Source organism: Vigna angularis, chromosome 1 (genome assembly GCF_016808095.1).
Source record: "Vigna angularis cultivar LongXiaoDou No.4 chromosome 1, ASM1680809v1, whole genome shotgun sequence".
NCBI lineage: Eukaryota > Viridiplantae > Streptophyta > Magnoliopsida > Fabales > Fabaceae > Vigna > Vigna angularis.
In genome coordinates, this window is record NC_068970.1 from 64,161,453 (window position 1) to 64,293,599 (window position 132,147).

At 32.9% G+C, this 132,147-nt stretch overlaps 17 protein-coding genes across 19 annotated transcripts; 7 read left to right on the forward strand and 10 right to left on the reverse strand.

Annotated features, from left to right (window-relative positions):
• Nucleotides 1–8,101: 8,101 nt before the first annotated feature.
• On the forward strand, nucleotides 8,102–12,434 carry LOC108323143 (endoglucanase 8). Its single transcript, XM_017555508.2, has 7 exons — nucleotides 8,102–8,372; nucleotides 8,486–8,899; nucleotides 9,255–9,347; nucleotides 9,459–9,620; nucleotides 11,050–11,161; nucleotides 11,479–11,642; nucleotides 11,855–12,434. Exons 1-7 carry the CDS (start codon nucleotides 8,172–8,174, stop codon nucleotides 12,179–12,181), a joined length of 1,473 nt encoding a protein of 490 aa, XP_017410997.1. The 5' UTR covers nucleotides 8,102–8,171; the 3' UTR covers nucleotides 12,182–12,434.
• An 8,815-nt stretch (nucleotides 12,435–21,249) lies between these two features.
• On the forward strand, nucleotides 21,250–24,198 carry LOC108320107 (two-component response regulator ARR14). Its single transcript, XM_017551444.2, has 4 exons — nucleotides 21,250–21,410; nucleotides 23,256–23,401; nucleotides 23,487–23,642; nucleotides 23,732–24,198. The coding sequence occupies exons 2-4, from the start codon at nucleotides 23,272–23,274 to the stop codon at nucleotides 24,001–24,003; spliced, it is 558 nt and encodes a 185-aa protein (XP_017406933.1). The 5' UTR covers nucleotides 21,250–21,410; nucleotides 23,256–23,271; the 3' UTR covers nucleotides 24,004–24,198.
• A 7,992-nt stretch (nucleotides 24,199–32,190) lies between these two features.
• On the forward strand, nucleotides 32,191–33,528 carry LOC108320094 (endoglucanase 8-like). Its single transcript, XM_052873946.1, has 3 exons — nucleotides 32,191–32,253; nucleotides 32,568–32,731; nucleotides 32,944–33,528. Exons 2-3 carry the CDS (start codon nucleotides 32,600–32,602, stop codon nucleotides 33,265–33,267), a joined length of 456 nt encoding a protein of 151 aa, XP_052729906.1. The 5' UTR covers nucleotides 32,191–32,253; nucleotides 32,568–32,599; the 3' UTR covers nucleotides 33,268–33,528.
• Nucleotides 33,529–34,673: 1,145 nt separating this feature from the next.
• On the reverse strand, nucleotides 34,674–35,574 carry LOC108320115 (protein PLANT CADMIUM RESISTANCE 2). The gene is made up of 4 exons (XM_017551458.2): nucleotides 35,453–35,574; nucleotides 35,290–35,361; nucleotides 35,004–35,219; nucleotides 34,674–34,925 (listed from the first exon to the last, which is right to left on the reverse strand). Exons 1-4 carry the CDS (start codon nucleotides 35,520–35,522, stop codon nucleotides 34,849–34,851), a joined length of 435 nt encoding a protein of 144 aa, XP_017406947.1. The 5' UTR covers nucleotides 35,523–35,574; the 3' UTR covers nucleotides 34,674–34,848.
• Nucleotides 35,575–37,213: 1,639 nt separating this feature from the next.
• LOC108320122 (protein PLANT CADMIUM RESISTANCE 2) lies at nucleotides 37,214–38,218 on the reverse strand. Its single transcript, XM_017551467.2, has 4 exons — nucleotides 38,080–38,218; nucleotides 37,900–37,971; nucleotides 37,597–37,812; nucleotides 37,214–37,517 (listed from the first exon to the last, which is right to left on the reverse strand). Exons 1-4 carry the CDS (start codon nucleotides 38,147–38,149, stop codon nucleotides 37,441–37,443), a joined length of 435 nt encoding a protein of 144 aa, XP_017406956.1. The 5' UTR covers nucleotides 38,150–38,218; the 3' UTR covers nucleotides 37,214–37,440.
• A 3,026-nt stretch (nucleotides 38,219–41,244) lies between these two features.
• On the forward strand, nucleotides 41,245–42,480 carry LOC108320110 (protein PLANT CADMIUM RESISTANCE 2). Its single transcript, XM_017551448.2, has 4 exons — nucleotides 41,245–41,584; nucleotides 41,693–41,764; nucleotides 41,858–42,070; nucleotides 42,172–42,480. Exons 1-4 carry the CDS (start codon nucleotides 41,398–41,400, stop codon nucleotides 42,258–42,260), a joined length of 561 nt encoding a protein of 186 aa, XP_017406937.1. The 5' UTR covers nucleotides 41,245–41,397; the 3' UTR covers nucleotides 42,261–42,480.
• A 2,649-nt stretch (nucleotides 42,481–45,129) lies between these two features.
• LOC108320121 (uncharacterized) lies at nucleotides 45,130–48,262 on the reverse strand. The gene is made up of 11 exons (XM_017551466.2): nucleotides 48,149–48,262; nucleotides 47,927–47,985; nucleotides 47,758–47,813; nucleotides 47,612–47,675; nucleotides 47,490–47,529; nucleotides 46,779–46,892; nucleotides 46,636–46,667; nucleotides 46,444–46,504; nucleotides 46,089–46,180; nucleotides 45,765–46,001; nucleotides 45,130–45,466 (listed from the first exon to the last, which is right to left on the reverse strand). The coding sequence occupies exons 2-11, from the start codon at nucleotides 47,960–47,962 to the stop codon at nucleotides 45,317–45,319; spliced, it is 882 nt and encodes a 293-aa protein (XP_017406955.2). The 5' UTR covers nucleotides 47,963–47,985; nucleotides 48,149–48,262; the 3' UTR covers nucleotides 45,130–45,316.
• A 2,915-nt stretch (nucleotides 48,263–51,177) lies between these two features.
• Nucleotides 51,178–52,283, forward strand: LOC108320095 (protein PLANT CADMIUM RESISTANCE 2). Its single transcript, XM_017551433.2, has 4 exons — nucleotides 51,178–51,375; nucleotides 51,460–51,531; nucleotides 51,662–51,874; nucleotides 52,013–52,283. The coding sequence occupies exons 1-4, from the start codon at nucleotides 51,231–51,233 to the stop codon at nucleotides 52,099–52,101; spliced, it is 519 nt and encodes a 172-aa protein (XP_017406922.1). The 5' UTR covers nucleotides 51,178–51,230; the 3' UTR covers nucleotides 52,102–52,283.
• A 2,703-nt stretch (nucleotides 52,284–54,986) lies between these two features.
• LOC108320117 (uncharacterized) lies at nucleotides 54,987–56,647 on the forward strand. The gene is made up of 2 exons (XM_017551461.2): nucleotides 54,987–55,498; nucleotides 56,364–56,647. The coding sequence occupies exons 1-2, from the start codon at nucleotides 55,253–55,255 to the stop codon at nucleotides 56,520–56,522; spliced, it is 405 nt and encodes a 134-aa protein (XP_017406950.1). The 5' UTR covers nucleotides 54,987–55,252; the 3' UTR covers nucleotides 56,523–56,647.
• Nucleotides 56,648–57,726: 1,079 nt separating this feature from the next.
• On the forward strand, nucleotides 57,727–59,425 carry LOC108320133 (F-box protein SKIP28). 2 transcript variants are annotated; one of them, XM_017551479.2, is made up of 3 exons: nucleotides 57,730–58,205; nucleotides 58,790–58,994; nucleotides 59,059–59,425. In XM_017551479.2, the coding sequence occupies exons 1-3, from the start codon at nucleotides 57,858–57,860 to the stop codon at nucleotides 59,070–59,072; spliced, it is 567 nt and encodes a 188-aa protein (XP_017406968.1). In that variant the 5' UTR covers nucleotides 57,730–57,857; the 3' UTR covers nucleotides 59,073–59,425. The 2 variants fall into 2 exon arrangements, with proteins under 2 accessions (XP_017406967.1, XP_017406968.1); XM_017551478.2 differs by having other exon boundaries at nucleotides 57,727–58,205; nucleotides 58,790–59,425.
• Nucleotides 59,426–59,585: 160 nt separating this feature from the next.
• Nucleotides 59,586–64,230, reverse strand: LOC108320132 (glucan endo-1,3-beta-glucosidase 3). The gene is made up of 4 exons (XM_017551477.2): nucleotides 63,942–64,230; nucleotides 60,434–61,687; nucleotides 60,141–60,168; nucleotides 59,586–59,979 (listed from the first exon to the last, which is right to left on the reverse strand). Exons 1-4 carry the CDS (start codon nucleotides 64,000–64,002, stop codon nucleotides 59,829–59,831), a joined length of 1,494 nt encoding a protein of 497 aa, XP_017406966.1. The 5' UTR covers nucleotides 64,003–64,230; the 3' UTR covers nucleotides 59,586–59,828.
• A 4,134-nt stretch (nucleotides 64,231–68,364) lies between these two features.
• LOC108320087 (protein TIFY 6B-like) lies at nucleotides 68,365–71,956 on the reverse strand. Of its 2 annotated transcripts, none has more exons than XM_052873977.1 (7): nucleotides 71,626–71,956; nucleotides 70,832–71,028; nucleotides 70,229–70,521; nucleotides 70,055–70,145; nucleotides 69,666–69,978; nucleotides 69,437–69,494; nucleotides 68,365–68,789 (listed from the first exon to the last, which is right to left on the reverse strand). In XM_052873977.1, the coding sequence occupies exons 1-7, from the start codon at nucleotides 71,711–71,713 to the stop codon at nucleotides 68,666–68,668; spliced, it is 1,164 nt and encodes a 387-aa protein (XP_052729937.1). In that variant the 5' UTR covers nucleotides 71,714–71,956; the 3' UTR covers nucleotides 68,365–68,665. The 2 variants fall into 2 exon arrangements, with proteins under 2 accessions (XP_052729937.1, XP_052729941.1); XM_052873981.1 differs by having other exon boundaries at nucleotides 70,055–70,139; nucleotides 71,626–71,955.
• Nucleotides 71,957–78,330: 6,374 nt separating this feature from the next.
• LOC108320135 (plant UBX domain-containing protein 2) lies at nucleotides 78,331–82,264 on the reverse strand. Its single transcript, XM_017551482.2, has 3 exons — nucleotides 81,068–82,264; nucleotides 79,599–79,877; nucleotides 78,331–78,681 (listed from the first exon to the last, which is right to left on the reverse strand). The coding sequence occupies exons 1-3, from the start codon at nucleotides 81,962–81,964 to the stop codon at nucleotides 78,442–78,444; spliced, it is 1,416 nt and encodes a 471-aa protein (XP_017406971.1). The 5' UTR covers nucleotides 81,965–82,264; the 3' UTR covers nucleotides 78,331–78,441.
• Nucleotides 82,265–84,811: 2,547 nt separating this feature from the next.
• On the reverse strand, nucleotides 84,812–85,475 carry LOC108320105 (uncharacterized). Its single transcript, XM_017551442.2, has one exon. The coding sequence runs from the start codon at nucleotides 85,375–85,377 to the stop codon at nucleotides 84,985–84,987; it is 393 nt and encodes a 130-aa protein (XP_017406931.1). The 5' UTR covers nucleotides 85,378–85,475; the 3' UTR covers nucleotides 84,812–84,984.
• A 7,871-nt stretch (nucleotides 85,476–93,346) lies between these two features.
• LOC108320091 (plasmodesmata-located protein 6) lies at nucleotides 93,347–95,943 on the reverse strand. Its single transcript, XM_017551428.2, has 3 exons — nucleotides 95,033–95,943; nucleotides 93,849–93,974; nucleotides 93,347–93,754 (listed from the first exon to the last, which is right to left on the reverse strand). The coding sequence occupies exons 1-3, from the start codon at nucleotides 95,739–95,741 to the stop codon at nucleotides 93,744–93,746; spliced, it is 846 nt and encodes a 281-aa protein (XP_017406917.1). The 5' UTR covers nucleotides 95,742–95,943; the 3' UTR covers nucleotides 93,347–93,743.
• A 9,137-nt stretch (nucleotides 95,944–105,080) lies between these two features.
• On the reverse strand, nucleotides 105,081–108,616 carry LOC108320108 (ubiquitin-conjugating enzyme E2 variant 1A). The gene is made up of 5 exons (XM_017551445.2): nucleotides 108,447–108,616; nucleotides 106,932–107,071; nucleotides 106,276–106,401; nucleotides 106,078–106,204; nucleotides 105,081–105,311 (listed from the first exon to the last, which is right to left on the reverse strand). The coding sequence occupies exons 1-5, from the start codon at nucleotides 108,472–108,474 to the stop codon at nucleotides 105,253–105,255; spliced, it is 480 nt and encodes a 159-aa protein (XP_017406934.1). The 5' UTR covers nucleotides 108,475–108,616; the 3' UTR covers nucleotides 105,081–105,252.
• A 789-nt stretch (nucleotides 108,617–109,405) lies between these two features.
• LOC108320129 (histidine--tRNA ligase, cytoplasmic) lies at nucleotides 109,406–115,847 on the reverse strand. The gene is made up of 7 exons (XM_017551473.2): nucleotides 114,458–115,847; nucleotides 113,542–113,721; nucleotides 113,010–113,270; nucleotides 112,650–112,784; nucleotides 112,063–112,344; nucleotides 110,331–110,471; nucleotides 109,406–109,862 (listed from the first exon to the last, which is right to left on the reverse strand). The coding sequence occupies exons 1-7, from the start codon at nucleotides 115,772–115,774 to the stop codon at nucleotides 109,560–109,562; spliced, it is 2,619 nt and encodes an 872-aa protein (XP_017406962.1). The 5' UTR covers nucleotides 115,775–115,847; the 3' UTR covers nucleotides 109,406–109,559.
• Between the last annotated feature and the right edge of the window lie 16,300 nt (nucleotides 115,848–132,147).

Sequence of the window (132,147 nt, forward strand, 5' to 3'; positions counted from 1 at the left end):
GAAATTACTTCCAGCTTCCTCCTTTCAACTCAAATAACAATATTGCCATCCACTCTATTTCTGTCTCCAAATGCAAGATTAAAATGTGTCCAAAGTTTGGATTTTTATTTTATTTTTATTAAGAAATTGCTTTATTGTTTACGTTACCTTATTTTTTCCGTTTAATTTGGATGCATCGAAATGTTAATTGAATGAAAAAGAAAAGTAGCATTTGAGCTAGGAATGACTTACAGCACGTTTGCTTTTACGTTATTCACGAAGAACCTATAATACATAGCTTCTATCTCTTTGATAAAACTGATGTAATTTTCCAGGATGTGGATGGCAATCAGAATGGGACGTCACAGGAATTTTTACCACTTTTGTAGTCACTGTAAGTTGCGATGCTTGGGAAAGTATGAGGAAAAAACAAGTTACTCAAATGAATTCTTTTGGGTACGAATTACTGAAAAATCATTGATTAAGAAACAAAGTTGAAATCATTTGACTTATAATTATTGTTTTCTGCTTGTTTCTTGTGAAAAGAGATTTCGTCGAAAAGTAGTTCTGTTAGGGAGTTTTTTCCGGCTTTCAAGGATATCTAAATTTACGCGACAAGGGCCGAATATTTCTATAACATTAATTATTTCGAAAGGGTTCGGATTATTAGAAAAAGAGAAATAGATAAGATAAAAGGTGGAACTAAAATTTTGTTGATAAATTTGATGATCGAGTGAGAAGAGGGAAGAGGCAAAATAATGGAAGGCATGTGTGAGTAATAATAATAGGAGAGGAAGATGGGCATTGGTTGGCGTGGGGACACTTCTTACATGATCTAATTAAATAATGTTTTAGGTGATACTCAGTGGAAGGAAGCCACGAAAACCATTCATCATTTAATAAAATCAAATAAATAAGTATATTAAATGACCATACTTCTTAACTTGGATTATAAATTACTTTAGCTAATAAAAGTATGCACTAAATGGAAAACTTTGAGTTGAGAAGAGCAAAGAAGATGACGCCAAATTTGGTTTCTCAACCCTGGCACTACCATATCATGCGCACTGGCCACTCAAGTTTTGCGGCTAGTGCAGCAGAATCTTACAAATCAACCGTCATTTTCAGTCCGTGACCAAATCAACAGCTTTTATCATTTTATATTACTACACATGCATTCTTCTTATCAATTTCTCAAAACATCAATTTCAATTTTTAAGATAAAAATTAATTCTTAATCAAGTATATTTCATTTAATGATGTTATTATCTATTACATTTTTTTGGATTACGAGACTCAGAGTTATTTCTTCATATTTTGGTATCTTATTCCTTTTTTTTATCATTGTTCTTCTTATTATATTATTTTGCATCTTAGTTCTTCTAAAGTTCAGGTTTAACAAAGATATTTATCGATGATACCTAAGTATCGCAATTATTATATTTAAGTCTTAAATGTCTAATAAATATAATCGTTTATTATTGTATTTATAGATTTCAAAAATTTAGATTAATTCAATTACGATGTTTCATAAGTATGTTTTCGCTTGTTAATTATATTGAATCTATGTTAATATCCTTAATATGTAAGAGATTGAACAGTTGCCAATAGAAACAACAATTGATCAGTGCATATTATTCTGAAGGTTTCTAAAGAGTAATGTAATTATAATTGACCGACCGATTAGTTTAAAAATGTGTTTGACCGATCATCTATACGGTATAGACACGATAAACATTAATACTTAATAAAACTAAATTTTCTTCCATTTTTACGCTTGGAAACTAATTAAATTGATTAAAGAAAAAGAATTATACAGGCGTGGATTATTGTGCGATGGCATCCACTAGAATAGTGTTAATTGGCTACAACCTAATAAAGCAGCGAAGACTTGGGCTTGCACTTTTTGTTTAGGTCGGTTGAAAGTTTGGGTTGTTAGTTAGGAAATTGGGGGTGCTATTGGTATGAATGTCCCTCACATTGTGGCCACTATGTCTCATGCGTGCAACTTTTGTTCATACCCTTCGCTTCCACACACACCATTCAAGGACAGAGACAATCACTGTCTTGTGGGATTTAACCTTCCCCACAATCCAAGGGACTGCACTAAACCTAAACCAATTGTATTTTTAACCATTCTCATCTTTTTAAAAAAAGCCTGTCTGGGGAGAGTAGAAAAGGAACATAAAAAAGAAAAAGTGAGAAATTATAAACTATATGTAATTATTATACCCACCACCATTCAAGCAACTATTTGCTCCAAACTTAAGTACAGTTGAAGGACAGATTAATTCAACATGATAACGTTTTAAAAAAGCTACAAGAAACAACATTGTGGAGTTCCTTAGCTCTCATAACGTTTTTAGCTTTATTTTCAACTCTGACTTTCTAAGGGTCAAATAATAAACAGTGAGGACCAGGAAAAAACAACCTCATATTTTGATTTGAAACTGTTGTCTCTAGAAGAATCCATTTGACAAAGAACTTACCAAATAACGGGCTCAACGGCATAACTGACTCTTCTTTTCATCCACAAAGTAAAAGTAAAGTAAAGATACTAGTAGTACGCGGGAAAACTTTTACCACTAGATACTAGGTTGTACATTTATTGGAACATGTTATTTAAGATTTATATAATTGATAACTTATTTATTCATGAGAATGAGAGAATTTTCAACCATACTATTCATTGTAAAGACCTACGATTAGATAAAAGTAAATGCCAACAACTTGAATAAAGGAGTTGTTCTTCAATTGATGTACTTGTTGGAAGAATTAGTTTCACAGTTTTCGATGATTGAAAATATTTCTTCATCCAATCATAAATTCAACCAAAAAAGAAAGTTGCACAAGTAATATTTTTAATTTTATATTATTTTATTCTAATTATACTGTATGATACTGAACTAATTTTTTCATCTCTGTTGTTAAATAAATTGTTAATTTGATATAATGGTCTAATATGTTATTGATCTTGAGTATAATATAATCACTTAAGACATTTGGTGTAGGAACTATACTTCCTACAGTTTTCTGTTTAAAATCTGTCTTATTTAAAAGAGAATCATTAAGGTTTTATTCACTTGAATGCATTTGAAAGAGAATAATTGAGAGGATTTGAAGATAATTTTTTTTTGTTATTCAGTAAATTTGGAGGTAAGTGAGAATGAATTTGGAAGTAAACATATTAAAAAAATTTACTTCCAAATCTACTCTCATTTATTTCCAAATTCACTCAAATAAACAACAACAAAATTTATCTTCAAATCCTCTCAAATCTCTTCAATTACTTTTCCTCAAATCCATTCAAGTGAATAAGATCTAAAACAAATTGACGTGGTATGACAATAGCCAATAAAGAAAACAAATTATAAAATATCTTAAATAATTATGGGATAATGAAAGATATATATTTTGTAACAAACAAACTTTTCAGACTTACGAGGATAATTCTTGTTGTCATTGTCGACAAATACTACGTAACGAAGAAAAATAGATATACATAACATAACACAAACGTTGTAGGTGGATAGAAAGGAATCGAGTAATAGGTGATTGAGATAAGATGGTAACTGAATACCTTTGGTCGGGAACTGTAAAGGGGGAGACAAGGTGAGAAACCTTTTTGTGTGGATATCTAAAGCTTTCGGATGATTTATCCACATCTGCACACCAACATAACATCCTTGTCATACCCACAACCATGCCCAATAATAAGACTCCGTGAATCAAGGATAACTACAAAGTTTCACTCTTTATTATCTTTGGCTCTGTTCTGTGACTGTGAATTCTTGTGGGGTCTAGCTTCAACTCCGTTATTTATTTTCATTGGACCAACACAAAAACGAGAAACATGGAAGACAAAGTTACTTCTGTTGAGACAAACAACTACCATAAACATCTGGTATGGGAACCTGTCATGGAGCTATAACGGCCATACATCCATATATACATTATTATACTTAGTAGCATCATCCATTTTCTTAAACCAAGTGGAACATATATAATTAAATTTATCTGATGTAAATTCGAACTATATATATGTGTGCTCTTATATGTGTTCAGCAATCAAACCAGATTTGAGGTAGCAAAAATATGCAGCAGATAAGCGCAGCCTTATGTGTACAAGATGTGATATCTACAAAAATCACATCACAAACGAGACAAATAGTGTTGTTTTTTTCTTTGCTTTCCGTTAGAAAATAAGATATATATCGTGAAAAGACATCAAATACCAGCATCAAAACTTTCCTATTACAAAAAATATCTTAGAACGAGACACTGCTATGATAACCAACAGAGAATTGAATTAATGATGCATTTGAGGAAAATGAGGAAATCCCACCAACGGTACCATATATGCTAAATAGACATCATCATTAATTTAGAACAATTCATGCTATCATGTAACATGTTTTGTTATAGTCTCTCGAGACCTAATAAGGAATGTATGTTTAACCTTTTTCTTTGTAAAATTAGGATTTCAATCATATAATTTAGACACTTTCACACATCTCATGCAGAAGTTACGTTGGGCTTAAACCACTTCTAAATGATAAAAGTTAAACATGGTATCCTTAATAGCAAACAAGATCAGGCTTTGCGTTGATTAATTGGTTAATATATTTCTTTCTTTAATTATCTTGCGATTGTCAGTGTCATGTACACCACCATTAACTTTCATTCTGAGTTCTAGTTTGAACAATTACGGCATGTTGTGTGCTGCAGAGTTTAACTTAAACATAGTACTTTTTTCTCATGTTCATAGCTTTTCTATTTAATTTTCTCATTGTGTCTTATTGGGAATCTAATGAGAGGTTGGAATAGTCTAAACCTTCTAATCCTATCGTTAAATTCGTTATTTTTAATTTTTAAAATAATAAAAAATTAATACTATCAGTGATTAAAAATGATATAATCAGTTTACATCTTTATGTTATATTAAATTTAATAAAAAAATGAATTTTAATAACTTATATAAAAATTAAATATTAATTCTTTCAAATACATATCCGCAAATATGCACATATGAATTGTGAAGAGGAATGATTATATATATAAACTTTTTATGTCATGGTTCCTGTTATAGCGTATTTCAAAGTTGCATTAAATACTATGGAACTATTATGAAATAGACAAGATAATGCGGAAAAATACTGTGTAACTGAAAAAGCTAGATTATGATTTTGTAGCAGAGATTTGTACTTTCCAGACTTGGTATGATTTCACATGAGCTTCCATCATTAGCTCAGGAAAGTTATTACTAAATCTTGAAATTGGTCATGTTTCACCACAGCTTTTTTCCCCAATGAGCTTTGATACATCACCACAATCTTATCTTGAACTCTGCTTAAGATGTATTCTAAATAAGCCTTTTGACATATTTTTCTCATAACATTCTATATTGCTCATTATCTATAATTAATTCCTGTAATTGTCGAATTATGAGATGAATAGAACTTATAATGTCAACACCCTCTGCTGATATACACATTGTCTGGAATGGCTTTCACCCATTTTTTCTCTTAAGAAAGTGTTTATAAAACTGATTTTTCTTAATTCTAATACTCAAGTTTGGTGTGTGAACTATGATCACCATATAAGAGTTCCAACGCTTTTAGTATATACCAACTTTTCGATTTTTTTTTCTTTTAACTTTTGTATTTTATTTTAGAATCTAGTTATGTGAAATCTTAACCAATAAAACTAATAAAGTAATAACTCATTAATTAAGTTTGGTGGCGATGTTTGTTTGGTTAGCTCATACGGGATTTCAACACATTAGTTATTAAAATTTAACTTTTGTCTTATACCTTTATAAATACATAGACTAGTCTATATTAAATCTACCTAATTTAACTTTATCCCTCCACTCAAATATTATAAAAAAGCTAATCCAAAATTTGTTCGTATCTATAAATAATGAATAGGAAAGACATGCAAAAAAGTATGGAAAGCACACTACATATTTTAATTGGTTAATCCATTTAGGTTTATTTCACATAATTTATAACTCGTGTATTAATGATAGATTAGTTCATATTTGATCTATATAGTCCATATTACTTAAGGAATTACAAAGTTGTAGGGAAGATATGGAAAAAAGTATAGAGAGCAAGCTGAATATTTTAATTGGTTGGTCCTTTTAGGTTCATTTCGCATAACTTGTAACTCGCTCATTAATAATAGACTAGTTTATATTTGGTCTATGTAGTCAGTGTTATTTAAATTTCTAAAATCTAGTAACACTAGCATAATATGTCATATATGTTTTTTCTAAGCAACTTATTCATTTACGTTTGTTATCAAATCAATCCAAAAATAGTTCATTCATTCGTGTTGAGTAAATTTAAAAGTAATTTCTTCATTTTTTTTTCTTTATTTAAGTCTACTTCAAAGTCATTTATATTTTTAATAGACTTTCTACTTATAAATTATAAAATTACAAATATTATTAATTTTAAGAAATAGACTTATAAAAATTATTATTTATACTAATTTAATTAAATATTAATAATTATTAAAAATTTATACAGGACATGGACCGGTCCATAAACTCACCAAGAAAATGTTATGCGAGCAGACCCAAACAACTCAAGTCGTATTAAAGTGAAATAATTTTGGAATTTTCAGAAATAAAGAATAAAAAAAATTGAGGGACTCCATTAGAAAAATAGAGAAATCATATTTTCGAAGCTCAATTGAAGGCGGAAAGTATTTCTTTGTCAAAAGATTTTTGGGTCTGAATGTTAAAAAACATTGAGTAATCCTTAGGTTTAAAAACAATTACAAGATATTTTTTTTTAAATTACGTCTCAATATTGAGACGAACACATCTACACTCTATACTCTATGCTTCAAGTGCTAGAGCTATTTTCTTTACTTATTCAAAGGTTTTCGCCCTGTAAATTATCTTAATCAATTTCAGGCAAAAAAATAAAAATAAATAGAGAAAAGTTGGCTGACTATGTGCTGTGTTTTATTTTATGCTCTTGCTCTTCCTTCGTTTATTTATTGAACTAATTTTATATACTTCGTGCACACCCTACATTTTACTTTCTGCAGAATAAACTTTATTCCTACAAATAAATGATAAATAAAAAAAGTAATAAAACAAAAATAATTACATTTTTAAATAATAAATTGTTACTATTTGTTGAAAATTACACATCAATCAAATCGACAAAAAATAAGACTAATTCATAATTTATAATAAATGATACTACAAACCGATTTTATAAAGTTAAATTAAAGTTATAATTAACTTCTAACTCTATTTCTACTTCAATCTAAAATCCCAATTCATGTGTGACCTCCAAGTCAAAACCCAAAAACAGAGGCACAAATTCCTCCACCTCATCCGCATCACGATATCACATTTCATTCTTTCTCCATTATCTCTGTCATTCACGCACGACAGAATATACGAGAGTGTGACACCAAATGTTTCCGAAACTTTTGCCTATGTTGATTGTTCCTTAACAAGAACACATACAAAACTGTGTAATTTAATTAGATAACATAATTCTTAGACGGCAATTTCTACAGTTAATAATTTATTTACACTAAAACCTAAACTCGCGAGAGGAACAACTATCAAAACTCCAACCTGACAGATAATATCGAGCTATGAAAACTGTTTTCGTATGAATATATTAAAGGTTAACCCAACCAGACGACATAAATTCACTAATTCACATGTCCTCCCAGTCTTCTCTCTTCCCCAGACACACACACACACAGTCAAACCATCTGACGCTTCACAATCATTCTCCCACTCCCATCATAAGCTGCGCCTACATCATACACAGATGGAGTACTCTCTTACAATGCACCCACACTTTCCGGTGGGTCCCACACTCTCCTTTCCCCAACCCCTACCCCCCCTACTCCACGTGTTCCCCACCAATTCGCGGTGCTCATCACATGTCCGCATTATTCCCCGTTCCAAACTCTCACCCGACCCGACCTGCTCCAGTCAAGGCCCGTTTTCGTTCAGTCAAGACCCGTTTGCATCGGGCTCCGAAAACAAACCACTCTCCTATCTCCACGTGGCGAAGGCGCACTGGACAAGGCACTGGAATCCAAGGATGCTTTCTCGTTTATATAACAACCTCGACCGTTTCCTCTTCTCTACGCACACAAACACGAACACCACCTCGCACTGCCAGAGAGGGAAACAAAGCAACAAAATGGCGTCAAACACTCTCTTCTCTGTCCTCTCCATGCTCCTCCTCCTCTTCTTCCGCCCTTCCTCCGCCTCCCACGACTACCGCGACGCCCTCCGCAAAAGCATCCTCTTCTTCGAAGGCCAGCGCTCGGGGAGACTCCCCGGCGATCAGCGCCTGCGCTGGCGCCGCGACTCAGCATTGCACGACGGTGCAACCGCCGGAGTAAGACATTCTTTCTGTTTCCTTTGTTCTACAAGTAGCAGATAGTTGTTGGAGTTTAGTTAAGGAGGTCATGATGATGATTATTAATGAGGTGCATTGTGCTGTTTACCCAGGTGGACTTGAGCGGAGGGTACTACGACGCCGGGGACAACATAAAGTTCGGTTTTCCAATGGCGTTCACGACTACGATGCTGTCGTGGAGCGTGATCGACTTCGAGAAGAGCATGGGTGCGGAGCTTGGGAATGCATTGAAGGCAGTGAGGTGGGGGACCGATTATTTGCTGAAGGCGACGGCGAAGATTGGTTCCGGCGTGGTGTTCGTGCAGGTTGGTGACCCTTTCTCCGACCATAACTGTTGGGAGAGACCGGAAGACATGGACACGCTACGCACCGTTTTCAAGATCGACGGGTCCCACCCAGGATCTGACGTGGCAGGAGAAACTGCCGCTGCACTCGCTGCTGCTTCCATCGTCTTCAGATCACGTGACCCCTCCTACTCTACCAAGCTCCTCAATCGAGCCGTTGCGGTGCGTCACACTCTTGCACCCTCCCACACACGAAACTCTCTCTCTCTCTTTCTCTCTTTTTGTTTTAAGAATAAACAAATAAGAAATTGTGAAAACTTTTTTTCATTTGGCTTTAGTTGAAAAGTTAAAACGCGACTGTGGTAAGTTTGAAAAGCAGTTTGTGGAAAGCGAGACTGTTCTCGTCTCTCACGAGAGACATGGAATAATATCTCGGTGTCACCCATTCCACCCAACACTTTATTTATTTTTTGGCGTGTTTTTCTCTGTATCTTGTAATGGTTAAAGAGGTGCATTTAACATATTTTCCGTTAAAATATCGCGAGAAAATGACCGTTGGTTTGGGGTGAGGGTGCAGGTGTTCCAGTTTGCGGACTCGCATCGTGGCGCGTACAGTAACAGCCTGAGCCGTGCAGTCTGCCCGTTTTACTGCGACGTGAATGGTTACCAGGTACGTGGAGCAATAATAGACATGAGGGGATGGAATATTGGGCGTTGGATTGGATGACTTTTAATTATAATGAGTAGTGATAAAGGTACTTTGTGTGATGGTGATTTTTAGGACGAGTTGCTGTGGGCAGCGGCGTGGTTGCACAAGGCATCACGTAGGCGTCAGTACAGAGAATACATTGTTCGGAACGAAGTGGTATTGAGAGCAGGGGACACCATAAATGAGTTTGGTTGGGATAACAAGCATGCTGGGATTAATGTCCTCATTTCGAAGGTAACATTAACACCACTGTCCTGCCACACCCATTTTTATGAACCATACTTTTCGTATTCATACCCGTTTTGGTTAGAATTAATTAACTGGGTTGGTTTTTATTGAATTTTATATGATATGATTGTTGAAGTGGAGTTTTCCATTTTATTTTATAATCATTACTCCTATGTTTGTGTCATGGAGTGTGCGAGCGCACATATCAAAATTCTTTTGTCTTTTATGCGGTGTTTTTGTTCCTCTTGTCTTGCGCCCCCCGATTAGCATGTGGAGGCGCAGTGTCATACTGTTCATTCATTCAATCTAGATGCGGAATTTGGATATAAAGTTTCTGCATCACGTGGTCTGTGGAATGTGACTTACTTTGTCTTCTTCGCACCCCTTCCCATTCTCCACGCATCATATTATTAATCATCCATCATCATCACACCCACACCATTATTTTCCACCATATGTACATCAAAAAAATCACTTTTTAGTAATTCTTCTCCTATTTTATTTATTTTATTATTCCATTACATATGCCTTAATGAATCTAACGGGTGTTTCCTTAATTTTCCACCCGAGTGAGGAAGTACAAAGCGGATCCTGTACTGTATTACAGGGACTTGATTTGGTGTTTTCTTCATTAAATGTTATAATTGTTGTTTAATGAAGTGTAAAAGTATGGAATAAATGAAATTAATATGAACAGTGACAAATGTGGGTGCTTTGACATGAAGGATGTATTAATAATCTGAAATGGTGTGAATAGAAAATGTGAAAGAGAGTAGTATTTTAAATTTGACTTGCTATTAATGGTGGGCCATGGAAGGAATCTAAGGCATGTTGAATAATGTTGTGTGCATATGTACGGTACAGCTAGATTGGGAATGTGAGTACAGATTTGAATTTTTTAGAAAAAAAAGGTTTATCCATTTGTTGATGAATATTAAAAGAAAAAGTCAAGATAGGAATGAGAAAGGGGTTGTTGAAATGGTGATGATTGCACATGATGTGAATTTCATTTTTTTTTTAAGTTTTTGTTATTTATGCAAGGAGGACATTCCCTAATAATTGGAGCTTAGATCTAAATCATGGGAGAGTGTTTTGGATGACATTGATATGGGAAGGGGCAAAATTGTCATTAGAGAAAGGGAGTGTATTGTCTCTGGAATGAGAACCAAAGTGGATGGCCAAACTGGTTGCCTTCCATATGGTGAACATTTGGAACCAAAAGTCTTCTCCTTTAATTATTTTCATCCTTTTAGTTAGATCTGGCAGATGGGTGGGTCCCACCACTGCTCCATGCATGTGCACCATACCATTCTTTTCTGCAAACTTGCTTTACTCTCCTGCATCCATTGAGTCTGTGACTTCTTCTTTCAGCTCTCATCGCTATCACATATTTCTCGCATTCTTTTTTATCAACCTATCCCATTCATTGTCACAGGAGGTGTTAATGGGAAGAGCAAACTATTTTGCGTCCTTCAAACAGAACGCAGATCAATTTATCTGTTCTACATTGCCTGGAATTTCTCATCCTCAAGTTCAATATTCCCCGGGTAAAAATACTCACTTTTTTACCTTTTTATAATGATTTTGATGAGAGATAAAAAAAAAAAAGGTGATTCTGGCGTGATTATGGAATTCTAACATGATGATGATCGTGAATTTTGAGACACAAACAAAGCCATTAATCATGGTTGGCTTGCTTCCTTAAAGGAAAAGGCTTTCTTTTGGTGTGTTTTTGCGTGCAGGGTGAATCCATGCATTGGTATTTCTGCACAATTATTGCAGCAAAGCAACGTTAGTTACTCCCATGGTTGTGTTTTTTTCCCTTTGTAACTAAAGCTTCTGTTTTGTTGGTTTATAAATAAAGGTGGGCTTATCTTCAAGGCGGGTGGAAGTAACATGCAGCACGTAACGTCCCTGTCTTTCCTACTCCTGGCTTATTCTAACTACCTAAGCCACGCCAATAAGGTCGTGCCATGTGGCGAAACCACTGCCACCCCGGCTTTACTCAAACACCTTGCCAAACGCCAGGTAAGAATGAAATTTTTCCACATTGACATCACCGTCGATTAACGGCCTAGTTTGTTTATAGTTTTCCACATCTGACAAAACTAACGGCTAGATTTTCTCCTTTCTAGTTTTTTACTATATTGACGCCAACACGTGATCTTTGCAGTTGTTTATTATTTAGGAACACGGGTAATGTTGTGATAATGTGAGTGCACATGGTTTTGATTTACTAGGTGGATTACATTCTCGGAGACAACCCCTTGGGAATGTCGTACATGGTTGGATATGGCCCACGCTACCCACGGAGGATACACCACCGGGCCAGCTCGCTTCCCTCCTTGGCCGTTCACCCAGCCCGCATTGGCTGTAAAGCTGGATCTCGGTATTTCTTTAGCCCAAATCCCAACCCCAATGTATTGGTTGGGGCCGTGGTGGGTGGGCCCACCAATAACACAGATTCCTTCCCGGATTCCAGGCCTTTCTTTCAGCAATCGGAGCCCACAACATACATCAACGCCCCGCTGGTGGGCCTTCTGGCTTTCTTTTCAGGCCACTATTGACTTTGCAAGTGTATCTATCTATCTATATGTATGCATTCCATGTGGTCACCCTAAGGGAAAAGAAAAGAATGGAGAAGAAGAGTGTTGTCAGTAATAGTATAGTATTTTGGTTTGCAGTGTTTTTTTTAGTAATTGTATACTATAGGATTCTATGTAACGGGGTTTATGGTCCGCAGAGGTTCAATGCTTTCAATTTATATACTTCTGTAATTATGAATTAAATCCTTCAAAACGGACTCCGTTCGCAGACCATCACACGCTGTTCATGGCAAATTTACTAGATTACTCTATTTTACGCTTCTCATCGATTCCAACAACGAAATTAAAAAGTATTAAATTACATCAGTTTTAAACTAAACTTTATTTTTTTTAATATACCAATTTTGTTCATAACTAATTTTCCCATAAAACTTTGTTGAGTCAATTTTAGAAAGGTGTAGTAGATAACAGATTACTTGGAAAATTAGAAAATAAACTATACAAGCCACAAGTGGCATTTATTATGTGATAAATTTTAGTATTTTAAAAATTTAAAGTTGGAAATATTTGTTTCACATCTTTAATATTTTTTAAAACTTAACTTTTAGAAAACAGAATTTTCTGGAAAAATATTTTGCTATAGTTTTATTTAGATAATTCAATACAATAATTAATTAAATTGTATTGTGTAGTAAGTAGACACATATTCATATATTTCAAACGGACCAATTACAAACTGTGACATCCCAAAAATACAGTCATAACTATAAATTTAGAAAAATCACATTTAATAATAATCTCAAACAGTTTTACACTAAAAGTAAAAGAAATGTGAAACCAACGAACGCTCAAGGACGAAAGTCCTTGAGTACAAATCCAACATAACGGACGAATGTGCAAAAGTCGCACGTCACACATAAGAGTTTACAAATTTAGATCCGAACGTACAAGAAACCTAACCGAACGGTTTACACAGAACAATTACCGAACGGTCGAATTAACTTAAAAGAAAACAAGAGATGGTCGAACGACCACTCAGTTCAACAAAATACAATACTGGCCGAGCGGTCTCACTGCTCGATCTTCACTTCGACATCAACCAGGTTCTCTTCATTCAACGCTTCTTCCAAATGCTCGTCTCCATCTGCTCACATCCACACGGATGATCATTGCAATGACAAGACGAACGTACAAGGACAATGGACAACACAAGGAAAACGAAAGGGTAAGCTTACGTAATTTAACTCATGCATCAACATGCAATTTCAGGTATACAATTCAACATACATGCATATCTCAACATACACATTCATTAAATAACAACCCATTTTAACGTATTCACAAATTAAAACTCAACACGACTGACTGTCCGGACTACAAGGATTCTGTGTAGCTTCGGTGTTCGTGCACCCGGGTGATGTAGTAACTGGAACTCTCATCAGCTGCCACCCGAGGTTAATCCTATCTGTCCAAATAATTACCAGGACTAGGACCTCCTGCCATTCCCACACATGACATACCCTCTCTACGTGAGAACGAGTACTCACGGAACATCAGGATGAACAACCAGCTAAGCTTACCACATTCATACTTTACAGATCTCAATAATCAATTCCTGAGTCGTTCCTCCTTGGAACGCTCTTTCAAAAATCATAACTTCCCATTCATCTCAAATACTCTTCATCATTTGCTATTCATCATTTATCATTCATCATTTACTGTTCATCAATATCATGAAGTACCGAACGTTCCCTCCCAAGGAGACCGAGGACGAACGCTATCCGCGAGACCAAAAGACGCTCGTCGGATCAAAGAACAAACGCTAAAAAGCGAGACCGAAAGACGTTCGTTGTACAAAAGAACGAACGACAGAGTTACAGTTAACTACGGAAAAGGCCAAGTATGGTACTGTTTATTGGACGCACGCTATTTTGCGGAAAAAGAGTACGAATGCTCAAAGTAATACTGAGCGTCATTCGGAACGAACGCTCAGCATAAGGCCGAGCCTCACTTTGAGCGAGCGCTCGGTTTAAGACCGAGCCTCATTTATAGCGAATCGTAAGGTATGAGACCAAACGTCACTCTGAGCGTACATTCGATGTAAGACCGAACGCTTTCCAGTACGATCGTACGGTGTGAGACCGAACGTTCAATAACTTAAATTAACAGATGTTGATAAATAAACTAAAGGATATTTGAAGAAGTAATACGAACGGGAAAATGCACTGTTACATATATATATATATATATATATATATATATATATATATATATATATATATATATATATATACACGTATAAAAGAGAGGAGTTTATCAAAAGTATAAGATTCAACAGTGCTAGACCGAACGCTCAGACAGAGCAATTCTAGGATGAGGACGTTCGTCCTCAACCAGGGATTTTATCATGTTGGCCAAGAAAACCGAACGGTCAGAGACCGTCTCAGTAACGAACGTAAAATATCATGGAAATTAAAAAGGGAAGATCAAAACAGTGCTTGGTCGAACGCTCAAGCATGGCAATTTAGGACGAGGACGCTCGTCCTCAACCCGAGGTTCAATCAGATGAAAGAATCAACATTTCAACCATATTACTAAGAAAAACCGAACGGTCAATGACCGTCCAGAACGAACGTACAACTTTTCATGGAAGGTTCATTTCTCATCAAAATCATATCATCTCATTCGTTCATATCAACCCAAAATCTCAGATTTCATACATTCCATTCCACCAAACATCTCATGCATCATATGTAACATAGTCATATATCATTTTCATTCCATAAAAACGAACGTTCACATAACTCAATCATAACAACTTCATATAGTCAAAATAACGAACGTTCATGCAAATCACCTAGCACATCATACAGTGAAATAACGGACGTTCATACTATCATTTATATCATTCATCATGCATTACTTTTATACAGTAAAATAACGAACGTTCACACATAACATACATCAAAAGCAGTTAAATTAAGTAAGCTTCCCTTACCCGGAAATGAACGAACGTTCACAGACGCACACAGACGCTTCTCCACTCAAATCCTACTTGTCAACGCTCGTTAATCCACTGTACGAGCGAACGACCCCAACACCAAAAGTCAGAACCACTCTACTCTAAGAGAATAACGAACGTACAATTCAAACATAGTTTTCATGCACGAAGGACGAACGTCAGAGAGGAAGGAAAGGACTTACCAGCTTCACCAGCCGAACGTTCTCTCTGGAATTCCTACGCCGAGCGTCTTTCAACCTTGCCGGAGTGTAGAACGGAGGAGGTGCAGTGGTGGTTCCTTAGAGAGAGAAGGGTGCAGAGAGTGTAGAGAGAAGGAGGAGAGAATTGAGTCTGATAAACTGAAGGAAAGAGGGTGAAGAGGGAGATCTATCAGAATTAAAATTAAGAGGTGCGTGCTCCACTCAGCCGGACGCACGTCTCCACTCAACCAGTGCGCGCTCCACTTCAGCCCAATACCGGACGGTCGCTTATCCTGAGCCGGACGCGTGTATTCCATTTCAGAAATCTGACTCGTGCTGAACGGACGTCCATTCGCAGGCGGACACGTGTATTTCACTAACACCTTCCACTACCGGTTCTGACTCAGCTCCACGTTTGACAGTCGGCGTCCGTTAGTGGAGGTCGGGCGCCGCTGTCGTCCATGTGCGCTCTGAGGTGTCGCGCTCGTCGCTTGCCACGTGGACTCCACCGACGTTCGTCCAAATATATATATATATATATTTTATTTTTTTTTATTTTTTTTTTTGAAACCTTACACAAACTATCAAGATTGTAAAAAAATTATCAAAAAGACACATTTTCTTTTTAAAACGAAGTTTCTAACGGTGAGTAACAATGGTTTCAAGAGGAGGTTAAACGTGAATCTTAGCTTGTACAAGCTATTCCGAGGTAAGGTATATACTGGTCGAATCATAATAAGTGTCTATTTATTTTAAATTAACAAGCTTACTTTGACAATATGGGTATTAGAATTATGATAATTGTTTTGTTGTTAATTGATATCAATATTATACACGGTGATAGAAACTGTTTAAAGATATGATACGAAAGTTAAATAATTTAGAAATTAAGGAAAATTTATTAATTTTTATAAGTTCCAATTTTTGATTGGTTGCATCATCAGTGATTTGGCTAAACTGAATTATTTATTAATTGTTTTATGAATTGTATGTGTATTTATTTGTGTGGTTTTTCTGACTAAAATATTATACATGATGTGGTGTGTAAGACCCAGAAAATTAACTATGCAAATTATCTGTCACATCACTATTCATACGCACGCCATGTCACCTTCAGAGTAATTAAAGCGCACTTTGTACCGCATGCACGCACGCCACCTGTCGCGAGAGAAGCTTCCAATTCAGAAGTGGGTGTGCAGGTGTCGGCTTGGGAGACGTTCGTTCGAACGAACGTGGGTTTCACAAAACTGGACTTTTGAAAATTTCTCTCTCACCTGCACACACTCTTCGTCTTCCTCTGAGCCCAAACCTCCATTTTTCTCCATCTTCTCTCTAGAACTCCCAACTTCTCTCTACTGTAACTCACCAAGCTTTTCTCCGAATTCCATTTCAGCACCGTAAGAGCGTTCGTTGAACTGAGAGCCACACATTGGACCGAACAATTTCAAGAACTGAAACTGGTAAGTTCTCCTTCAGTAGCTCGTCCTTAGGTTCCCTGGAAACTAGGTTTGTGGCTGCATGCAAATGTGTAGTCTAAAGGATTTCATTTTCTGTGGTTAGATTTGTTCTAAGAAGAGTCAAAGAGGCTTTAAGGGTAGGATAACGTTAGCTGGACGAAACCAAAATCTGGTGTTAGGACGTTCCCTTCATTGATCCGGGTAAGGGAAGCTTATATGTTCAATTTATACTTGAATGTGGTATGATCTGATTTGGATGTATGAAAACGTATGCATGTTGATGACTGAAATGCATGTATGCAGTATGAATGCGAATGTATGAGGTATGATGATTGAGATGTGTGATTATGAACATGGATGTTTATGTTGTATGAAGTAAATCTGTATGATGATGTTGAATATGAAGTAATTGGAATGAATGTTATAAAGTTTATAAATTGAAAATCATATGAATTATAAAGTATAAGTTTAAATGTTGAAATCTGAAATCTATTATGGTTGAAAAACCTGAAACGTAAATCACTCCCTATGATAAATTACGCTCGTCACCGTACGGTCTTATACCGTTCGGTTTCCCTGAAAATAACTTAGAATGGAATTCTTTCATTTGGGAAGAACTCCGCTTGAGAGCGAGCGTCCCCATTTAAATGTCTGAGCGTTCGGTTCAGCTCAGCTGTATATAAATACTTTACACTTTAAAATATGTAATGTTCGGTCTTATACCGAACGTTCGTTCTAAACAACGCTCGGTCTTAAACCAAGCGTTCGTCCTAAATAGCGCTCGGTGTTAAACCAAGCGTTCGTCCTAAAGAGCGCTCGGTCTTATACCAAGCGTTCGTCATGGTTGATTCTCGGTCATCTACCTAGCGTTCGCGTTGATGTAGTGTTCGGTCTTAAACCGCACGCTCGTCCTTATCTTTGATTCCTTAACGAACGTAAATAGCGTTCGTTCAAATATTACAATATTCATCCTCTTACGTTCGCTCAAATACTAGCATCGGTTCTTTATATACAAAATTTTACAAAAGAAAATTCTAAGTATTATTGACTATCCTTGGTACATTGAATCTGGTCCAAGATCTTCTTCACGAAAAGTTTCTAAGTATCATTATACCTTCAATAGAGTCAGTTCATTTAACTGACCAAACAGAGAGTCACGTTCGTCCATCCAGTACTTTATTTGGACGTTCGTCCTAATTCTTCAAAGGACTGAACGTTCGTCCTTTTATGCTCTTAAAGTTAAAGATGAGAATGATGATAAATTATAAGATATTACCATGTGAACACTATATTGAGTGATTCTATGAGTATGGATTTTGGACGAGCGTTCCAAGGAGGAACGTCTCAGATATGTTAAATATTAAATTTGGTAAAGTATGACTGTGGATAAGTTAAGACTCGCTGTCCATCCTGATGTTCCGTGATACTCTTCTTCACGTAGAAGAGGGTAGTTCATGTGTGGGAACGACAGGAGGTCCTTAGTCCATAAGTTAACATGGGCGACGTAAGAACGGACTAACCTCGAGTGGCAGCTGTTGAGTGTATCAGTTACCACACCACTTGGGTGCAAGGACGCTTGTAACTACACAGATCATACAGTTCGGACGGTCGTCTTACTTATATATATATATATGTATATGTGTAGATGTTACATGATGTTATATGACGAACTATGTGATTGTGTGGAATGATATGTTTATTGTATGTGTTGATGTATAACTTAAACTATATAAGCTTACCCTTGCGTTTTCCATTGTGTTGTCTGTATCTATACGTTCGTCCTGTCATTGCAATGATCATCTGTGTGGATGTGAGCAGATGGTGGTGCGTCTCTTGAAGAAATGCTGGAAGAAGAAAATTTGGAAGATGCTAATCTGGTTGAAGTGGAAGTTAAAGCCGAGCCTTAGAGCGCTCGTTAGATTAGGGATGTAAATGTTAGCTTAGTTTGGACGTTCGGTTAAATATTTTGTAAAACCGTTCGTCCTAATTATCCCTGATTCTGTTTTGGCGTACGTTATTTTTGTATCTAAGCCGTTCGGCTTTTGAACCTTGATCTATTAATGTAAAGACTGCATTGGTTTTACTGTTAATTGTAATTAATTCTGATTTATGGTAATTACTGTATTTTGGGATGTTACATGGTGATTGGTTTGAGTTATGATAAGAAATTTCTATTTTATAAATGTTTTCATGGTTTAATGAAATGAGAATATAATAGAGAATATTTATTATGGTTGTGAATAATATTAATATGGTGATTTATATAAATAAATGTTATATTAAATAGAACAAACTACATTGGATAAGAGTTTGGAAAATGTAAACTTTCATACTTTCTTACTCCTACATAGAAGAAAATGAAGTTTGAACGATAAATATGACATTTTTCATGATGGTTTGAGATAAGGTTAATGATTTTGAGATCAGTAGAATGTTATTCTTAATGATTGAAGTTTCTGTAAATAAAATTTATGACGTGTATTTCGATAATGGAGTGTTAAATTATATTAATAATTTACATTGGTTCATGTAATTTAAAGTATAACTTTAATGTAAGGATTCTAATGTGATGATTATTAGAATATTAAAGTATTAAAGTTATTGGGATTATTTTAGAGTTATTAAAATTAATCCCTCTCTTCTCACTCCAAAAGGGCATTTTGGTATTTTATTAAAGTTAATTAAAATATCATAAAAGAGGAAAAAAAAATTTCTTCTGTGGACACATTAAGTTTCTGAAGAGATATAGAGAACGTAGCGTTCTCAGGAAAGAAGAGAAACTGACAGAGAAAACCATCCTACAACTTCTATATCATCCAGAAGGCATTAAAGAGGAGTAAGAGGAGAGAGAACATTTGACAGGAAGAGACAGGAAGAAGTGCACAATGGATCCAGGTTAGTTCTCTTTTACTGTGTATTATGGGAATTGTGAGTATCATGAAAATTCAAGATCCTGTGTGTTGTTTTCATTTAATTGAAAATTAAAGATTTGCTTACATAAAGTATATGTGATATTAAAGTCTTAATAAATTATTTGATTAATATGGACTGGTGTTTTTAAAATTTTAACGATAATGTTGGATGTACTTAGTTGTTAGATTTTCACTAACTGTTATATGAAACTTCTAATTGATGGAAATTTAAGAAAAAAAATTTGAAAATATTATTAAACCGATTTCGAAATCTTTTCATTGAAATATGTTTATCAAATTATTTTAAATTTTGTTTTTAAATTTAAAATTTAAAATTTAATAATAATCTAGTTTAATTTAAAATTTTGATATCATTTAATACATGTTCATAATTTAATAATTGTTAAAATATTTTTTTTATTATAATAGTTATATTAAAAAAATAAAAGTAAAAATAATTAAAATAATAGTAGTAATAATAAAATTTAGAAAAACAGAAAAAATAAAAATACAAAGAATAATAACAATATAAAATCTAATTTAATACATTTAAATATCTTAAATTATAATATAAAATTAAATTAAATTAAATATTTATTAAATTTTAATTAAAAAACAAAACTTGAAAAAAAAAAATTGTTAAAAAAATCTCGAAATTCAATAATATGTCAAGGGATTTCGAAATTTGTTTTAGATTTTTTTTAAACTTTATTTTAAATTTAAAATAAAATTTTGATATTATTTAATATATTCATTCTTTAATAATTATCAAAATATTATTTTTGCAATTATAATAGTTATATTGAAAGAATAAAAATAAAAGTAAAATTAATTAAAATAAAAGTAATATGTGAAATTATATTAAAATTTTAAATTAAAGTAAATTTTTATTAAATTTTAAATTAAAAATAAAGTTTTAAAAAATTTGTTAATCGAGTTTCTGTCTATATTAACAAATTTCAAAATTCGATAAGATATGTTAATAGATTTGAAAATTTGTATAATAAATTTTTTAAAATTTTATTTTTATTTAAAATTTAACATACATTATTAATTTTATTTAATATCTTAAAATTATTTAATATATATTAATATTTTAAAACTATTTAATATATATTAATATTTTAATAATTATTAAAATATTATTTCCACTATTATAATAATTATAAAAAAATAAAAATAGTAATAATTAATATAAAAATGATAAAGATTATAAAAAGAAAATAATAATAATAATAATATATAATATTGTTTAATATATTAAATTAAATAATTTTAAATTTTAAATAAACAAATTTTAAAAATTTATTAAACGGTCGTTAATATTAAAATCCGTTAAAAATGTTAAGAAATTTTGATAAGCAGAATTTTATTAAGAAAGAGAAAAAATAAAAAAAAAATTGTTAACATTAGTCATGGAATTGTTTGAAAAATTGAAGTTGCATTATGAAATCTTGGAAATGCATATGGAAACACTCCCGTAATGTTAACTTGCAATTCATGGGCCACTTCTTGACCCCTTTGAAGATAGGCCTAGCCCACAAAACCTCCATGAAGTAGGTTAAACTTCTATTGTCTCTGCAAGCATCTCCTTCTCACGTAACCCTCACATTTCTGAACCTTGCCACCGTCTTCGGCGGATCGAGTGTAGAAGAAGAGAATCGAGGTACCTCCGACGAGGTTAGTGTTCATTTCAACTACTTGAGAATTAGATGGATCTATTATGCCATATATGCCTTCTATCTATAACTGAGTTTACCAACAAATACAATCATAGCGGAATGATTTCATGGCATCTTTCACCAAATTTAAAATTAATGTTTGCTGTTTTTTTTTAAAGTTATGGTGAGATGGAATTAATGGAAATCGAAATAAGACCAACATGATTAATAACCTCTGATTGAGACGCTCACAGAATAATTGAGACAAATTCTTGATGCCTTTCTTATTCTTTGTATACCAGCGGCTACATTAGGGTTTGCTAGGGCTAGAAACCCTCTTCATATGGCTCTGATGATTGATTTATCTTGTCCTTCTTGCACAACGAATATCACAAATTACACGTAACACTCCAATCACTTAAGAACAACAACAAAAAAAATTAACAGAGAGATAGTCGAAACTACTTGGCTTTTGAATCTTCTTTTGGTCTTTTGATTGATTTACGTGGGGAAAGAAAGTTTGGTATGTGGGATAAAGATGTGGAGTATATATAAATGATGATGGAGTGGGTGTGTTAGAGTAATAGAGTGAGTAGTTGGTTAAACTTTGCAAAATTGAAAATACTTTTAAGTTTGCCAATAGATTAGTAGTGAGTTCTAAAACTTTTTCATTTTAAATTTAACGGGCTTAATGAGAAATTAAGGGAAAGTGTTCCGACCATGGACAAACCTTTGGTGGATCTTTCTAAGTTTCATTTGTCATCTATCTTTATAGACCCCACTTTTTAAGCGTACTCAAAGTTTCCTTTGCTAAGCACGCAGCTGCTTCTTGGGATCCTCAGTGTCTTATGAGATTCACAGCCTCTTTTTCGCCACCTCTAAAACATATATTGAAATTCATGATCCACTGTTTTCTAATGACCAAGTAAAGTATTAGAAGTTACTTAATATTCTTGGACTTACCTCCCATGGCTTGCTAGGATGAAAAATTCAGTATCACAAGCTTTTCTCCATTTATCACAAATCAGTTCTGCAAAAACAATTTTGCACATTATGCTGTATATCATCATAACAGCATACATAATAAATGATACAAAATCCATTGATATACACACAAACATTTAGAATGCTCACTGCTAGAGAACAATAATCAGCCAACACAAAAGAAAGAAAGAAAAGATTGTAGGGACATTGTCAGGATCAAAATTTAAATGCATGCATACATATAATACTTATGTGATTGGCTCGTTTTTAATATGATTTCTAAAATTCGTAAACTAACTAAAAATTGAGAGGTCTCCTTATTTTATCCAAATTTTAATATTTTCTCTCTGTTTTTTTTTTATGAAGACAGTGGTTCGTTTCTTTAATTTATACAATGAAGAGTTAAAAGATTCTTCTACTTAGTATATTTTTTATGGAGATTTTAGTAATTGTTTCTGATATTTTTTTAAGTTAATGTTAAGTTAGAGGTGGATATTGGATGTAGACTAGTTAAACTATACCTTTAAAATTTTGGACCTTTTATTGAATTTTTCAGAGATTACAATTTAATATAAAATGTATAAGTTTTAAATAAATATTTTATTACTAATTTTTAATATTTAATTTTGTAAATTTTATTATTTTAATTTTAAAACTATTCATATTTTATATTTTTATCCAATTAGTTGAGAATTTGTTAACGTGTGATGTGATCTCTGAGATGCTTTTATTGTGTAAATGGAATATGCATTTTAACATGAATCCGACAAAGCTTGTATTGTTAATTAAAATATTATTATATATATTGTTGTTTGGATTTTGTTATACCATGCCATATGTATTTATTTCTTTCCCCTGCTTTCTCCATTCCTGATACAAGGTGATAGTGGAGAGTGATGGCCGGAAGTTCTTCTTCTTCAATTGAGATGCCTAAATTTCCATCAAATCTTAATGTCCTTGCCATTGATACTGATCTCAAAGTTCTTAAATTCATCGAGAAATCATGCAACGAGAATTCTCATCAAGGTTAGATATATACAATATTTTATTCGTTATCATTCTTTAAGAGAAATATTTGTGTTTTTTTCTTATGCTTTTGAGTTGTGTGCAGTTAAGATATGCTCTGAATCTTCAAGTGCGGTCGATCTTTTGCTGAAAAAAGAAATAGACTTTCATTTGATTATCATGGAACTCCATATGCCAATAATGGATGGCTTTGGATTTCTGCGTTTTCTCAAAAAAGAAGTAATTGATGTTCCTTTCATCAGTAAGTAACTAATCTTTTACCTTTTTACTTAAGTTTTCAACTACCTTTTTACTTAAGTTTTCAACTTTTGACTGTTTAACCATCTACAGTGATGTCTGAGGATGATACTGACCTATCCCATAAGAAGGCTTTTAAACTTGGAGCTTGCGATTATTGGGTTAAACCCTTCTTAGAGTATGCGTTTTTGTTTGAGAGGAAGCATTTGTGTTCACCTATGATGCGACATCATTTCCACTTCAGGCGCATAAGGAAAATTGATAGCTTGGAAGATGATGAAATAAGTGACACAAGTTATAATTCTGAATTCTCTTCTGAGGGAGAAGCCGAAGCTGATGATGATACTCCCCATGAGAAAGAATAGTCTAGTATGATTAACTGACTACTGCAAAATACATACTTAAGAAGTCAAAATGCCGCAGCTGAATAAAGAGATTGTGAAGAATATAAAATTACTATTACTATTAAAATACTTCATTTTCTTCCTTAATACATTGGTATTCTTAGTGTGAATAGTTTCTTTAATTTATAGAATGATGAGTTAAAATATTTTTTTATCGTACATGTTTCAATGGAAATTTAAATTAATAATTCAAATTACTATATTGAAAAAAAAGAATCTATATATACACAGAGAGAGAGGGGTAGAGGTGATGGTGAGAGGCGGGGTGAGATAGTAGGAAGAATGTTTAATATTCTGTTAATTACTCTCTAATTGTTTTCATTTTACCCATAGATATAACCTGTGTTTTTAAAATGAATATTTCGATGAAAAATTGTGCTTCTATCCAAACTCAGAATAAAATAGTGTAATTAAAATAGAAAAAAAAATAAAAAAATAAAAGTTAAGAGAAAAACAAAGTATTACCTACATTTGTTTAAGGCTGGGGATAATTAATGCAATTGTTATTATATTTTTTTATACTATAAAAACTAAGCTAGTTTACTAAAAACTAAATTATACATTTTTTAGTTCAGATCAGAGAAACTGAACTTTTGCATCGTGAACACTCATTATTAAAGACTATGTTAGCACATGTATTTTTTTGGTTGTAATTGATCTACAAGCGGGTTGACATTTTCTTTTGGTGATTTAATAACTACCTTCAATTATTATTTAGACATTATCTATAAATTAAAAATTGTATTATGAATAGTCGAACGCTATATTTTACTAATCACATAAAATACCGAACGCTCAAGATTCACACTTAACACTATCAAGTTAAGAACGAACGCTTATACTTTCTACCAAGACCGAACGCTCAGGATAGCATACCGAATCAGGGACGAACGCTCACAATCTCTAATCTACTAAGACCGAACGCTACAAATTTCATCTAATTAAGGACGAACGCCTAACATTACTAATTCACTGGGTATTGTTTGGACAAACGTCTAGTGTATTACTAACTTTACTTAAGGACGAACGCGAACGCTCAGAACACAAAACCGAACGCTCATGCTATTCCGGCCGACCACTATTTGGTCGAGCACTGTGTGGACGAACGTCCCAATTTTTCAATTAGGACGAACGTTCAGAACAACAACCGAACGTTCAGAATTTTGGCTACTTTGGGCGAACGTTCAGAAAATAACCGCACGTTCATAAATTGGTCGAGCAATTTGGACGAACGTCCAATTTGGCATCAAATTGGACGAACGCGCGATCTGCAGAATTCTGCAGAATCGCACCAGATTTCCAGAAACCCAGAAAACCCAGAAATCCCAATTTTTCATCCCTTCCTTCCCATATTTGCATCAAACACAACATATATCATCAATCAAACAAAAGATCTAGCTCCCCTTATATCAGGCCTCAAAAAAAAAAAAAAAGTGGCAATCGGAGTGTGCGCCACCTCAGCGACGCACATGGGCGACAGCAGCGCCCGACATCCACTAACGGACGCCAGGTGTCGCACATGGAGGTGAGTCAGAAACGCAGTGGAAAGCTGACTGCCAGGGTGTGAACATGTGTCCGGTGGTAGTGGAAAACACGTGGCGACCTCAGAGTGGACGATCGTCCGGCTTGGGCTGACAAGAGCGTAGTGCGCTGGTAGCATGGGAACGTGTCTACCAGAGTGGGGGACGTGCGCTGACAGGATTAGAAAGCAAAACTCAGAATCTGAAATATTCCCCTCCCTCTGCACGTCCCTCTTTGCTTCATTTCTGAGAATTCCTTCTCTCCTCTTACTCTCTGCATTCTCTAAGCCTTCTCTCAAAGCTCTCTGCACCTTCTCTCCAAAGAAACACCCAATTTATCTCCTCGAACCAGTACTCCAGCACCATTGAAGGACGCTCGGCGTCAACACTTTTCAGAGGAACCGTTCGGTTCCTGAAACAGGACTGGTAAGTGTCTTATCCCGCTTCCTGACGTTCGTTCTCACGTACGCAAACTCAGTTCTGAGTTCGTACGTTCGTCATCTTTCTTAAAATTGAAGAAAATCTGATTTTGGTGTCGGGGTTCGTTCGTATAGTGGAATTAACGAGCGTTGACGTTAGGAGATTCTGTAGAGGAGAAGTGTCTTTGTGCATCTGTGGACGTTCGGTCATTTCCAGGTAAGGGAAGCTTATTTGATTTAATTCATGTTGTGTGCTTCGTTTGAACGTTCGTTAATTACTGTATGAATATAATGCATGATGTGCTGTGATTTAAGTTGCATGAACGTTCGTTGTTTACTGAGTGAAAATGAATATGACTAAGTTTACGTATGTTGTATGAAATACATGAGATTTGGATGATATGAACTATATGAAGATTGTAAATTGTACCATGACATGAACGAATGGAATTTATGAAACTGTATGATGAGAAATGAACTGGAATGTAAATGAATTGAAAAAGAGTTTCCCTTCATATTGAACGTTCGTGCTGAACGGTCTTTGACCGTTCGGTCTCCCTTTTTAATAGTCAAGAATGGGATTCGTTCATTTGGAATGATCCCTGGTCGAGGACGAGCGTCCTCATGTTCCACTGCATTGTTGAGCGTTCGGCCAAGCTTTGTTGTATCTGGTATGTTTGAAATAGTCTATTTCCGTTCGTAAAATATATTATTTTAAGGTTATTAACGTTCGGTCTCACACCTGACGTTCGTACTTAGGAGTGTTCGGTCTTATACCGAACGTTCGTTCTAATTGGTGCTCGGTCTCACACTAAGCGTTCGTCCAACGCTCGGTTTTGAATTGAGCGTTCGTCCAAATGGTGCTCCGAATTGAGCGTTCGTCCAAAATGGTGCTCGGCCTCACACTGAGCGTTCGTCCAAAATGGCGCTCGGTTTTGAATTGAGCGTTCGTTCAAATAGTGCTCCGAATTGAGCGTTCGTCCAAATTGGTGCTCGGTCTCACACTGAGCGTTCGTCCTAATGATGCTCGGTTTTGAATTGAGCGTTCGTCCTAATGGTGCTCGGTTTCGAATTGAGCGTTCGTCCTAAAATGGGGCTCGGTCTTATACTGAGCGCTCGCTCTAAATGGTGTTCGGTTTTATTGAAATAACGTACGTCCAACTTCAGATTTGCCACGTTCGGTCATTTGTTTAAAATTCACGAGCGTCAGTTCATTCAACTGATTCTCAAGGTAAATAACGTTCCTCCAATGAACAGTATATTATGCAGCTATTCCCGTACGTCACTGAAATTCTGTCGTTCGTACTGTGATTCGAACGAGCGTCTTTTGGTCTCGCTCACAGCGTTCGTCCTCGGCCTTATTGGGGACAGAACGTTCGGTTTTTTGATGATTTCCCTATTAATGATGAAAATGGTTATGAAATGATGAAAAATAAATGATGACTGTTATTTGAGAATGAAATGAAATTTTGAATGTTGAACGAGCGTCCCGGGGAGGAACGACTCATGGATGATTATGAGAATTTGTAAAGTGTGACTGTGGATAGTTAATGCTGGCTGTTCGATCCTGATATTCCGTGACTACTCGTCCTCACATAGAGGGGGTATGTCATGCGTGGGAATGGCAGGAGGTCCCCGTCACATAACAGTAATTTGGACGGAACCGTCACATAACAGTAATTTGGACGGAACGGACTAACCTCAGGTGGCAGCTGATGAGAATGCCAGTTACCACACCACCCGGGTGCGTGAATGCCTGTAACTACGCAGAATTCATACAGTCCGGACAGTCAGTTGTGTGTTAAGTTTTCTGTTATGCGTGCGTTGAAATGTACATGTATGATGAACTGTTTATGTGAATTTGTATGTTGATGCATGAATTAAATTACTTAAGCTTACCCTGCGTTTTTCCTTGTGTTGTCTCGTTCTGTATGTCCGTCCTGTCATTGCAATGATCATCCGTGTGGATGTGAGCAGAGTGAGACGAGCCTTTGGAAGCTATGCTGAATGAAGAGAATCTGGTTGAAGTTGAAGTGAAGACCGAGCAGTGAGATGCTCGGCTAGTAGTGTAGGTTTGTGGCATAGTGGTCGTTCGACCAACCTATGTTTTTATTTTGGGCTATGTCCGACCGTTCGGTATTTTCATGTGTAAACCGTTCGGTCAATTTCCATTTATGTTCGACTTTAATTTGTAACTCTTATGTGAGGACATGCGGCTTTATGCGTTCGTTCGTTATGTTGTAAGACTATACTCAAGGACGTTCGTCCTTGAGCGTTCGTTTTTTTTATAAGACTGTGCTGAATTATTATTTTATGTGATTATTCTAATTATATAGTTTCCAGCTGTATTTTTGGGATGTCACACCTTACCTCTTGAAGACTTCCTTGAATTACTTCCAGAGAGTTTGATTTCCTTCCAACTCCAAAAGTTCTCCTCTTCTTCTCTCTCCCAACTTGCAGAACCAAAGCTTCCTTGTAGCTTCAACTTCACCTCTCTCACTCACAAATTTGGCAGCAATGATTTCCCACCCCAAGTGCAGAACCCCAAAGCTTCCTTTTATCTCCTACACCTTCCTTCCTTTTTTATTTTTTTTTGAATGGGGAAGCAACGTTGGCTGTCTCCTTGTGCCCAACGTTCCTTCCTTCCCCCGTTTGTTTTGTCTTGTTTTTTTTTTTTTAATAATAAAATAATTATTATTAATTTTAGTTTATGTATTATTATTTAAATAATGATTAAATTTTTTTCATAAATATATGAAAACGGATGTCGCCACATCCGTTAACGGATGTGGCACATCCGTTTTAATATATTTATAATAAATTTTTTAATTTATTATTTAAATAATAATACATAACTTAAAATTAATAATTATTATTTTATTAAATAAAATAAACTTAATTTATAAATAATTAAGTAATAATTTTAAAATAATTAAATAATATTTATATTAATTTAAAACAAAAAAAATAAAAAAACTAAAAGCTAAAAAATAAAAAAAGGCAACGGATGTTGCCACATCCGTTAACTGATGTGGCAAGTCCGTGGAAGAATTTTTTCTTCAACGGATGTTGACATCTGTTGAAGAAAAGAGGTGGAGTGTAGGATATTTTAAAATATAAAGGATAGTTTTGAAATTTTAAAAAAATGTGGTGATGAAGGGAGCAAAGTGGGGTGGTGTAGGGAGTAACCCTCAACTTATAATTATAATTTTGAATTATTACTTCCCTGATAATCTAATTTTCATCTAGACTTCTATTTAGGTTTTTAACATGACAACATAAATTGTTTAATATTAATTATTTAATCATTATTCATTATTTATTATTTAATCTCATAATTATTATTTTTATTTTATTAAAAAATAAAAATTGACATGAAATTATTCTTGATCATAAATATTTTGAATATCTTATATTATATGGTATCATAGTTAAAAATAAAAGTGTTATATATATATATATATATATATATATATTCAAATTATTAAAAAATTAGTTTTATGGTTAAACTAAATTATATATCTAATTTGTCTTTATAATTTATGATAAAAAGAAAATGAAAAATTGTGAGACAAATATAATTTAAAAGATTAAATATATTTTATATTTTGCAAGAATAATTTATCATTAAACTAAACATATTTTTTCTGTGGGAGTTAGGCGTAAGTTTTGAAGAAAGAAAATTAGGGAAAAGAATAAAAGCATAAAGGAAAAACAAAAAAAAATATAATTTATTAGAATTATATATGTTAATTTTAATTATTTGTTTATAGAAAATATTATAAAGTTATTTAATTTTATTAATATAATAAGGTTTAAAATAAATCTAAAGTATTTTTTGGAGAGTCAACTTTTTAAATAAAACAAACTTCAAATAATCTATTCTTGAAATTACATTCATTTCTGATAAATGATTTCTGATAAATATGAATTTTTTGATAAATAACATGTAAAAATTATATTATGCATATATAACATATGATAGAAATAATATTTTATATAATTAGTATAATGACTAAAAAATATATAATTTATCTTAAAGAGAAAAACAAAAGAACAATATTTAAAATCCAAAATAAAATATTTTCCGCAAAAATTGTGTGAAAAATTTAAACGAAAAAGTAAGGAATTTTATAAAACTGACTTACAGTGATAATCTTGAAAGGATTTGGTTATTAGTTAATTGGTGTAAGTTTAGTTTTTATAATTGAACTGTTAATTTAGTCCTTTTTTTAGACGGCGTGTAAATCGTTAACGGTTAGATGTCTAGACTCTTGACACATCATCATTATCTCCTACCTCCAAAAACCCTAATTTCTCCTACACAGAAATCCTAGCCACCACCTAACTCTAACCGCCGCCGCCACGGTCACGGCCAACCACCATCTTCACACCTTCATCATCTTCTCCACCATCTAAGTCCTAATTGTTGAACCACCATCTTCGCAGCTTGCCAGACCACCATCTTCGCGCATCATCTTCCTTGCGCTTCCAAAACATTAGGCCGCCACCACTGTTGTGCAGCAAAGCCCATTTTAGGTCGTTCCTGCCGTAAAAATCACGTCACTCAACGCGAGAACTTGCAACTACCACATCTTCATCCACGACGTCATTAAAGCAAATAACGAGTCTCCCTCCTTTAGCACCAACCTAAATCGTGAGTTTCGTATAATATTCATAGCCAACAACGAAATCTCCATGGCCGCCGCTACTACTACCACTCTTCTTTCTTCAATGCGCGGTCGCGACACACACCTCCATCATCTTCGCCAACCCCAAACCTGAAACCACAAGAACCAGAAATCCGCCGCGACACACACCTCCATCAACTCTACTGTTCAGTAGCCTCACCCCTTTAGCCGTTCGGTTTCCTTCTTCTTCTCTCTCACTACTTAGCCTCTTCTTGCCTTCCAACTCACAACGCCACAAAGGACTCCACGTAAGTCAATACATGACATTTCACTATGTAATTGCACATCTGGATATCTGGTGATTAACGATTTAAACAACATTTATAAAATGGACCAAATTGAACACAAATTACATTATTTAAAACTACATTAAAAAATAACAAAAAATTGGGAACATTTGGAATATTGCCAACCAAAACTTGGAGCAAGTATTATACCTTTTGTTTCAGTGTATATTTTCCTGTGCGTTTTTGTTGCTCCTGGCTGTCTGGGACGCTTGCTCTTCTCCAATTGTTGTTGTTCATACTTGTCAAAGGAGGGGGAGGTACCTGCAAAGATACTCTGACGCTCAAGTCAGATATGAGTTATGGAAGTTATGGAGCCTCAGCTCTCAAGAGAGTGATTATGATACTGCTCTGAAATATTATCTAGGGTCTCCAGATTATAAAGAGAACGTACCTGAACTCTGGTCCTGTTACTGTATTTATAAGCCAAATAAAAATAACCACCTTACCTAAAAACGTGGTTAGTTACTTAACCGTCTAAGATATTTTATGTAAATATCTTACTACATAACATGCCCCCCAAGTCCGAGTTAACCGTTCTGTTTTATGAACGCGGTAACTATAGGACTTATGTGTTTGAGGGAGGCTGTGTTGGGGAGCGAGTTTCTGGTTGTAGCTTATGTGTGAATCGAACGTTTTAAACCAAGGATGGCCGAGCAGTTGAGTTTGATGGATCAACGAGAGGCGGAGACGAACGGCAAAGGGGAGTCGAATGGCCGACTGTCTTGAACGCTCGTACACGTAGGTTGTCGAGCGCTTAAAACCAAAAAGGTCGAACAAATTTGAGGCCGAGCAGCCAACTGCTCGACCGTTCGTAAATATGGATTGTCGAACGGTGTCTTGAACGCTCGTAAACATGGATTGACGAGCGGTTTCTGAACGCTCGTTGATGTGGATTGACGAGCGCTCGTTGACATGGATGGACGAGCGGTTCTTGAACGCTCGTTGTAATGGAATGTAAAGCGGTGTTCGAACGCTCGTACACATGAACTGACGAGCGGTTTGTGAACGCTCGTTGATGTGGATTGACGAGCGGTTCTTGAACACTCGTTGAAATGGATTGACGAGCGCTCGTTGACATGGATGGACGAGCGGCTCTTGAACGCTCGTTGTAATGGAATGTAAAGCGGTGTTCGAACGCTCGTACACATGAACTGACGAGCGGTTTGTGAACGCTCGTTGATGTGGATTGACGAGCGGTTCTTGAATGCTCGTTGAATTGGATTGACGAACGCAGATCAATTTATCTGTTCTACATTGCCTGGAATTTCTCACCCTCAAGTTCAATATTCCCCGGGTAAAAATACTCACTTTTTTACCTTTTTATGATGATTTTGATGAGAGATAAAAAAAAAGGTGATTCTGGCGTGATTATGGAATTCTAACATGATGATGATCGTGAATTTTGAGACACAATCAAAGCCATTAATCATGGTTGGCTTGCTTCCTTAAAGGAAAAGGCTTTCTTTTGGTGTGTTTTTGCGTGCAGGGTGAATCCATGCATTGGTATTTCTGCACAATTATTGCAGCAAAGCAACGTTAGTTACTCCCATGGTTGTGTTTTTTTCCCTTTGTAACTAAAGCTTCTGTTTTGTTGGTTTATAAATAAAGGTGGGCTTATCTTCAAGGCGGGTGGAAGTAACATGCAGCACGTAACGTCCCTGTCTTTCCTACTCCTGGCTTATTCTAACTACCTAAGCCACGCCAATAAGGTCGTGCCATGTGGCGAAACCACTGCCACCCCAGCTTTACTCAAACACCTTGCCAAACGCCAGGTAAGAATGAAATTTTTCCACATTGACATCACCGTCGATTAACGGCCTAGTTTGTTTCTAGTTTTCCACATCTGACAAAACTAACGGCTAGATTTTCTCCTTTCTAGTTTTTTACTATATTGACGCCAACACGTGATCTTTGCAGTTGTTTATTATTTAGGAACACGGGTAATGTTGTGATAATGTGAGTGCACATGGTTTTGATTTACTAGGTGGATTACATTCTCGGAGACAACCCCTTGGGAATGTCGTACATGGTTGGATATGGCCCACGCTACCCGCGGAGGATACACCACCGGGCCAGCTCGCTTCCCTCCGTGGCCGTTCACCCAGCCCGCATTGGCTGTAAAGCTGGATCTCGGTATTTCTTTAGCCCAAATCCCAACCCCAATGTATTGGTTGGGGCCGTGGTGGGTGGGCCCACCAATAACACAGATTCCTTCCCGGATTCCAGGCCTTTCTTTCAGCAATCGGAGCCCACAACATACATCAATGCCCCGCTGGTGGGCCTTCTGGCTTTCTTTTCAGGCCACTAATGACTTTGCAAGTGTATCTATCTATCTATATATATGTATGCATTCCATGTGGTCACCCAAAGGGAAAAGAAAAGAATGGAGAAGAAGAGTGTTGTCAGTAATAGTATAGTATTTTGGTTTGCAGTGTTTTTCTTTTTAGTAAGTGAAGTCACGGTGGTGCAATTTGTATACTATAGGATTCTATGTAACGGGGGTTTATGGTCCGCAGAGGTTCAATGCTTTCAATTTATACTTCTGTAATTAACAATTAAATCCTTCAAAACGGACTCCGTTCGCAAACCATCAAACACTGTTCATGGGAAATTTACTAGATTACTCTATTTTACGCTTCTCATCGATTCCAACAACGAAATTGAAAATACCAATTTTGTTCATAACTAATTTTCCCATAAAACTTTATTGAGTCAATTTTAGAACGGTGTAGATAACAGATTACTTGGAAAAATAGAAAATAAACTATACAAGCCACAAGTGGCATTTATTATATGACAAATTTTAGATTTTTAAAAATTTATTTGAAATATTTGTTTTACATCTTTGATTTTTTTTTTTTATTAAACTTACTTTCAGAAAATAGAATTTTCTGGAAACATATTTTGCTATAGTTTTATTTAGATAATTTAATACACTAATTAATTAAATTGTATTGTGTAGTAAGTAGACACAAAATTTATCTATATTCACCATGTTGGAAAACATCACGAGTGACTTCAAATCTCAAATCTAAAACTGAAATGAATATAAACAAAAATGTTGTTAAATGGTTACATCAAAATATGGACTTGTGATGAAGCTATACAGCGAGAAGCATAACGGTAATTCCCATATGTATCAAACAATTTCTACCTGCACCCCCATCATTTTTTGTTTTTTAAATTTCACTTTCATCTCAAATCAATTTCGTTTTAAATTCCATTTTTAAATTTCTATAATAATTTAAAATAATATAAATATTGTTTACTTCAATAATATTGTAAAGAAATCAAGTATAATATTATTAAAGATTTTTTTTCTTTTTACAATTATTATAATAATATCAGCTACATTTATTATTATAAATAATACTAAAATATTATGAATAAAAGTATTTTTATTATTACTCAAATAATAATAATATTATCATTAATTTTATTGTTGTAACTACTATATAATTTATTTTGAAATTTTTAATATTTTAATTTGCAAAGAATTATAAGAGAGAAATAAATAAAGTGTAAAAAAAAAGAGATGAGAAACTTTTCTTTTATAATAAATATCATCCTAACGTATATTGTTAATCATAATATCAATGGAAACGTCAGAACATATCCTATCATTAAAATTGTTCATTATTTCAGAATATAATGAGTAGACGATTTCACGTTCATAAGATTAGACAAGGTGATAAATTATTGAACATGATCGACTGTTGAAAAACACAAACACCGCTTGGATAAACATCAGACACAGCAACAACACAACATTGCTCTATATAATCTAATGCTACCAACAACAAACACAAACAAACAACGTCACAAACTACAAACACTGTTTATTTCATTTTCACTTTCAGACGAAACCCCAGAGATTTTAACGCCATGCTCAACGGATCATGCCACCTTCCACTTCCGGTGCTGAAGTAACGCCACGTGTATACATTTGCACATTCCCTTCCCAGCCTATGCATGCAACCACAAACAGCTCATGAAGGAAAATTATCAGAAACTTAAACAATTTTTTAGCAGTTAATTAATTACCAGCAGAGATGTCAAATCCACGAACTTTGAGCTCCCGATACTCCTGGCAAATGGATAAATGGAGGCAAAGAAAACTGACCAAACAATCACTACAATGGTGTCCCTCGATCCCGTACACCTCTCTCAGTTTTGCACGATACATCCACGCGTAGATACACCCTCCCAGTTGAGTAAAACCAGCGAGTAGATAGAACAGTGATCCATGAAGACAACAAGCTGCACTAACAATAATCATTGCACAGAAACAGAAATTAAGAATATATAAAGGAACTTAAGAAACACTTACAAGTTTTTCCTTTGTCCAGGATCTCAGCTACCCTCCCAAAGCTAACACAGGGGCACCAAAGAGTGAGACAACCTGCGGATAAAAGACTGAAGATCATAAAATGGAGGTAGCTTAATCTGTTTGATATATTAAAGATAATGGAAGAGGGAAAATGAGTTGATACAAGAACCGCAGTCTGAGAAGCAGTCGCATAAACCAGTGGACCATGATCCATCAGCAACCTTCTCAGACATTTTTTAAGGGAATCTGTGATACTGTGGTGAAGCATGGCCTCAATGATTGCTGTTAAATACAGGGAAGCCAAGGAAAAATACAAATCTCCTTTTTTAATACCCTATATTAATTATGACGTGTATGATAAAAATATTTTTTGTTTTAAATCTGTATTGTTTGAATTTGAGTTATACCAATACTAGTATAATACAGGACCACAACTGATGCGAATAGTTCAACCTTGTGATTCTTCTTGAACATTGTACTTACGCAGGTTTGGAGCTTTGTGTGGAGGGAAATGTTGATAGCTGGAACTGTTGTATAACAATAAATATTTTTTATCATGTATTTGCCAAATGCTGAATGAATCTGATTCCCAACAGTTTTTGTTTCTTCACTGTGCTAGCACCACTAAACCAATATCACATGACTTTGTTTACAATAATTTCTTTCATAAAATTCACCTTATTAAATTCATCGTTCACTTCTTTTATAGTTTAGAACACATATCCAACCACCTAATTCAAGACATGAAACTAGTTTCATTTATTCACTTGTATAAAAATTATAGGCATCAATCAGTATTTTAAAAGAAAAAAAAAAGTCCTAACCAGGATGATAACCTGAGAAATTAGTGTTGGACAATGCAAGAAAACTTAGAAGTTTGTTATTGGTTAAAATCATTAACCTAAAATTTAATATAGTAAGTTTGTGAGATTTTTTTATATATTTTTTTAACATAAAATTAATTATTAATATGTTATAGAATACACTTAGAGGGAATATTTAAAGATATTGATTAACATATAGGAAAATGTATTTTTAACAATTTTTTTGACAATTTTTTACAATCGCTTATGTGCTAGTTCAGTTCATTTTAAATATATGGATCAATAAAATAATAACATATAATCTATTGTTAAAAGGTTGTTAAAAAAAATCGTTAAAATATTATGTCCTACCATATAAGATACACTTAATAATAATAATATAATGTGTTAAGAAATAGAAATATTGAAAGAAAGAAAAAATGTATATATAATGAGGGTGTGGATATGTATCATTGTCTCTGTATATAATGCAACCATCTTAAGTTTAAGTGTGATTTCTTTCTATATTGAAATAGATTTTTTTTAAGTGTCTACATATGTTTAACTAAAACTCATTGAGAAAACTTTCATACAAGTAATCTACAAACCTAAGATGTATCAACCATATCATTCTATTGTTTAAATACATTACTTAGTGATAAACTTTCAACTTTTGAATATCATTCATTGAATAATATTTAAAAGAAACATGAAAAAATATACATCAATAGATTACAAACAAATCACATAGCCGTTGTATTCAGATGATATTTTCATTTAGAATTTAATTAATTTATCAGTAGGTGTTATAACTGAATTTGAGTTTTGATATGGAATTGAGCTTATTAAGAATTGTTACATTGATATTGAATCTGGAATTACAACTTAAGTTAGACTTGAAATTGAATTTGGACTTTCAATTAAATTTGGCTTTCCATTTTAGTTTTATTTGAATTTCGATAGCAGGTCACGCGCTGGATTTGCAGTAATATAGTTCTTAGTTTTTTTGGTTTTTCCTTTCATTCATGATTTAATTGTTGAAATTTCTTGTCCCCGTGCATTGAATCTATCCTTTATAAATTCCATTAACAAAACAAAAAGGTATCCAACATATCTCAATCTTTTGAGTATTTTTTCTGAAATGTATTATACAGATCATACCAAATAAACATATTCCAAGACTGGCATGGGTGCATATAATAAAAAGTACTACTGGTGAACATACTAAAAAGTAATCTAATTGTTACAAACAATGTTTAAGGTTCTACATTGTTTCTGCATTTTGCTTCCAGGCTGAAAATGATGCAATAGTACAAGAACTTGAATAGAGTTGAATGCGACGCTTAACTCAAGGGCTCATGCCACCTTCCACCGCCGGTGCTGAAGTCACGCCACGCGTTTGCATTTGCACATTTCCATCCCAACCTATACATGCAAACACAATCACTTACAAACAACTCGTTAATAAAACTAATTAATAAGTGTTTAAGACTTAATTAATTACCAGAAGACATGTGAAATCCACGGGCTTTGAGCTCACGATACTCCTGGCAGATGGATAAATGGGGACAAAAACAACTGACTAAACAATCAGTACAATGGTGTCCCTCAATCCCATACGCCTCCCTCAATTTTGCACGATACACCCACGAATAGATACAGCCTCCCACATGAGTAAAAATAGCAAGAATATAGAACAGTGATCCATGAAGACAACAAGCTGCATTAACGAAAATCAATTTACTGAAAAAATTAAGAAAAAAGTATGGTTGGTGGAAGTTAATTATGAGGTGAATCACACACTTACAAGTTGACCCTTTGTCCAGGATCTCCGCCACCCTTCCAAAGCTAACGCAGGGGCACCAAAAAGTGAGACAACCTGCGGATAAGAAAGAGTAAAGATCATGAAATTAAGGTAGTTTAATCTTTTGTATGCTATATATATTATATGGTGAAAGATAACGGAAGAGGGAAAACGAGTTGATACAAGAGCTGCAGTCTGAGAAGCAGTCACATAAACCAGTGGACCATGAGCCATAAGCAACCTTCTCGGTCATTTTTCTGTGAGTGTGGCTATGGTGTGTGAAGGATATTATATACAGTGAAGAAGGGAAGGTCACGACAAAGAATTATTAGTACTGCGACTAAATGGCGTCAATGCATTGATGTCACTCGTAAATATCTCTTCACTTCATTTGTTTCCAGAAAATAATTGCTTGTGGTGTTTTCAGGAATTTCTCGATAAATTAAAACTTATTTAAAAAATATGTTTTGATAACTTATACGAAATGATTCTTCAAATCTACTTATATATTAAGTTATGCAAAAACTTATTTTATTATTTTAGAATTATTTATAAAAGGGTTTCTCCTAAGAGCCTAGATAAAATAATAGCCAATAATTAAGATCTTTTAAATCAATTCATATACAAAATGTATATTGTTTTCAATTTAAACTATTAAATATTAACTTTATGACTTTTTTCTTATATAAAGTTAATTCTCCTTGTTTTTAATTAATGTATAATTTCCAACTCTTTGTATTAATTCCTCACAGTATGTAAGATAAAGTTATGAATATCATTTTTAAGTTATTTTTAACATGATTATATAGAGATAGAGAAAAAGTCTTATCAAATATTTCAAATTCAATTAATGCTTTTTTATTTATTTAAAGAAAGTCATACTCAGGATGAATTATATATACGTACAAAATAATTCCGAGGAACCGTTAAATGAGAATATAATATTATTTTTTTATTGTTCGCTGAGCTTCTTTTTCGTAGTATTTTCGTTATGTTTATGTTACTTTTAGTTTAAACATAAGTTGGGTTTTATAATTCTATTAGGTGATAATGATATATAAGTTTAAAAAATAAAAATTATATCGTAAAATCTAAAACGATCATTGTTTGAAAAGGATCAAAATTAATTTAAATTTAAAAACACACGAAAGTAAATAATTAAACTTTTGTTGTAGATATTTTGAAAAAAAATGAATAATCAAGGTATAATTTAATGATTACATTAATAAAAAAAAAACTATATTTGATATAATGTGTTGAGTGATGTAAACTTATCTTCTTTGGAAGAACTAGTATTTATTTAAGAAAATGTAGATGGGAATCAAAACGGTAAGAATTTCTGTGAATAAGAACATCTATAAATGATGATGCCATAGAGAGCTACAAAGAAGAGCAGCTTAACACGTATTACCTATTTTATGTGAACACAACAGCTATTATAATCATATGGCAATGGGAATAATTGTAGTTTACAAAGTGCTTCGTACAAAATCACGTTTGCGTTGTATTATTGCACTTTCAATAATTCATTATCCACTTATAATAAAGTTGAATTGTGACCATTACAAGCACTGTGAAAAGCACTTCCACTCATTCCAAAAATTGAAGTTATTACTTAAATTAATTTCATGCAGTTTGGACAGTAGCCATGTGCTCATGTTTTTAGCTGAATTCGACATATTGGCTACATTCGGTTAATTTTGGACATGGTAGAGGTACAATTGCCATGGTACTTCGGGGAATCAATTTATTTTATATTATAAAGAACTTATATAATAAGAAAGTATTTTTTAATTTTTATTTAGTTTAAAATTTGTCTTTTAAACATAGAAAATGTGTTCTTGTTTAATTGAAATATATGAGAGCATGAGCTATTGCAAATAAATTTTTTAAGTAATTAATAAAAGTCAGAATTTTTTATTTTGTAGAAATTGATAAGAGTTTCTTAAAACTTTATAAATGTTCAGATTAAAAAAATTAACTATAATGTAAGAATGGAAGATTCGATAGAACATAGACACTATCAATCATGGACTCAAACTTAATTTAGATTATTTTCAGAAACAATGAAGAGTCTGAGGTAATTAATTGAAGTAGTTTTCATCAGCATATCTTTAGGCATAATAAGGAGAATAAAATTAATATCATTTTGAATCTTTCAATAATTGAAAACTTACTGACATCAACTAAATTAAAATGAGTGGATGCGTTTACAAAGACTCTTTTAGTTTAAATAGTATATTAAAAGTTCAGAAAAAAAACAACTTATAATTCAGAATAATGAAAGTAGTTTGACACTGACCCACAAATTTACACTCACCTAAAAATTTAATAATATATATTAATATTTTACATTAAAAAATAAAAAAGTTCAATTAAAATATAAATATTTAGAGTTATGATGTGGTTGTTTTTTTAATTAAAAGGTGTGAAGATAAGATACTTTGGATTAAGGTGAAAATTTTAGAGGAACGATTGGATGAATTTTTAAAGAGACGAAGAATAGATTTTGGGATTATTTAGATCAAGAGATTTGAAGAATGGACGAAAGAATTTGAAAAGAAAAATTCATTAGAGTTTGTGAATAACATGATAGATGTAATAGATTAAAGAATATTTTAATTGCTAAAAATAGAAATTTGATATAAATCTAAATTTAATTAATAGGAATTATATTAAAATAAAATTGAATTGTTATTTATAAAAAAATTAAAATTTATATAAAGAAAATTTGTAAGAATAAATTATAAATAATATTTCTTTAACATATTTAAAAATTTTGACATGCTAATTATAAAAATAATATTTTGGCCTGCAAATTTTCTTACCCAAACCCTACTCTAAAACCAATGTCTGGCCCTCAAGTTGACACTGACCTTGACAAAATAAATTATCACAAATGCAAAACTCTTGTTTTGATTTTTCAATGACGTTTCAGTGTATATAACTATCAATTTTTCACACAAAAGTATAGCTAAAACTTCTAAACATATAGACAAGATTGAAAATTCAAATAGCTTATTAATTTTTTTATGGAGATAGATTCATGTTACTTGATTATATAAATTCACTATCAGATTTTAAAACACTCTCGAAATAAAATTTTAATTTTTAGTTCAGTTTAAAAACTGAGAGGAGTGCACTGCAAAGTAAAATTCGTGGAAAATACCTGCGTCTGCATAAAACTTTTGAAGATGGAATTGGTCAAAGATAACACCAAACCAAACGAAGAACAACCTTTGCCTAAGAATGCTTCATATTTTCTTAAGTCAGTCCCACGTGGTAAAATGTAGCCATCATGTTTGTCGTTATTATATAATGATGAAAGTGAAAAAGTGATTGCACGCGCTTATCCAAAGCCAGAGACCTTGACCCGTATTATGAACGAACCACACCCAAACTTTACACTATAATCAAACGAATCGACCCAACTCTATAAATCCGCTCCTTCATCCGAAACCCAGAACCACAACACCAGTGTTAATTTCCTGCTACGGCATTATGTATGGAGCAGGTTCAGATCCGACGAAGCCAACGGCAACGGGTTTCCCCGTTAGTTACAGCACTTCAACGACATACACCACCACCAACGACACTTCTTCCTACGCGCCGCCGGCACCTCCTCAGCCCAAACCTATCGTTGAATGGTCCACCGGCCTCTGTGATTGCTTTTCCGATTGTGGAAACTGTAACTTCCACAACCTTCACTCACTTCTGCTATTCACCACCTATATCACTGATTTGCTGCAATTCGATTGGTTGCTTTGTGAAATTTACGGTAAATTATTTGTTTCAGGTTGCTTAACGTGGTGGTGTCCGTGTATTACCTTTGGACGGATTGCGGAAATCGTTGACAGGGGATCCTCATGTAAGAAACTGTTTATGTTTACATCTCACACCAACTGAGTTCAATACAATCTATGTCCCGGTGCGTGATTGTGTGATCTGTGATTTGTTGCAGCGTGTGGTTCGAGTGGGGCTCTGTATACGCTTGTTTGTTGTGTGACATGTTGTGCTTGCATATACTCGTGCTTCTACCGATCCAAGATGAGAAGACAGCATGGTTTAAAGGGAAATGGATGTACTGATTGCTTGATTCATTGCTGCTGCGAGCCCTGCGCTCTCTGTCAAGAGTATCGTGAGCTTGAAAGCCGTGGCTTTGACATGATTATTGGTATCTACCGATCAACTTTCTTTTCAATTATTGGCTTCTTCTTCACAAGAGGAATTTTCCTTTTTGTTTAATTTGTTTCGGTTTAAACTTTGTATGGTTAGGTTGGCATGGAAATGTAGAGCAACGAAGTCGGGGAGTGGCCATGACTGCCTTAACAGCTCCATCAGTGGAACAGAGCATGAACCGTTGAAGTGATCCTAGTATGTTAAACCTCAAGAATAATGTTTCTAGTTGTAACTAATGTCATAGTATCTTATATGTTTTTTCCCCTCTTTCTATCTGAACATGCTCCCATAATCTAAGACTCACTCTCTCTATTCAATTACTAAACCAAATACAAGGTATTAAATAATTATCCTGTACTTGGACTCAAATTATTTTTATGATTTTGGCAAGTCAACGATATTTACTACTTTGATACATTAAATCTTCGCAATAAACTCGTTTTCAAGGTAAATGCAGAAGGTTTCTGTTGTCTTTAGTAATAAAATAAACTATTTATGCGTTGATTAGCTGGTTTAGACTATTTTAATTTAAATATAGGTACAGTAAAAGCACTGAATTGCAGTCCATACTGCACAAAAATGTTATGAAGTGGAGCCTATTGTGTTGAAACTTGCCAAACTTGACTAACTTTTCATTGTTCCTTCTTCCTTAACGAGTTTGTTGTCAATTCTTTAACAAGCTTTTCTCAATTTAGTTCCCCAAACGTAACCTTTTTCTCAAGCAAGTAAAACAAGACCTTTAAAACTTAAATTTCGTTCATTCTTTCTTGGAAAGTGGTGTGATGTTATGTAGCCATCATTTTCTCTGCTATTAACGTTGTTATTAATGATGTTGGAAATAAAAAACAAGTTGCAATGCCATAGCTGGCACTTATTCAGAATAGTTGGCCTGCATTTAATGATATATAGTTGACGCAAAAAGGCTCCTTCTCATTACGCGTTTATATCAATCATTCATTCATGTTCACACTCACTCACATTCTTTATCCAAAAACAATTGCTTCAATTCCAACAATTTTCGCAACTTCAGAAAAAAGGAAGAAAGCAATGAATCTAAATTAGCCAAAGAAAAAGAAAAGGACACAAGCATGAATTTTTCTATTCCATCCTCCCATCTCTGCCCATTAAGATTATGATTCTCAAAATGTAATTTAGAAGTCCATGTATTTAAGAAATTCTGTAAGTGCACCCAACACTAAGTAATTAAAGAAACCACCCTGGGTCTAGTTTACTTGAGTTAGACCTAAACGACAATCTTGTTTTCTTTTAATAGAAAAAATATCATAACGTAATTTTATATTCATTTAATATAGAATATAAGAGTAAAATAGTCATAAAAATATAAATTTTTATATTTTTTTTAAAAAAATAAAAATAAAAATAATATTAAATAAATGTAAAAATCTTAGTTACGTCAAATAATATTTTTCTTTTAACATATATAAATGGTTCCTCACTGTAGAAGAGAAGTGTCATAATTCCACAATAAGTGTTATGTTTTCATGCAGGACAAATTACACAACATACTCACAATATTTTTTATTTTAAAATAGATACTAATTTCCTTAATTTTTTTATAAATTAATAATCTATTTTCATCATTTTCTAAAAAAATGTCTGTTTTATATTTTAAGTGAAATAATACTCTCTTTTTTTTTAAATAAAGTGATACATATTTCTCTTATTTTACTTAAAATGAAATATTAATTAAAACTTAAATAAAATTATGAAATAAAAATAAGAGTTTTAAATCTATATAATAGCTTAGGTTCTCTGTTATTTAATATCGGTTAATTTTAAAGTCGATATTAAATGTAGAATTAATGTTTGGTGAGAGGTATACTAATGTTTATTGAACTTTTAAAATTTCAAAAAATAACGACAATCTTTATCTTTTCTTTTTCTCTATTATGTGAAATCTCTCAGGGAGATATGTCAAATTTATTGGAGCAAGTTCTTCCATCTATTTTATTCTATTCTATTTTTATATTATGGTGTTTGTTTGAGCTCAAGCTTTTATTCTTTTCAATTGTATTCCACCTTATAAGATTGAAATTTTCATTTTAGATTGAAGTTTTCATCTACTGAAGGTTTTGGAGTGTGTCTCATGCCATTGTTTTGTGTCTAAATGTTGTGTTTTATGTCATTGTATATAAAGGAGCGTTGGATTAAAAAAGAAATTAAAAAAAGAAACAGATTATATTTTTACTTTTGATTAAAAGGTAATCGTATTTTATTTTACTTTTATTTTTAAAAAGTATAAAATCAGTAAAAAGAATCATTAATCCCTGATTCTCTTTTTTTCAATCTACTGTTTCTATAGAAATTGAAAAGTAGATATGGAGTAGAATATGATTTTATAGTAAAAATTAAAAAAAATAAAAATCTGCTTTTCAAAACATGAATACTTATTTTGAAATGTTGTTACAATTCATTTTGATCTAAATAAAAATATACGAGGAAGCCATTTTATTAGAAATATAAAATAGGAAACAAAAGCATATATATCTAGCAATTATAATTTACATTTTATCATACACTAAATTAAAGTCAAGTTTTAAATGTAAGAATTTTTTAATTAAAAAATGAAAATAAATGTATGAATAAAACAATATGAAACGATGGATATAACGAGAATTGATATACAAATATAAAAAAGTAACATTCAAAACATTTCAGGTTTTCGAATCTGATATCTGATTCTTCTTTATTTCCTTGAAGCTCATGTTTTTTTCATTCTCAACCAAAAAAGTTTAGAATCACCCACTAGCCTTTCAAACAAAACAAAAATGGATGCTTTATTAATTAAGAAGAAACGAGACTAATGTTTATGTTTTCATTGTTCTAGAAATACGAAACCATTAACAATAAATTAACTAAAAATTATTCAATGAAATAACTTTTAATTCAATAACTGTGCTACCAACTGAACCTGAGAGTTTCTGACATTATGAAGAAACAGAAAGCATTAAGCATAAGAAATAAAAAAACATAGATAGAACTATTTCTACCTTCCTTTCCTGCATCGAGTTATGTGAATCATATATGATCCCGTTTCAAGACAGAAAGAAAATCTCATGCTCATTTTTCTTATTTCTCAGTTCACTGTTTATAACATCATTTCAACAAATTCATAACTATATGTAAAAATGTAAACTATCCTCTTTTTTTTGTAAATGTAAAAACTATCCTTTTTTGGTAAAATGTAAACTATCTGAAAAGAAAAAATGATTTGAATTTGTCAAAAATCAGACAAATTGTCAACTATGTCATCTATGTCCGGGGTTACTGTAGCATGTTTGCTTATCTCCCCAATGGTGCACACATTTTTTTCAGCCGTATTGATAGCAACCACATCTTGGGAAAAGCCACAATTCATACCTGAAGAAACCTGCAACAGTTTTTAGATCAGAAAGGTAGACAAATTTAGCTCATAGAGAAGAAACCTCCAACATTTTTAGATCATTTAACATACAGAAGGGTGAGTTGGATAAATATCCAAAAATCAATACAGTAAAGTTGATTTTGTACGACACAGAAGATAAGAATACCATTCTGCAATATGACTTTTTGAAGATGTAAATTTGATTTTGTTGATAATACATTGGTATATTGAGTATCTAAAAAAAAGGATAAAATAACATAGGATCTGTACCCTGTAATTTATGTAGTGAATGCAACATACTTACATCATAAAGGGTATTGCCAAGCTTGAGCTTGATTTTACCACTTTTGTATACCAGCATTTTACCCATGAAGCCAGATGGTAAGTCTTTCAACTCACAAAGCTTCTCCACTTTTTTTGAACCCCCAGGAGGTTTAGCTTTCGCATTAACATCTTTTCCTCCATCAGTACTTGATTGTATAACCATAGGCAATTTTGAAGGCAATTTAATCAAGAACATATTTGCCTCTAGGTTTTCCTCCTACCAACAATTTGTTCAAAACATTATTATAACGATTAAAAGAAATTTAATTCATCAATTTAATATCTCAAACTTCGGTTCACCAACCAAAAGGCCTAACTCCATTGATGAATTTGATGCATCTTCATCGTATGTTCTAGACTCTGCAGCCTCCCCAAATTCATCCTCATCAAGAAGCTCTATCAGAAAAATAAAATGTTATGTTAAAGCCAGTAACCAATTAGATGTTTGGAGAATATCTAGTGTGTACCACTTTCAAAGTACCAATGAAATAATTTCTTAACTCCAGTCAGGAGAAAATGGTGAACAGCTTAGTAACTAAAATTGTTAATTCTGGAAACGACCAGAACAGGTTTTGTTACTAAATAAACTAGCTGAAGTAAGTCAGTTTTCCATCAATTTTACTTCCTTTCTTTTTTGTAAGATAGTTCTTGAATTATACCTGGATTTCCAGAATATGGCCTCCTCACAGGAAGAGTTACTGGATAATTACTGTAATAGTCCTATAGCATAATCCAACAACCAATACTTCAGAACAAAGAATAAGCATGAACAATTACATCGAATAATGATAAAAAGAAGATAAAACAGTACATGAATTAGAGAACATATTCGTTTCATTCAGAATACTTACCCATGGTTCTGTGTATTCTTTCTCTGCCACCGCTGCAATTAAAGCATCACGAGAATACTGTTAATAGGAGGAAGGATCGTGCAGCAAAGAGCACAACACTGTGTAGAAATATATTAAACGAAAATGTATTAATGGTGGCATACCACTAGATGCCGAATTCTGATTGATGTTGACACTTCTCCCATCCCTGGCAATACCATATGATTTCAAAGAAGTTGATTCTCCACCATAACCAAAAGCAATTTGTGAAGCTGACACTGCACACCATAAATATGAACAATGCCAGTTTAGAAAACAGAAAACATGGTGAAAAGATAGTCATGTCAAGCTTCATTATAAGATCTCTACACAGACAGACAAGATACTAAGTATCCAAATTACGCTACTTCAACAACAATTAAATCAATGAAGTCCGAGGAATGAAAGAATTGAGGCTACACACTTGTTACCATCATGATACATAAACTAAAGATGCTAACAAATCTCCTAAAATATCAGAATAAACTAGCCGAGTAACAGACTTAGGCATATACATTACTGCTTTTCAAATCTAGAAAAACAAACTTCAAAAAAGTAATGACAACCAGTTGATATTGAATATCTCCCAGTATCCCTAGGTTTGGCAATCTCAATATTCCACGTCACAGTTACCCACCCTAATATTCTTATAACAATTTCTTCATCATGCTTCTCTATTTAACAGTCATGTAAACTCCAAACATTTGTGTGCATATTATGAGAGGTAATATCTAATTTCATGATTTATTTCCAATAACGAATAGAACAGAAAACCAATGCTGAAGATATAAAAGACAAAGATAATCATATCAGAGAACTTCAGTAACATAGCGAACCTTTTTTCTCAACCTTGTTCCTTGCCCTCATAGCACTCTCCTACACAACATACAAGGGATATATAAAATCACAGAAAAACAAAATAATTAAGAGATACCAATGAAATTGAAGTCAGATATACATTGAAACGCCGCAGTAGATCCTTAGCCTGGTTAGCATCAGCCTCGGCATTCTCAATCACTTCGCTACAAAAACAGAACAAATAAGAGTAGCATTAAATCGAGCTGCACTACACCACAAACTATCACCAAACAAAACAATCCATACCTTTTAACTTCTTTCTTTGGAACAAGACGGGGTGGTGCTCTTGGAGCAAATTTATGCTGCAATGCCAATAACAACAGCAGATTAAATAACTTTACTTTGTGATGTAAAAAAATTGATGCATTGCAAATATTAATAAAAATGATAAGTACTGAACAAATTAAAAGCAAACCTTCCGTCTGACTTGTGGAGAAGGCTCTGAATCCATTAGAGTGTAATGCTGATCGGAAACTGAGAAAGAAAAGAAAAAGTGAATGAGTTATTCATAAAGCATGAAAACAGAGAGAAGGAAAGGAGTTTTTTTGTGCGTCATGGAATTCGATTATCGAACGAAAAAACATTGTAAGGAGAACATATTAAGAGAACGTGTGAAAGTGGGAACAGAGACACATACGTATGTGGTTTGTTTGACGAAGAGAGAGAACAATGTCTTTGACAGCAATAGGAAGTAGTGAGCGGCAGATCCGCCACTACTTGAAAAACCTACCAAAGTTAGGTTCATATGAATCTAAAGCCCAGAAACAGAGATTTTTTTTTTTTTTAATTTGTTATTATAGAATTTATTTGTTTTTGGGTTAATGGGAATATTTAATTCTGGTTTATAATTAAATTTATTTGCTATCTTCATGAGATTACCAAACCAATAAAATTGTAGAATAAAGATGTGTATATCAGCAAAATAATTATAAGAATTAGTATATTTTTCAAATATTGTTAACGTATGTGAGTTATATTTTTTATTATCATCTCTTATAAGTTGTACAAATATATATTCACTATTTTTATTTTTTTAATTTTATTTATTATATAAAAAATAAAGTTTAATGAGTAATTATAAATTATTTTGGTTTCTCGAAGAGGATTGGAGATATGAAATTCTAAAAATTCGATCACTTAAAAGATTTTGAAAATTTTTGTCTATTTATTTCTGTATTATATATTAATTAATTTCTAATGTTTTTAAAGATAATAAATTTTGATTTAATATATCAAAAAATTACAAACTTACATATGTTCTTTTCTCTAATATACAAAAATTTAAATATATTATAAATAATTTAATATATTATAAATATAATAAACATAAATTTACGTATATTATAAATATAACAAACATAAATTTACCTATAAATATAATATAACAAACATACGTATATAACAAATATAACAAACATAAATCTACCGTATATTACGAATACAATAAATATAAATTTATATCGGATATTAAAAGCCATAAATTCATATCTTTTAACTTAATACAAATATAAAAAACCTAAAATAGCATGCCTAAGCCTTCTTAAAGTTTTCAATATTCATTATTTCATTCGAAGTATAAATCATTTTACTCACATGCTGTAAGAATTGTTAGTTCAAAAACCCGTTTTCATCCACCGAAAGAAAATATATGAGCTAGCTAAAAAATAGTTCTTATAGAAAATTGCTTAGATGGTAAATATAAAAATTTAGAAATTATAACTAAACGTTAACTTGGGTAAGTTTGAATAAATGTTTCAAATTATTCTAAATATTTTATTTACCAAATATTGCTATTAAAATCAAACAAATATTATAAATAGAAACAACTAAAATTCAGTCAAATAACATGTCACATATGAATTGTTCGTTTAAGTTTCTGGCTCTTGATTCAAATATAATTTTGATAAAACGATATTAATCCAAAGTACTATCAACTTTATCTTGATTTTTCTTTAATGTTTGAATGAATTTCATTATATGCTGCTTTTATTTTTAACTTGCATATAAATTAGTCTTAATTTCTTATTTATTTTTAATTTTTGAAATGGTGAGATAAATTTGCAGTGATTTCTTTTATAGGATAACGATACATGTACACTCCATTTTTTATTCTAACCTATTCAGCACCAATAAAACTTTATTTTTTATTTTAAAATATAAAATAATTTAAAAAAATCAAATAAAAAAATAAAAATATAAGTTTTTTATTAAGTATTGAATGAATATATAAAAGTTGAAAGACGTAAGTTTAATTCTTATTTTCGTCCTTATCTTTTCATTTCAATCACTTTTTCCAAACTACGCCGAAATCGTTAATTTCTAGATGTCTCTCACCACTTCCAAACTTTGAACCATTAATATCAATCAACAAAACACAAATTGCAATCACTTGTCTTTTATATTTTTTTGTTCACAGCTTTTTATCACAGTGGTTTGCATGTGAATATCTATACGTCAATCAATTCAATTCATTCCAAGTGTTTAAGATTTAACATTTTAAATGTTTTGGAATAACAGTAGAATTTGGCTCTAAATTACTCGACTTTTTATAAAAAAAATATTTTTGAATTTTAAATATGTAAGTAGATTATTAGGATTTTTTTTTCAAACTATACTTTTTATTGTTCAAATACAATCTATTTTCATAAAAAAAACTAAATTCTCATATATTTTAATAAAAATAATATTGACTAAAATTAACATACTAAACATTATGTTTTTTTCTTTTTTTTCTTTATTCTAATTGTATTATCTGAACATCAATTTCTTTATTATGTTATTTTTTTATCCGCCCACATTAGTTTTATGAGTTTTTGTTTAATATGTTTGAATATATTATTTAATAATATATATATATATATGTATGTATGTATATATCTATATAATTTTATTTTCATGACTTTGTTTATTATGTCTATAACAATATATAATCTATATATAAGATGCCTCATTTTGTATAAATAAAAAAATATTATTAAAAATAAAACAGAAAAAACAATTTATTTATAGAAAACGCTGAAAATTTCATTTATACATGCTTATAAATAAAGTTGAATATTTGTTGAATGAGTCTCAATCCAATCCCACTTAGGGAGGACTCTTATGTTCTTTCGGTACATAATTAGTTGTATGGTCAATTTTATTTTATTGCCGTAAAATTTTGTTCTTAAAAAAAATAACAACATAAGTATATGGGTATAATTTTAACACACGAATTTATTCGAAAATTGGATGGTATTTGAAATATTAATTCCATTCTATATTTTTCCTTAAACTAAAAACATTCGTCGAGCCCAAATTTGTTAAATGACTTTACATTTTATTATTTTGTATGTGTTTAATACTTAAGGTTTAGATACAGAACATGAGTTTAATAATTAAGCAACATTATTTATTTTATTAATATAAAAAAAAAAACGATGCAGTCGTTTTGTTTTTCGTTGCCTCGTCGGGTTTTATTTTTTCTTTTTTGTATTTTAAGTGTATAATATTTTATTCAGAATTTGCGTAGAAGCGCAATTTCGCATGCAGGAATATTTAGTTTAAAAAGACAAAACCTCGTTTAGGTTATATCTATGGGTGAAATGAAAATGATTGGTGGACAAAAAAATATTCAACATTGTTCCTCCATTCTACTATAAATTGTTGGGGGTGGCGCTGCCTCTCACCATTATCATATTCCGACCCCTTCTAAACTTTGTCCTTTTTTTGTAACAGTTATGTCTCTACCAACCTCACAAGGTGCACAACCACCCTACAATCAGGCCGCTGCCACTGGTTTTCCGGCGGTTTACAACCCGAAACCCCTGGCCGAGGGGGAATGGTCCACGGGCCTCTTTGATTGCTTCTCCAACTTCAAAAACTGTAAGCTTCTTTTTGATACATTTTTACTGATTTATTTGATGTTGACCCTTTCTTACATATTGCCTCGTTTCTGTTTTGTTTAAGGTTGCATAACGTTCTGGTGCCCATGCATCACGTTTGGTCAAATTGCAGAGATTGTTGACAAGGGATCAACGTGTAAGAAACTATTTATTTCTGAGAAAAAAAAAACTATATATGTGATGGTGATATGAAAGGGAAAGCTTGGTTTGGTTGCGTTGAAAGAGATACTAAGTAATGAATGGTTTGATTTTGTATATATATGCAGCATGTGGTGCCAGTGGAGCATTGTATACGCTGGTTTCTTGTTTGCTTGGTTGTGCCTGCATATACTCATGCTTCTACCGCAGCAAGATGAGGAAACAATACATGTTGAAGGAGAGTCCATGCTGGGATTGCTTGGTTCATTGCTGCTGTGAAACCTGTGCCTTGTGCCAAGAATACCGTGAACTTGAAAACCGTGGATTTGACATGACCATTGGTACCGACCAAATTCATCACTTTATACTATTTGCTATTATCCTATAGTGCCTGTGATAATTTAATATGCATAGATTTTATTTCAAAATATATGAAGATGATGAACTGATTTATTATTTCGTTTGAAAATGACGATCAGGGTGGGAGGGAAATCTTGAACGAGGGAACCTTGGTGTAGTCAAGGTTCCAACTGCTCCAGCAGTTGAACCTATGACTCGTGAGAAATAACCATAAGCACTATGCATGGATATGAGTTCCACATGCCTGGCCACGATACCTGCGTCAGATCTTATCAAGATCACTTATGATTAAGAATATTATCAGTTGTTATATTTCTGTTGTTGTTGCTGCTGTATGTTACATGTCTTTCATGGATATGGTATTACAATTTCTGAAGACTTTCCCAGTTATGTGAAGCCTTTATCTTCATTTATATATAAGAAAGTGTGATTTTTAATGTCGAAAAATTATAGGTAAGATTTTTCAAAGTTAAACAATGATCATCCAGCAATATATATATATATATATATATATATATATATATATATATATATATATATATATATATATATATATATATATATATATATATATATATATATTACACAATTTAATTGTCCGCGCCAATACAGTGTTTTTATGTTCCAGTGAAAATTAATATTTTTTTAATTGAAGTTATTCACAAAAATAAGAAGCTTGATAAATATAAACTCCATCTTCGGCGATATAGTAATAGAGAAAGAAATAATAAAAGAAGAGAAAGATTAGAAGAAAGTTACTACTAGATATACGTAACATGTGATAAAATGTTAGTAACATTTGATTTTAGTGTTACTAGACATTATATATCTAGCAGTGAGTAGAATGAAAATATAAAGAGAAAATGAGTATGTAAATATAATTATTGTAAAATAAAAACAAAAAATCAGAATACAGTGGATGTGGGTATGGGGCAATTTGACCCACAGGATATTTTTTCTGCTTAAACGTATTTAATAAAAATATACAAGTCCCCCGTAAAAAATGGGTTTTGTCTCCATGAAATAGGATCTTAAATGTAAAAATTTATAAGTGATAAAGGAAAAAATAAATTAGTAGTAGTTTTATTACTTTATTTAGTAAATTTTATCGTTTTTGTTTCGATGATACTAAACACATACAATGATGCAATGAACAAACACTTAAGTTTTATTTGTCTTCTTGTATTATAGATTTGACATTTTACTTGAAACTTTTACATATAAGTTGAGGATCATGAACAGTCTTGACTACCGCAACATTTAAGGGTTTTTTCACAAAGGAACATACAATGAAATGAATACTTTATGATGGTTTGTTCACAAAGAGATGTTTATAAAATGCAAAAAGTGCATACAGGATATTGTACTTTGTAAAAAGTTATATGTTATTTAAATTATTCTTATATATTATTAATGTTATAAAGAACTTGTCATACTTTTCTTCTTTAGATAGGTTTAGAAATTTTTTTAATAATTGTTTACTTGATGCAATAGTGTGAGTTTGTCAAGGCAATTCCAATGTTAATGGTTTGAAAGAGATAGATTATGATAATGTAATGTCTGTCTTTTGGCTCATTGCGAAATGTTAGAAAGAAAACACAACTATGCCTGTCTTTTCGTTCTTTCCAATGTTAATTTTTCCTTTTATTTTCTCTTTCCTGGTCCGTCCACAAGAGATGACCAAAACATAACATTGACATTCTCTGGGTTTTTTATTCACCAAAACATCGTTCATCAACGAATGCAGTTCTGCCTTTTAACTGTGTAGTAGGTTCTGGTTACCAAGAAGACGACAACACATGTTGAAGCAGTCCACGTTGGGATTGGTTGGTTCATTGCTAAAACCGTTGGTTTGACATGGCCATATTTCAAATCATAGAAGATAAATATTATATATATATATATATATATATATATATATATATATATATATATATATATATATATATATATATATATATATATATGTGTGTGTGTGTGTGTGTGTGTTGGTTTTTCTTATATATTTTGTAACAACATTAGACTAGCCCAAAAAGGTTGAAAAGATCAACCCAATGCATTACACTCAAAATAATTAATTTTCTAACATGTTTCCTTATTTTCTCTACATTGATTATGTTTCGTAATTAATTTTATTGACTAAATCACGTTTTGACCTTTATATGTAATTTATCAACTTCTTGTAACATTATTTTGATTCCATATATGGTCTATTATTAATACATTTAAGCGTACAAGATTAGTTTTGGAAAATTAAAGAAAAAATAAATGGAAATTATGAGTGATAAAATACTTCTAATAAGTAAACACGTGTTAAGAAAGATCTAACATAAATTAATACTTCTACTGTGTAATTTATTAACACACTCTTAACTAAGTTAAAGTTTCACATAATTTCCTATAGATTTAGCCTACCCATTTCATAATTAACTTCCTCGAGCCTGAGGAATCACACACCAGTTGCGAGAAACGGAGTCATCTATTGATTTTTTTAGTAGAAAAAAAAAATAAAGTAGATACTGTTCATAGCCACTTGGAAACTTCTACTTTGACCGAAAATCCACTACAGACAAGAGTGGTGGACATGTTCCCTTTTAGCAGGTTTTGTCAATGCTAAGCAAAGGAAAAGTGAAAATATTTATTGTTAGTAAAGGGGAAAAAGTGAAAGAAAAAAGCAAAAGTAAAAATGATTGATTTTGCATGACTGTATAAAGCAGAGGCAACCAGTATCATTCCTGATTCCATTATGTCTTTTACTTCAAAAATTTCTGATAAAAAAAAGTAAAGCAAATGTATATACTATAAGTAGGACAAATTAAGATAACAACTTCCAATAAAGTATAAAAGGAAAACCACACCTCATAGCTGTCTGGGCAACATAAGTGTAAACTATTCATCCCAATATAATATAACAAGAAAAGAACTTTAAACATTGATACTTGATACTTTCAACATTATGTGATGTGATTTAAGGTTTAATGTTTTGACGTGGTTTAAGATTTAATGTTTTGAGCGTATCAAAGTATTGGTAAACTTAAAATTTGCGAAGTATCTCTACCCTGAAGGAACGACCTGGAGTAGACGCATACAACAACAAATGCATGCATTAAAAGAACCACCGCAACTCAAAAACCAATACCAAACCCCACAAAGAGAGTCGCACTACACAATACAAAATTTTTGTTTGTGTCTTAATCTCGCCATACTTATTCCCTCTTACTTTCTCTTTGTTCCTTTACTCTCTTAGGGGCCCCTCCAGGGGACAATAGAGTGCAAAGGGTATTTGATCCTGCTTTATCTGAGAAAGCAAGAGTGCAAGGGAAGAAAAGGGTTTGATGTGTGTGTGAGTTGGGAAGAAAATGGCGGGGGGTGCAGAGGAGGAGCTAGAAAGAAGAAGCAGGTTCCTTAAAGGCTTGATACAGAAGAAGAAAGCCATTGAGCAACAAGAGCAGCATGATCACCTACAGCACAATAACGTTCGTGTCAGAGCTTGTGACATGCCTCTCCCTCTTCAGAATTCTGCCTTTCGTTGTGCACGTGATCTTCTCGATACTATGCCACCAAAGAAGCTTGATAGCAAACGCCTTGCCCTCGCACTTAAGAAGGTTGCCTTTCTTTTAGTTACTGTTTCTGTTTATTTCTATTTTTGTTTTCTTTACAAGATCTGTTTCTGGATTCTGATCTTTTTCCACATACCTGGTGTGAAATCTCAATGGCTAATTTGGAAGCTTTTGAAATGGGAAAAGTGCTCTGATGTGACAAACCGTTATCTCAGCTCTCCTATGTTTATTCTTATTCCTCAATTTAGTAGTACTTTATGTTGGTTGTTTGATCTTCTTGATCAAAGTCCTTTTTGTTAATTTGTTTTAAAATCTCGAGTTATATCAGTTGGTTTTGATTTGGGGTATTGGTATTTTTGTCGATTGAATGAACATCCTCTATAGAATGGCAAGTTGTTTGCTAGTTTCAAAATGGAACTAAGCTTGTTTGAAATTGATCTGCTATTTTATCTTTCTTGCGGGGTTGTGGCGATTTGTTTGGTGAAGGAAGGTTTGATTTTGCGTGGTACTCAGGCTCTGTAGCTATCCTGCAGTATACAAACATAGCTTGTATCAGAAAAGATTGAAAATGACACGTTAAGCTGGTTTTACTTTGAGTATACAGATGAAGAAAGGATATTGAACACCCTCGGGAGTTGCCTTATGAGGCTCACCATGGTAACTCTGTGGTCCAATTAAGATTAAATTATCTTGTTGTAGTGAAATGTGAAGAACAATACGGTAGTAGATGTATGGTTAACAAGACTCATACTGATAATAAGAAAATGCATAAGTGGAAGATTAGAAGAATGAATAGGACAGCAAGCATAGTGTATTGAATTTAAATCTCACTGCTCATTTCATTCCCTGTTTGTGAACTTTGTTTGTTCCTTGCTTGAATGGGTCAGACAAAAACTTTATTGTTTTGCAGGAATTTGATTCTTCGTATGGTCCAGCATGGCACTGCATAGTGGGGACTAGTTTTGGCTCCTATGTTACTCACTCTGTTGGTGGTTTCTTGTATTTTTCCATTGACAAAGTTTATATCCTTCTCTTCAAGACAGCAGTTGAACCATTAGACCATTCATAACTTCGATTTGCAAAACTCCTTGGAAACATCAAATAATTTAGTACTTTAAACCAGCTGAGTGAAACTGCAAATTGTAAAATTTAAACACATTTGTATTCTGTGAAGTATTTGATGCACTTCAGTTTGCATTCGAGTGTGGAATTTGTTCTGACAAGTGAAAGGATACTCTTTCTTCAGCTCAGAAATAGACAACTTTACACAATTTCACTCTCGATTTCGCACTTAACAATTAACATTTGTTCATTATATACAAATCTATTATCTATCTGAGACTTTTCAATAACACAGCAGATCTTTGTTAATACATCATTTTTCTGACATTATCTTCAGCCAAGATCATTACATAGATGTTTAGATGTTTACTGTAACAAGGACTTAGGATACTCTTTCATCGTTATCTTTATTTTTATATTTAACATAGGTATAAAATTTGTCTCGTTCTTATAGGATAAATGTACCCATATTTTTTTTTACTATTTTAAATATTAATTAAATACTTTTTCTATAAAAATAAAAATAATGATATTATCAGATAGTTAATATCGAATAGTACACATTTATTTTATTTCAATGTCAAATATGAAAAATATAATTATATAAATATTAAATAACAAATAAATAAAGGCTATCAAATGTGTCCTGTCAATTTATATTAAATACTAAAGAAAAGTTAATTTTAAATTTTAAATTATAAACTAAATATATTTAATAATTTAAAATGGAGACGGAAATAAAGATGAAATAGGTGTTAATATTAAGATAAGTATGAAAAGAGTATGAAATATATATATATATATATATATATATATATATATATATATATATATATATATATATATATATATATATATTTCAATCTTACATTTAATTTAAAAATTAAATATTATCTGTATCTAATTAAGGTGAAATTTTTTTTGTCAAAATCGAGTCTGGGTAGTGTTAAAAAGGAAGATTTTGAAATTTTCTTTTCTTTCCCTCATGAAACTTCCTTGTATATTATCCATGATTTTATGCTATTTTAAGCATAAATATTGATAATTTTTAATGATACCATAATTTCATATTTATAATTACAAATATTAATAAATCATGATAATGAAGATATTTAAAGAATCTTATTAAGTTGCAATTTTTTTAATATACTTATTTGGTCCGGTGGGAACAGTAGGATAAAGGGGTACTGAACATTTGTGATTTGTGGCTGGGATACCTCTAACCACATCTAGCTAACGTGTCATGTTGATATCTCATCTTGTTTTCTTGCCAATTCCATCACTGATATTAAAATCCCTTAAATACACGCAAGTTTAATTTCCTTCGGTGAGTGAACCAAACATGGCAGAATCCTCCAAGGCGGTCAGTTTAACTGTTGAACAGGAACAACCTGAAGCAAAGCCTCCTCACGAGGGTTTGTTTCTGGTCTTGACATATCTTCCTGTGTACGAGGTTGTGCTCATGTCTCAGGTTTGCACATCACTGAGAGATGCAGTCAACAATGACATATTACCATGGTTGAATGTTACTGTTGAATGGCCTCTTAATTGGCGACTCAACGATGAGATTCTATTTAAAGTCGCCTCTAAGGCCAATGGTAGCCTCAAAACTCTAACTCTCATCAGCTGCACGCGTGTTACCGATGACGGGCTCCAGAGGGTCGTGGAACAAAACCCTCTCATAAACAAGGTACCAATAACTAAACCCACACATTTTTCACTCACCATCTTTTCCTAGTTCATTGTTGTGCTTTAACTATGCAAAATCTTGGTTTCTGTATTATCTGAATGAATCTTTGAGGTCAGATTTTCCTGTTTATCAAGTAGGACAATGTTCATAAATGTATGGAATTCTGTGTAAAACTGGTTGTAAGGGTTTTCTATAAAATTGATTGAAAAATGAAAAGTTACTTGACAAAAGGGCGGCTTGTACATCTTGAAAACCATGTCTGGATCTTCAGATAAGCTAGAAACTGAATGCATATAGGAGAAAAAATCAGGCTTTGATAAATTAGAAGGTTTACTTATCTGAATGAATCTGTGAGGTCAGGTTTACTTGTGTATCAAGTAGGACAATGCTAAGAAATGATGGAATTATGTGTTAAACTGGTTGTTGTGGGGATTTTCTACAAAATTATTGGAGAAATGAAAAGTTATTTGACAAAATGGTGGCGTGTACATCTTGAAAACCATATCTAGATCTTCAAATGAGCTAGAAACTGAATGCATATAAGATTTAAGTGTTGTCTCATTTATGGTTTCATTTTGGTGCAGCTGCGTATACCAGGGTGCACAGGTATAACCCCTGAAGGAGTTCTCAGAGCCGTGAAAACACTATGCCAAAAAAGCAATTGCTTGAAGACCTTAAGTATAAATGGCATTTACAACGTACAGAAGGATCATCTTGACATGCTTATCATGAACCTGAGAAAGAATCAACCAACAGAGGAGCAGCAGCCTGTCTACTATCATGAACGAGGTACCCTTTCGGTATTTAAGCATGAAGAGAGCCAACGGCTCATTGATTTGGATATATGCCCCAGGTGCTCTGAGGTGAGGATGGTTTATGATTGCCCCAGAGAGCCTTGCACGAGGAAGGAATGGCCACTATCCCCGTGTAGGGGTTGCAAATTTTGCATTCCAAGGTGTGAAAACTGCGGTGGATGCATCGAATCCGGAGAAGTGGAAGAGGGAGCTTGTGAAGACATATTCTGCCTTGAATGTTGGTTACAGCTTCCAAAATGCAGTTTCTGTAACAAACCATACTGTAAGCAACACTCAAATTGGTGGTGCACTTCTTCAGACTCTTCATTGATCTGTAAAGTTTGTGATGAAAACTCTCACGGATATACCTATACTGATGTTCTATAATGAAGTACAACTTGGGATAAGTTCCCGTAACTTCTGCTACGCTTATGGCTGATGACTGATATTATTTTCGATGTTGTCTGTTGTGGTAGCCTTTCCCTAAATTCATTCAAGTCGTCACAAAAGAGTCCGATTCATCAGCTCTGTACAGTGTCAAGATCATCATGCCAAAGTATTCCAAATGATTCCATAGACAAAATAATTCAAATTCAAAGAATAAAATTGTTATTCAAAAAGAAACAATGCGTACAGCAACGATATCAAATAATTACTGTCTGTTTGTACAAAATTCAATGGACAACTCATTACAATTGCTGATATACATGTTGATCAACTGGACAACTCAAATAATTTTTAGAAGGAACTCTAAATAAGGTATGTTGCGATGCAATCTTGCATAAAAAAGTTGAAGAGAATGCCTCCATTAATTTATATATTCAGTTCTCTACATAAATGCACATAAAAGTAGAACAACCAGACCCAACGAGCTTGTGAAAAATCCACCGTTGGAGTAATATTGTAGCAAGTATCCCGAACTTGTGGAATTAGATGGGGCCAGTGATGTTCCATTTATCCGGGTTCCCTTTCTCCCATGACTTTATTTCACCATAAATATGCAACCAAAGAAAAAGAAGTTATTTAACAGCTCTTTGAGAGTTGAAAGAGAAGGGATTGGGAATATACATTAATAAGACAGCGCATATATTCAGGAAAGGAATGGCAACGAAACACAGTAACAGAAGCTCTAGAATCATACCTTCCAGGAAATATACAAGAACCGTGACCTGTAAAAATTGTAATGCAAATATCAGTTGAATTATAATGCTGAGCAACTTTAAACAGAAAATTGATTATGCACACCTTCTTTGATGTATAACAATTCCTAATTCATCTAATATGTAATTCTATCAAACCTGGTTATTGTGTTGAGGTGCAAGCCTGGATACAAACATGCATGTTTAATTATTGCCTATAGATATGGTGTTCTAGTGAATGCACACACATTTGTATCCAACTCATATATTTACGTAGGAGTATGTATTTCCATACTTGGGTCTGTGGTAGTGATAGATGCAACGCCTTTGAAATCACAACTACCCGGCGATTTATCCATCTTCTGATAGTATGCATTGAAAGCATACGTAGAATGTGAAACTACATTATCCGGTTGATAACATGTTTGACCCTGCAGCAAAGGGGAACAATCCACCTTTCCCGGTCCACAAGCCCAATCCAGTGCTGCCTGTAACATCTTAGAGTCAGCATTACTCTTTGCGACACAAAAGGTTTGGTTTGTTGTATCATTTGCAAAAATAGTACCGGCACCAGTCAAGTGTAAGGTATACACCGGTTCTCCATTGGCATAAAATAGCCCCCAGTTCTTTTCTGAGAATGGACCGGATCTTAAGTCTTCATTATAAAGCTCATAAATATAGGTGCTAACTGCAATTCCAGGATGTTTAGGAGTCCCCGTATTGTTAAGGACGTGTCTGATCAAGTTACTGTTGTAAGTGTTGGCATTATCAACAGTTGCATCAGGTTCAGATGAATCACCTTTGGAGGGCCATCCTGACTCAGTCACCACAATAGGGATATCGGTGAAGTTCAAATCGGACATTGCAAAATAAGCAGCATCAACAACTGCATCAAAAACATTAGTATAATGCAGCAGAGTGTTGGAATCAACAGCTTCCTTATTTGGAGGTAGGGGGCGGAATAAAGCATAATCTAGTGGGATTGCATCATTGGCCTGCTGGTAATCATAATATGGATACACGTTGAGCATAAGATATGAACCTGTTGATTGCAAAAATTTAAGCATGGGAACCATGACTGAATTCCATGTACGGTTGAAAAATGCCTGGGAAGGAGGGAAAGAATCAAGGATGATAGAAGAAGAGTGCGGACTAGAGACTTTAATTTGCTGATCTAGATTAGCCGCAACAAGAGCAGAATGAATGAAATTTATGGCAGAGACTAGAATAGGGGCTGCATTTGGGAGAGTAGTGAGAACCTCAGATCCAACACATATGGCAGTGATGTTAGTAGCAGGGATATGAGCTATGACATTTCGATTAACCCAGTTTGCTGCAGTCGCGTTGGACTGACCAATGCCAAGTAACTGGTCATTGGGAACAGAAACAGTTACACGGATTCCTGTCTTGGCAAGTGCACGAAGTAAGTCTCGGTCAGCATCATAGAGTCTCACATGTTGGATACCTTGAGCCTTCAGAAGAGCAACAATCTCTGTTGGACCTGGCACGTCAGTTATATCTACACCAATGTTGACACCAATAAATGCATCTGTCAAAAAAAAAAAGGAGCGTATGGATGAAGGACTTTCATTTTAACACGAGTTTACTCGAAGTCACCATGTGATATTGATCATAAACTGAATAAAAAATGTCAGCAACCATCACCAACAGATAAAGAGGTAGGAAAGAGAAAAAAAAAAGTAAAATTGTATGGTAAATCCAAACACGAAAAAGGATGTACAACTTAGTCAGATATGGAATAAATTACAAGAGCAATGAGGTATAAATCCTCGATCTAAATATAATGTACATCAAGTAAATAAAAAATGCCTGCATTTTCAGAAAAAAATATATTAACAATCAACAACAAACCTTCAGAAACGAAATAAGAGGAACACTGGGACATTAGATGCAGAAGTAAAAGTTATGATTTACTGACACGCGCTTACCCTTTCTAGATCCTGGATTTCTCTATAAACATCTCATAGAACTCATTGAGCACGTTTCATGTTGTAATCAGTGACAACCCCAGCAGGTCGGTAGGGTTAACAAGAGTCCCCAAAATTAAAATTAAATATGCAACGTGACAGCCAAAGAAATGTATGTACTTCTTGAGACATACATGGTTCAAGAAAAGAGAATGGAGAATGATTCACTTATCTGACAAGTCGGCTCTATAACTTTACTGTTTATAATATATACACCACCTGTCCTGTGAAAAGATTTAGCCTGCTTATAGCAATTAGCGGCAGTGCTCAGCTTCAAAAGTGAAATAGGAAGCAATAACGTTCAAGAACTATAACTTGTTCCAGTTTTTCGGAAATAAGCTGGTATATCACAACTAAAAGGACGTGAGACATTATATCCACGACTAAAAGTGAGATAAGTTTATAACCCTGACTTCTACAGATCCTAAGTTCAAGAACATAACCTAGTTGGAATCAGTCTTACGTACATCATAATTGCAGGTAGTTCTGTCATAATCAAGCATTTAGGTTCCCTGTCAGCGATACTATAATAATAATAAGTCTGACAAGGGTCTGTAGATGACCAAATTGTTCATGTAGCTACCTAATAATATCCTTATATGCAATCAAATTAGAATTGGCCGTTGACAAATCAATTGCATTGGTCATATTTGATCGTGGAGACATAAGCCATGACAAAAGTTGAAGTAAGCTTTTTTACCCGTCACTCCATGTGTTTCTTGTTCTTATCAGTGAGGTAGGACCTAAGAGACGTGCATTAGCTAAAAAGGATGTTTAACACACTCATATGATGCTGGTTGGTAGGTTACGCATTCACATCACCAGCACCTAGTTCTTCTAGCCGCCAACATACACAAGAGAGAAATTCACTTTTTTAGCAAACTACGAAATAAAATGTTGAAAATTTATTTGGCAACTCAATCAATGGGAACTGAAGGGGTCGCGCCACATCACCAAGATCACTTTCTAACTACCATGCTTATTAAATTCCAGAAGTGAAAGTATTAACAGTACGTTACTTGCACACAGAAAACCATATAAAGACTGGAGTATTTATGAAGATTACTTGTATTCTTCTGTGTAACCTTAATTGACTATTCTAGGACTAGAATGCACGTTTCATGATAATGCATTTATTTATAAATGGTAGGTGGCAGATTGTCCCATTTACTGTTGTGGACCTCTGTTTAATTTTCTGGGCAGTTTCTAAACTACAATTAGACAAATGTGAATAAACCTATTTCAACATTCATATCTGGTTTTCTAAAATAAGGGTATTTTAGTACATTTTTTTTGCAAAATGCAGTTAACTGCCAAATGCAACAGAGTAACAGTGTGTGATGAGCTGGGACGCAACAACATTGCTCCCACCAAAGACGGGAAAGGACAGATCGCAAGCTCTGTACAAAGTAAAAGATTTTCTGGCATAAAACCTTTTACTTTGAACAACAATAACTAAAAATAAAAATGAAAGTGACACTTACCATTTACTAATCCCCCCCTCTCTCTCTCTCTCTCCACTCTTCAAATTTCAAAACAGTAATGTAAATGCAATTCAATAGAGAAAACAAGAAAACATTGATTAAATCTTAAACAATAAGGAATTAACCAATGCCACTTTCAATGGCAGAAAGAACTGGTTATGTTAGGATGAAGCTGCTGATATAATGAAGGGAAAAACAAAAACCAAAGTCCAACAGAAGAAGAAAATGAAACTTAAGCATTAATATACTTTGGGGGCATGAACAACATAGATAAATTAATCAACAACAACTAAATGGAAACTAAAAAAATAAACACAGATGCATAACTTACCCCCAGACCCAGATGCAGAAATTGAGAGTGGCAGCATGAAGAACAGCAGCAGCAAAGCCATGAGAGTTGAATGTGTCCAGCAGTAGCATAAAAGGAGCACTGCTTAGACTGAATTTCAAAGGAAACCCACAAAAGAAAAACTGAAAAGAAGGGAAATTGAAATGAAAGAAGAGTTAAAATTTGGGAAATGTCCTAGCGAGTGCGGGAAAAGCAAACGAAATGAAAGTTTGCTCCTTTTGAGAGAGTGGAAGCATGTGAGGTGGAGGAGAAAGAAACAAGAGAGAGAAGCATAGCATCTGCTGGTGTTTATTGAATTTTTTTACTTATAAATAAAAATATTATTTTAATACAAAATTACTGTATAAATGGAAAAAAAATATTTATATTAATGATTCTTCAAAATTTTAAGTAATTTATATACCAAAAGCATTCATTAAAATAATATATTTTTATTTTTTAATAACTTCTATAAAGAGTTTCATTGAAGATACTTGTGACGGTAAAGATAAAGAGTTAGGATTAGCACCACACGTCATGATATGTGTCTCAGTGTGAATCCAACGGCTGTAATGCACGTGCGCCAAACTATAGAAAAGTTAGATTTTTATTTCAGAGAAAAGGTGAGGGATACATTACATATATATAATTGTTGTTGTTTTTCTCTTCATTTAATTTTATTGTAAACAGATAAGGGAACAAAAGAAATAAGGTGAGAATAAGATATTCAATTATTCCAATGCTGAAAAGATATAGAAATTATTTGAGTTCAGTCTTCCTAACTGAATGAAAGTATTTATTGATCCGTGTATAAATTTGGTCAGGTAAAAGAAAAATGATATTTGACATATAAAAAAAATTGTATTGATATTTTTTTTCTTTTTTGAAAAATATAAAAATTTACTTTTTATGAGTATTTTATCTTGTATTATATGTAAAAATACATACAAATATTACAATAACAATATTATTATGATGTTTAGTATGTTTGTTGGACTTCATGATTTGTTATATAAAAATTGTGAAAATTAAATATTTCATTAATAAGAAAACATAAAAAAACTATAGTTTAAGTTATTAAAAAAGTATGATAATTAACCATCATCTTTATGACTTCAAAAATACTATTGTTTAGTTTTAATTCAATAACATTTGACGCATTTTATCTTTCATTATTATAATCTTTCCCATTATCATCTACATGCATTTGAATAATGAAATTGAATAAACTTAAAATATTAAAAAATCTGATAAAAATATAATAAGTTAAAAAAACTTGATTATCCTAAAAAAATTATGTTTTCAACTAGAAATACTTATAATTACTGTTCGAGTAAGAGTTTATTCTTGTACTTGTCAGAAAAATAAAATAAAATAAAAGCAAACTAATAATTTGTGTAAAAAGTTGCCTTAGAATGTTATGTGTAAAGTGAAGAAGAAATGAAACATAAATAAATAAAGGTTTTAGTCTTTTAACTATCACGCGATTTTGGATTTAGTTCCTTTGAAAGTTTTATTCATTTTAGTTCTCGTAGTTTTGAAACTGTTATAAATAGTCTTTAATTTTGAATGACGTTAACTTTTATTTGACGTGGCCAACGGCCAGCCCGCATGTCATGTCACTTGACTACTTTTAATTGACGTGGCAGTAAAGGTGTGGTGGTCGGTCGGCCTGGTGGTCTTTGCCCATAACCGTTCGGTCTTTTCCCAACACCGTTCAGTCTTTCATATATTGCACTCCACCCGTCACTATAACCGTTCGGTCTTTGCCCAACACCGTTCGGTCTTTTATATATTGAACTCCACCCGTCACCATAATCGTTCGGTCTTTTATATAGTCTGTTTCTAGTGCATTGTTCTGTTGATTGTAATAGAACCCACCAGGCCGACCGACCACCAGATCGAGTGGCCGACCGACCACCAGATCGAGTGGCCGACCACCCACCAAGCTGATCGACCACCAGACCGAGTGGCTGATCACCTACCAGGCCGACCAACCACCAGACATTATGGTCGACCACCCACCAGGCTGACCGACCACTACACTTTTATTGCCACGTCAATTAAAAGTAGTCAGGGAATGTGGCATCACACGTGGGCTGACCGTTAGCCACGTCAAACAAAAGTTAACGTCATCCAAAATTATGGACTATTTATAACAATTTTAAAACTACGAGGACTAAAATGAACAAAATTTTGGAATAGGAACTAAACCCAAAATCGCGTGATAGTTAAGGGACTAAAAACATATTTAACCCATAAATAAATGATCGCAAACTTAGAAATTAATTAAAAATATAATAGATTTTTTTATTATAGTTAAAATTAGAGATTCTAAATTAACTAACAAATTTGTGGTGTGTGAATAATATTACAATTATTTAATATTAGATATTACAATGCAGGTTGTATATATGGTACATTATATAAATTGTGAGAAGGTTAAGACTTGACCTTTTTATTCTAAAGTGCAAATTAGGCTTTGAAATAGTATAACCTTAACATTTTTTTTTTCTTTTAGCTCTATAATCAAAATATATAAATTGGCTTTATATTGTAAAATCTTTTTCATGGTTTTTTTTTAATCAAGTGGGCGAGTTACTTTCGGCCCATAAAATTACTTCTTTGGAAGAAAACTGCATGCCCTGATACCATACAACAAAATAATATCTTTCATAATTACTTTAATAACAACTATTATTAGATTTTTCTAATTAGCCTTATTAGGATAATGATTTAGATTTGTGAAAATTATTAACTATAAGATCAATTAGAATTTATTTTCTTTCTGACTCAACTCTTAACCATATACCAGACATTGAATCCAATGCTATTTAATGCGATAAAAACAATGATAGTATGACATAATATAAGAATAAAATTGTCATAAAAATATAAAATTTTATATTCTTTTAAGAAAAAAAATAAAAAATAAAAAAATAATATGAAATAAATATAAAAAATATTATATACGTCAAAGAATATTTTTCATGTTATAAGGTGAAAACAAGTTGTTGAGATTAGTATGAACTGCGTGCGAATTGTGCACACATATAACTTTAAGAACATAATTAATATGCAAATTGAACATAGATTACTTAAGAACTGAAAGAAGTAATAGAGTGGTGATGCCTAATCGCTTATATAGCAAGTTAAGTTCAGAGAGAAGCTACTATTCAACAGTTCGTCCACAGACAAGGACTGCAAGAATGTCTATGGTGCAAAATACATCTGTTCATGCATGATTATGACATTTTTTATTTTTCTAACATTCATGACATAAGAAGGTGGATTCTACAAGGCCAAGTGGGCCCAAGAATCTTTAGGCCCAAAAAATAATTGAAGGAGTGATGTAATAATTAACCATTAAAAAAAGTGATGTTATACAAGAAAAAACTAAAAATAATAGTAGGACGACAGTGTACAAAGATAAAATGATCATAAAAAAATTTATTTTTTTTAAGAAAAAAGAAGATAAAAAATAAAAAAGGATAATTTCAAAAAATATTTACTATAAACTAGTGGGATTGCCGTTGCCACCAATATTCTTAAATAAATCATAATGGATTAGAGAACGTCTAGACACTCTTATGTTTTTTCTCATATACAAATTCACTTCTCCAAAATTAATTTTAGACCTCAAAAAATATAAGTCTAATTGTTTTGAAATAAGTCTTCCATGTTTGAAAATTGTTCCCAGATGGAGACTTTTATGTAATTTTCAAAACTGGTAGATTTTAAAATGAAGAAAAAATGTATCAGAAAAGTTTTAGAAAGAAATTTGTAAAAGAACAAGACTGGGCAGAGCATTGCTGTCTAGGGTCTTTGAAAATGACTTAAAAGTGTGACACACGAAAATATCACCTCAAAGCTAAAATCTTAGCCACTTCTATGAGTGTTGCCAAAAGCATCCAATTCACCATTTTTTGAAAATGTTATTAAGTTGGCATTTTTTTCCATCAAAGATATTTTTTATAAACATATGCATCTAATTTTACAATTTTAATAACCTTCTGTTTATATATATTACAAAAATTACATTATGCATTAACTATGTTCAACTTCATTGATTAAATTTGTGATTATGTTAGAAAAGTTCAGTTGAAAGAGGTGAAGATAATTAATAAGTACACCAGTATTCTGTAGCCACCTTCACCTGAATGTCGTTTATGATATTATGATTTCAGAGACACCCATGCCCTGCAATTTTTGAATTTGAATTTTCTGCAGAAATAATGATAGTGTTCCTCTATTAAAATATATTAAAAAATTAGGAATAGTAGAAGAATCATAGTAAAAATCAGAAAGATTTATGTTGAAGATTTGGGGTTATACTACTCACTATGACAATGAATGAACCATATCTACCTTCTTTGTGCTCCATGGAAAAAAAAAACAGGTTTTTTTCACAAAATGAAACAAGAAATAAGTACACAATATAAATAAATATATAAACTGGGCTTTTACACCACAAATGTAAACAAATAATATGAGTTAAAATAGTTGTCGATTGCTAAACCTAAAATTCAAGCAACCTTTAAAATAACAAGGTAAAAGCCCTACACAACAAAAATAACTATGGTAATGACCTATCTATGAACTGAAAGAAGTCTGGTACTCGAGAATAATGTCAACATAAATTGTGATAAACCAAAATATCAGCTTACAACACTTTCAGGTTACTAGAATATTGTTTCTCAGAAATAGTTTCCTAAAGCTGCTGGCTACTATCCTTGCATTGCCGAAACAGTACTGGTCGCAGCACCTGCAGAAAACATGGCACCAGCAAATTCTGCAGGGCCACACTCTTCAGACTTCCTGTTAAGGTTGTATGGTGCTGCACTCGTCACCCTGCAAAAGCAAACACAGAAACCTCAAATAATTTCATGTACTCTTCGTTACACTAACTGCCAGGTTAAGCAAGGAGAGCATATAACAAGACTATATATATCTTAAACTCAAAGCAGAAGCACACTCTTGTGTATTATCAGTACTCAGCATCTTAAATTATACAAGCCTATAAGCACAAGTGATGCTTGCAAGTTTTCGCAAGTACAGGATGGAATAAGGGATCAATTGAAATAAGTCCAATGAATGTTTTTTCCTCAGAATTAGATTGATTCAATTAGGGAAATAAATATCGTAGTAAATGGTTGCAATTGAAAGTGTAAAATTTCAATATAAACAACTTTTTCTGAGAAACAAAATTAATGATGCAAAATTCTGACGGTGAGTTTAAACAAAAGCAAAGTTAGATTGATGGAGGAAAGATTAGATTTGCTTTTCATTCACATTCATAATAAATTACTCAGTTTTCCATTCATCTGATTACCATTAAACCAAACAAATTCTGGGGGGAGAGCACCACCACACAATTAGAAAGTCCATGTAGTATAGTCATTGAACCAGAAGTTTAACAGTCCAAGGATGATAAGCATGTTTTCCTTATGTCGTGAAATATATTACGCCCATCCAAGTAAGAATGCATATGAACTAACCTTTCTTTGCGCTTTTCTAAAAATCTAGCCAAGGATGCTTTTCGAGCCTGAGGTACAGCTGCATAACAGATGGTTTGTAGAAATCATTAAACTGAAACAGGTGTAATGGTCAAACACAGATAATATCAAGACCATCATTAATGTATAAGACTACAAGACCACACAAATGAAGATGAACTAAAGAACCATCGTCTGCAAAGAGTGTGAGAAAATGATATCATCAACATACCTGATGTCAACATAGTGGCTGCACTGACTACCTTTGGAGGCTCCACATTGCTAACAGGAGTGGTGGGAACTCCAGTTGTTTTAGCAGCAAGAAATTCATCAGTGCTGGTTGAGCCACTCCCTGACTGTGCTCCAGTATGTGAAGAAACAGAAATAGGGCTTGAAAGGCCAGAGCCGGGTGGCGTATTTGCCGGCTGAGTCGCAGGCACAGGCACACCGTCGCCAGCAGCCAACTTCGGCACGTGAACTTTTGGCTGGACCATGCTAGGAGCTACAGATACGCTACTGCCAGCCAACAACATGATAGCTTGAGCCTGCAAAAAAATGACCCCGTTTAAAACCTTAACCACAATCAAGGCTTGATCAATAGATAATACACGATATTGTTACCTTTTCAGCAGAGATATCATCAAAGACTTTGACAGTTCCCCCATAGAAGATGGTAAGCTGGGCAGAAGGCGGAGATGGTCTCATACTGTTACTTGAAAACAACATAAATCAAAAACAGAAACAAGCTTGTATACTATCACACAATTCAATTGAAGGATAAAACTAAAAAATTACCATGGTTCACCCATTCCAGCAACAGCACCAGCGTTGGGAATAACTAAATGGGGCACAGAAACAGGTATTCCCCCAAGGAATGGCTGCTTCACACTAGTGCCATTCATATTCTGGCCACCAGTTGCAAAATGATTATTCAGGAATGGATTCCCCATGGAAACTGAAATTGCTTGATTGGGAACCGAAAACATCTTCACATCATGAGGACGATGCACAGAATTCACATCATGTTGTACTGGAAATGGAGTCAGCGAAAAATGATGACCACCTTGCCCATCGTGATTGAAAGATTTCTGAACAGTTGTAATAACAAACAATCAACGGATGAAAAGGCAAAAAATACATCAGCTGATACTGGTGTTTAGATGTTGAAACACCAGGCATGAGAAGTTGCACAACAATCACATGTTAGGTACTGATCCAAAAGGGCTTAGGACAGCCATAAGCAAAAGCATAATTTTTATAAATTTTTACATGAAAGAGAAGGAGAAAGCCATGAAAAGCTGTCCTCTTATTATTGTAGTTGACTTAAATTAAAATACAAATAATAATGCCCAAAAAACAAATATACCTCTTTTAATTTAATTTAAGGTAGCATCTAACCTGGGTGTCACCGGAAGAGCGTTTGTGACTAGACTCAATTGCATCTTGACTTAAGATAGATAAAAGACCAGCTGTTATGGGACCAGACAACATCTTCTTAGTCTTATCATCTTGAGAAGCCTTGAAAGACATCAAATGTGGAATAGCGGATACTTTGTTCGAGAAAGGCCACTGTGCAATGGAACCCTTTGTGAATCCTACACATACCCACAAAAATCGCCATCAACATAAGCTAGGCAGACTTTAAACCTGAGTTAATTGGCCAATAGACCTTAAGGGATAAAACAAAAACAGATATTAAAACAAGTAGCACAATTAGGACCTAATGGCCTATGTGCAAATCTCTGTATGTATTTTTGTTTAGAAGCACACCCAAATCAACAAAACCAGTAAGAACTTGACGGCGATTTCTTTCTCCAAATTGAAAATTTCACAAGGCACTCATAAAGTACTTTAAATATATAAACAAAAGTAAGTCACAGCTTAATTACTTCCACTAGTAAAATCTAACTCATGAATTCCGAATAAACAAGGAAAGTTTTGAACCAGACAGAGAAAAACTTACAAGTTAAAAAAAAAGAGCAAAGAAAAAGAAAAACTATTATTACCAAGCAAATCTATGAACACGAAAATAACTTTTTAACATAAATCAACCCACATGCAATCAAAGAGTAAGAAGAATTGAATCATAAATTGAAAAAAGAAACCCCGGAAGTAATTCACAAGGAGTGGAACTTTGCAAGAAAGCAATGAAATATAGAAATTTAAGAATAAAAGAAAAAGTTGAAACATGCCAGAGCCTTCGTAGCCATCAACGTTGATCTCCTCCTTCACCGCAGTGGGTGGTTCTTTCGAGTTGAGACCCATGAAATCTCTCTCCATTTCAGAGACAAAAAGCACAACCCAGTGAAATTTTAGAAAATATAAAATTCCTCTTCCTTAGAATCCAAAAGGGAAGAAGCAACCCTTGTTTCTTATTCACAACAACAATAACAATAAGAAAAACGAGAGAGACAGAGAAACAAAGAAGAACAAAGTAAAAGGTTTCAACTACATCAGAAAAAAGGAAGTCTAATGGGGTAGTGTTTCACACGAGTTTCGTGAGATCTTAACCGTTAAATCGTATGTTACAAGAAAAGAAAAGACTGGTCATAAAAGGAGATTGGTTTACCGGTAATCCGGTGGAGTGACTGGATAAACAGGTAAAAGAGCACGTGCGCAATCCTCGGATTGATTATCAGGAAGAAGAACCTATGGGACTTTGTCGGTGACAGTAGTGTTCTGTACTGACACCTGTTGAAATAGCGCACGTGTGTACGACACGCAACGGCAACTTTAACTCTGTCACTGCAGCGAAGAATAAAGTAATATGTATCCTTTCTCTTCTACTTTCATTGATTCGTGTGGTTTACTCATATGTTCAGAGAAAATCTTATAATTATTGTAACCAGAAGAAAACAATGTCACATAAATCTTTGATATAAATTCTCCAAATTTGGTAATTAGTTCATGAATTTGATGTAATATTACATCATTACATCAAATTTAAAACCTAATTAATGCTATTTAAAACAGTGAAGTCAACCGTTTTTGGGAGTGAGCTCATTTAATGCACAACTACTGTTTCTTTTTTCTCCATCCTTGTTTCTTTTTATTATTCTTTCATTCAACAGTGAAAGAAAGATTAATCTCCCAAGACTTTGTTTCATTTATTAAATGAATCACTGGCCAAAACTGTTGCTTCTTTTATTTCAGAAACAGGAGTAAGAAAAAAAAGATGAAGTATAATTTCATAAAACATAAATATAAACTTTATTACTCAATTAATTGAAACAACTTTATGTACAATTTTATAAGGAAAAAATGTTACTTTTCAAGATTTTTGTGAATAAAGAAAGTTCAAAAGAGTACCACTGTTAGTATAAAATTTAGTGAACTAGAAAAGATTTAAAAAAAATTAATTTCTCAAATTTAATGATTAAAAATTAAAATTTAATAACTTCAATTCAATTTTATAAATAAAATTTTCAATCATTTATATAGTATAATATTAATAATTGGTTTGACAATAGAAATTTAATAAATAATAATTTTTTTGACAATAATTAATATAATAAATTTAAAAAATATAAATATATTAAGATATATTCTAATTTATAATTTTAATATTATGTTAAGAGATGAATTTTGAATTTAATTTATTATTTTATCTATTCATATTTTATAAAATCGTTTTATATAAATTTGTCATGAAATATCAACAGATATTTATTTTTTAAATCAAAACAATTATCATGCATCTTTGATATATACTGGGAGATGAATGGTGAAATTTCTTATACATATATATAGTTTCTAAGTTGCATTTAGGTAATGTTATGAGAAAGAAAAAAGATTTTCAGGATTACTTTGTCATTTGCGTACAAATTTTATTTAGTTTAATATGTCATTATAATATGAGAGATATGTTTATAATTTAATATATAATATATAATATAGAATGAGTTATATATGAAGAAGTATATCTATTTATATACTATAATATTAATGGGTAATTTAATTTTGAGTAGCATAATATATATAAAAATAACCAATTTTTTATAAAGTTTATTAAAATATATTTTAATTTATGATTTTAATATCATATTAAGAGAAATTATAAATTTAACTTAATATTATATTTATTTATATATTATGAAATGATCTTATTTATATATAAAAAAGAGTATTATTATTTTTTTAAAAACCAAACAACATTAAAAAAAAGTTAGAATCATAAAAGAAAAACAGCATAATATAATTTAGTCTTAAAATGTAGTCCATTGTATAATAGTAAGTAACTCACTATGTGACCAATTAAACTGAAAAAAAAAAAATTGTACACAAATAACAAAGTAAGCCTGAAATTTCATTTTTCTGGTAACATGACCTAAATGCAATTTTAATTCTATATAAATAAATTAGAAATTCCACACAAGTCTATCCATTTCCCAATATCAGTCATGCATTGCTTTGGACAAAAGAAAGACCAAATCATTACCAAGTTCAACAAACAATTGCTTGTTAAACAAATTTCACAATATTTGATAAGGTATTAAATTTAACATATATTTAATAACATTATCTTATTTATTTTTTAGGTATACCTTCACATATAACCTTCACATATAACCTCCCCTTATGACCACATGTGGAGGTTACACAAGTAAAGCTACTAAAATCATTTATTTATAAATTAAAAATAAAAAAACTTTATATTATATTGTGCCATTTTTTTATTTTTTTTTCATGAAGTGCATGTGTACATTGATATGTTTTTTTGGTGCGTTATGTTAAGTATAAATTAATTATCGCCTAAGTGGACAACTCACCACTAGTTTTTTTTTCTTCAACTCTGCCATGTGAGTTTAGTATAGTATGTGAAAAATATAGTTATATGTTTATGAATTAACTCAATGTAAATTATATATAAAGTTATAATAATAAGTGAAGAGTATAAATTATAAATGAAAAGAAAAATGTTTCCATATTCCATAATTGTGAATATTTTACTATTTTTTTTATAAATTATTACATAGAAAATATTAAAGTGATACCTTATTTTATATACGTAAACAAGATTAAATTGATGTGTGATGTGAGACTTATTTTCATGTAATTATTTAAGATAGTGATATTTGATAACATTTTTAAATAATATTTTAATATTATCTATATATATTTTGTGATTGTTGCATATTAGTATTTATAATTATTATCATTGATTATAAGTAATTTTAAATCAATGTTTTCAAAATATTATTATCTAATTGTTTATAAGCAAAGCAAATGTGACAAATGACTAAAACAATGGGAAGGAAACCATGTGCAGCGGTCCCACGTTCTCTTCACCAAGGCTAAATAAATAATCCAATTTGTTTATTTTAAAATTTATTTAACAAAAATATTCAAATAATATTTACAGGCGTGAATATGTTACAAATAAGAGTATGACATCTGTCGTTTTTATATATCTGTAAATATATATAAAGGTATAGTTTTTATTGTGAGTTAAATATGTTTTAAATTTTTTTAGTATTCAGTAAATTATAAAATTATGTTTTCTTCTAAACTTTAATTTAATTTAGTTTTTAATTTTAAAAATATGTAAATTTTATTATTTTAATCAAATTATATTAAAATAATTAAATTTATATATGTTTAAAAATAAATGGCTAAATTAGTCTAAAATTTTAAAGAGAAATTAATTTTAATTTCAGTAAGGAATAAAAAATCATTTAACCCTTTTATTATTTATTTTTAATTGTTGTTTTATCTCTTAGCTAATTCAAATAATATCGTATTATTTAATAAAATATACGATAATACAACTTCTCAATTTAAAATTAATCATTTTTAACTCTTTAAGTAAAAATAATCACTTAATTCATAACTTTTATCATTAAAAATTTATTTATTTTTTATGTTTTAAAAAATTATAATACTTTAATATTATAACGGAAAAGCGAACAAATATTTATACCCATTTCCTTTGTATATATAACAAAATCTCAGACTGTATAGATTAGTCCATAAATTGAAGGTATACATCCAATTTTAATTTCTATTATAGAAAAAATGACTATATCTTAATTTGGTTGTTTAATGATTTTTATGAATTAGAAATATGGGTATATAAATAGTAATGTTAACATCTGGTTTGATAAGGCATACTAAAAAACAAATTAAAGAAACAAAACATATCCTATCTATAAAACTAGGTCGCATAATTATTTTGAAGAATAAAAAAACTAAAAAATAATCACCACATGTATGATTGATGTTGATTTCCGACATTTTAAAATTATTAAAAAGAAGTAAAAATATTTTTATTTATTTATAATAACGTGGTGTCACTTTCACTAAAGAGGGAAAGAATCTTTCATCATCCCTTGGCATAACGTGTGAATATATATAAATATGTATGAGTTGACACACACATTAATGAAAAAAATAATAAAATACCTTTTTTCTTTTCATGTTCTTTCATTTGTTATTAAACCCATGACTTAAAAGTATATTCTCTTCCGTCACTTTGATTTCAAACTTTTTCTTCTTTTCAAGGAAATAAATAAATAAACAGATTTAAAAACTAATTTTAAATAAAATAAACCATTTAAGACTTTGTTTTTAACTTGCGTTTCTCACTAATTAAAAAAATATTTTATCTGTAAAAACTAATAATAATTTATAATATTTAAACATATTATATATTACTGTTTTGAGAAAAAAAAATATATTTGACAGTTATTATATTTTATTGTAAAATTTATATAAATTCGAATGAAATGAAAAGTTGTCTTTTTTAAAATTAAATAATTTATATAGTATGTCATCTGATAAAAGAATTGACATAACTTTAATATAAAACTTTCATATCAACTAAAAGTAATACTAAATTATAATTAATATATATAAATAAGTGATTTGTAATTCTTATTTTATAGTTTTATAGCAAAAATGTCTCTACCTCTTCTTCCGATATTGAAGTCCAATGTAAATGATAAATTAGCTCATGAATCCATTCAAACCTTCAACCACCAATAAGAAAATAAAAGGAAGCATGGAATTCTTTTCCCTAAAACCTTTTTAAACCTTAAATGCAGATTTAATCCTATACAACTCATCATGTATAAGAAGAATTCCAAGCACGTTTTTTCTTAATATACTTTGAATACTTTATTTAGCTTGTCAACTACTTCATTTCCCCCACCAACCTTCTAATATAAGTTTTTTAATATACAATTATAAAATTGACGTTTTAAAACAAAAGCAGGAGATTTTAAAAAGATTTCAATTTAATGTTGATTAATGAGAATAATTTTGTTCAACAACGTATATGTTATTCTAAAAAGAATATTAATATCGTCGTCTATTATCACTTTAACATACTTACTTGATTACTATTTAATATAGTTGATTAGTTTACCATTGGTATTGACTAGTGGTACTGGTCACAAATCACTACTATTAATTTAGCTAAGTAATAGTGAGATTAAGAGTTAATGATGGTGAAATATAAGTTTAATCAATTTTATAAAATCAATTTATAAAATAATGTTTGCACTTATTTATCTTTTATATATTGTCCATTGATCTTATATTTATTTGATGTATAACTTTTAGTTGAGAGAGTAGTGGGAAGTGAAACCTCAATACTCATTCTTATGATAATAGTGGGGAGTGAGCTCTATTTATCAGTTTCTAGTAGTAAGTACGAGTAGTTTTAGTTTCATGGAAGAGAATGATTAATACATTTTGTATGATGGTATAACTGGTAAATTTTGTCTTTAAGTCTATCTAAGAGAGCAGTTAGTAGTGAATTTCGTTTATAAAACTCTGGAAACAGTGATGAGTTTTAGCTTTAGGGGTTGGTAATTGCTCTTGAAAACTAGATATTTGTTTAGTTTTTAGATAATGAAAGATTGAGAATTTTGTGAGAGAGTATGACTATTGCAAAAGTAGCTTATAAGATAACTTTGTATGAGTCTATGACTATTTTTGAATTGATGTATTAGATGATTTGTGGGTTGAATTGGTGTATGAGATTATTATTGGTTTTATTGTTATTTTATTATGTGTTTTGAGCTATTATGTAAGAGAACAAGTGTTATAAATGACAGAATATGATTAAAATGTTAGTTGAAGAATTTAATGTGACTTTTATAATACTCAGTTGTAAATTGTGATTTTAAGGTTGATTGTTTTTTATGAATAAAATAATTAGATATCATATTTAAAATCAGTTACTTTAAATTATTGTTTTTGTTCTTAAAATCAGTGTTCCAAAAGGCAAAAATTTATAATATGGAATAATATACGTAGAAGTCAAGAATAGGAAAGCTAAGAGGTGGTTGGGAAGGGAATGATTGTTTGGCAGACTTTTTGAATTTAGGGTTACTATTTGAGATAGAAGTGGAGATGCAGATGACATGCATTCGTTTTGATAATAGTTAATAAAAGCTCAGTTACTCCATTCATTTGCTTTGGTCTTCATCACTTTTCCATAATAAATAGTGTTTTACTTACTCCTTGCAGATAGCATGTATATATAAATATTTAGAGAAAGTGTGTCCCGCCATCCACGTGAAGAATTGAACAGTGATGGATGAATGTATGGGCGTTGATGTGTTTGTCTGCGGATGCAAAAAAGAAGAAAAAAGGGATAAAACAGAGCAAAAGCAGATGTAATCTAGGACTGTCTCACTCTAAAGTTAGTGGCAAATGGCCTGTCCCAATTATTGATGGATGCAGAGAATCAATCCACAACAACAAACTCTCTATGTTAATACTTTCTTTAAAAAAATTATGCAAATGTTTGAAAAATAGAATCCCGTATAGTCCACGAATTTAACATACAGCTGGTATTCCAAACCTTTCTACCATTAAAGCACGGGAAGACCCTATAATTGCTTCATCACAGTGATTTATTTGTACTGAGATATATCAAAGTATGACAGTTTAATTGAAAATTGTCAACTAAAAATGAGTATAAAAATTTGTATATATGTCCACACCAATTAAAAGAACCCTGGAAAGAACAAAAATATTGTTCATACAAAACTAATTGCTTAACTATTAACAAGTGGTTCACTGATTTCAAGCAATTCGTTTTTGAGACCTGTGAAAACAACAGAATCTGTTTCCAAGGGCTTGAACTTAATTAGAGCTGAAGGTACCAGGTCCTCTTCCTCTATTGTTTTAGGATTTTCCCCTGCTTTTGGAAAATGAGGGATCACACGCCGTTGGACAATTACAGGATGCATTAGCTCAAATTCCAAACCTTCTTCCTTTAGTGCTGAGCTGACAAACTATTACAACATGTCAAAATAGAAAACTGCTCAGTTGCTGACTTGAAATAAACAGAAAGACAAAACATCTGGGGAACGAAAACAGAACAAATGGTCAAAATCCATTCAAAATATGCTACAAGCGTTTACCTACCAATGAAAAATAGGCCAGGTTATCCAATTAGAGACGTGTGCGTAAATTGCAATCGTAAAAATCTAATTGTAACTTTAACACGTTAGCTCTTTTAAGCTTGTAAGTTAACGGGTGCGTCCTCTTGCATGGAGAGGAACAAATCCTAGCTTACTGCTATCCCATCGCTTGAAAAATATGAAGCGGAGAACTTTTTTATTGCAATGAATAAATTCCATGTTTGAGTGCAAACACAAATATAAAAAATACATTACCCGTGTTTTGCTATAATATGCATTAATGGAACTTGTACGTTCCAATGAATAATTTCCATGGTTGAGTTCAAAAGAGAGCTCTAAATTAGATTACTGATGTTTTGCTATAGTATTGTATCAGTGAGACATAACATTGCAATCATCTAATTGTAAATTTCAAAATGTTCACCGGGAGACTCCTGCATTGCAACCAACAATTTCCCAGGTTGAGTTGCAAACAGAGCTCCAAATTAGATTACTGGTTATGATTGTCAGAATGCCTAAAATCCTTTGTTAGAAGCAATCAAGTTACACATGACATAGCAAAATCTGCTTCGCTGTTTCTAAGAAAAGTTTCATGCCGAGCAGTAACGTGACATTTATCTAAACGTTTCATGTCAAGCAGTTAAGTGATATCTATCAAAGATACCAGTGTGAATCATTTAGAACCAGAAGTAAAGCAAACTTGATACATTACCATATCACTACATGGACAAAGTCTAGGTCAAAACAAATGAAAAAAATTGAACAAATCAAGTAAGCAAAGGACAAACCTCGTAGAGAGCAGTGGTTGGTTCCCACGGAGCAAATACAGCTTGAAGTACAACTCCATCGGGAAATTGAATTCTGATTATAGTTTTTGTGTATCTCTTCCTGGAAGCTTTTGCTTGTTTTTCTTTAAGTGACTTGGGGATCAAAAGCTGAGAATCTGCAAGCTTTTTTCTCCTTAACTCAGCTTCTCTTCTCACCTCTTCGGATGAAAGGCTATAGAAGGAATCTGGTAGCTCAATTTTAGCTGCAACACTTTCAGGGACAGCAAAGAAGACCTTCACCTATAAGAGCCATTTTAAATGGGAAAAAACAGCGTATTCAATCTAAAATTAGTCCATTACGACTATATCATTGTTAAAAGTCCTAAATTAGGCAACTGTTTTATATATGCCAGCGATTAACAAAGTATATCCTTCTTTAAATTAGGGTTTTCTGTCTCTCTGCCTTTCCTCTTTAAGTAAACAGATAGAAAACTAAAACAAAGACTGAAAATTACTGGCATTCAAGTCAGCAGGTTATCGCACACACTCCAAAAGCTATATTAGCTTGGAATTATAGGGCTAACAAACGGAGAAAAAGAAAAAAATTAAAGAAGTTCTACGAGGCTTCACAAATAACATTTTGGATCCTATTTGTCCATGCCTGACTTAAAATCAAATTACAAATATAGCATGCAAGATATACACACGGTAAATTTCAACCTTGCATAAATTAAAACTGATGCAATCCGTTTTGAAGCACAATAGAGACAAACTCAAAAAGTAAAATATTTAAACATCGACTTTTCATTTTTGAATTATTGTATTAGGAAGGGTTTTTCTGGGGGTGTTTAAATTTGGGTACCATTATAATAGCTTGCCCAATTTAGCAGTTTTGCTTAACCTTTTTCTGATTGTGAAATGAAATTTTTTAACGAAGACTCTGGATTATTGTTATCTGCCTTCTGCTTACTCTATCAACCTCAAATGATAAAAATTAATTAAACCGGAAGATAACGACCTAGTTATCAATCCTAATTTTCAGAATGTCCATATAACCATAAACTACAGCTTAAAACAACCTGCAATTTACTAAGGCCCTAACTTTTACGTCCAGAAACACAAGCAAAGACTGAGGATAACAAAGAAATCTCAGGTTACAACTTTATGCATGAAAGTTAGAGTTGGACACCAAATTCAACGGAAATGATTAGTTAATGACATTACACGCTTCATATCCTTTTCTTAACTCCGCTGTTTGATGTTCCTAATCCAATTAATGAGATTAAAACCAAGCAGCGGCTTTCTAGATCCTCAACATATTCTATTCTCAAGCACAGTTTCCAGCCAGAATACAAATTGAAAACAGAGCAAAATTCGGATAATGTCTAGACTTAAATGCAAGACACACTGTTAAAAGAAAATGAGACACCGTTTAATGGACTTAGTTTCTCCATAGCGCCGTTTCAGAAGCATTATCAACACAATTTTACCTGTCTGTCGACTGGCTTTCGCTCGACCTTCACACCCGTCTGCGCAGAATTTGCAGACGCCGAATCCTCTCTCTTTGGAGGTGCTTGCTGCACAAGTTGTGATTCCAGTAACGCAATTGCCTTCTTGATGAATTTTATCTGCTCCTCTCTGGGAACCTCCATCACTGCCCATGTCTCTCCATTCTCCTCCCTGAGTTCAAACCCCAGAAAACTGAGCAACTCAACCCCCCCAGCAACGTCACCAACAGCCTCTTTTATCTTGGGATTACTCATCCTGATCCTCCTAAACTTCAAATTCTCAGGTTCCCTACCAATATTCCTCAACAGTTTGAGAACAATATCAACCGATCCCTCAGATGGATTCCCTGAAACGTAAGTCCCAACACAAACCTCCAATTCACCACCAGTGTTAGACCCAATCTCACTCTCCGAAACCCCGTTTCCATCATCACCTATAGGCTCACGCTCAACAAGGTTACTCAAACAAACATCCACGTGTTCAGACACAGCTTCTTCGGACCCAAAAGGATGTTTACAAACGGGACATTCAAACACGTTCAGTGAATACCCATTTTGAGATCTGTTAGAATTAGTAACCAAAGAATCAAACGGGTCAAACCCATCACCATCTTTGCGAGGCTTCTCGGTGCTTCTACTGGGTTCGGTATTGTGGGGAGAGGGTTTGGGATTGGTTGAAGTGGGTTTGGGATTGGTCGAGGAAGGTTTGGAATTAGGGTTGAGCGAAGGAATGGGGCGAGGGGTAGGATTGGAATTGGCGGGTGTAGAAGAAGAACCGAGGACTCTACCTTGGCCCTTGAATTTTCCAGATGATGAAGAGGAGAATTGGTTGTTCATTTTCTTCATGAACCCTTTAACCTTGTCTTTCATGTCGCCCATGGCTGAAAACCAAAATTCTATGGAATACAGTAACAGATCAAAGGGAAGAGTTAAAAGAAGAGATCAGTGGGTTGAAATCGCGTAAATTTACGATGAATTTTGGGGAGATTGAATATAAAAGATACACAACTAATCAAGAAACTGAACAAACATTAGTGGGTACAAGAGGATGAGAAGAAAAACGAAAAGAGAAACCAAAAAAATAGAACCTTGCAAGAAAACACAGAAGAGACGGATGTGCAGAAGCTGGGGTTGACTTCACACCGTTTTAACTTTATGAGGAAACTTGTCCAATAAGGTTGAGCCACCTCATAAACATCAATTTCTCAGACATTCGACCTCTTTTTATTTATTATTATTTTTCTCAGTGTTAGGGGTCTCTGAATAAAAGATAATCGCGTTTAAGTGACTTTTAGACATAAATTAATTTTCCGCTTTGCAACACGTGGATGCTTGAATAAAAGGAGACAGAAAACTTGAAGTTAAAAGTGTTCATTCAATTAAAATAATTATATGTTACTTATTTCAGACACATGGTTACACAAACTTACATATATGACTTGTCCAATCTAAAATGTTTTCTTTGGACAGTTAATTAGTTCACTTCGTTGAAGAAATTAATTAATTTAGTTAGTACTAATGTCATGACATACTTTTATTTTATTTTATATTGATTTAACTTTTTTTGGACGGTGATGTATGTGCTGTTTTACTTTTTTAATTATTACAAATTTAAATAGTTAAATTAGGAACATCCGATACTTAAATTAATTGTTTGTTTTAATTCTAGGAACTTTACGTGTTACCTACATTAAATATTTGTATCAATTTTCACATAATTAAAGTAAATGTTTAACTTAATTTTACAAGTTTTATATTTGGCATGCATATTAATAATTGAAACTTTACATGTAGCTACACTGAAATAGTAATTTCAATTTAATACAATATATATATATATATATATATATATAATGTAAATGTTTTCTTAAAATTTCAAAATTTTAAAAGATGTTATAAATTCGTTCTTCAAAATTAAAAAATTAAAAAATAATGATAATCAAATTTGTTGTCTTGTTATCTGAAAAGTGTGATAAATGTTCTTAAAATTGAGAATGGTTGAGTTTAAACTGATAACTTAAAATTTTCATTTTGATAATTTCAAATTTGTTATAAATGATATTTTAACATGTTAAACTTAGAGAAAAATAGAAATATATTGTTGGAACGGGAACTGAAAAAAATTAAGTAATTGCTTCCAATTTACTAATTATAATTATTTTAAAAAATACGTAACATTTTCTCTAATTTAAGCAATTAAAATGTTATAAATACCTTCTTAAAACTAGAATGATTTCAGTTAAATTAGTAACTAATGAATATGTTTTTTATAATTATCTTTCGTTCACGTATGTCTTGTAAAAGAATACAAAGTTATTGTTTTATTATTTGTTTATTCTATTTAACTGTAAAACACTTTTTACAAGCTATAAGCTTTGCTTGATCTAGTAAATAATCTCAATACTTCCAACGATTAGTCTTTAACACAAAACATGCTCTGGTTCACCAAAAATAAATTAATGAACATAAAAAAAGGTTCAATTACCATGTGTTGAACTTATGGGCATCAAGCACCATTCACGCCAAAACAAAGAAATAACAAATAGGAAGGTTCTTTCAAGTTAAATAGTATTGCTTGCTGGATACATAACATCGATATATGTATGCAACCAACGTTATATATATAAAAGCAAGTATGAATATGCATGTTAATTATGGAATCTACAAAATTAAATCATGGAAAAAAAAGTATGAATGTTTTAAAAGTGCTTATGAAAAAAAATTCCAAAAAATGCTGCGTAACTTATTCAAATTTGATATATGGTAACTAAGCATATGTCAAATTTGAATAATCTAACCATTGGTTAGATTTTTTAGCATAGCATTTAAGAAGCTTTTAGCGGAAGACAACTAAAGATATGAAAAACCAATATATTAAAGAAAATAAAGCAAAGGAAAATAGCAGAGCATTACAGTTAACATGTCAAAGCACTTTAACAGAACAAGATTCTGCTTGTTGCTTAACCTTCAGGATTAGAATATATCCACTTGGTCAAAAATGGGAACGAGCACGCCAAATAACAATGCATGCTAAACCATGTTCACCATTAACATTAAGCAGCTTATACCATAGAGTGTACCAAAATTTAATTTAGAGTTAAAATCAAACTAACACAAGAACAAAATTTGGTTTAGCAGATAATCGAGTGGTATATTAAAAAATGGGGATATAGCTCATTGCCTCTTCAATCGTAAAATCTCTACAAAATAAAAATTCGAGAGTTAAAACTTGAAGCCTACGTAGAATTTGAGTATAATGAATCCAAGCATTCTTTAGGGTCACGCGAGGTTCAATCATTGCAATGTTAGAGATCTCATTCCTAATTTAAGAGCTCTCGGCACTTGAAAAAGAGAATTTGATAGCAAGATGGTCGAACTCCTTATACATAACCGAATTCAATCAATCAAAATCCAACTTCAGCTGCACATGTTGTTGAACAAAAATTAACAAATTCAGGTCTGACACTTGGCGATTTTCATTCTATCACACTCCAATTGACGTGTTGTAACGTACAATGTGCATAAATTCCCATGGCAACAAACAGCAATGACAATTGATAATAACGCGCATAATCAAATTAAGCACGCATTTCAGATAACACCGAAGAATAATCGAATCACGCTTTCCTACGATACAAGAGAGCGACGAGGTACACGCGATTTGATCCCGCAGCGGAAAAATAAGAAAATCCCCAAAAGAAACCCTAGGCGGCGAAAGTAGAAGTAGCATAGGAAAAAGTAACACTAGAATAAACTCAATAACTGTCACGGTGCAAACATGGTTTAGAAATTAAAAAAAAAAAATAGACGTAAACGAATTCTTCCCCGCAGAAGTAGAAGGCAGAGCAAGAGAAGACATATTTGTGAGGGATGGAATAACGGACTTATCTGCGGTCGCTTCAGTCGCGATTCTTCAAGCGTTCGAGGCGCTGGTTGAGTTGTTCAATCTTGACGACGAGGTTGGTGACGGAGTAGAGGAGCCAGTAGAAGAGGAGGGCGGAGGCGATGAGAAGGGCGTTGCGCTGACTCTTCATGATGGATTTCTGGTGGCGGAGGTGTTCGGAGGGGGTGCAGGATTCACCCTCGCAGCTGGGGCGCGTCTCGTACTTCCAGTAAATGTCCATGAGGAGGAAGAAGCAGAAGGGGACGACCGAGAGGAACGGCTTCAGCAGGTTGCGGGTGACCGCGATCAGACCTTTGCGGAGGGCATCGAGGCCGGGGATCGTGAGGAGAATGACCATTATGGCCTCTGCGGCGGCAGCGTAGCCTAGCACAACCCACTCTAGCGCCATGAGATTAGATCTCAGCTTCCGATGATGCTTCTTCTTGTTTCTTCTTTCTTCCTTTACAATTACAATGAAAGAGGTGCTTCTTCCACGGACAGACACGCAAATTAAGCGTTTTATAGCCCACCGTTTCGCATTTCCATTCAACTCCCAGCAGACACGTGCTTCACACGTCACACACCACCTTCCCCTAAGTAACCCACTTCTTCCTGACCCGTAAATCACTGAGGCCTCAATTTAAGAATATCTTTTCTTACTGCACCCCGTGTTTCCTCCTTATACTCCCATCTTTTTAAATACTCACTTTACCCTTTGCTCTCCACTTCTATCGCTTTCACCTCGCCCATTGTACTGTATTTGGGAAAATGTATTATTGGAGATTATTGTTTTATAAACAATTCTACGTACACAATCCCTATCCGAATTAAGGAGAAGAGTTATTTTTAGAGAGGACAAGTATCTCCAAAGTTAATAGTTTGAATAGTTTGAAGTGTTTGAAGTAATTTTGTAGTTTTTACATGACATATTTCGTCTTATAAGAACAATTGACTCCATCATGATGCTCAAATCCATGATCACAAAATTAAGAACCTTGGTCTACATCGTGGCCACTATAGATGTCATTTGTGTAACTCTTGCTTAGGAGATTGATAATAAACAAAAACCCATGTATTTTGTAAGTAAGACACTTGTTGAAATCATGTACTAGATGGTAGAGAATATGACGTTATTTCTTGTCACAATAACGAGGAGGTTAAGACCGTATTTTCAAAACTTGTTTGTAATTATGATCACTTTGTCATGAAATATGTTAGAATGTTTGTTATTTAGCATAAATGATTATTTATTGGAAAGTTGTGATCATAATTTAATTTGACAAAAAAGTATCTATTTTAAAATAAAATATCTTACAAAATTGATACATTAACTATGATACGAAATACATGAAATGTGAGTAAAAAGTAGATGAATTAATTAAAAAATATTGTCAGAAATACAGTTTCAACTAATCCTTTGCACCGCACCGCTTCCCATTTATTGCTTTCTATTTTTATCTCCTATATATGTACCCTTTTATCACTTTATTGTATAACACAATACTTTTTCATATATCAGATTTCTTCTTCTCCTTCTTGCTGCCTCTCTCTTTTTCTTTTCTGGATATATCATGAATACTTTCATGAAGTGTGCACATATACTATCAAACACTACTGTAAAGCTATCTTTGTGATGGTATCAGAGCTCTTCATTTGAAGAGCTCTGCTGCGCCTAAACACTTTGTCTTCCTCTCTGAGGTTCTTGACTGATCTTTCCCTTTCTTTTTCGGTTCTTGCATCATGAGTGACGAGAACAATCATCCTTCAAGTTTTCTATATCTTCATCCCAGTGAAAGTCCAGCCACACCTCTGGTTTCTCCTCTTCTAGACTCCAACAATTATCATGCATGGAGTAAATCTGTAACCACTGCATTAAGTGCCAAGAATAAAGCCCAATTTATTGATGGAACTACTGAAGAACCACCCAAAGAAGACCCTTCGCACAATGCTTGGAAGAGATGCAACAACATGGTGGTCTCTTGGTTGGTCCACTCCGTTTCTCCAGATATCAGGCACAGCATTCTCTGGATGGATGAAGCCCAAGCCATTTGGAATGATCTCAAATCAAGGTTTTTCCAAGGGGATCTGTTGTGCATCTCAGAACTACAGAAAGAAGCTTCTTCTCTCAAACAAGGCAGCCAAAATATTAATGAATTCTACACAAAATTACGTATCATATGGGATGAATTAGATAATTTCAGACCTGACCCGATTTGCACGTGCAATATCAAATGTTCCTGCAAAATGCTCTCAATCATTTCACAAAGAAAGCATGAGGACCGAGCCTTGCAATTTCTCAGAGGCCTGAATGAACAATATGGTAACATTCAATCTCATGTCCTCCTAATGGATCCTACACCTCCTGTTTCTAAAATCTTCTCCTATGTTATGCAACAAGAAAGACAATTAATGAATAATAACTTTCTCAATCACTTGGAATCTAACAATATTACTGCCGCTATAAGCACTGTCACATGTTCCTTTTGTGGTAAGACTGGCCACACTGATAATGTTTGTTTTAAGAAGCATGGTTTTCCTGCAAAACCTTCACCCAATAAGAAATCTTGTTCCCACTGTAACAAAACTGGTCATACTGTTGATGTGTGTTACAAGAAGCACGGGTTCCCACCTGGTCACAAGTTCTACAATGGTAAAAGCCTTCTTTCAAGAAATCAAGAATCTGTTAGTGATAACCAAGGAGACACACCTGACAATGAGATGCGCCTCACAAAACAACAATACCAGGCTCTTCTAGCTCTCCTCAATTCAAATAATGATGTTGCTGCCATTTCCAATCCTCAAATTGGCTCCTTAATTTCCAGTTCCTCAGATACAGGTAAAACGCTTCTACATTTTAATTTTGCTGGTGACTCAGGTACCACAACATGGATATTGGACTCTGGTGCCACTGACCATGTTGTTTCCTCTCTTAAAAATCTCCATTCTTATGATCAAATTAAACCTGTGACAATTAATCTTCCTAATGGCATCACTACACAAGCTACACATAGAGGAACTATTAAACTCTGTGATAAAATTTTCCTTAAAGATGTTCTTTACATTCCAGATTTTTGTTATAATTTGATCTCTATATCTAAACTGATTCTGCATAATAGTGTTCATGTTATCTTCACTAATTCTGCATGTTTTATCCAGGACTCAATAACACATCAGAAGATTGGTTCAGTTGAATCTTACGCTGGTTTATATGCTTTTCATGGACCTAACCTCACTGCTGCTATCTCTGTACATCCTGCAAATACACACACTGTTGATAGAAATAATATTTGGCACAACCGTTTAGGCCACCTATCTGATAAATGTTTAGATGTTCTTAAACAGAAGTATCCTTGCATAAATTCTCGATTAAACAATTGTAATGCCTGTCATATTGCTAAACAAAAGAAATTGCCCTTTACTTCAAACAATTTTGTTGCTTCTCATGCCTTTGATATCATACATGTTGACATTTGGGGACCTTGTCCCACTGCATCCCTACATTCTCATAAGTACTTTCTCACTATTGTTGATGACCATACTAGATATACATGGGTTCATTTGATGCATGCTAAATCTGAAACTCGCAACCATCTTTTGCATTTCATATCACATATCAAGAACCAATTCCAAATCAACATTAAAGTCATTCGGTCTGATAACGGACCAGAGTTTGCCATGCATGATTATTTTAAATCTCAAGGGATTATTCACCAAACCTCATGTAATGAAACACCTCAACAAAATGGAATTGTTGAAAGAAAACATCAACACCTGTTAAATGTTACTAGGGCCTTGCTTTTTCACTCAAAACTTTCTAATCAATTTTGGACATATGCTCTTAATTATGCCACTCTTCTTATCAACATTATGCCCACTCCTCTTCTTCATAACAATTCCCCATATGACAAACTTTTTCATAAAGATTTTGATATTTCTAGACTTAGGGTGTTCGGATGCCTTTGTTATACTAGCACCCTCCAAGCTCATCGAAAAAAACTCGACCCAAGGACTACCCCAAGCATCTTTCTTGGTCTACATCCTACTACGAAAGGATACATCACCTATAGACTTGACACCCATGACATACAAATTTCTCGCAATGTTATTTTTTGTGAAAATGAATTTCCCAATATCCCTCTTCTTCCTCTCCAAACTGCACTTTACCCTTGCCTCTCCATTATCCTGATACTTCTCATGATCTATATCAAACCAACCATCCAGTAGGTATTCCTCCTACTACTACTGCCCCTCATACTGACAACAACATTGCCTCCCCTAGGAGATCTACTAGACCTAGGAAAACACCTTCATATTTAAAAGATTTTCAAATAGCTTCCTATAGTACCATTACTACTAAATATCCTATTGAACATGTTCTAAGTTTTGACAGATTGTCTCCCACATATAGACGTTTTATATCCTCTATTGATTCAACACATGATCCTACTGACTACAAAGAAGCCATTCAACATGAACACTGGCGTGCTGCTATGAAGGCAGAAATTATTGCTCTTGAACAGAATCAGACATGGACTCTAACCGACCTACCTCCCAACAAGAAAGCCATAGGTTGTAAATGGGTTTATAAAACAAAACATAAACCTGATGGCACTGTTGACAGGTTCAAGGCTCGCCTTGTTGCAAAAGGGTATACACAATTGGAAGGCATTGATTATTTTGACACCTTCTCACCAGTTGTCAAACTCACTACTGTCCAATTAGTTCTCTCCTTGGCTGCTGCAAAGAATTGGCCTCTAAGGCAACTTGATGTCAACAACGCTTTCTTACATGGAGACTTAAAAGAGGAAGTCTACATGCAACCCCCACCGGGATTTCATGATTCTCACCACAACAAAGTATGTCTTTTACATAAATCTCTCTATGGCTTGAAGCAAGCCAGCCGCCAATGGTATGACAAACTATCCTCTTTCCTTTTCTCTCACATGTTTACTCAAACTTCTGGTGATCATTCCCTCTTTATCAAATGTCATGGTAATACAATCACTATCTTACTAATTTATGTTGATGATATCATCCTTACTGGTAATGATATGCATGACATTGAACACATCACCAATATACTCAATGCAAAATTCAAAATAAAAAATATGGGTAACTTGTCTTACTTTTTGGGTTTCGAGGTTGCTCGTAACTTTGCAGGTATCCACCTCTCCTAGCGCAAATATGCCTTGGATCTTCTTCACGAAACGGGGATGCTTGCTGCTGCTCCTGTCAGTACTCCCATGAATTTCTCTGCTAAAGTTTCCTCTGAAGGTGAACAACTTGCTGACCCCACTGTTTTTCGTCGTCTGATCGGGCGTCTCATATACCTTACTAACACCCACCCGGATATAACCTACGCTGTTCATCGCCTCAGTCAGTACGTTGCTTCCCTTACTCAAGCTCATCATCAAGCTGCTTCTCGCATCCTCCGCTACATCAAAAATACCCCTGGTTAGGGCATTTTTTTCAAAGCCACAAGCAACATCACCTTGAAGGCTTACAGCGATTCTGATTGGGCTGGGTGCCCTGATTCCAGAAAGTCTACCACTGGCTACATTGTTTATCTTGGAGACTCACCAATTTCATGGAGGTCAAAGAAGCAACCCACTGTTTCTCGTAGTTCCTCTGAAGCCGAATATCGCGCCCTTGCTCAAACTGTTTGTGAGATCCAATGGCTTACTCAACTCCTCAACGAACTTCATATTTCTCTATCCCACCCTGCCATCGTCTTTTGCGACAATTATTCTGCCATTAAAATAGCTACCAATCAAGTCTTCCACGAACGCACCAAACATATTGAAATCGACTGCCATCTTATACGTGAGAAAGTTCAGCAAGGAATTGTTAAACTTTTCCCTGTGCATTCAGCTCTCCAACTTGTCGATATTCTCACAAAGATGCTTCCTCCTTCCACCTTTCACCACCTAAATTCCAAGCTTGGCACAATTGATATATATGCCAAGCTTGAGGGGGGCCGTCAGAAATACAGTTTCACTAATCCTTTGCACCGCACCGCTTCCCATTTATTGCTTTCTGTTTTTATCTCCTATATATGTACCCTTTTATCACTTTACTGTATAACACAATACTTTTTCATATATCAGATTTCTTCTTCTCCTTCTTGCTGCCTCTCTCTTTTTCTTTTCTGGATATATCATGAATACTTTCACGAAGTGTGCACATATACTGTCAAACACTACTGTAAAGCTATCTTTGTGAAATATTATAGTGAAGCTTACACAAGATGTCATTGTTCACTAAAAATTATGATAAATAACATGTTCGGAATGTATTTATACAAATCTTTAGTAATTCAAATAACCTATTTGAATCGGATGGTGAAATAACATTCAAATTTGAATTTGTCATTGTTACATAGAAGCTCGAAAAGAAAACATATATGTTGTAAAGATGTGAAAAGCCCCCAAACCCTAAAAATGCCACAAAACGGAAGGTGGCTGTAGTTGAAAGTCTATGACTGTCTTTTTAAACTGGGCCATAAACCAATGAGTAATGGTACTCCAAAAATATTTTAGGATTGTTCTATTTTTGTCAAAAATAGAATGTGTTGTGTTGAACTTAGAAAACCGAGGTGGGAATAGAAAAGCTGAAACGGCGTTTGAGGGGTGCACGAAAAAGGTAAAAGCCTTCAGACTTTCTCCTTTTAATTTTCTAACCACAGCCCTCTATTTTACTTATACCCAAAATAGAACTAAAATTAATATATAATTATCATAATATATTAAAAAAGGAATAAATAATTTTAAATTGAGGAAAACAGTAGAACTTATAGGCCTTTCCATTTAGGTATGATTATCGAAAAAGACTTAATAAGAAGCTTCGCGTGGTACTCTTGAAATGAGATAAGAACTAATCAAAAGCAGAATCTTACCTTTTCCAATAACGCCATTTTGCAAAACGAAGAAGCAAGTGTAAGCTACCGTTGCTTTACACGCCTTTTTCAATATCCTTTTTCAAAGGTGCAACCAGCCAAAACTAGTTGTTCCGTAATTCGCTATGATAATTATAATGCTATAATCACTATTGGTAGTTTCTTCGTCTGTTTCATTTCCCTTATCTTCTCCACTGTTACTTTTATTTTTTTATTACCTTTTTAACTACTACTCAATTCATACCAACAACTTATTAAACTAAACATATTTTTTTTAAAAAAAAATTATAAACAAAAATATAATATTTTCACACATAAATTTTTTACATTCATTTAATATTATTATTATTTTTTTTAAATTACATAAATGTCACAATTATACAGTCTTATTAGTCTTTTAATCATCTTTCATCTGCAGTGTGTTTGGATCAAGAGAAAACAAAATCCAAGTTGAGAGCAATAAAATTTTAAAAATTGAGAAGTGAAAAAAATGGGAATTTATAAAATAAATTTAGGTTGCAATATTATGATACAAAATTGATAGTTGAGTTAAAGATTTTATAATCATCCTCCTTTTTCTTTTTTTGGTGAGCCTGCGTACTCTCGTCTTTATTTTAACGTTCCTCTTTGCTCAACGCCGTCGTTTCTACTTCCTTAATGTAAAATACAACGAAAACGACAGAGTTTTATAACCTTTGTGAAGTATGGTGTGTTATGTCGTATATTCTGCTTAAGAAAAGAGAGACAAAGAATGTTTCCATAATTAAGATTAGTAAAAGGGTTAGTAAAGTAAGTAATGATGTTAAGTGGAGCCAAGAATTGCATATACTAGGACAAAAATATGTTCCTTTTTCAAAAGCCAACCCCAAAAGCAATCGATGATGGAGAAGGAGTTAGACCAAGATGGGAAGAGAAGAACGAAGAATCCGGAGCGATTTCATCAACATTGTTTGCTTCTGTTAATTATTAGTACCTTATATAAATATCTAATCCTTTCTTCTCTTAAATTAATGCCACAATGTTCCATTTCTCATCGTAGAATAATAAAGTGATGATGATATACTTCCTTAATCATTGCAAGATCATCATTCGGCATCCTTACTTGGTCAGTATTCAATGTTTTCTTTTATCAGAAAAACGTATCGCATGAAAATTGCAGGGATATATGATGAAGTTAGATAGCAAAATTAGTGAAACTAATCATTACAATAATTCTCGATTGATAAAGAAAAAGGTGTACATGTACATCTACTTTCTCATCTTTTTGCATATTTATTGAAGGATGAAACAGAAATCATAAATTAACACCTGCAGCTGCACGAGCACGAGCATATCTGGTATGGGATGATTATAATGACCATTTCATAAGTCGCAAATGATAGCAAACTGGGACAACGATTTGACAGAAATTTCATCAAACCTTTTTCTTATTATCACTTTTGGGATCGAAAGTAAGGCTCTTGGTGGTGATTAACATGAAAAGTAAGAAAAAAAACTCTGATTATTATACCCTTCAAAGCCTATTACAAAGCATGCATGCTGCAGTTTTCACTAAAGCGTTCAGTATTTGTACACGTTGGTGGAGACTAGACAAGAAAACGAATGGTCACAGAGAGTGGAATCTTTGAGCCTTTTCTCCTTATTGCAACCCATTGTGTGACTTGTTTCATGGAACAACTTTTCCGTAACATCTTTCTATCTATACCTTCACTGGTATTCTTTATAAAAGGAACTAAGCACGAAACTTAGAAGATAAGAATAAGATGGATCGATTACAAAAAGGAAATTCGAGACCGAGGGACTAAGAGTAGCAAAAGAACTACCGAAAGATAAAGCAAGGGCAAAAGTTCAATCCCAGAACTGTGCACATATTATGTTGTTTATTTACCACCTGCATAATTCAGATAAAGAGATGCATTGTCACAATATAAATAATCAAACACTTGAAGAAAATACAGTTAGATGCATAGGAACAGGAACCATACCTTTCTGCTTTTCGCACACTTTGGACAAGAAGGAAAGGAAAACGATGATCAGAGCAACACCGGCAATGAGTCCAATCAGTATGGCGAGTGTCTTCTCGATCTCATCATCATTGTGATTGCTGTCATCTGCATTGTTCATATTAAGTAAGAAAATTGGTAAAATAGTGCTGTAAGAGTACACACAATGAAATTGAGTTCTTTTATTCCCCGAATTCATCACCGATCTTGTGTTCTGTATTAAGTGTAATATGCTTTTTTATTCTGTTCAAATGGTAATATATTATCATAATTCTTGATGAAATCAAAGGGGCACATCATCATCGTCCAACAGTTGTTACTGGAATGTTTGTGTATCTATTTACCGAAACACTTTGACGAGGCAAAATCATGGTAGACCAAGCAAAAATTTGCACATCTACTTTTTCCCTTTTATATTCCCAGTATCAATTATCATTTATTCTCCTCGTTTGCTGAGCCTAAAGAATAACTTTCGATAAAGAATATAAAAAGGGGCACTGCAGCAGTGAAGCACATAGAAAATTCAGATACATACGTTCTCGAAAGAAGAAATGATGACAATCACATAATTTTGAATAAATAATCAGCTCACTCGCTTAAATTAAAGCCAAAAAAGTTAATAGTTACACGAGTAATCTAGTGAACCCATCACTGACACTTAATGGAAATTTCCGATCTAGGACAAAAATTGATACCAACGAACCAAACAACAGACACCTTGTTGCCCACAAATACTGTGAAAAATGTACGATCTGTATAAAAATACTTTTTATCATTTATTTGATCAAACAAAAAACCGTAGTCTTACTTACCCTGTTCTTTCTCCCCTGTTCAAACATAAGTTGACAGTATCACACAGAACACAAAACATTTTTCTCTTGTAAAAGGAAACAGAGTGTGGAAGTAAATTGAGTTTGAATACACGTTACCATTTGCCAGATCAGTTATCAGTTTCCACACCCAACTACGTACCACCTTTTTGAAGTGTGAAGTAACATCATAAAAACGAAATTCGAAAACTATTTAAGCAATGTCAATTTGTTTAATTAATTATTATTTTTTAAAAAAACATGAAAAGTTAGAGAAATGATTAGTAACACACAAGGAAAGAAAGTCGAAAGGGATGACCACACCACCGCGCGCGGTGGAGCAGTTTTTACGCTTACCGTTATTATTAGGGCGCGAGTGAGAGCCACCCTGGGAGTAGCGCGCGTAGCATTTGGCGAGGTACATCTCTGCCCAGGGGGAGGGCCCACAGTCGGTCTTGAGCCGTTGGATGGCAGCGGAGAGACAATCCTGGCACTCGGTGGGACTCAAGTCACCGGTGCACTGTGCCACACCCTGAAAATCCCCATACGAGCTTGTCCTGAAGGTCTTGTAAGTCCCATCGGGCGTCTGCAAATACGCCAGCACAGCGTCCCTCCGAGTCAACGCGTCCGAGGTCAACCCAACGGACGGCCCACATTTCTTGGTCACCACCGTCTTGTCCTCCACCCCGACAAACGTCGCATTGTCGTACTTCACGAAACAGCCCTCGAGCTGCAACGCGCCGCCGCATGAGGCGAAGCAGAGCGTGCCGAGCTGAGTGACCGCACGCGCCACGCAGCGCGAACACTGGTCGTTGTTGAGGTCGCCGCGGCACTGGAAGAGGCCGTAGACGGTGTCGGAGGAGGCGGCGGCAAGGGTGAAGTTGTTATAGTTGGCGAAGGAGGCCGAGTTGATGAGCGAGGTGAGGAGCGAGTTGACGGTGCTCTCGTAGGGCGAACCCGGCGTGTACTTGGGCTGGGAGCAACCGCCGAAGACGAAGGTGTCGATGGCGGAGGAAGAGGGGGTTGCGAGGACGGAGAAGATGAAGAGGAGAAGGAGACGATGCATGGTTGGGTTTGGCACGGTGCGTGCGTGGAAGCGAAGCGTGGTGTTGTGTTTTGGGGAGAGTGTTGTTATTGTTACGGTGAAGGTTGCTTCCGATAGAATTTACGTAAGGAAGTCACCAAGTTGATGCAAGAAGAAGCTATTTATGGTTGTGGAAACAAAAGCAGGAAAAGTAGACTCTGTTATGTGCTTTAACTTACTAACTAATAATCTATGCATATGCATGTCTTCATTTCTTTTTTTATATATATATATATATATATATATATATATATATATATATATATAGTACAGCTACATCACAACTATATTTAAATTATAAAAATTCACTGAAAATTATTAATGGATTTTTCTTACATTTTGAGAAGGTGTTGTTATATTTTAGGAAAATATTATATAGTATGAGTCATGAATCCAATGATCAACAAATATTTAGATATCATATGAATTGCTCGGTGACATCATAAAAAAGATTAATACTAAAAATAATTACATTAATCTTAAATGAATTATTACTGTGTGGATCACAATGATCATCGAAGTATTTTGTGAAGTATCTCATTAGTCAAACCAAACGAGAAAGAAAAAATGGGATCCATAGATAATTAACCTTGAACCTGTAAATATATATTGAATTTTGATGGGGGAGGAGGTTGGGTTGAGTTAATGGCAGCGTGTATTGGTAGTGTTGTAGTGAGCAGATTAAGGTTGAAGTCAAAAAATGGTTAAGGGGGCTGGTAATGGTTGACTACAAAGGCAAAAAGCTGGAGTCAGTTTTACCTACTACTACTATTATTTTATGGACGGAACACACTCACAAGATTTTTATAACAACTAATGTTTTAAACAAAAACAACATATATTATTAATGATTGATGTTTATACGTATATAATTTGATAGGTGTGGTGATAAAAAATTGGTGAAATTGTAATTTAGATGGGTCCTATGTGTAAAGAGAGTGAAGTTGGTATGAGAGTGCACATCGCATTCAGTGGTATAGACCACAGTTGTTTTGCAAAATTTGTTGGTCCTTGGATTTTGTAATTGATAGGAACAGTTTGTTTGAATGGGAGTGTGTGACATTTGGCATATATATTTCCTTTTCTTTTCACGACATCACTAATTATTTGGGTCTTCCACTGTTAGACCACCACCACCTACAATTCAAACTAATATTAAATCTTCAATCTCATTTTATCACAAACATTCACTTCCAATGGGTGATCCAGGTGGAAAGGGGAAAGGGATAACATCAAAATAACAACAATAATTATTATATTTTTTCTTCAAATAATATACTTTTTCTAAAATAAAATAATTATGTACTGTATAACTGTCCGATTAATATACTTTTTTAATTGATCAATTAATTCTTATAAAAATCATCATTTTTTAAAACTTCGTAATAATGTGGATTGATTGATTGTAATTTTTTTAAATGACTGTATGGTATTACACGTAAAACCTAATACGATTAACAAAATAAAATATACCTATAGACTATTGAGACGAAATTAGATTAATTTTAATTAAAAATTCATTTCAAAACCTATAAATAAAGAGGTAAAGTAATGAGTGTTTCTGACAGGTACATTCCGTTTAACCTAACTTAAAGGCCAACAAAACTCGATGAAAGAAAACTAACAATTAAATGTAAAGAAATAATTAAATATAGAGGGATAGTTCTTTATACAAATGTCTAAAACAAATTATATAAAGTTTTCACAAAATTTAATTTAATTCAGTAATTTCAGTATAAATATATAATTTCAAGGATTTTTAAAAGTATAATATCGACATGCTCCTACGTATTACTTTTTCATTAAACGATTTGTTTTTATTGTTTAAGTTTTGATCTAAATGACATGTATATAATTTGTCCAGGTTGTGATGAGATGACGTAATTAATGGATGGTTGTGTTTGCAATTGGGATTTTAAAGATGCAGTTGGATCCTTCAATGAAACCTAACATTCTTAAACATCCACAAATGCTAACATTTCGTTTCAAAATTTCAATTTATTATACCTCTCTAAATAGATAAAGTTAATTACTTGAGATTTGCACATTATAAGAAAATAATATTCTTTTAAAATAAATTGTAATTGAAAAATATTCAGTAGCGTGTATATTAATTTTGGCTGAAGAAATATGGTCTATTCAAACACATGTGAGCTCAACCTTCACTTGAGCATCTTTCATTGGAACTTTTAGTTTCTGCAGAATATGTATATTACAATTTACTACACAACTTCCTTCTATACAAAGCCAAAGAGGCATATATACATATATTATATTTATATATTGTAATTATTAATTCTAAAAGTGAAAAACATATTTTATTATTTTTATATAAAATCTTCATTTGTGATATATTGAGAATTTATTTTATAACAAATAAATATTATGAAATAAAAATTGATTTGTAGAAAATAAATTATAAATTCTATTAAGATACAACTATTAATTTTGAATAAAAAACAAATATTAAAAGTGAATGATTGAGCGAAAAAGAAGTAAAAACAGCATATTTATGTATAGAAACTATAAGTAACTTATTTAATTAAATAATAATCATATTACTTAATTAAATTGTGTACCTAAAAATATAAATATGTTATTCTTTACCACTTTAATTATATTAATTAATATTTTCCCTTTATAGAATTAAACAACCATACGAATGATAAAAACTAAAAAAAAAACATAATAAATTTATAACTAATGAATGTTTAAAAAAATGTCATATTTTGTAGTGAGTAAAAACATATTTAAATTTGTATAGTTTTACTCTTGAGACTTTAAGTAAAGAAGACCATCAAAACTATATAAAACGCAGCATTAGTCACATATCTAATCGACATGAAATCTTAACAAAAAAAAGTACATCTTTTGAAATTTCCTAATTTAAAGCTATTATGTATTATTGACATTTTTTGAGACATTTAGCTGACCTATTAAGTTCCTGTTTGAACATAGTAATAATTCATTATAATAATAATAATAATAATAATAATATAATAATAATAACCTTCGTCAAGATCTAATTATTATACCCACAAAGAATCATAGAATCTCTATCGTTGCCTTGCCACTTTTTTTATTTTGGTCCATTATTTGTACAAAATGCACATATAAAAAACACAACCTATGTTTTTATCTCATTTAAATACAACTTTAATGAAGTATATTTTATCTTATAAAAAAAATTAACAAAATTATGAAGAAAAAACATAAGTTAACCGAAAAAGTTTATTTTGAATGACTATAGAATTATTTCATTCGACTCTAAATTTGTTTATCAATTATCTTACGTTACTAAAAAAGAGAAAAATATATTTTAAAGTTCTAAGTAATATAAAACTACAATCACATAATTTATATTGGTAAAAGAATTGAATTTGCAATGGCATTTGCTAGCTGGCAATTGTAATTGTTTGAGGTTGGCCCACAACACAACACAAGAACCCCCGTGAGTCATAAAAAGTAGTTCATCAAAATTATTTGAGGTAGATGGACATGTCCTTATTCAATTTAATCTACAAAGCAACAATTATCATTAAATTATTCACATTTTTATTTTTAATTAATATTAAATTATTCATCTTTAAATGGATAAACGCCAGAGGATTTCAAATATAAATGATAAATATTTTCTTTATTATATTTTATTTTTTTAATCTTATGTCAATTATTTATTTATTTATTTACGAATGCTCGGTTAAGCCTAATTAGAGTCATTTGATGCGATGTAAATATTAAAAACATACTCCTATTTTTCCATTATAAAATATTATAAAACCATTGAATTTAATTAGATAAATATATATAAAAAATAGAAAGCAATAATAAATATAAATAAAGTTCACACTCAGTTTGGTTGAGTCTAGAACAAATCTAAGATGAAAATAAGGATATATAAAAAGACATGGCATGAGAAATAATTTTGGAAATTGTAATTTTCATTTTATCAATTCAATTTTCTTTTTATCTATCTCTTTTAGTCTCTCTTATATATATATATATATATATATATATATATATATATATATATATATATATATATATAATTTCTACTTTATTTATTTTATTTATATTTTACTATCAAAACACTTTGTAATCCATGTGTTCATTTTTCTTGAACTAAGTAAAATTTAGTATTTTTGAATCGGGGTGAAATATACTATTTAAACTATAAAAAAACATTATAGTTAAACTAAAATAAGAATATATTTATTATTTTTCTTATATTTTTCTTGAAACTCCTTCTCTAATTCTTTCTTTTTATTCCATCGAACGAAAAACAAAACAGAGAAACATTCTTTTTGTAAAATGAAGACTCGTTTGTTTCAATTTAAAAGAGACGGAAAGATACATGAAAGAAAGAAGGTGAAGTTTCTTTCTATAACATATTATCATTACTTCATATATTTTTAAGGATGTTTATGTCATTTTAGTCATATCTTTTATTCAATCAAACAAAAAATAGTGATTTGACTTAAATGACATGTAAATATAATAATAAGTAAAAGTATATGTTTTTTAATAATTCATTATTTGGATTGATAGAGAAAGAAAAATCTAAATCCTCTTTAATTTTGTTAAAGAAATTTATGTTATACATTATATAATGTTGGAAGTTTTAAATTGAATAAAAATAACACTAACTTATATTATATAATAAAATATAAAATTGAAATATAATTAAAGTTAAGTTTCTTCTCATGTTATTAAAGTTAAGTTTATTTGGTTTTAAAGTCTATTTCTTCTTACATCATAAAAAGAAACTATTTTTTTTTTAAATTTTTCACTCTTTTTTTTTCCTTTTATTTTTAAAGCAAATATATGAGAAGCTTACAAAGAAGTTGAAAACTTGTGTTACAATTAATGCAAAAGGTATTAGAATTGATTGATGTTTACGCAGTTGTAAGGACAGATTAGCTGAAAGTGAATAGAAGATGTTTAGTGTCTAAGCATAGTTGTTAGTTTTGTGCTAATCCTATAGTTGGCAAAAAGCATATAATCATTCACACCAAACAAACAAACATGAAATTTGCTAGAAACACAAGATATTGCACAAAAAAGGCATCCAACTTAAGCGTGACAAATTCTTACCAAAACCCACTATTACAATAGTTATTAGAATTGGACAAAGACGTTTCTCCGTCCCCCCAATATACGTTAGAGTGAGAAGCTTCGTTGCCTTCTAACTGTTCGAGAAAAAGCCTCAATGGTCAATTCAACCCGAACGAAGCTGACTGATATGGATTACATTACTACCAAGAAACCCTCATGCACATCACTACGATTTTCCACGGATAATAATAAATTTGAAAGACCTGCAGAAAGACCACGCCATTTTAAGTTTCAACATTTTCAATTGGTCCTCAAGCATGTGATGTGCTTCTGAAAATTATGCGAAAGATTGACTCATTCGCCAAGTTATTCAACGAATAGAAAGATGTATGTGTGGATGAAATTAAGATAAATTAAAAGTTCTATTGTGTTTTGTATTTTAGTGTCACAATTTAGCATGAAAAAAGGTCGCAAACACTAGGATGCCCTACCATCACAGGGGATTAGAGAAGGGGAAATAGTAAAACAGACACAACAACATGTCACCTTCAGTAGACAACCCAAATTAACTTTAATTTTGGAGAGGGTTCTTTTTCTTTTTATTATTGTTTATGAGAAAATAGATAAAATAAAGATGTGAAAATAGATAATATGACTGAAACTTTGATCTCTTTGATCCTTGAAAATTATTTTCATATGCTTTGTGTATTTATACATATATATGAGTACAAGATAACGAAGAATTTTGTGAGGGAAACCTGTGTTTGATGGAAAAGTTTGATTAGGTATTCCAATTTCCACCTATCAAATATAGCATGAAAAGAAGAGAAGCAAAGCACCCAAACAACTTCAATTATTTTGTCTTCTTTTAACTTGTCGGGCAATAAGAAAATTTATTTATTTATTCCTCATCACATAAGAACAAAAAATATAAAAGCTCATAAATTAATGGCCTAGACTTCTTTTGATGAACAACATTCGAAAGTGGAATTTCTTTTCGTGCTTTGTCTGTCTGCATTTTCGTTTAATTATAGAACCATTACATTCATCTGCAGTAATCAAATTCCACAGCCATAGGGTGTAATTTTTCCACTGAAATTTAGACTTTTTCAACGTTTTTCTTCCTCAAAAAACCAGTCTCCATTTTTTTCTTTATTGCCCGATCAAGTCAACCGTCAAAGGGTGAGTTCGTTGATCATCATTAAAGTAATTAACTAGTTTGAAATTTGATCACCTTAACTTGTCAATATAGATAAAAAATTCTGCAAACTTAATGAGTAGTCAATTATGTGCCTTTGGGATTGCAAATCTTACGTCTTATATACTTCCATATGAATCCGTGAAATTATGATAAAGTTGGTCCAAACACTGAGGTGAGTAGAAAGATTTCCATTTTGAGATTAACGTAATAATTGAAGTTGATATTGAAAGAATACAATAATTTATACTTTTATGATCATTTTATTTTTGTATCAAATGAATGTAAAAATGTGTTATGATACCATTAGATTTTATGTAAGGTATGGTTGTAGTTGAATAAGATGAAGTTGATTGATGCCTACGTATGAAGCAAGGTCCCATAATTGACTAAATAGAAACAGAATTCCTTCAAACACGTCTAAGCACAATCTCAATATACATGGTCAAGTCATTGTACGAAGCATGACACATTAAATACATCTCTTTTTTTATTTTTATTTTTCTTTCTTTTCCCCCAGAAATAGTAAAAAAAAAAGGTGAAAGTAATCATGGTTTGTTTCAATGATTGAGCAGTAATATATTTATAAAACGCTTAAACATTCGACGTATTGTTGAAGTTTCAATCTTTGTTTCTCACCACACAGAAACACAAACACAAACGGTTGGTGGGTGCAGTAGCTGATTGGTGAGGAGTGAGCATTGGGTGTTCCATCAAAGGAAAAAGAAAAGCGAAAGAGCATTGAAAGAGAGAAGGAAAGTCACCTCAAGAGTTCAATAATGAAAGGGGCAAAGCCATTGGTTTCATTGATCACTATGGAAGTGAGTGTTGTGTAATATTTTTTGTTTACATGACAACTTATGAGGATTTTTGTCTTTGACTTGTGATGTGCCTCCACAAGAACACATCACTACAACTCTACATTAGGCTTTCTGCCTCAACTTCCGACCAAAAAGCCAATTTCATTTTGCCCCTACGGATAAGGTTTTGCTATTGCATCACTGATTTATTATGCTCAATCAATCAATAATAATGAATTTATTACCTTTGCATGAATGAATGCATTGCCCAATTTAGCGTTGATTGAATCTCTGTCTGCATTCTATATGGTATCATTACCCTAATATATATACACAAACTTCAAGGATGCGATGGGAAACATGCACATAAATTATTGAAAACCAACCCATGCTGCTATTGCTAGCTACATAAGAACTTTGGATTCAGCGTATCCACAGCCACGTGAAACTTTCATATATCAGTCTATTCATTCTATTAATGCAACAAAGGTTTCACTACAGCAAACCCCATGAAGTAAAACTTGAGTATGTTAAGAAAAGAAAATACAGGAACACAGATGTTAGGGTTTTAAAGGTTAGAGACTACAAAAGCAGTATCAGACTAAAATCAATTAATGTTCTTTTGTTTTTTCTCTGGTGAGTGCTTAATGGTATATAAAATGAATGGATGGACATTTTTCCTTTTCTTTTTTCTTCTGTAAATCAGTGCTGTAGACAGCTCCACATTTGTATTATCACTTGTACTCCAAAAGACTCGTATACTCTCACATGTCCTGCCACTCATTATTATGAATAATGTTTGCTCAATTAAATTGACAAAAATGTCTTCTTCCCCATCTCATCATGCCCTGTATCCATCTTCACAATTCGTATATATCACCATGCTTACAATATCAATCATCATGTTATAATGTATTATTCCTTTTCCCTCTCTGACTATCATCAATTCCTGTTGCCATGTATATTAACTATTCCATTTTCCATAGATCCTGTGATTTTATGCTTTAGATTTTATACTTGGTTGTGTACTCCCACAGTACAGTGCAGTCTATTCCACACCATCGACCAACAACATACTGGAAGCAAATGAAACACATGTACACATTGTATACCTTGAAGTAAATCAAGGCCAAATCATTAAATATTTTAAGTACTATAATGTTTCAATTTTCAATTCTTTTTAATCTATGCACCGAGTCATTTTCACAACTATTGGCCAAACATGATACAAATACCGTCTTCTCTGTCTTCCCTTCTTTAAATTGGAATTATTGTCAATGAAACAACGCAAGTGGATTTGGTAAAACTCACCTTTGCTCTTTCCCGCAAAATTCATGACTTCAAAAATAGTGTTTTTTTTATCAACTGGAGTAAGTTTTCCCTTTTACTTATTGCCACGATTTTTTTTTATCAGAGAACCTTCCCTCACTCTTTCTGTGTTCACTTTTAAGTTCAATTCTTACGAACCTATGTCTTCAGATATTGATTGCTATGACATACGACATTTACCATAATTATGTGATCCATCTATGAAATAATTTTATGGGTTGAATTTCTACTTGATTGCCTATTGTCAGCACAGCCACTCGCACGTCATTTCCAACAATGTAGTGCAAGGAATTTGAAGGTCTATACGGAAATGTAGAGTGTTGGATTGTCAACAATTATTGCAGTTTAAGGGTTATAAGCTTTAAACATAGGAATTTGGATTAACAGTTTTTGCATTTTCATAGTGGGAAATACTAGAAAATTTTGTTGTGAACTATCTTAAGTTGGGGCTTATGGTATTCTGGTCCGGATCCTGAGAAATTAGATAATTGAATAATGTGTTTATTCAGATCTAAATCGTATCTTATTAGATAATTTAGTCACCCCTGTTTGAATCCATTAAAAGAGGTGGAATAAATAGAAATGCAAACAAGTTACATTATATTATATTCAATTATACTAACTATTTTTTAGATTAGACAACTAATTGAGATATTGATTAAGAAATCAATGGATTAATTATTTTGACAAGTAGAATTAATAAATAATATTAAAAGTATAATTTTAAAAATTCCCAACACAATTTCATTAAAAGTACTTCTAAGCTACACCCTTTCATACGGTAAAAACATCATGATTTTTGGAAACCAAGTTGGAAAAACAATTCAATGACAAATTGAATGTTATCCCACAAGACTAGGATCAAAGTACGTATACGGCTCACACCTACACAAACGAATACATAACACACTTCCACAAATTAGAATCCACAGTAAAGACAGCTTCAACACCGTTCACAATAAATTTTCAAGGATACGATGGTCGCTCTTTAATTGCTCCAGGGTTCATAAGCAAGTAGTCCATAATTACATTTATAAATGTGTTAACCCACAAAAGGGATTATCGATCGAATACAATTATATACATTATTATCCTTTGATTCTCACCTGAATTACATGATACAACATCTCAGGACCAGCCCCTTTTGGTCAATCCTGCCATCTTCGTTGCCTGAAAGTCATACACATGATTCAGCTTCCACATACAATTCTTAAGATTCGTAAGACAAATGCAAACCTTCTCCAACAACCGAGTACAAGTTGCAACAATCATATCACGGCAGCTTATAAGCTAGTCATCACAAGCTAAGAAGTTTAATATTTTTTTATCTAGTTTATGTACATTTTCTTATTACGGCTTACTAAGCTGTTGCAACCTAAATGGGACTGGATTAAATGACACCAATCATCAAATTTAGTAAATAATAGCTGTTACTTTCCATCACAAGTAAATTTTATTAACCCGACTATTATAAATGCATGACCACATATACATACATACATAGAATTAAACATTCATAGATATGTAATCAAATTGCAACTGTTTACTTTATTTTAGAAAATATGCAAGTTAAAATAAATCGGGGGACGAAATATCAGATAATTTTTCAATCATATGAAATTTTGTAAACTTGATATACTCGAGATTTGACAATACAATAGTGTACATTTGAAATATACTTGTCAAAGATTCAAGTCTATAAATATCAAATCCAGGGAATACCCACACGGATGAAATACACTGTGTCAAGTAACAAAACAAGGTAAATCCAATTACTTATTGATATGAAACTACAAAAATCCAGCTAACTTTGTAAGCGATCTCTCCATACAACATAAAATACTAAATTTAATGAAAAAACACAGCAATGGATAAAACAAAGATGAATTATAGAAAGGCTAATTAGTAACAACAATCAAAAATAAGATTGACACACCTTCAGGTGGCTGAGCTAGCTTCCGATTTTGCGGAGACATCATTTCTTTCTTCAATTGCATCAAAATGTCTTCCATTGTACACTCTCTTTGCCAATTAGCAAGCATAGGAAACAGATGTGGCTCAACCTGGAAATTCAGATATAAGATCGAATCCAATCACACAACAAAAAGGAATCCTTAATAAAAATGATACCTACCACTCCAGTTTCGTGATTGACACAAGTCATGTTAATCCTAGTCTGAAATCTAACAGATGGTGGATTTTCAGGATAACCCTTGCCACAAAATAATTTCAGCTGGTAGATACGCCCTTCATGAACAGTCTGGTAAAAGAACAAGATGGCCAATTCATCAAAAACAATATTTTGTTTTGGCAGATACTATTTCTACATAGCAACAACAAGGCAGTACGCATAACCTCTTTATAGAATTAATTAATGATTAATTAAACAATATTAGTAGTTACTAATACAATTTAAACAGTGGCTAAGAGAAAGAAATATCTGAATTACATGGTGTACTATAAAAAAGGGCGACTCCAAAGGAACCATCGCCCATAAGGCCATAACCATTTAGTTACCAAAGCAATGTTCTAGGAAACCAAATCGCTGATACCAATACACTCCCCATTCTGATTAAAAATTAATCAGTTCCCAAATTAGACACAGACACCAAACTTAGCTAACACAACAATGATGAAGTGTATTTTCATAAAAATCGAAAGGCATAAATAGAGAGCCATACTGCCTTAGGCTAATAAATTTCTAGAAAAACAATAAGTTCAGCAATTTTGCCAAGAGGTTTTCACTGCATCAAGTGTACCAGAGTTGATCCAAAGAACAGAACAGCTTACACCAGGGGGGCCAATAATAGTCCCGGTCCATGACTGCATGTATATGTCATCAGCATCATCCATTCCATAGCTAACGGTTCCATCTCCAATTCCCTTCTCACCTCTCTCTAGTTCTTCCAATAATCTGAAATTCCTAGGAACTGCATACATAAAACAGAAATTTTAACATAGGAGTAAAACTATAAATCTACATTCAAGAAAAAAGCAGTTGCAATCAAAGATGAGCACAATTCAATGATCAGTGATAAATTACATTTACAAGTTGGAAAAAGGGGATAGTGTGCAAATCAATTCACTAACATTATGTTGCAGTCCACAAATCTGGAGTATATGTTTGTCACTACTGAACATCTCAGTTCACACATCCACTATAATTCATAAAAGGAGAATGAGTGGATCCAAATACTGTCAAGCTTAGTAGCAAAGTTATTGAATTGTCGGTTTGATTTTAGCCCGAGAGATCAAGCTGGCATTATAGTATACCACAAGTGAACAAGCTTGCCTGATTTCAGTTCAAAAACAAGTGAACTAATTTTAAATTATTAATAATATGTCCTTATTGTCGTGTGACCCATTCGGACAAAGTTCATATAATTACTCCTCGTCAATTATAAGGATCCAAACGGAAACACTTAAACCAATTAACCACAAAGGAAATATTTTTAGACACTAGATTCCCATGAAATTTCCTAGCAGACAACAAGATCCCTCCTATAATTTCCTGCTCCAGACCGTAGAACGTTTATCATAATCTCAATTTTGGCACCACCTCCCCATAATCAGTGTATTTGCAAGGTTGCAATCATAGTAATAGTTTACGTGTAGAGAGAGGATTTTAATTAGAGAAATTAATAGATAATTACATCACCACTCCCCTCCACAGTTTTTCCTAATTTTACTTCCATTCTTTCAATCTTTGTATTTAAATTATTTTCTAACCTTATAACGTCAAGGAACGATGACAAAGTGAGTGGCACAGTAGAAGACAGGACAACAATGCAGCAAGATACAATTAAATATTCAGAGAATATGCTAGAGCATGGTACCCAAGTTTCCAAGCTATGTTAACGGAACAGCAAAGAACTTTATGTACAATCTCAGCAAGCAACAACACTAAAAGAGGAAGTATTCTCTAATAAATAGAAACGAAGAAAACTCAACCCGTACAAAAATAAAGGCTTTTTATTTCTATTTTTTAGCTTTTTCTGTTTGTTTATCATACTGCCAGTTTCTGGTTTATGTTAATGATATAGCACATACATATTCAACACGATCACAACTAAAGACACAGTATTTGTATCATCATTGGGCATACACAACAGCTGAACTCCTAGACCAACGAACCCCGTTTGGAAGTATATAAAAGAAATAGATGCAAACAGCGGTTGTAGATTATATTCAGAACAAGCAGAAAGTCGTCCGTAATTAGAGTAAAGAGAGAAACAACCTCCAAAAAAATGGGAAAAAAGAAAGGAAAGAACAAGTTAAAGAGATAACAGGAAATTGAGTACTGACCGACGACAGTAGATGGTTCGGAACCCATTGTTGAAGATGAATTCGAATTTGGAAGAGAAGAGGGTAGGGTTTTAGAATTGTGGGGATAGAGAAGAAAGTCACAAAGTTAGAGAGAGAGAGAGAGAGAGAGAGAGAGAGAGAGGGCGTGAATGTGATCCTGATTGAAGATGACTGAGACTCAAGTATAACAGCTGTAACAAAGTAGAAGTCCGTTACACCAACACCAACACGTACTACTCTATCTATAATTAATTAACTAATGCTAACAATTAATTTATTAATATAGTAATACTTAGTGCAGTAGAGTGTACCAAGCCTACCCTACACCTACGTTAATTGCCACTTCAAACTCCTTAAACTAATTTGGCTTATGCTACTTAATTACGTTCCAACTTTTTGTTAACCAATACAATATTTATCGTATTAGAAATGTATAATTTTTGCATAGTTGTTTTTAAATAATTAGAATTATTTGACGCCTCAATTTTTATCTCTTATCCTTTTAGAATAGATATTATTAGCGTGACCTAATTAATTAATTAAAAAGATTTTTATTGCATGTTTATTAAGACAACTTCTGTGTGTTTTTACTCAATTCTCATTTTTAGTACAAATAAAAATAAGCTTTTCCTTTTACTTCCGACCTGTATTAAAAATACAAAATATAAAAACATCATTAAATAACTATACTTTGGTTCAATTTTGAATGATAAACTACAAAATTAAATCAACATTTAAACCATACCACATTAGATAAACTTTAAGAATATCATTGACATTGTTTCAACCCCAGTTGGAAAAGGCTAACATGAATTGATTTAAGAGAACTTTAATCCATGTATCTATATATGTACGGAAAGTGAATAAGAAAAAGAAAGAAGCCGCAGACGTTTATATAAATTAAGCCCGATAGAAAAAGAACGAAGGACCATCAATTTTAAGTTTGAATTGAACACTTCGCAACTTGATATTTTTTTTATATATAAAAAAATGTAATTTCCTCAATTAACATCCTTAACTGAACATGAAATAAAATGTCATCAAAACTTGCACTCCCTCAGTATTGATGTTAAAATGATATCTGAACTACAAAGTTGAGTTGAGCCTTGAGCCTTAAGGGTATAACCGTTTACGAAGTTCCTCCACAAATTGTGTTCGAGGAGTCTTTATATCAATATTGGCCTCCAGATCTTTCAATTGCACCACACCTTCTTCTTTTACTTCCTGCTCATAAACAAGTACCATCCAAGGGATCCTTGATTCTTTTGCATATTCGAAGTGCTTCGTTCTTCTTTTATGGACCAAGAATTCTGCTTTCACCCCGGCATCCCACAGTTCTCCGGCTAGCTCTGCAGCAAGTGTTAAATCATTCCCCAATATGCTCACTAGAACTTCTGTCTTGGTTGGACGAGCCATCTAACACAAACCACAGAAAATTAAGACATACTACAAAATGGAAAAAAAAATAAAAAATCTACACAATAATGCCTAGACAATGCCACCGTTCAATCTTTCTTGGCCAGGAAAGTCGACGGTGGTGTTGCCTAATTTCTCAAGAGACATTCATCATGTCAAGTTCAACTAACTTGAATCACAAACGTCTCTAGTACGTAATGCAATCATGCAAACTGCATATTTGCATATATTTGGCTGTTTAGATTGATTCATTGTTAATAAATGATAAAGTTGATTTCAACAAAGTGAACTGGCTCGTACTCAAATAGTTTAGTTTTCTAGGCCTTTCATGATGACTCAACAGCTTAAAACCAAGTAAAACCCTAACTAAAATTACTGAACCTGGATTACCTGAATAAGAAAATATTTAATTGTTTAAACATAAGCATCTAAACAAGTTACTCATCACTTATCAAACATTTTGATCACCTGGTTCTGATCCTTTTGTTGTTGCTCCATTATGGCAAACACTCTCTCAATTCCCAGACTCACACCAACTGCCGGCACTGTTTTTGAACCAAACATCCCTATAAGGTTATCGTATCGCCCACCAGCAGCAATTGAACCAACCTGCTTAAAAAACATTTCCATTGCCGAATAGAAGTTTAAAATTTCAACAAAACAATGTAAAGTAAATGGAACACAGGCACTGAGTAATTGCACAAATATGACAACCATATATACCACAATAGTACACACTACAAACATGTTTCAGATGATAAGAACCTTCGGTAAAACACCATATATCCTTCTCCCATAAACTTAAGTGGTTTTGGGGCTCAGAATGAGAACCATAACACCGAACATCAGAAGTTAAAATAAATATGCCAGACAAAACAGAAAAAGAAAAGAAACCATTTACACAGACAGAAACATGTAGTGTGTTTCGATTTCAATTAGAAAATTATGTAGAGCTGAACAACAGCTACATTTGGAAAAAAAAAAAGGTAACACATTGTAGCCAGCTGGAGTTTGAAGAGAATTTTGATTCTAACTAGATCTGAAAAAGAACATCAAACATGTTCAATAAGTGTTCAATGGAAACTGAAAATCGGTTTTGCTGTTCCAAGGAAATCCAAGTACACCTGTAAAATTAAACTTCATAAAATATTTCCTCCAATTGTTCTCGCCATTGTGCCTTCTTTATTTTAAATGCGGTTGTATATTAAACTCGGACATCATGTTTCAGACAACCAGGTTCACTAGGTTTAACTAGCAAATAGCAATTCCAGGTAAGTGCCAGATCCATCTAAAAGAATAAGGAGCAGTGCTAATAATTATTGCTCGGTTCTTTTATTGTGTTATTAAGCACAATCATCTACTTAACTGCCCCCAGTCCCCCCAAAAACTTGAAACCTAGCCAGATGGGTTGAAACTTGAAACCACGTACAAACCAAAAAAAATATCAAACAGCAAAAAATCCAAATCATCCGGAACCTAGTCAGTTCTTGCTTGGATTCAACCAACACATCATCAAACCCCAAATCCTAAGTCAGCAGTCTTCACAGACCCCACATATAGCCAAGACAAGGAATTCAACATCATCTTGCCTCCTATAGCTAATCACCCCTATGCTCTATTCCAGTCCTAACATCTCAGTGAACAATTTTCAACCTAAATTTCGTTATGAAAGTTGGGGGCATTTAATTGTACTTCTGTTTCCTGTATTTTAAAACAATGTGGTGGTTTAGTAATTAAAAAGTGAAAATAGGAAACGTAAAAAGGGAACAGAAAAACAAGTAAACACCCCCTAATTTCTCATCCTAACAAATCAAAAGCCACCAGCAGTCTGACATAAAACTTAGATTAACTTTGGGGGATCAAAATTAACATATTTCATATAAATAAACTCTTTCAAACTTAAACGCTATTTCATATTTTGCAATCTTTTTCTTATGTTTAACATAGAAAAGTTTTTTTTTTTTTTAAAAAAAAAACTGTTTCACATTTTGTTTCATCTTGCGTTTCAATTGCGCATTTAAAATAAATGACTAATTAACATGTTTAGCCTGTCGCAGTTTGTAATGCGCAACACAGGGAACATCCACTGTACCTAAACATCCATAATATGTTCTGCCCCTTAAAGGATGACAAAGACAAAATTTCCAGTATAATAATCCAGTTTTATACTGGAAAGAAGAAAAAAAGACATGAAAAATACCTGAGTGCCTCCTTTAAAAACAGCTTCAAATATAACTCCAGTATAATAATCCAGACCTCTGGCAAGACTCAAGTCAAAAACCACCTTATCAATCCGTTTTGATTTTTCAAGAGCTATAAATAAAATTTCCAGTTCCTTCAATGCTTCAGAAGCTCCTTCGTGTTTAGAGAAATCACTACCCTCTTGTATAAATTTAGATAATAATGCTAAAGGAGATCCTTTTTCCTTAACAAAAGTTTCAATTCTGTCAGCTGTCTCAGCAGTTAATCCTTTTTCTTCCACCTATAGCATCACAGTAAAAAAAGCACATTAACATAATAGACTAACCATGAAGTTAAATTACAAAATTAACTTCCAGATACTAATAGTTAATATGAAATGGTGTGAATTTTAACGCATTATACCTAAAAGTACGACAACAATAATGACAAATCTCAATGACCTAAGCCAGCGAATGGATGATACCTGTATACTTCTATAGATATATAAATCAAGAAACGAAATTCCTTTTTGGTTTTATGGGAAACTGCAAATTACAAACACAAACAACATATGCATGCATAGACACAAACAGCATATGTGCTTACCATTTCTTTTTTTATCTGTTGAAAAGACTGCTTGTCCAACTTGTCAATGCTTGAACATATTGTCCTAAACTTTTCCGGAGGAACACCGCATATTTGCATCATGCCATCCAGTAACTTTCTATGATTCAACTTTATCTGAGAAAAAGAGTCAAGAAAAAGGTAAAACATAAAAAACACTCATTCTGAGCCCGGTATTAAATATATTTTTAACCAATAAGTAGGAAAATAACTATGGATAATGTGACGGAACATGAAATAATAAATGATGGTTGATGCCAACTTAAATTTATGAACTCAATAGCCAGTACTACGATTTCACAGAAACAATACTTTTAAAGAATGAATATCATAAAAATCTACCTCATATTCCCCAATGTTCAGCTCATCAAGTAGTTCAGTCAAAATCCTAACGACCTCAAAATCTGGGCCCATTTTTTCAGGTGGAGTACCAGCAATATCAAAGTCACATTGATAAAATTCACGGTATCTTCCCTTAGATGGGTTATCCCTTCTGTAAACCTTAGCTATTTGGTATCTTTTGAAAGATGTCAGACCATTCATAGCCACAAACCTAGCAAATGGAACTGTCAAGTCGTACCTCAAAGAAAGAAGCTCCCCACCCTGTCAAAACAAGTTGATTATAAATTAGAAAGAAGTTGAAATAAAACTCTTTTGAATTTAGGCAGAAAGGGGCTACCACTCTGGCTTAGGATCCTAACAGTGGTACCTAAAAACAAGTCTATATTCAGCACTGGAAATTGAACAAAGAAAAACTCTATACGGAAACATATACACTGCTCTAAGAATTTTGAACTCCGTCAGCTTATCCTCATAATATCATTGTCCAGAGATAAGCGAAGGCTTCGTCATAACTAGCAATAAACATATTTACCTGGTCAGCAAGATCATAAATCAACTTTGAATCTTCTCCGTATTTTCCCATGAGAGTTTCTCGCAATTCAAAAACAGGAGTATCTAAGGCAGTGGCGCCATGCCTCTCAAAAACTTCCTCTATTATTGAGAAAGCTTTCTTTCTAATCGTCATTTGTTCTTTAGCAAAATCGCGAGTCCCCTGATAAATTGTATAGTGGAAATAAAGGTAAGATTACCAACAAATATATCCCACTCAGAAACATACATCCGTTAAACAAATCCATTATCTATAGACAACAAGCACAAACTACAGCCAAAAGAAGGAATATTAGTTCAGCAGTACAAGTTGTAAAAATACGGTTATGTATGATTCAAAGGAAGGTCTTGAGCAAAATGACTTAAAGTATGACCTGGACAATGAAGACTATCATTCTAATGTCTGTATCAGAGCGAACTATGGCTAACAAAAATCACTATAAAATTACAGATGCATTATCATCTAGATGTTTCCACTTCTTCTCATAAGCATATACATCCAATACCTGCCCCCACCTGGTCAACCCAGAGCATATTACTGCAATTTAAAAATTCTAATTGACTATTCTATTTGTAAAATGTCACTAGCAACAAAAGAACATCATGCACATGTATTCCATTGTTCTCTGTCCATCAGATACAATTAAGCCATTTCCTTTAAAATTGTCAATGAGTACACAATTTCAAATACATTTCAATTATTCAATACCAAATATCAGCTACTCAATTACAAGATTACTTGGCTTATATTCAATTAAATTTAACCAATAAAGTGCTCAGACATATATTTTTTCCCGGGCCATAACACAACGGAGTGAAAAACTTAAACAGACTACAACACACCCAATAAACACAAAGTTAATGAAATCAAACAGGCAGCCAAACATAAGAGAAATTACCTTAGGAATCTTGGGCAATCTTCTGCTTTCATTGCTCTCCACAACATCCTTGACTTTCAATAAAAATTCGTTAAACTCGGGTTTGGTCAAATCCAAAAATGATAGAAAATCTGCCACCCAAGTCCCCAAAGCTAACTTTCCACGACTCTGTAACCTCTCCTTGAACAATGCCAAAATCGAGCTAGTCCCTTTCCCCAAAACAACTTTCTTCTTCTTCTTCTCTGCTTTCGAGTTCTCCTCTACTTTCGGATTCTCACCATTTTCCTTAGCACCTTTTATCACCTCATTCAATTCAGCAGCGTCTAGAACCGCAACCGCCGTCACAACTTCCCATGCCACAACTTTCCACACCAACCCCAACAGCACAAAGACCTCGTGTGCAAACTTACCATACTCCTTTCCCAAAAACAAGTTAACAGCCTTGTTAAAACCACTGCTCAAACCATCCCCAACGGGGCATTCTTTCCAAAAAATTTCCCCAACACCCAATTTCAAATCACCACCACTAATACCCTCCAAATTACTCTTCGCCCGTCCCAAACTACACTCGCCAAGTTCACGCAATGCTGCCGCCAACGGCAGCAGAACGGTGCACACAGCTTCCTCACTCCCAATCGCGCTCTTAACCCCCGAATTCAACTCAACACGCATCCTCGAGTGCACGGACTTAGCATGCTCCCTCACACTCCCGTGAACCTTGGGAACCCTCGCGACGGATCGAACCTTCTCCTTACCAACCGACTTGGATCCGTTGAGCAGAACCCTCAAGTCCGCGGCAACGCCAACCTCCTCCTTCGAATTATGCCCATCGCCAGAATCCATCAAATTGAAGGCTGCCACGTCAGCCTTCAAGGCCTCGCAGGAGAACGCGGCTGCCACATCCGCCAACGCGGACAGCGCGGCGGAGTGGTGGTCGAGAATGGCGGAAACCCCGAGCAGCGTGGAGCATGTGAGTTCATCTTCCGTGACGAGGTCAGCGTCATCGAATCGGAAAGTGCTAGGATTGGAATTGAGAGTTTCGGCGAGGACAAGGGGAGTCCGAGAGGGAGCGTTGGAAATGATGAGGCTGTTGAGAAGGACGAGAAGAAAGGCTCGGGATTCTTCTAGGGTTAGGAAATCCGGGACAGTGATGTTGTGATTAGACGAAGACGACGTCGTTGTCGCGGTGGTGGCCTTCTTGGAGAAGGAGGAGGATGAGAGTCTATCGAGTGCAGTTGAGTCGATCCGCACTTGCGAGAGAGCTGCGGCGACGGCGCAGACGGTGGAGGAGGAGAGAGAAGTAGCCTTGCCCCCAAGCGTGACAGAAGCTTCAGCCATGACTGTGTGAGTGTGTGAGGAGTGAGAAATGCGTGAAGCGAGGGTTTAAGTTGGGTTAAGTTCCGGTTGCAGGGTTTTCTTTTTTATCGTAACATTTTCTAATTCTTTCTCCCAACAGTTAAAACAATAAAAAAAAGAAAGGTATAATACTTGCCCCCAAGTTTTTGTTGGGAGTATTCTAAATGGTCCCAATTTTTTTATTATTTAATGTAGTCTTAAAAAATGTAATTTGTGTTCAATTTAGTTTTTTTTGTAAATGTTGTTTAAATTGTTAACGATCAAATATCTAGATGTATAATTACAAAGTGAAATGTTATGTATTGACTTACGTGGAGTCCTTTGTGGCGTTGTGAGTTGGAAGGCAGGAAGAGCCCAAGCAGTAAGGGAGAAAAAGAAAGGAACCGAACGGCTGAAGGGGTGAGGCTAACGAACAGTGGAGTTGATGGAGGTGTGTGCCGCAGTGGATTTCTGGTTCTTGTGGTTTGCAGGTTTGGGGTTGGCGAAGATGATGGAGGTGTGTGTCGCGACCGACGCATTGAAGAAGGGAGAGTGGTAGTAGTAGCGACGGCCATGGAGATTTCGCTGTTGGCTATGAATATTATACGAAACTCACGATTTAGGTTGGTGCTAAAGGAGGGAGACTCGTGATTTGCTTTAATGACGTCGCGGATGGAGATGTGGTAGTTGCAAGTTCTCGCGTTGAGTGACGTGATTGTTACGGCGGCAACGGCCTAAAATGGGCTTTGCTGTACAGCAGTGGTGGCGGCCTAATGTTTTGGAAGCGCAAGGAAGACGATGCGCGAAGATGGTGGTCTGGCAAGCTGCGAAGATGGTGGTTCAACAATTAGGACTTAGGTGGTGGAGAAGATGATGAAGGTGCGAAGATGGTGGTTGACCGTGACCGTGGCAACGGCGGTTAGGGTTAGGTGGTGGCTAGGATTTCTATGTAGGAGAAATTAGGATTTTTGGAGGTAGGAGATGATAATGACGTGTCAAGAGTCTAGACATCGTTAACGATTTACACGCCGTCTGCAAGAAAGATTAAATTGAATATAAATAACGTTCTTTAGTACAATATTGAATAGCAAAAAAAAAATATGACCATTTCGAATATTTCCAACCAAAATGGGGACCAAAATAAGTATTATACCAAAAAGAAGAAAAAAAACGTTATAATTCTACCTCAAAAATAATTAATTTAGTTAGATGAATTTTTAAAACAATATTACAAATACAAATAATAAAGAGCACCCGTACGTAAATTTCGTAGTAGTCTATAATGCATCTTATCCAACATGTTTCAATATAAGTGAATATAAGTGAATCTAATCTTGTATGAAGGTAGTGTGTCTAAATCAATTTTGCATTTCAATTTAACACGTGGCATTCAATAAATCAACATTTTTTTTAACTCCTAAATTCTTTTTCAAGTCGTGAAAAAGTTTAAATTCAAGAGATAATATGCAAGAATTAATAATGTGATTAATGTTTTTGAATTTTAAAATATCTTACTAATAAGGAAATTGACTTCGATAACACTTTTATGAGGTGTGTGTGATATAATAACCGAGTTATAGATAATTCACCACAATTAAGATAATTATCCAATTTTGTGTTTTATTTTTTTTCTAACATCGTATTCAATATAATTATTTATTTCTTCCTACCCAGTGGCTCTATTAGCAATTAAAGTATATCTAATCAAATTGTACACGTTATATTAAGTTTTAGAATGACTCAAATTAATATGATATTTGTTTGAAAACTTACTTGCATAGGTTATTTGATACATAAACTATATATGTAGAACTTAATATTATAACTAAGATCGTTTAAGAACAAGGTTGACCTTTAGGTGTGAATAATTCAACCTGATCGTTTGATCCTATAAAACAAAAAATAGAAAATTGATGTCCTTATAAAAACAATTCCTCCTTGATGAAAATAAGGATAAAAACATTATAGTATTATTAGGAATTTAAGGTGAGTTAAAATCTTCTCATATAAAAATGAGTAAAATATCTAATATATATATATATAAAAATATATAAGCATATGTTCAAAAATTCATTATTTTAATATTTTAAATTGAAAGTAGTGTTTTGAATTTTAATATATGTTTGTTTGCAAAATAAAACCTTCACAATTATATCAAAATTAATTGATAATTGATCTTGGTGACATCTCACGAGTATGTATAAAGTAAGGGAAAAAATCTTAACATTTAAAGTTATTTGATATCGAAAGTCTTCTGTTTTAGATGTCAAATGGAAGACATTATAAATCATGAAAAAGAGGCTTCATCCATCCTCCTAAAGTAAATTTTATACTAGAAAGCAAAAGGCTTATATACTAATTTGATTTTTTTAGTTAAGTATTTTCAATGCAGTCTTAGTTTTTTAATCTTCTTAATTCTTGTTAATTTTTTAGAAAGTCCCCTAATTCTTGTTAATTTAATTTATTTTAATATCTTGTACTAATACCATTTAAATATATATCCTACTCACATTTTATCATCTATTTGGAACCATGTTAGTACTAAATTAAATAAAATTAACAAAAATCAAAATCTACTGGGAAAAAAACAAAAGCCAAATTTATATTCAAGTCAAATTAAAATAGAAGAAACATTGAACACTTTGAAAATAGGGTCGGAAAATAGGTTTATTTTTATTTTCGTTTCATTTACCTTTTTTATTTTTTTATCAGCTCTTTTTTTTTCGTTTTAGGTTGGGTTAGGAGGCCCATGAGGCATGAGAAGTAGAGAAGTTTCAGTATGGCGAGTTACTCTTTTTGTTACCCTATATTCTCCTTACTCTTGTATTCACTTCAGGTGATTAAGAGAGATGATTTGGGAGAGAGTGATTAAATGAATTTGAAAGTAAATTTTATTGTGTTTATTTGAATGGATTTAGAAGTAATTGAGAGTGGATTTAGAGGTAAAGTTTGCGAGAATTGGTGTACGATTTGATTAACCTGACAGTTTTAAAAAATTTGTTTAATTGGTATAAATTAAGATTACCGAAATGTTTCTAATTATTAATGTTAATGTTATATTTAATTGTAAAAATGTTTATAAAAAAATTAAAATTAATTATTTAATCATTAAAATTTAAATTTAAGAGCCATTTAATATTATCAAATTGTTTTTTATTTATTTAAAGATTAAACTAGAAGGTTTCTAAAGTAAAATCTTGATTAGTTTTTAAGATAATATTAAATGCTGTTAAATATTTATATACTAAAATTTAAATTTAAGAGGCAATTTAATACATTCAAATGTAGGTTATAATAATTTATTACAATAAAAGAATAATAATACTCCATTAACATTGAAGAATGAAAAAAAGATTAAAAAGAAAATATGAAGAAAACATAAAGAAAGTTTATTCTTCTTCAACGTGTCCTTTGAAGAAACAAACACAGACAATGCTATTAAATGATGTTAAAGCATAATGTTGTTGAGTTTTTGTCTAAATTTGGGAAGAGTGTTACTCCTCCACCACCTGATATTTTCCCTCCACCTCCTCCATTTTCCATAAATTCCAATCTTATCTATTTTACTTGTTACCTTTACCTATTTTGCTTTTTATTTTTTAAAATCATAATCCCTTTTTTGTTTTACTCTTTCTCTTAAAGGCAAGCTTTCACCCCTACCCCCACCACCACTTTTACTTTTTCTCTTTCTTTTCAATTTCCACGTCCGTTAACACATAATCTAATTAATCTCTACAATTTTCTTTGCTAATAGTATCACGCGTCCCCTTTACCTTCTCTACGTCACCACCATATATCATACACTGTGACTTTGAATATAATAACTAATTACCACATTGAGAAATCCCCGTATCCACATATGTTGATGAATTACCACATGAAATTTGTTGTTCAAACTGTCAACTTCTTTCTATTACTTTTAAAAAAATATGACAAAAGTGTCATATATAATATAATATAACTAAGCTTTCAAGAATAAAGAATGAAGAAAATGAGAAAATGAAGAATGATGTTAACTCTATGGAAATTAAAAAGAAAGAAATAAAGTAAAAGTAGGTGGAGAGGGGGCTTGCATATGAGAAAAAGAGTGGAAGTGAAAGTGGATTAGGGTTTTAAAAAATAAAAAGTAAAATAGGTAAAAGTGAAAGTAAAAGGGATAAGATTGAAATTTTAAAAAAAATTAGAGAGGTGGAGGGAGAAGATAGGGTGTGGTACTGATCAGATAAAAGAAAAGGGTGTGTTTAGGCCTTTCTCCTCAGTCATTTTTTTTTTCAATTTTTGTTTGGGCCTTTATCCTCTCGCAGGCCCCGCTTTGGGCTACCTGGTGAAGCTTCTTCACGCCCTTTCTCTCTGTCTCACACGAAAAGGCAGCTAGGGTAACACCTTTCTTCTTCTCCAACCAAGAACTCCAACAATGGGAGTTTTGCAGCGCGCACGGGGAAAATTCTTTCCCTTTCTCTTTGGTTCGTGCAATCTCTTTTTCTTCATGGACAAACCTAGCGTTGGGGTCTTTTTGTCGCGTCGCTGGTGAGCGATTTATCTCCTTCTCCATTCCAGGGAGGTCGCGGGGCAGAAAGGGAGATACCCTTCTCTTTTCTCTTTCAGTTTTGGACTGCTTGCAGGGGAACCATTTTTCTCCTTCGTCTTTGCTCCAGATCGCGCATCCAACCCAGCTTGGGGTTTCTTCATCTCGCGTGAGAAACCAGGAGAGCAACCTTCTTCCACCAACGAACATGGTGCCTACAGTGTGGTCGACCATGGTGCCTACAGTGTGGTCGACCATGGTGCCTACAGTGCGGTTGAACATGGCGCCTGCACCTCCACCTCCAAGCTTGGTACGAAATGCTCCCCGAATACCATCACGCTGGAACGTCAAACGCCTCCCCTGGAACCGAATATCACGAGTGGGAACCGAATACAACTTCTTCACAAATTGTTCACACTCCTAAATCAAATATGAAGGTTAGGAACCAAATACGCGAATATAACTCCAATGTTCTTCCTCTTCTTTAACTTTGAACTCTTCATCTTCAACCATCATCTTAAAATCAATTATTATGTCAGCTTGATATTCAATGTACAAAGGGTAAATTAGACATTATAGGGTAAATCGTTCCAAATCTCTGCACTCCAGTGGGTGATGAAAAATTCTCCAATCCCGCAAATCTGCAACTTTCTTTCCTCACATTTCACCTAAAGTGAACACACATTTCATCGCTCTTAAACGCCCGTGAACAGTTCTGCTCAAGTTAACACAGGCTACAAGTCTCCAATTTTTCTTAAACTCCAATCCTACTTTTTTTTTTTACTTTTATCTTTACCTATTTTACATTTTATTTCTTAAAACTCTAATCCCATTTTACTCTTACTCTCAGCGCAACCCACTTTCCCTTTCTCTCTTTCTCCTCATTTCCACATCTGTTACCAGCATTGTACATTTTCGCCGTTTCTTCTTTTTGTCTTCTCTACGTTGGTGGTGCGTTGGTGATGCGCTGTTCGTGGCGGTGGTTGTTCGTGCGTTTGCTCTTCAACAGGTTAGTGGTTGTTTCCTCTGGTTGTATGCATGATAGATGATAGACTGTTTGATGCATTTGGTGTTTGCGGTCTTCTATTATGGTGTGTGTGCTTTGTTGTTGCTGCTGTTCATTCTGCACTGCCGCTGTGTGTTGAGTTTTTGGCGTGAACGGAGCCCGCGAAGGCCACAATGGAAGATTAATGTACCTGGCTTAGTAGCCTCTTCTGCAGACATTGCGAATACTCTCCCTGTTGCCCGGGGCTTTACTTCAGCAGAATCTTGTTGTTGTGGTTCTCCCACCTTCTTTTTCTTTGGACAAACATTAGCAAAGTGTCCCGGATCATTGCAGATGAAACATCTCTTCCCTTCAACTTTTTCCCCAATAAGTTTAGGGCAGTCACGTCTGAAATGTGCCCCTCCACACTCAAAACACTTCACTGTTCCTCGATATGATAATTGTGGTTTTTCATAAGGTTTTTTTTGTTGAATTTCATTGAAGATTCTCCCTTGGCAAGTCTGGAAACTCTACTTGGATCAAACTCCAATAATTCTATCATTCTGGCTTTCTCTACCAATGCTGGAAACTCTTGTATTTCCAATGGCATAAGTACCTTCTTCAGTTCATGCCTTAGTCCTCCCTCGAATTTTCGACATCTCCATTCTTCTGTGATATTCTGAGTATAAAACCTCGAGAGATAATTAAATTTTACTACGTACTCTTGTACTGATAACCTCCTTTGTTGTAAGGTCAGGAACTCCGCCTCCCTTGCAAATTTTGCACTGTTTGGAAAATATTTTTCCAAGAACCTTATCTTAAAGTTCTCCCAATTCACAGCCTCACCACGAACCGTCATCAACTGTTGCATACTTTCCCACCAATATTCAGCCTCCCCCACCAAAAGAAATGATGCATAAGTTAATTTTTGTTCTTCTGAGCAAGTTATTACCCGAAAAATCTTCTCGTTCTGCCTTAGCCAAGAGTCAGCCTCATCCGGAGTAGCCTCCCCATTAAATTTAGTTGGATCATGCCTTAAGAAGTCATTCAAGCTAGAATGATTTTGAGGTACTTGATCAACTTGTTGTTGCTGCATCTTTGTCGAGTTTAAATGATTTCTTCAAAAAGATAACAATACAATTTAGCATATGATATCAATTTCCTCCAATAGTCGTTTTCATCATAACAATTAATAGTTTTACTAAGAATAATAATTTCACTCCCCATAGTCCCAAAATACTTTCGAAAACCATTGCTCTGATACCATAATGTAACACCCAAATATTTTAAAGGGTATTACTGATAGTAGAGACTAAATTAATTCGATATCTCATATAAACAATCAAACTTTATTTCAATTACTCCAAAGTACAATACCAAACTTACAAACTTTAAACAATATAGTATTCACCGTTGACATTTCAACTTTTAAATTTTACACAACATAATCCTCCCAATACAAATTTATTCTTTTTACAAAAATCCATGAAAGGTTTTCCCCGCATCTCTCTCATCTCTAAGCTTTTTCAACCACATCTGCAACATTATCTAATCACATATAACATGAGTTATATGATCATAGCATAAACAAATAAGGGTAAGCCAACCATATCAAATCAATCATTAAACTTGTAATAAGCATAGTTTAATCATTTATTTCTACAATTACTCAAATATTATTACCCCGATGTCATTAATTCATCATTATCAAAATCATCTTCCTCAATTTCATAAACCTTACAATTTATACTATGCTTACTCACGAAGCCTTATGGTCAGACCGCTCTCTGCCTGCTTCCTTAAGCCTCACCTGTATACTATGTTTTACTCTCTGAAGCCTTATGGTCAGACCGCTCTCTGCCTGCTTCTATAAAACTTATGAACCACATATTTATGTCAAAGCCTTATGGTCAGACCACTTGCTGCCTGCTTTCATTAACCTCAGGTGTTACTTTGTTCATACCAAGCTCTCATGGTATAACCGAACATACTACTTCCCGTAGGAAACATCATTTCATAAGCAATAATTTCTTATATCCACTCCAACATTTCATCACATCAACATTTCATACTCTCTTATCCACTCCAACATTTCATCAAATCAACAATTCATAACCTCTTCTCCACATAACTCAATCATGTTCATTCTCTAATCATAATTTGACAATAACCTATTTTGGTGTCAATAAATTAAACATATCGCCAGCTATCATACTTCATATTATAAACTCATTTTTGACCATAACGAGTATAACTCAACATATTTTCACCAATTAAAGATTCATAGATCAGCCAAAACATTTCATCATATCTTAGCCACTACGTATTAAAGTATGAACTCAATGTAACGATAAATAAAATATATATGAAGTTTTTACCATGATAACTTTATGCATCTCCAATTAACTTATTTTATTTTAATTTCATCCTATTAGAGATCTTTCTTTACCCCAATTGGTCACCGGAGAGGACCCAGATGTCTGAACGCATCAAACTCACCTTCGACGCCAACACATATGACTAGTCACAACTGACTGGACCAGGCCAGGGCTGCTCTATGATCAGGGATGTGCCAACTCAGGTTTTTAAGGTTCCTCTATCCTACCAACAAAGGGAGGCTTTCAATAATTAACAATTTATTTATTTAAATTATCTACCTTGTTCGCTTATGCTCTAAATCTAAAATGCCTAATTTTAATATTTTTACTTCCTCTTACAACAACCTCAAATAGTATCACTACATCTATTTAATACTCATATACAAGTTATTACAGAATCCTTACTCCAGACCTTCCAACAAGATCAATTTCAGCCAAGAAACTCATTCATTATAGAATTCATACAAGATAATTATAAACAATTACCCATAATAAGATATTACTATACATGGTCATAGAAGAATACAATATTTGACAATCATAAGAATAATCTTAATATAAACATTCATGGGAAACAAGAAGTTGAATCTGGCAGAGCCGGTTAGACAACTTCTAATCCATCCCAAAATACAATATAATTAAATAACAAGAACAATACATGTCTGGGGAAATAAGAAGTTGAATCTGGCAGAGCCGGTTAGACAACTTCTAATCCTTCCAAAAATGCAATAAAATAAATAAGTAAAGCAATAAATAGTTTGGGGAAACAAGAAGTTGAATCTGGCAGAGCCGGTTAGACAACTTCTAATCCTTCCAAAAGTGCAATAAAATAAATAACTGAAGTAATAGAAAGTTTGGGGAAACAAGAAATTGAATCTGGCAGAGCCGGTTAGACAATTTCTAATCCTTCCAAAATACAATAAAATTAAATAAGGAAAACAATAGAATGTTTGGGGAAACAAGAAATTGAATCTGGCAGAGCCGGTTAGACAATTTCTAATCCTTCCAAAATACAAAAAAATAAACAACTAATAACATACAAGTGGCATAACATAATCAACATTACATTTTACAACTATCACACTTGGATATCAACACAAAGCATACTCTCATTTAAAATTTAAGATCATACAGAAACAAAATACTCCATATTCAAGGTATAAGATCAGAAAAGAAAAATATAGCATATCCAAGACTCAAGATAATACAAAAGGAAATACTCAAAGTTAGCTCCCCTTACCTCTATTACAGACTTAATCCCCTCGTCCTCTGAAAACGTCCAGAATATCCCCTTTGCAAAAATTGAAATTCTTCCAACTCTCTTCTCTCAAAAATTTTCTAAGTTCTTTGGTGTAAATTTTCAGCCTCCCCCCCTTGGCTATTTATAGCAAAAAATTTTACTATTCATTTTTACTATTCATTTTAACTATTCATTTTTTTATTCATTTTACTATTACAAAAATAATTTTTTTATTTGCAAATTGATAAATTCTGATCTCAAAGCTACGTGGAACACTTATCCTTTCCAAAAATATTTTTTTTTTTTTTTACTATTCACTTTTTACTATTTACAATAGTATTTAACTTACAAATATTTTTCAAGGATCTTACAATCCTACTGTTCTTGAATTCTTCAAGAACTACTTCACCACAACATTACCCATCATGCAATCTGTTTGGTATAATGGTTAGTGTTTTATTTATGAATACTATTGTATTTTTCTTATCCATTCAATTTGAATCATGTGCAGTTACGACATTCTTAAACTCAGGACAAGGTTGGAAATATGTGCTGGAATGCAAAAAATCAAAGACACCGATTGATTTCATAATGATGGAGACTCATATGCTGGCTATAGATGGTTTTGCCTTCATAGACCTGCTTAATACAAAACATATTAATATACTTGTTCTCCGTAAGTCGCAATTTTCTTTATCAACTTTTTAATTGATAAAAATTTAAATTATTTTAAAATAATTGTTTAAATTGTTAAATTTTTTACATGTGCAGTAATGTTTAAGGATTACAGTGATACTTCTCAATTTGAGGCCTATAAGATAGGAGCATGCGATTATTGGGAAAAACATGTGGTTGAGTTACACCTCAAAACTATAAAGGATTAAATTATAAGGGAAACCATGAAATTAAAAAAGAGAAGGATAACATGGACAGACGAAATGAAACTTCAATTTGATGAAGTTATTAAGCGTATGGGTCTAGAAAGTATGTATTGTTTATTTTTTTTATCCATATTTGTCTTTTTTTTATGTTGACTATCTTACTATCTTACTATCTTACCTGTTTTTTAGATGATAAACCAAAACAAATACATGAAGCGTTGAACATCCCTGGGTTGCAGGTCAATCATGTATCCAATCATTTAAGGGTTTGTTTCCATGTGCATTTCATTTTCTTTTCCACTTCTGAATTATTATTAACAAAACTTAAAATTTGATTGACAGACCTACCTAAAAAAGCTGAGAGAGGAGCAACAACAAGAATAACCGCAGGAGGAGCAACAAACCAACAACAGCCACATCCTTGAACATTTATCTTCTATTCTTCTCTATTGAAGTGAGGGGCATAAAAGGAAAATCACATAACGTTTTAAACGTTATGTTACACTCTGACAAGAGAGAAGCACACTTCTAAAGATCAGAGAGTTAGATCAGAAAACAATAAACTGTTTTCTGTTTTGTTTACATTTTAACATTCTCTTCTAACAGTAACAAACTGGGCAATTTCAAAGAAAAAATATTAATAAAAGTTTTGTTCCAAAATAAAATTTTGAACTTTAGTCCAAAATTATAAAATATAACCTCCACTAGAATTTCTTATTTTATAAAACCTGAATTAAGTAATGTATTTATTATATGTAAATGAAATATTTGTGATTTGATTAAGTTGATGAATTATATATATATATATATATATATATATATATATATATATCATCAATCAGTATAAACTTTACTATTTCTTTTTCATAATTCTAAATCTATTTATATTTTTCAAAACATTATTTTCTTAATTTTTTTATATTTACAAAAAATGTATTTATTAAATTAATTTTATAAAAATATATTAATAATTTGATTTTTAATTGTCATTTAATCACATAATATCTTAATTGAAAAAGGTGTAGAGAGACGAAAAGCATTATTAAATGTGTATATATATATAATTCAGTCTTCATGCTTAGTTGTCTATATATAACTAATGTTTTTATTTTCCTTTACAGATATTCTTGTATTCCACTAAGACAAAAACATTCTTCTGACAGAAGTTTCGGACAAAAGAAAGAAATATCTGTTTAAGGTAAAACGGATGTTGACATCCGTTTACGATTTTTATTTTAGGGTTTTATTTTAAGGTTTATTCGAATAAGAGGAAGCACGACACACACTGCACAACTCCACACACTACACCATTTCAAGCACTGCACCACGAGAGCGACACTGCACCACGAGAGGGAGACTGCTTGATAATTCTTTCCACCACCACCAACCTTTGCAACTTGTAGTATCTCACAACGACTTAAGAAAGAGAGGAAGAAATATAATGTTAAAATGAAAGAAAAGTATTTTACTCATGTACGGGACTAGAATAGGTTATTAGTGAAATAGGTTGTGAATGGGTAAAATTAAAAAATAATAACCCTAAAAATAAAATTTTAGTGAGGGACAAAAAAGTAAAGGGGAGGTGGAGGAAGAAAGGTGTGGTGGTGGAGGGAGCAACACCATATATATATTTTTGTGTGTTGGGCTCAAACTTTTTTTGTGTGTTGGACATGATATTACTTTAAAAATTGAATGTGCTATGATGTCGAATGGTTGATTTGAGTGCGTTGAGTACATTTGAAGAATTAGTCTGGACTGATAATTGACTCTGATGGTCAATAGTTGTTGTGATTTATAGAATGCAGATGTTTACAGAGGTTTCTGAGGATGTGTAAACCTAAGAAAGAGGAGATGGAATTTCATAGGGGATTTTATGATGTTTATTTCATTGTGTAATTTAAAAGAAGTTAATTTGGATTTTAAAGGAATTGTATTTTTTTCCCAAAGAGAGTTTCACTTTTTATTTGGTTTTTGTGCTATCAGGAGTCTGGCCGTCAATGAGTACACAAATGAATGTTGCTCAAATTATCCACCTTGTTGTCATTGATGATCATCCTACTGTTCTTGAATTCTTCAAGAACTACTGCACCACAGCATTACCCATCATGCAATCTGTTTGGTATAATGGTTAGTGTTTTACTTATGACAATAAACTATTGTATTTTTCTTATCCATTCAATTTGAATCATGTGCAGTTACGACATTCTTAAACTCAGGACAAGGTTGGAAATATGTGCTGGAATGCAAAAAATCTAAGACACCGATTGATTTCATAATGATGGAGACTCATATGCTGGCTATAGATGGCTTTGCCTTCATAGACCTGCTTAATACAAAACATATTAATATACTTGTTCTCCGTAAGTCGCAATTTTCTTTATCAACTTTTTAATTGATAAAAATTTAAATTATTTTAAAATAATTGTTTAAATTGTTAAATTTTTTACATGTGCAGTAATGTTTAAGGATTACAGTGATACTTCTCAATTTGAGGCCTATAAGCTAGGAGCATGCGATTATTGGGAAAAACATTTGGTTGAGTTACACCTCAAAACTATAAAGGATTAAATTATAAGGGAAACCATGAAATTAAAAAAGAGAAGGATAACATGGACAGACGAAATGAAACTTCAATTTGATGAAGTTATTAAGCGTATGGGTCTAGAAAGTATGTATTGTTTATTTTTTTATCCATATTTATCTTTTTTTTATGTTGACTATCTTACTATCTTACCTGTTTTTTAGATGCTAAACCAAAAAAAATACATGAAGCGTTGAACATCCCTGGGTTGCAGGTCAATCATGTATCCAATCATTTAAGGGTTTGTTTTCATGTGCATTTCATTTTCTTTTCCACTTCTGAATTATTATTAACAAAACTTAAAATTTGATTGAGAGACCTACCTAAAAAAGCTGAGAGAGGAGCAACAACAAGAATAACCGCAGGAGGAGCAACAAACCAACAATAGCCACATCCTTGAACATTTATCTTCTATTCTTCTCTATTGAAGTGAGGGGCATAAAAGGAAAACCACATAACGTTTTAAACGTTATGTTACACTCTGACAAGAGAGAGAAGCACACTTCTAAAGATCAGAGAGTTAGATCAGAAAACAATAAACTGTTTTCTGTTTTGTTTACATTCTAACATTCTCTTCTAACAGTAACAAACTGGGAAATTTCAAAGAAAAAATATTAATAAAAGTTTTGTTCCAAAATAAAATTTTGAACTTTAGTCCAAAATTATAAAATATAACCTCCACTAGAATTTCTTATTTTATAAAACCTGAATTAAGTAATGTATTTATTATATGTAAATGAAATATTTGTGATTTGATTAAGTTGATGAATTATATATATATATATATATATATATATATATATATATATATATATATATATCATCAATCAGTATAAACTTTACTATTTCTTTTTCATAATTCTAAATCTATTTATATTTTTCAAAACATTATTTTCTTAATTTTTTTATATTTACAAAAAATGTATTTATTAAAATAATTTTATAAAAATATATTAATAATTTGATTTTTAATTGTCATTTAATCACATAATATCTTAAATGAAAAAGGTGTAGAGAGACGAAAAGCATTATTAAATGTCTATATATATATATATAATTCATTGCGTCTTCATGCTTAGTTGTCTATATATAACTAATGTTTTTATTTTTCTTTATAGATATTTTTGTATTCAACTAAGACAGAAACATTCTTCTGATAGAAGTTTCGGACAAAAGAAAGAAATATCTGTTTAAGGTAAAACGGATGTCGACATCCGTTTTTCATTAAACGGATGTTGACATCCGTTTACGATTTTTATTTTAGGGTTTTGTTTTAAGGTTTATTCGAATAAGAGGAAGCACAACACACACAGCACAACTCCACACACTACACCATTTCAAGCACTGCACCACGAGAGCGACACTGCACCACGAGAGGGAGACTGCTTGATAATTCTTTCCACCACCACTATTGCAACTTGTAGTATCTCACAACGACTTAAGAAAGAGAGGAAGAAATATAATGTTAAAATGAAAGAAAAGTATTTTACTCATGTACGGGACTAGAATATGTTATTAGTGAAATAAGTTGTGAATGGGTAAAATTAAAAAATAATAACCCTAAAAATAAAATTTTAGTGAGGGACAAAATAGTAAAAGGGAGGTGGAGGAAGAAAGGTGTGGTGGTGGAGGGAGCAACACCATATATATATTTTTGTGTGTTGGGCTCAAACTTTTTTTGTGTGTTGGACATGATATTACTTTAAAAATTGAATGTGCTATGATGTCGAATGGTTGATTTGAGTGCGTTGAGTACATTTGAAGAAAAAGGAGATGGAATTTCATAGGGGATTTTATGATGTTTATTTCATTGTGTAATTTAAAAGAAGTTAATTTGGGTTTTAAAGGAATTGTATTTTTTTCCTAAAGAGAGTTTCACTTTTTATTTGGTTTTTGTGCTATCAGGAGTCTGGCCGTCAATGAGTACACAAATGAATGTTGCTCAAATTATCCACCTTGTTGTCATTGATGATGATCCTACTGTTCTTGAATTCTTCAAGAACTACTACACCACAGCATTACCCATCATGCAATCTGTTTGGTATAATGGTTAGTGTTTTATTTATGACAATAAACTATTGTATTTTTCTTATCCATTCAATCTGAATCATGTGTATCATGTGCAGTTACGACATTCTTAAACCCAGGACAAGGTTGGAAATATGTGCTGGAATGCAAAAAATCCAAGACATGGATTGATTTCATAATGGTGGAGACTCATATGCTGGCTATAGATGGCTTTGCCTTCATAGACCTGCTTAATACAAAACATATTAATATACCTGTTCTCCGTAAGTCGCAATTTTCTTTATCAACTTTTTAATTGATAAAAATTTAAATTATTTTAAAATAATTGTTTAAATTGTTAAATTTTTTTACATGTGCAGTAATGTTTAAGGATTACAGTGATACTTCTCAATTTGAGGCCTATAAGCTAAGAGCATGCGATTATTGGGAAAAACATGTGGTTGAGTTACACCTCAAAACTATAAAGGATAAAATTATGAGGGAAACCATGAAATTAAAAAAGAGAAGGATAAGATGGACAGACGAAATGAAACTTCAATTTGATGAAGTTATTAAGCGTATGGGTCTAGAAAGTATGTATTGTTTATTTGTTTATCCATATTTGTCTTTTTTTTATGTTGACTATCTTACTATCTTACTATCTTACCTATTTTTTAGATGCTAAACCAAAAAAAATACATGAAGCGTTGAACATCCCTGGGTTGCAGGTCAATCATGTATCCAATCATTTAAGGTTTTGTTTCCATGTGCATTTCATTTTCTTTTCCACTTCTGAATTATTATTAACAAAACTTAAAATTTGATTGACAGACCTACCTAAAAAAGCTGAGAGAGGAGCAACAACAAGAGTAACAGCAGGAGGAGCAACAACAGGACCAACAACTGCCACATCCTTGAACATTTATCTTCTATTCTTCTCTATTGAAGTGAGGGGCATAAAAGGAAAACCACATAACGTTTTAAACGTTATGTTACACTCTGACAAGAGAGAGAAGCACACTTCTAAAGATCAGAGAGTTAGAGAGAAAACAATAAACCGTTTTCTGTTTTGTTTACATTCTAACATTCTCTTCTAACAGTAACAAACTGGGAAATTTCAAAGAAAAAATATTAATAAAAGTTTTGTTCCAAAATAAAATTTTGAACTTTAGTCAAAAATTATAAAATATAACTTACACTAGAATTTCTTATTTTATAAAACGTGAATTAAGTAATGTATTTATTATATGTAAATGAAATATTTGTGATTTGATTAAGTTGATGAATTATATATATATATATATATATATATATATATATATATATATATATATATCATCAATCAGTATAAACTTTACTATTTCTTTTTCATAATTCTAAATATATTTATATTTTTCAAAACATTATTTTCTTAATTTTTTTATATTTACAAAAAATGTATTTATTAAAATAATTTTATAAAAATATATTAATAATTTGATTTTTAATTGTCATTTAATCACATAATATCTTAAATGAAAAAGGTGTAGAGAGGCAAAAAGCATTATTAAATGTATATATATATATATATATATATATATATATATATATATATATATTTCATCGCGTCTTCATGCTTAGTTATCTATATATAACTAATGTTTTTATTTTCCTTTACAGATATTTTTGTATTCAACTAAGACAGAAACATTCTTCTGACAGAAGTTCCGGACAAAAGAAAGAAACATCCGTTTAAGGTAAAACGAATGTCGACATTCGTTTTTCCTTACGATTTTTATT

Coding starts and splice junctions, on each gene's coding strand:
- LOC108320115 (XM_017551458.2), bottom strand. CDS start 35,522: ATGTCTGAGAAGGTTGCTGATGGATCATGGTCCACTGGTTTATGCGAC. Junction 35,362..35,452: donor CTTCTCAGACTGCGGTTCTT/GTATCAACTCAT, acceptor TTTTATCCGCAG/GTTGTCTCACTCTTTGGTGC. Junction 34,926..35,003: donor TGGATTTGACATCTCTGCTG/GTAATTAATTAA, acceptor TTGCATGCATAG/GCTGGGAAGGGAATGTGCAA.
- LOC108320133 (XM_017551478.2), top strand. CDS start 57,858: ATGGCAGAATCCTCCAAGGCGGTCAGTTTAACTGTTGAACAGGAACAA. Junction 58,206..58,789: donor AAAACCCTCTCATAAACAAG/GTACCAATAACT, acceptor ATTTTGGTGCAG/CTGCGTATACCAGGGTGCAC.
- LOC108320121 (XM_017551466.2), bottom strand. CDS start 47,962: ATGGATTCAGAGCCTTCTCCACAAGTCAGACGGAAG. Junction 47,676..47,757: donor CCAAAGAAAGAAGTTAAAAG/GTATGGATTGTT, acceptor CTGTTTTTGTAG/CGAAGTGATTGAGAATGCCG. Junction 45,467..45,764: donor TTGGCAATACCCTTTATGAT/GTAAGTATGTTG, acceptor AAACTGTTGCAG/GTTTCTTCAGGTATGAATTG.
- LOC108320117 (XM_017551461.2), top strand. CDS start 55,253: ATGGCGGGGGGTGCAGAGGAGGAGCTAGAAAGAAGAAGCAGGTTCCTT. Junction 55,499..56,363: donor TTGCCCTCGCACTTAAGAAG/GTTGCCTTTCTT, acceptor ATTGTTTTGCAG/GAATTTGATTCTTCGTATGG.
- LOC108320107 (XM_017551444.2), top strand. CDS start 23,272: ATGGCCGGAAGTTCTTCTTCTTCAATTGAGATGCCTAAATTTCCATCA. Junction 23,402..23,486: donor CAACGAGAATTCTCATCAAG/GTTAGATATATA, acceptor AGTTGTGTGCAG/TTAAGATATGCTCTGAATCT. Junction 23,643..23,731: donor AATTGATGTTCCTTTCATCA/GTAAGTAACTAA, acceptor AACCATCTACAG/TGATGTCTGAGGATGATACT.
- LOC108320132 (XM_017551477.2), bottom strand. CDS start 64,002: ATGGCTTTGCTGCTGCTGTTCTTCATGCTGCCACTCTCAATTTCTGCA. Junction 61,688..63,941: donor TTCTGCATCTGGGTCTGGGG/GTAAGTTATGCA, acceptor TTTTTTTGACAG/ATGCATTTATTGGTGTCAAC. Junction 59,980..60,140: donor TCTTGTATATTTCCTGGAAG/GTATGATTCTAG, acceptor GGTGAAATAAAG/TCATGGGAGAAAGGGAACCC.
- LOC108320129 (XM_017551473.2), bottom strand. CDS start 115,774: ATGGCTGAAGCTTCTGTCACGCTTGGGGGCAAGGCTACTTCTCTCTCC. Junction 112,785..113,009: donor TGAACATTGGGGAATATGAG/GTAGATTTTTAT, acceptor TCTTTTTCTCAG/ATAAAGTTGAATCATAGAAA. Junction 110,472..112,062: donor TTTTTAAAGGAGGCACTCAG/GTATTTTTCATG, acceptor TTTTTTAAGCAG/GTTGGTTCAATTGCTGCTGG.
- LOC108320094 (XM_052873946.1), top strand. CDS start 32,600: ATGCAGCACGTAACGTCCCTGTCTTTCCTACTCCTGGCTTATTCTAAC. Junction 32,732..32,943: donor AACACCTTGCCAAACGCCAG/GTAAGAATGAAA, acceptor TTGATTTACTAG/GTGGATTACATTCTCGGAGA.
- LOC108323143 (XM_017555508.2), top strand. CDS start 8,172: ATGGCGTCAAACACTCTCTTCTCTGTCCTCTCCATGCTCCTCCTCCTC. Junction 9,348..9,458: donor GCGACGTGAATGGTTACCAG/GTACGTGGAGCA, acceptor GGTGATTTTTAG/GACGAGTTGCTGTGGGCAGC. Junction 9,621..11,049: donor TTAATGTCCTCATTTCGAAG/GTAACATTAACA, acceptor TCATTGTCACAG/GAGGTGTTAATGGGAAGAGC.
- LOC108320087 (XM_052873977.1), bottom strand. CDS start 71,713: ATGGAGAGAGATTTCATGGGTCTCAACTCGAAAGAACCACCCACTGCG. Junction 71,029..71,625: donor TGATGGCTACGAAGGCTCTG/GCATGTTTCAAC, acceptor GGGTATGTGTAG/GATTCACAAAGGGTTCCATT. Junction 70,522..70,831: donor GCTCTTCCGGTGACACCCAG/GTTAGATGCTAC, acceptor ACAACTGTTCAG/AAATCTTTCAATCACGATGG.
- LOC108320135 (XM_017551482.2), bottom strand. CDS start 81,964: ATGGGCGACATGAAAGACAAGGTTAAAGGGTTCATGAAGAAAATGAAC. Junction 79,878..81,067: donor GAAAGCCAGTCGACAGACAG/GTAAAATTGTGT, acceptor TGGCTCTTATAG/GTGAAGGTCTTCTTTGCTGT. Junction 78,682..79,598: donor CAACCACTGCTCTCTACGAG/GTTTGTCCTTTG, acceptor ATGTTGTAATAG/TTTGTCAGCTCAGCACTAAA.
- LOC108320122 (XM_017551467.2), bottom strand. CDS start 38,149: ATGACCGAGAAGGTTGCTTATGGCTCATGGTCCACTGGTTTATGTGAC. Junction 37,972..38,079: donor CTTCTCAGACTGCAGCTCTT/GTATCAACTCGT, acceptor TCTTATCCGCAG/GTTGTCTCACTTTTTGGTGC. Junction 37,813..37,899: donor CCTGGACAAAGGGTCAACTT/GTAAGTGTGTGA, acceptor TCGTTAATGCAG/CTTGTTGTCTTCATGGATCA.
- LOC108320110 (XM_017551448.2), top strand. CDS start 41,398: ATGTATGGAGCAGGTTCAGATCCGACGAAGCCAACGGCAACGGGTTTC. Junction 41,765..41,857: donor CGTTGACAGGGGATCCTCAT/GTAAGAAACTGT, acceptor GATTTGTTGCAG/CGTGTGGTTCGAGTGGGGCT. Junction 42,071..42,171: donor TGGCTTTGACATGATTATTG/GTATCTACCGAT, acceptor TTGTATGGTTAG/GTTGGCATGGAAATGTAGAG.
- LOC108320095 (XM_017551433.2), top strand. CDS start 51,231: ATGTCTCTACCAACCTCACAAGGTGCACAACCACCCTACAATCAGGCC. Junction 51,376..51,459: donor CTTCTCCAACTTCAAAAACT/GTAAGCTTCTTT, acceptor GTTTTGTTTAAG/GTTGCATAACGTTCTGGTGC. Junction 51,875..52,012: donor TGGATTTGACATGACCATTG/GTACCGACCAAA, acceptor AATGACGATCAG/GGTGGGAGGGAAATCTTGAA.
- LOC108320108 (XM_017551445.2), bottom strand. CDS start 108,474: ATGGGTTCCGAACCATCTACTGTCGTCG. Junction 107,072..108,446: donor CGAACCATCTACTGTCGTCG/GTCAGTACTCAA, acceptor TTATGTATGCAG/TTCCTAGGAATTTCAGATTA. Junction 106,402..106,931: donor CTATTATTGGCCCCCCTGGT/GTAAGCTGTTCT, acceptor TTCTTTTACCAG/ACTGTTCATGAAGGGCGTAT.
- LOC108320105 (XM_017551442.2), bottom strand. CDS start 85,377: ATGGCGCTAGAGTGGGTTGTGCTAGGCTACGCTGCCGCCGCAGAGGCC.
- LOC108320091 (XM_017551428.2), bottom strand. CDS start 95,741: ATGCATCGTCTCCTTCTCCTCTTCATCTTCTCCGTCCTCGCAACCCCC. Junction 93,975..95,032: donor CTCGCGCCCTAATAATAACG/GTAAGCGTAAAA, acceptor TGAACAATGCAG/ATGACAGCAATCACAATGAT.